At 48.8% G+C, this 134,566-nt stretch overlaps 4 protein-coding genes and 1 long non-coding RNA gene across 11 annotated transcripts; all 5 read left to right on the top strand.

Moving 5' to 3' along the window:
• Positions 1-34,904: 34,904 nt before the first annotated feature.
• On the top strand, positions 34,905-51,195 carry PES1 (pescadillo ribosomal biogenesis factor 1). Its single transcript, XM_046024380.1, has 15 exons — positions 34,905-35,001; positions 39,385-39,464; positions 40,199-40,352; positions 41,556-41,665; positions 44,217-44,388; positions 44,479-44,568; positions 47,116-47,232; positions 47,350-47,424; positions 47,653-47,739; positions 47,881-48,011; positions 48,257-48,382; positions 48,516-48,700; positions 49,116-49,282; positions 49,415-49,576; positions 50,677-51,195. Exons 1-15 carry the CDS (start codon positions 34,978-34,980, stop codon positions 50,758-50,760), a joined length of 1,764 nt encoding a protein of 587 aa, XP_045880336.1. The 5' UTR covers positions 34,905-34,977; the 3' UTR covers positions 50,761-51,195.
• A 1,629-nt stretch (positions 51,196-52,824) lies between these two features.
• Positions 52,825-67,720, top strand: GAL3ST1 (galactose-3-O-sulfotransferase 1). 6 transcript variants are annotated; one of them, XM_046024383.1, is made up of 5 exons: positions 53,098-53,232; positions 59,683-59,813; positions 60,361-60,435; positions 65,287-65,426; positions 66,234-67,720. In XM_046024383.1, exons 3-5 carry the CDS (start codon positions 60,388-60,390, stop codon positions 67,375-67,377), a joined length of 1,332 nt encoding a protein of 443 aa, XP_045880339.1. In that variant the 5' UTR covers positions 53,098-53,232; positions 59,683-59,813; positions 60,361-60,387; the 3' UTR covers positions 67,378-67,720. The 6 variants fall into 6 exon arrangements, with proteins under 6 accessions (XP_045880338.1, XP_045880343.1, XP_045880339.1 ...); XM_046024386.1 differs by lacking the exon at positions 60,361-60,435 and adding an exon at positions 64,432-64,481 and having other exon boundaries at positions 53,115-53,232; positions 59,389-59,813; XM_046024384.1 differs by having other exon boundaries at positions 53,115-53,232; positions 59,389-59,813.
• A 4,619-nt stretch (positions 67,721-72,339) lies between these two features.
• Positions 72,340-74,462, top strand: LOC123953942. The gene is made up of 3 exons (XR_006820997.1): positions 72,340-72,693; positions 73,059-73,112; positions 73,217-74,462. It is a non-coding gene; the product is annotated as an uncharacterized LOC123953942 (long non-coding RNA).
• Positions 74,463-97,746: 23,284 nt separating this feature from the next.
• On the top strand, positions 97,747-112,141 carry LOC123954350 (SEC14-like protein 4). Of its 2 annotated transcripts, XM_046025474.1 has the most exons (12): positions 97,747-97,875; positions 101,208-101,283; positions 105,712-105,755; positions 106,055-106,114; positions 106,246-106,434; positions 107,685-107,780; positions 108,093-108,153; positions 109,125-109,208; positions 109,546-109,652; positions 109,765-109,904; positions 109,995-110,164; positions 111,296-112,141. In XM_046025474.1, exons 1-12 carry the CDS (start codon positions 97,822-97,824, stop codon positions 111,406-111,408), a joined length of 1,194 nt encoding a protein of 397 aa, XP_045881430.1. In that variant the 5' UTR covers positions 97,747-97,821; the 3' UTR covers positions 111,409-112,141. The 2 variants fall into 2 exon arrangements, with proteins under 2 accessions (XP_045881430.1, XP_045881431.1); XM_046025475.1 differs by lacking the exon at positions 106,055-106,114.
• Positions 112,142-121,377: 9,236 nt separating this feature from the next.
• SEC14L3 (SEC14 like lipid binding 3) lies at positions 121,378-131,975 on the top strand. The gene is made up of 12 exons (XM_046024288.1): positions 121,378-121,509; positions 122,491-122,566; positions 122,832-122,875; positions 123,009-123,068; positions 124,101-124,289; positions 125,452-125,547; positions 126,195-126,255; positions 127,308-127,391; positions 129,135-129,241; positions 129,672-129,811; positions 129,905-130,074; positions 130,940-131,975. The coding sequence occupies exons 1-12, from the start codon at positions 121,456-121,458 to the stop codon at positions 131,059-131,061; spliced, it is 1,203 nt and encodes a 400-aa protein (XP_045880244.1). The 5' UTR covers positions 121,378-121,455; the 3' UTR covers positions 131,062-131,975.
• Positions 131,976-134,566: the final 2,591 nt, after the last annotated feature.

Raw genomic sequence — 134,566 nt, 5'->3', positions numbered from 1 at the left:
AAATAAAATCGCTTTTAAAAAAATCTCTGTAAGCAGAAGAGAGATGAAAGGATTCCTCCTCTGCGTAACCTCACAGGAAAATCAATGTGCAAGAGTTAAGCCTGGCGGTCTGTGTGACCTTGTCCAAACTCTCCTGAGTTTGAAATAGTTCTTGTGTGTGAGATGAGAGGGTTGGACAAGATCATTTTAACTAAGCTCTCTTCCAGCTCAACCTGTGAAAATGTTATCATCTGAAAACACCTCTAATCATTTCCTCTAATGAGACTTTTATGGCAGTCATATTGTGGCTAATTGCCAAGATTCATTCTTTCAAAATAATCTGGTTTTGCGCCTGACTTACCACAAGTCAAGCTCTTCACATAGACAAATACAGATATACGCATCTGTTTACAGAAGTACTTCACAAGATACAATTAGATTGTCTGGCTCAAGAAGGCAAGGTGTGGCCCATCGGGTGAGGTTCTGGGGAATGAGGGAGGCCAGCTGGAGGCCCAATTTCTGCAGATTCTCAGGTTCAGACCTCCAGGGGAGCCCAGCAATTTGCGGGCAATGGAAACTGCCTTGATCTGGGACAGGACTGCTTTGGCTCCTACAACCCTGTTTGTGGCAGGTGACGGTGATTGTGGTTCCTGCCGCCTCCAGGAGGGCAGTCTGGAGGAGGAGACCATGGTGGAGGGGTTCCCTATCCCCCAGCCTCTGGGAGAAGCAGCTTCCTTCAGGAGGGTCACCTCTGATTCCCGTGGACTCAAAGGTACTGTGGTGACTCACCAGGGAAGAGGTGCATTTCCCATAGCTGTCAGGAACAGAACTGGGGGCAAAGCTGAGTTGTTTTAGGTAATATTGTCAGGAAGAGTAAAAAGGAAAGATGACTAAAATGTTTGGTTCAGGATTTCTATTTAGGGTCTATACCAAGAAAGTGAAAATTAGCTTGGAATGAGCAAGTGAAAGTCTGCCCGTCCATGCATCAGGAAAGGTACTGATGAAGTCAGCTGCAATGTTAACAGGAGACTACTTTTCCCAAGGTCATGTTACAGCTGTAAGTGTCCCTGATAATCAGGTTCTTTGAGTGACTATTACTTTTTTACTGAGATTTTTTTCCCCCTAAAATCATAAATTTGCTGTTGGAAATCATAATTGTAAGGAAGAAACACGTCTAGAGGACCTAAGTCACTTGGACACAGAGAAGCAGCCTGAGATCAGGAGTTTCCGGACTCAACATTATACACCTGTCTCTGTAGTTCCCAAGGGAACAGGACTCTGGGTCCACTTTGCTGTCCAGATCTGAAGTCGACCCCTCTCACTCAGTGCTGTAACGCGCTGAGCATAGCAAAGCACTCCTTGGTTTACATTTCACCTAACCCCAGTTTCTAGCCAAATGCTTTAATAATCTTTCCATTTGTGTGGTCAGAGCCCCACAGTTGCTCTGCTCCACAGAGGAGCCTACAGATTCAAAACAGCTCCAAGGATCTGTCTGAGAAGTTCTCTTGAGACCCGCCAGCAAGAATCCAGTGTGTTCCCTCCAGGGGTCCTGGTCAGGACAACCAGCCTTTGAGGAGAGAGGAAGGTTCAGGGGAAAGAAGGAAAGACTGTCCCAGGAAAGGATTACTCAGACTGTCCGTGGTGTCCCTGCACTGCATAGATTAAGATAGCCTAAAAGTCTTGTGTCATATGCAAGGCTCTTTTCTCTTACTAAACTGGAATCCAGGCCTTTAGGAATTGGAAACTCACCAAGTGGACATTTAACTCTTCCCTGTAGCACTCTTTCCTGGATTTTTTTTTAAATGTGTTACTTTTTTTTTTTTTAAGATTTTATTTATTTATTTGAGAGAGAGAGAGAGAGCACCAGAAGGGGTAGGGTCAGAGAGAGAAGCCGACTCCCTGCTGAGCAGGGAGCCCAATGTGGGACTTGATCCCAGAACCCTGGGATCATGACCTGAGCTGAAGGCAGATGCTTAATCCACTGAGCCACCCAAGCGCCCTCTTTCCTGGATTTTGATAGTTAGTCATTAACAAGTGCTAAAATGGAATGAGTTTGAACCATATGACAGCCACACTTCTAAGCATTTCATAAGCATCCTCATGTGATCCTAATAAGAGACCTATGAGTATGGTATTCCAGTCCCATTTTATAAGAAACAGGCTTGGAAAACCATCTCCGTATGTGGCAGAAGGAAACGGTAGCTCTTTAAGAATCTATTTCAAACACAGGCCTCAAAGAATTCCAAAAGGCAGAGAAATATAACAATGTGAGCAGTAAATTGAACAAAACATGTATAGGATTGGGGCGCCTGACTGGCTCAGTCAGTGGAGCATGCAATTCTTCATCTCAAGGTTGTGAGATCAAGCCCCACGTTGGGTGTGGAGCCTACTTTAAAAAAAAAAAAATGAGTATCTATATGCAGAAAACTCTAAAATATAAAAGAAATCGAGGAAGGGGTGGCTGAGTGGCTCAGTCATTAAGTGTCTGCCTTCAGATCAGGTCATGATCCCAGAGTCCTGGGATTGATCCCCGCATCGGGCGCCATGCTCGGCGGGAACCTGTTTCTCCCTCTCCCACTCCCCCTGCTTGTGTTCCCTCTCTCTCTGTGTCTCTCTCTATCAAATAAATAAATAAAATCTTTAAAAAAATAAAAGAAATCAAGGAAGATCTAAACAAATGGAAAGATATTCTGTGTCCATCAACTGGAAAACTCAGTATTGTTAAGATGTCACGGTGACACGGATGTCAACATGATCTAGAGATTTAAATGACCCCAGTCAAAATCCCAGTAAGCTATTTTGTGTTGATAAAATGATTCTGAAGCTACTATGGAGAGGCAAAAGACCTAGAATAATCAACAAAATACTAAAAACGAACAAAGTTGGAGGACTGACACTACCTAATTTCAAGATTTACATAAAGCTACAGTAATCAAGATGGTGTAGAGGTGGTGAAAGAATCAATGGGTGGACTGATGGAACAGAATAGAAATGGGAAGAGAAATAGACCCACACAAAAACTGTCCACTGATACCTTGACAAAGGAGCAAAGGAAATTGACAACGGAGAAAAGATAGTCATTTCAACAAATGTGCTGGAACAATTGGATATCCAAATGTGAAAAAAAAAAGTCTATTTAGACATATGCCTTATACTTCTCATAAAAAAAATTGAGAACTTGGAGCCCCTGGGTGGCTCAGTGGGTTAAAGCCTCTGCCTTCGGCTCAGGTCATGATCCCAGGGTCCTGGGATCGAGTCCTTCATCGGGCTCTCTGCTCAGCAGGAAGCCTGCTTCCTCTTCTCTCTCTGCCTACTTGTGATCTCTGTCTGTCAAATAAATAAATAAAATCTTTTAAAAAAAATTGAGAACTGAACATAACATACCAAGCTATAAAATTTAAAAGAGGTTATTTAAGAGGTTATGACTTTTTAGAAACAACATCAAAGTCATAATCTGTGAAAGAAATAATTGATAAGCTGAACTTCATTAAAATTAAAAACTTCTGCTCTGCTGAGGACACAGTCAAAAATGAGAGGACAAATAAATAAAATAAAACAAAACAAAATAAATGAGAAGACAAGGGGCACCTGGGTGGCTTAGTTGGTTAAACATCTGCCTTTGGCTCAGGTCATGATCCCAGGACCCTGGGATCCAGCCCCACATTGGGCTCCCCACTCAGCAGGAAGCCTGCTTCTCTCTCACCCTCTGCCTGCCACTCCCTCTGCTTGTGTGCTCCCTTTCTCCATCTTTCTCTCTGTCAAATAAATAAATAAATCTTTTAAAAAAAATGAGAAGACAAGCCACTGATTGGGAGAAAATATTTGCAAAAGACGTGATAAAAACTGTTATCCAAAATACACAAAGAACTCTTAAAACTCAACAATAAGAAAACAACCAATCCAATTTTAAAAATGGGCAGCAGACACTTGATCAAAGATGATATATAAATGGTAAATAAGCATATGAAAAGATGTTCCACATATGTCATTAGGAAATTGCAAAGTAAAACAACAATGATACCACTACACACTTATTAGAATAGTCAAAATCAGGGTAGTGCGTGGCTCAGTTGGTTGGGGGGTCCCAAATCTTTTTTTTTTTTTTTAAATAATGGACACAACTTGATTTTTTTTTTAATTTTTTATTTGACAGACAGAGATCACAAGTAGGCAGAGAGGCAGGCAGAGAGAGTGAGAGGGGGAAGCAGGCTCCCTGCCAAGCAGAGAGCCCAATGCGGGGCTCGATCCCAGGACCCTGAGATCATGACCTGAGTCGAAGGCAGAGGCTTAATCCACTGAGCCACCCAGGTGCCCCGGGGTCCCAACTCTTGATCTCAGCTCAGGTCTTGATCTCAGGGTTGTGAATCCAAGCCTCAGGGCTTGATCTCAGGGTTGTGAATTCAAGTTGTTGGGTCGACACTGAGTGTGGAGCCTAGTTTAATAAATAAATGAACAAATGAATGAATGAATAAATAAATAAATAAAATTTTAGAAGATTTTAAAAAAGAGTGCCTGGGTGGCTTAGTAGGTTAAGCATTAGACTCTTGATTTTGGCTCAGGTCATGATCTCAGGATTGTGAGATTGAGCCCCATGCTAGGCTCTATGCTGGGCATGAAGCCTGCTTGGGATTCTCTCTCTCCCTCTCCCTCTTCTCCTCCCCCCGACCACATATGCACAGTCTCTCTCTCTAAGAAAATAATGATAAATAAAATATAAACAAATAAATGAATGAAAGAATGGTCAAAATTCAAAACACTGACAACAGCAAATGTTGGTAAATATGAGGGTCAATAGCAACAACCATTCATTGTTTGTGGGAATCAATATAGGATAGTCACTTGGGAAGACAGTTGGGCAGTTTCTTACAAAGCAAAACATAGTCTTCCTATCAGATTCCACAATCATACTCCTAGCTATTTACCCAACTGGAGGTCCACACAAAAACGTACATATAAAAGTTTATAACAACATTCTTCATAATTACCAGAAACTGGAAGTAACCAAGATATTCTTTAATGGGTGAATGGATAAACAAATTCTGATACATATATATAATGAAATATGGTATAAATAAAAATAACAATCAAAAGAAATGGGAAGGGGCGCCTGGGTGGCTCAGTGGTTAAAGCCTCTGCCTTCAGCTCAGGCCATGTTCTCAGGGTCCTGAGATCGAGCCCCGCATCAGGCTCTCTGCTTGGCAGGGAGCCTGCTTCCCCCCTCTCTCTCTGCCTGCTTCTCTGCCTAATTGTGATCTTTGTCAAATAAATAAATAAAATCTTAAAAAAAACAAAAAGAAATGGGAAAATGGTGTGCCTGGGTGGCTCAGTCAATTAAGCATCTGCCTTCAGCTCAGGTCATGATTTTGGGGTCCTAGGATCAAGCCCCATGGTGACTCCCTGCTTATCAGGGAGTCTGCTTCTCCCTCTCCTTCTACTCTCCTCCCTCTCCCACTCTGTCTCTCTTCCTGTCTCTTAACTAAGTAAGATCTTAAAAAAAAAAAAAGGGAAATCAAGCCACAAAGAGACATGAATGAAACTTAAATGCATATTGATGAGTGAAGAAAAAAGTGAGTCTGAAAAGTATACTTACTATATGATTGTAATTTTTTTTAAAGATTTTATTTATTTATCTGACAGATAGAGATCACAAGTAGGGAGAGAGGCAGGCAGAGAAAGAGAGAGAGGAGGAAGCAGGCACCCTGCTGAGCAGAGAGCCCGATGCGGGGCTCGATCCCAGGACCCTGGGATCATGACCTGAGCGAAAGGCAGAGGCTTTAACCCACTGAGCCACCCAGGCGCCCCTGATTGTAATTTTTTTTAACTTTTTAAAAAAGATTTTATTTATTTATTTGACAGACAGAGATCACAAGTAGGCAGAGAGGCAGGCAGAGAGAGAGGAGGAAGCAGGCTCCCTGCTGAGCAGAGAGCCCAAAGTGGGGCTTGATCCCAGAGCCCTGGGATCATGACCCGAGCCAAAGGCAGAGGCTTTAACCCACTGAGCCACCCAGGTGCCCCATGATTGTAATTTTTTAAAAAGATTTTATTTATTTATTTGAAAGAGACAGACACAGCTAGAGAGGGAACATAAGCAGGGGGAGGGGGAGAGGGAGAAGCAGGCCTCCCACTGAGCAAGGAGCCTGATGGGGGACTTGAACCAGGACCCGGGAACATGACCTGAGCCAAAGGCAGGCACTTGACCGACTAAGCCACCCAGGTGCCTCTATATGATTGTAATTATACAATATTCTGGAAAAGACAAAATGATAGAGATAGATCGGTAGTTGCTAGAGGTAGGGGGGAAGTGGCTGGGGTAAGAGTGTTGAATAAGTAGAGCAAGAACAGAGAACATTTTTAAAAAAGATTTATTTATTTAATCGACAGAGAGAGAGATACAATGAGACAAGGAACACAAGCAGTGGAAGGGGTAGAGGGAGAACTAGGCTCCCCACAGAGCAGGGAGACCAACGTGGGGCTCCATCCCAGGACCCCGCATCCTGAGCCAAAGGCAGATGCTTAACAACTGGGCCAACCAGGTGCCCCAACAAGGGACATTTTTTAGCATAGTAAAACTATTCTGTATTATAGTTATATGGTGGATACATAACACTATGTATTTGTCGAGACTTATAGAACTTTACAATACACAGAGTGAATTTAATGCATGCAAATTTTCAAAAAATCATTGATGAAATCCCAGGATAGGATCCAGAATGTGACAAGCAACCTAATATGTTTTACTAATATATAAAACAACCAAAGGGGTGGGGGAAAGGATGCTTACCTAAAAAAAATTGGAAAATGAGTGGGATCTGGAAGAATAATCGCAAAAGAGGGTGCCTGGGTGGTTCAGTCAGTTAACCATCTGCCTTCGGCTCAGGTCACAATACCATTGTCCTGGGATCGAGCCCCATGTTGGGCTCCCTGCTCACTGAGGAGCCTGCTTCTCCCTCTGCCTGCTGCTCCCCTGTGTGCTCTCTCTCTCTGTCAAATAAATAAAACCTTTTTAAAAAGAAAGAAAAGAATAGTGGCAAAAGGATTTGCACGTAAGCACTGTTCTCAAAATTGTATATCATGAAGGTATGAGTTAATATGATACTACTAGACATGTGTACTGGAATTGAACAATTAAGTAAATGGATGGTAGATTATGGAAGGCAAGTTTCTTACAGCTGAAGTGGGAATTTACAGATAAACAAGGGGAAGCTAGAATGATCCATTGATAATGGATTAGAGCTGAAGACATCACTATGAACTCATGTCTAGCTTAATGTAGACAAAGGTGGTGATATAGTGATATAAATAAATGATTGAATGATTCACAGATAATGTGTGTATACAACCGAACAGTATTGTAAAAATTAGAAGGAAACCTTATTTACAATGGCGTGGGGAGGCCAGCAGGGGGAGAGCTCATGCCTACCACTTGTCCTCAGTTGCAGACCCAACAAGAGCTTGTCTGTGGATACTATACTCTTCCACCAGGAGGAAGGAAGATTTCCTCCTGCCCTGACAACCACCTAGCCAATGAGAAATAGTCACAGCTCAGCCAATAAGAAGCCACTATACTTAGCACTCCCAGTCTATTCCAATGAACTATTTGTTTACAACAGCCCTTCCAAAGCCCCCTTTTCTTTATAAAAAAGTATCCCACTCTTGGGGCCCCTGGGTGGTTCAGTGGGTTAGGCCTCTGCCTTCGCCTCACGTCATGGTCATGGGCATGATCCCTAGGATCCACACCAGGGATCAAGCCCTGCATCAGGCTCTCTGCTCAGCAGGGAACCTGCTTCTCCCCGCCTCTCTGCCTACTTGTGATCTTTCTCTGTCTAATACATAAATAAAATCTTAAAAAAAGAAAGAAAAAGTATCCCTCTCATTTGTTCTCCTGGCTCCCCTGTGGGTTTGCTGTAGTTTGCCTCTCCTGCATTGCAGATCTCAGCTATTCCCAAATAAACGGTCTTTTTTTTTTTTTTTAAGATTTTGTTTATGTATTTATCAGAGAGTGAATTAGGGACCCCGCACAAGTGGGGGAGTGGCAGGCAGAGGGAGAAGCAGGCTCCCCTCTGAGCAAGGACTGGATGCGGGACTTCATCCCAGCACCTGGGGATCAAGACCTAAGCTGAAGGCTGATGCTCAACCTTCTGAGCCACCCAGGTGCCCCACCAAATAAACCCATCCTTTGCTGGTAAGATAATAGGAACTTTGAAGGTTAACAGGGTACACACGTTTTTTCATGTCAGCAGGCTCCCTGCCCAGCAGAGAGCCCAATGCGGAGCTTGATCCCAGGACCCGGAGATCATGACCCAAGCCAAAGGCAGAGGCCTTAACCCACTGTCACCCAGGAACCCCAAATTGTCCTTATTTTTATTTAAGAATTTATTTATTTATTTTATTTAAGAATATAAGAATTTATTTATTAAGAATTTATTTATTTAAGAATTTATTTTAAGAATTTATTAAGAATTTATTTATTTAGGGGGGGGTGCGTGGGTGGCTCAGTGTCATGATCTCAGGGTCCTGGGATCCAGCCCCTCATCAGGTTCTCTGCTTGGTGGGGAGCCTGCTTCTCCCTCTCTCTCTCTGCCTGCCTCTCTGCCTACTTATGATCTCTGTCAAATAAATAGATAAACTCTTAGAAAAAAAAGATTTATTTATTTAGGGACGCCTGGGTGGCTCAGTTGGTTGCATGTCTGCCTTTGGCTCAGGTCATGATCCCAGTGTCCTGGGAAGGAGTTCCACGAGTCCCACGTAGGGCTTTTTGCTCAGCAGGGAGTCTGCTTCTCCCTCTGCCTGCTCTGCCTATTCTACCTGCAGCCTTCCGTGCTTCTGCTCTCTCTCTGACAAATAAATAAATAAAATCCTTTTAAGAAAAAAAGATTCTAGGGGCTCCTGGGTAGCTCAGTGGGTTAAAGCCTCTGCCTTCCGCTGGGGTCATGATCCCAGAAGCCTGGGATCGAGCCCCGCATCGGGCTCTCTGCTCCGCAGGGAGCCTGCTTCCTCCTCTCTCTCTGCCTGCCTCTCTGCCTAGTTGTGATTTCTCTCTGTCAAATAAATAAAATATTTAAAAAAGAAAAAGAAAAAAAGATTCTATTTATTTATTTGAGAGAGAGAGAGAAAAAATGAGTAGGAGGGAGGGACGGAGGGAGGTGGAGTGGGGAAAACAGACTCCCCACTGAGCAGGGAGCCCCATGTGGGGCTCTATCCCAGGACTCTGGGATCATGACCTGAGCCAAAAGCAGACGTTTGACTGAGCTACCCAGGTTGTCCTTAGAAACTAAATGTGAGCACCTGGGGGTGCCTGGGTGGCTCAGTGGGTTAAGCCTCTGCCTTTGGCTCAGGTCATGATCTCAGGGTCCTGGAATTGAGCCCCACATCAGACTCTCTCACATCAGGGAGCCTGCTTCCCCCACCCACTGCCTGCCTCTCTGCCTACATGTGATCTTTTTCTCTGTCAAATAAATAAATAAAATCTTTTTTAAAAATAATAAAAAGTAAAATAAAATTTGAGCACCTGGGTGGATCAGTCGGTTAAGCGTCTGCTTTCCACTCAGGTCATGATCCCAGGATTCTGGGATCAAGTCCTGCATGGGGTTTCTTGCTCAGCAATGAGTCTGGTTCTCCTTCTGCTTGTGCTCTCTCTGACAAATAAATAAATAAAATTTAAAAAAAAAATTTAGTATAATTTTTGATAGTTTTTCAAATATTATATAGTTAGTTGACTTCAATACTGTCTCAGTCAGTCCATCCATATTAATTTTATGCTTCTCTTTTCACATTAAATAAATTAAATGTTTCCCAAAAATCTGAGCAATTAAAAGGCATGGATAATAGAGTAAGATGGTCAAGATAAGTCTAATGGAAACTGCATGAGAAGGAAATGGTGAGAATAAAGAAGAAGCAATGTTTGAAAAGATAATGGCTGAGAATTTTTCAGAATTAAGGAAAGATATAAATCTTCATAATGAGGAATACATTCTGGCTTGAATCTCAAGCCAGATGAATAAAAACAAGCCCAAACTTAGATACATTATAATGAAATGAAAGACATCAAAGATAAAAAAAAAAAGAAAAAGAAAAACATCAAAGATAAAAAGAGTATCCTAAAAGAAGCTAGAAAAAGACACATTTTCTACAAAGAAACAATAATTCTACTATCAGATAATTTCTCAATTGTAACAATGGAAGCCAGAACACATTAGATTATTATCTCATTGTGTTAAGAGACTATACTAGCCACCTAGAATTCTATACCCAGTGAATCTATCACTCAAAAATTATGTAAAATGAAGACATTTTAAGACAACCAAAAACCGGGGTGCCTGGGTGGCTCAGTCATTAAGTGTCTGCCTTAGGCTCGGGTCATGATCCCAAGGTCCTGGGATCGTCAGGCTCCCTGCTGGGCGGGAAGCCTGCTTCTCCCTCTCCCACTCCCCCTGCTTGTGTTCCTGTTCTTGCTGGCTCTCTATCAAATAAATTAAAAAATCTTTAAAAGAGAGAGAGAGAGAGAGAGACAACCAAAAACCAAGAGTTTACCTGCACCAGAACCTTATTAATATACCTCCAGAAGAAGGGAAATGATTCCAGAAGGAAAGTCTAAGATCTAAGAAAGAATGGGAACCAAGAAAATGTCAAGCTTGAGGATAAATGTAAACAAGTACTGGCTGCATAGAACAATACCAATTATGTCTAAAATAAAGGGCATAAAATCAAGATAAAAATGAAGTACAACAATTGTGCATAAGTCTAGAGGGTTCAGATTGGAGTTAGAGTATACTAAGATCCTTGTGTTGTTCCTAAGAAAAACAAAATAATGATTAACTTTAGGATCTGCTAAGTGTGCAAACTAAAATTTGGGGGTGATCATTAAAAGAACAGAAACAGAGTATATAATCTAGTAGAGAGTAGAAGAGAATTAGTATGGGGGAGAACTTAATCCAGCCATCACAATCCATGTACTAACAGTCTCTTGAGTCTACAGAGAGGATGATTGGAAGATCCCCAGTTGGTACTTTCCCAGGCGCTGCTCTATGTATTTCTTCCCTTGGTTGATTTTAATCTGCATCTGTAATAAATTGTAAAAGTTATAACAGCTTTTACTGAGTTCTTAAAGTCCTTCTAGTGAATTATTAAGCCTGAGGATGAAATTAGCAATCCATGAACTTGTCACTGGTGTCAGAAGTGTGCACTCTTCCCTATCTTCACAGTGGGTGAACTTTTGGACAATCTAATCTCCACCAAAAATAAAATGGATAAAGTATGGCATATTCTGTACAGCAATGAGAATGGATTTTGCACAAAAATAAAGATGAATTTCATAAACTGAAGGGTCCATGGAGAAAGGAACGAGACCGATACAAAGTGAAGCTCAAGCAAAGCTTTACTTCACTCCAAGCAACAAGAATGGAACCGACCGGCCTGGGCCCCCTCTCACAGAGAAAGCGACCCCTCCCAGCCTCACAGACTAACTTTTATAGAGTAAAGGCCACGTGGTTGAGCCTGGTCACACACAGGTGGCCAACTGAATTACAGTTCACCCTATAGTAGCTATTTGAACTAGCCTATCACTCTGGTCAGAATTGGTGCCCAAAAGGCATGGCCCACATTCTTGGGTGGTTAGGGAGGTGCTTTCCTGATTGGATGTCTCCACCTGGCTTGACTCATCCTTGTATTCTGGGCTCTGTTACCTCCCCATGACCTGACACGTCCTGGTATATGTGCTCTGTTATCAGGGGCTGGTCAGACATATTTTACTGGTTTTCCAGACTTGTTTCTTTTCTTTTTTTTTTTTTAAACATTTATTTGACAGAGACAGATCACAAGTAGATAGAGAGGCAGGCAGAGAGAGAGAGAGAGGGAAGCAGGCTCCCTTCTGAGCAGAGAGCCCTATGTGGGACTTGATCCCAGGACCCCGAGATCATGACCTGAGCCGAAGGCAGCGGCTTAACCCACTGAGCCACCCAGGCGCCCCAGACTTGTTTCTAAGTAAGTTCCTCTGGGTGGGGGCGGGCAGGGTCAATCTAAGTTTACTGCATAAACAACAAAATGGCTTGCTCTGACTAAGTAGGCCCTTACATAAACATAATGTTGAATGAAAGAAGCCAGAAGAAAAAGAAAACATTGTGTAAGGAAATAGAACTCCCATGGATGTCTTGATGCTTCTGTAGAAAACCCTAGTCTTGGGCACCTGAGTGGCTTAGTTGGTTAAGTATCCAACTGTTGATTTCAGCTCAGGTAGTCATCTCAGGACCGTGGGATCGAGCCCCATGTTGGGCTCTGTGCAGGGAGTGGAGCCTGTTTAAGATTTGTGACTCTTCCTCTGTCCCCAACCCCCACCATGAGCTCTCTCTCTCTCTCTCTCTCTGAAAGATAAAGAAAAAAAGGGGCTCCTGGGTGGCTCACTCAGTTTAGCGTCTGCCTTCAGCTGGGGTCATGATCCCATGTTCCTGGGATCAAGCCCCGCGTATCAGGCTCCCTGCTTGTTGGGAAGTCTGCTTCTCCCTCTCTCTCTCCCTCTGCTTGTGTTCCCTCTCTTGCTGTGTCTCCCTCTCTGTCAAATAAATAAAATCTTTTAAAAAAGAAAGTGAGAGAGAGAGAGAAAGAGAAAGAAAGGAAAAAAAAACAATAAAAAGAAAGGAAGGGAGAAAGGAAGAAAGAAAGAGGGAGGAAGGGAGGGAAGGATGAAGGAAGGAAAAGAAAGAAAGAAAAAAACCCTATGTTAGGTCCCCCAATAATGGGTCCATGATTAAAGGAGTGAGACTGATATAAAGCGAAGGTCAAGCAAAGCTTTATTCCGCACCAACCATCAAGAATCAGACCAAACGTTCAGGGTCACACCTCTTACAAGAGAGGGCAGCCTCTCTCTGTTTCACAGACTAGCTTTTAAGGGCAAAGACCATGTGGTTGGGCCTGGCCATGCACAGGTGGCCAATGAAATTGTAACACACAGAGAAAGCTGCACAGTAACGCTAGGTCACACATAAGTGACCAATTGAATTACAATTTACCCTAGTAGACATTTGAACCAGCCTATCACCTTGGTCAGAATTGGTACCCAAAAGGTGCCCAAAGGGCAGGGCCCATAGTCCTTGGTAACTAGGGAGACAGTATGCATCCCCTCACTGATCAGATGTCTCCACCTGGCCTGACCCACCCTTGTATTTGGGTTTTGTTACCTGGGGCTGGTTTCTGGGACTTGTTTTTGAGTAAGTCCCTTGGGGGAAGGGGGGCAGGGACAGTTTAAGGGTTAAACAACAAGGTTATTGTTTAACCTGGATGGAAGCCTCTGGCTAAATAGGTCCTTACACCTAGTCTCCCGAGATGTGGAACTGTATGGTATAAAGATAGGCAATGCTTGCTTTCACTTCCCCTAAAAACATACAACTTTCAGTCTCCAGAAGACTCCAGTCTGTAGCCATTTGTCTAGTTAATTGGCCTTATCCAAAAGCAAAATAAAACTCTTATTTTCTTGAGAAGACCAAATGGGTACAGTCCAACTAGCCCCCGGTTTAAGCTTCCAAGGTTGCAGGAAAACTAGAGTGCTATCTCCCCATGTATTTCAAAAGGGATAATGCCCAGACATCCCAAACATCTCTACATCATAAAAGCCAGATACCGGGCTGGTGCTTACCCAGTTCTTGGAAGGATGTATTTACATTCCATCAGATTAGGGTAAGTATCTAGGATCCTTTCCATTCAATCTCTAATAAGCAGAGGTTTTTCTTTTTCCTTTCTTTTTTATTTTTTTAAGATTTTATTTATTTATTTGACAGACAGAGATCACAAGTAGGCAGAGAGGCAGGCAGAGAGAGAGGAGGAAGCAGGCTCCCTGAGAAGGAGTGAGCCTGATGTGATGCAGAGCTCCATCCCAGGACCCTAAGACCATGACCTGCACCAAAAGCAGAGGCTTAACCCACTGAAGCACCCAGGTGCCCCCATAGAGAATTAAAAAAAAAAAATCGTTTTAATGTAGTTTTTGTAATGTAGGTGAGGTCCAGGGCCAATGACCAAGAAAGAATTCTTGAGACGTCTTTGGTGCAAAAAAGATGATTTTATTAAAGCACAGGGACAGGACCCATGGGTAGAAAGAGCTGCTGCATCCAGTCTGTGAGGAGTGACTGATTGTATCCTTGGGAGTTGGGGGAGGTAAGGAGAAAGGAAGGTCTTCAAAAGAACTTTCCTATGCTAAAGAGGACCTATAAGATACTGGAGGCCTGGCCATTGTCAAGTTAGGGTTGTTTTTTCCTCTAGTAAAGCACTAACATTAAGATAGTTGGGAGTTCCCCTCTGGAAATTAGGTTATTGATGCTTTTACCTTATAAATCACTATGACATTTGTAAACCAAGGGAAACTCGGTTTACAAATGTCTTGCAGGATTGTGATCTATATAGGTTTATATAGGTTTATAGATTTTTATTTATTTATTTGACAGAGATCACAAGTAGGCAGAGAGGCAGGTAGAGAGAGAGAGAGGAGGAAGCAAGCTCCCTGCTGAGCAGAGAGCCCGACACAGGACTAGATCCTATGACTCGGGGATTATGCCCCGAGCTGAAGGCAGAAGCTTTAACCCACTGAGCCACCCAGACACCCCTGATTTTTGACATGTTACCTGCCTCATCACCTTTTCCTCCCATCCTCTTTAGCAAGGTTATTTCACACATTTGTAAAACTGTTAAGATTGGTTTGTCACATTCTGCATTCCGTTCTGGGATTCCCCAGATGTCTAAAAGATTCTTTTCCTGTGGTTGTTAATTTGCACACATTAAGATTCAGTCTTTATGCTGTGACATCCTATGGCCTACTGGCAAAAAGCAACCTTAGCTTGACAACAGCTAGACCTCCAGGATCCTGTACTGTCTTTCACATATGAAAATCCCTTTGGAAACTTCTTTTCTCTCTGCCCCTCCCAACTTAAAAGTACAGAATCAATTGCTCATCACGACTCCAGTGCAGCTTGTTCTACCCACAGGTCCTGTCCCTGTGCTTTAATAAAACTACCTTTCTTGCACTGAAGACGTCTCAAGAACTCTTTCTTGATCCTTGCTTCTGGACCCCAATATCTCATATCATTTTGGTGTCCCAAAGTGCAGCCAGAGTCTTCTCTGGGGCTGGACTCCCATCCTTGGTATAGACTTGGTGAGTACTTACTCGTCTTTTCCTTTACTTCATTTACTTTCATTTCAGGGCCTTTTCAAGGAGTAGTCTTATCAGACCACTTTCCTGACAATTGCTCAGGCTGCAGTCCTCTAGTTTGTGGCTACTCTACAGGAAGGAGAAAGCCTGCCCTTTTTTTTTTAATTTATTTGACAGACAGATCACAAGTAGGCAGAGAGGCAGGCAGATAGAGAGGAAGGGAAGCAGGCTCCCTGCTGAGCAGAGAGTCCAATGCGGGGCTCAATCCCAGGACTCTGGGATCATGACCTGAGCTGAAGGCAGAGGCTTTAACCCACTGAGCCACCCAGGCACCCCCAGAAAGTCTGCCTTTTTGATATGGGAAAGAGGCAGAAGAAAAGTTACTAAATTCCCTTACCCACTGACAAGCCCTTGAAACAGGCAGAGGGACATTGACTCAACTGCTTCCACCTTAATACTTTGCTAAGGGCAAAAGGCAATCCTAGCCTGAACACCCCAACCCCACCCCCAACCAGGATCCTGTGGGTCTACTTTAACATATAAAAATTCCTTTGGAAACGTCCTTTATCTCTAAATCCTCCAAGATACGTGCTGGCAATCATCACCAAGCATATGGCCCACTGATACATATCTGAAGGGTCTCATGACTAAGTTCTTATTAGACGGTAATAAACGGCCTTTTCCCAATAACAGCTAGCCCCTCAAGGTCTGGAAACCTTGCTTCCAAAATTCATTAGAGACTTACTCTATTCCTGACTCCCTCCCATCTTGCAAGTATATAATGGACCACTCCTCACAGCCCCGGAGCAGCAGCTCTTTCTGCCCACAAGTCCTGTCTCCATGCTTTAATAAACCACCATTTTGCATCAAAGATGTCTCAAGAATTCTTTCTTGGTCATCAGCTCCAGACCTCACCCCACCAAACCTCACTTATATTCTAAAACTTCATCATTTTGGCTGGAAGATAGTACTCTGGCCGGAATGGTAATAAGACCCAGAAACTTGATGCCCTCCCTTTATTCCTGTCCTTATGCAAAGTTGTCTGTCTTGGGCACAGGACTGCCACCGAAGTCATCAGGATGGCTGCCAATCTTAAGACTCCTGTGTGAGGTTTCCTCCCTATTGATCTAACGCAATCCCCTTCACATCCCTGGTCTAGCCACTTCTGACTACAGGACCTTCATGGGGAGCTGGCCGAAACCAGTACAAGACGCAACTGTTTTCTATTGGTGCCCCATACTAACAACCTAAATTACAAAATTCGGTAATTTCTCCTTGTAAAACTTTTCTAGTGTTTCCCATGGGTCAAAAATGGCAGGCCTTCACAGCCTGGTACAGTATTTTGGTTCATCCACAGGCACCCATTTGTAGTCTAGAATGCATTATGGAAGAAGGGGTCACCAGCATCCCTCCTATGGGGCAGGATGGTGATCATATGGATTTCATTTGAGGGACTTCTCTGGTTGCTTTGACACTAGAAACCTCAGAAATATCCTGTGTGGGGATGCCACTAGGGAGTTAGGCAGCATCTGGGGGTAGTTTCATGGTAATGGACCTTCGCTACTTTTCTAGGAGTACAGGATCTTCAGTTTCCAAGGACTCTCCCTTGGGATCACTTTTAACCCACTGGAAACAATCTGGATTTCAAAATCTTAAAAAAAAAAAAAAGACTAGTCTTCTGATTCACTGCATGGGCTCAGTACTCCTTCAGAGACAAGGAAAAATGGCCCACTAATGGGACATTAAACTGCAATACAGTTAGATCTCTTCTGTAGAAAACAGGACAAATGGACAGGAGATACCCTAGATCCAGGCCTTCAGGACCCTGGATCTCTTCTGTAGAAAACAGGAGATACCCTAGATCCAGGCCAAGAAAAGGGGATGCTGACTCTCTCACTGTTGCCCCTAATAGACCCAGGTTACTTCTCTTGTATGTGGGAGCTCTTCCCTCATTCATCTCCTGGGTTAACGGCGTGATAACTGGAACCAATGGTCTCTGGTTAGACTATTTCAAGAAAGGGACTTTAAGGAATATTCCCACACAGCTGCCAAACTCCCTTTGCTTTGGGAAAGTTCTCTGTCTTTTGTGGCCCCTTCATGGACTGCCTGTTTCTACTTTAGTGGTAAGAAAAACCTGCCCTTTCATCAGCCCCAGGGAGCGAGCTTTAGAACTAGAAGTCTTCGCTCTCTGTCCTTGGGGTTTTTATGCACCTCTAGCCTTGGCTGGAGGCCCTGCCCCTCTTCACCCCACCCCTCCTGTTTCTGCACCGCCTCGGGTGCCGCCTGCATAACTAGCTCCTCCCCTCGCCATCCAGGAGCAAAGAGCACCCAATTGGACCTACATCACTTGCTTCGGTTTTCCCCACCAGTATCATGGGTAAAAAATGACAGTGGGGAAAACAAAGTGATTAACTTCTAAGTGGACTCAGGTGGAAGATACCTAATTTAATTTAAGTTGGTTGGGTTTAAGATAGACATGTCTTTAGAGCTATCAAAATTAAATATGAAACTTTTATTCTACCTAGGTTTACTAAGATCAAATAAGCTCCTGATCTTGATGCGGGGCAGAAGGCTAGCTGAGGACAAAGCCTAAGCTGACGCTTTGCAACCTCCCCCTACCCCTTCCTGGGTGGGAAGCTCCTGTCTTCATATTAATGACTTGCTAGAGGGAAAAACAACCCTAACTTGACAACGACAAGGCCTTGGATATGCTGTGGGTCTTCTTTAATGTAGGACAATCCTTTTTTGAAACCTTGCTTTTCTTTACTTCCCCCAACTCCCAAGCATATAATGGCCTCCCCTCACAACCCCATGCGGCAGCTCTTTCTGCCCATGGGTCCTCTCCCACGCTTTAATAAAACCACTGGGGTTTTTTTTGTTGTTGTTGTTTGTTTTGTTTTTTAAGTAAGTTCTTTTTTTTTTAGATTTTATTTATTTATTTGAGAGAGTGAGACAGAGCATGAGAGGGGAGAAGGTCAGAGGGAGAAGCAAACCCCCCATGGAGCTGGAAGCCTGATGCAGGACTCTATCCCGGGACTCCAGGAATATGACCTGAGCCGAAGGCAGTCGCTCAACCAACTGAGCCACCCAGGTGCCCTAAAACCACTGTTTTGACCAAAGACGTCTCAAGAATTCTTTCTTGCTTGTTGGCTCCAGACTTCACCATTCCAAACAACTGGACATCTAAATCCTTCCCAGATAAAATAGGGTACTGAAGGATTGATGACCAAATAGAAGGTTTACCTGCTTTTGACTTCTTACTGCAAAGAAACTAAAGATACTTGAGTCTGTTGGTAAACATGCTTTGTGCTTTATTAAAAGATTGTACTATGAGGGTGCCTGGGTGGCCCAGTGGATTAAGTCTCTGCCTTCAGCTCTGGTCATGATCTCAGGGTCCTGGGATCAAGCCCTGTGTTGAGCTCTCTGCTCAGCAGGGAGCCTGCTTCCCCCTCTCTCTCTGTCTGCCTCTCTGCCTACTTGCAATCTCTCTGTCAAATAAATAAATAAAATCTTTTTTTTTAAAAAAAGATTGTACTATGGAAAAATAAGTTTTTAAAAATTCTAAACTATTCATTGTTAGGTCCCCCCAAAAATGGGTCCGTGATTAAAGGAGTGAGACTGATCAAAGCGAAGGTCAAGCAAAGCTTTATTTCGTGCCAAGCATCAAGAATCAGACCAACCTTAAACACACCAGTCGGGGACGCCCTTTACAGAGGACGACCCCTCCCTGCTTTCCAGACTAACTTTTTTTTTTTTTTAAAGATTGTATTTATTTATTTGACAGACAGAGATCACAAGCAGGCAGAGAGGCAGAGAGAGAGGAGGAAGCAGGCCCCCTGCCAAGCAGAGAGCCCAATGCGGGGCTGGAACCCAGGATCCTGGGATCATGACCCGAGCCGAAGGCAGAGGCTCCAACCCACTGAGCCACCCAGGTGCCCCTCCAGACTACCTTTTATAGAGCAAAGGCCCTGTGGTTGGGCCTGGCCACACACAGGTGGCTAATTGAATTACAATTCACCCCACAGTAGCCATGGAAACTAGCCCATCACCTTGGTAGCTAGGAGACAGTATGCGCCCCCACTGATCGGATGTCTCCACCTGGCCTGACCCACCCTTGTATCTGGGCTTTGTTACCTGGAGCTGGTTTCTGGGACTTGTTTTTAAGTCCCCTGGGGGAAGGGGAGCAGGGACAGTTTAAGGGTTAAACAACAAAGTTATTTTTAACCTCAATGGAAGCCTCTGGCTAGTATAAAAATATAAAATAGGTCCTTACATTCATCAGTTTCAGATAAAAAAGAATTCAGATCTAAAAGATGAGAAATAAATTTCATAAATTTCAGATCTCAAAGAATTCTGGTTGTAGCAGTTTACAGTTGGTTACTGTTTAGTTTTCACTGGAGATTACGGTTTTTCTAAGCTTTAAAATTCTTCTGCTAAATGTAATTACGACCGATGGAGGGAAAAAGGCTTCGGTCAAAATTTGAATGAATAAAATTAAAAAAGATGGGATCCGGAGGGAGACCAACCATAGGAGGGAAAAGGGCTTCGGTCAAAATTTGAATGAATAAAATTAAAAAAGATGGGATCCGGAGGGAGACCAACCATAAGAGACTCTTAATCTCACAAAACAAACTGGGAGTTGCTGAGGGGAGGGAGGTCCTGGGATTGAGCCTCGCATCAGGCTCCTTGCTCAGCACTGGTTCTCCCTCTCCTTGTTGGGTTATGGACATTGGGGAGGGTATGTACTATGATGAGTGCTGTGAAGTGTGTAAACCTGGAGATTCACAGACCTGTACTCCTGGGGCTAATGATACATTATACGTTAATAAAAAATAAAAAATTAATTAAAAAATTTGAATGAATAGGTTGTAAAGGCTTACAAAGGGTAATCACTGAAAAGGAATTTCGTAAGTGGTTGGGACTAAGTTTGAAATGAATGGATTTTTAAAGTACACTGGTATAAGATTATAACTCTGCTTTTCTTTTTGTTAAAGAGACAAAGTCTTGGATTGTTGATCTGCTTTTTATTTTATTTATTTGACAGAGTTATCATAAGTAGGCAGAGCAGTAGACAGAGAGGGAGGGAAGCAGGCTCCCCGCTGAGCAGAGAGTCCAAGGTGGGGCTCCATCCCAGTGATGAAGTTCTAGAACCTAGGTGAGGTTCGGTGGGCTGAGGTCCGGAGCCGATGACCAAGAAAGAATTCTTGAGACATCTTTGGTGCAAAATGGTGGTTTATTAAAGCACGGGGATAGGACCCGTGGCCAGAAAGAGCTGCTGCCCCGGGTTGTGAGGGATGGCAGGTTAGGTACCCTGCGGTTGGGGGAAGGTGAGGGGAAGGGAGGTTTCAGTGGAGTTTTCATATGCTAAAGAGGGCCTACAAGGTGCCGGGAGTATCCCTGAGGTCTTCGGGGATACCTGGAGGTCTTCTGGCTTGATCAATGTTGTCTTTTGGCAAACTATTAACATCAAGATAGTTGGGAGATTCCTGGTGGAATGTCACATTTCTGCTATCAAGCGTCTTTGTTAGTGAGATTTAGGTTCAGAAGAGATTTAACTTTATTTACATTTCCTTCTACCTCAGCCTCCTTCAGTTTTGTGTATGGGGGGGAGGGCTTGAGGAACTGAGTTACTTGCTTCTGGAAATTATCAATAGCACAAGGTAACTTCTTTGTTTGTAGATCTCTAGGACATTTGTAAACCAAGGGGAACTATTTGTTTCTCGTTTATGGCGGTCCGGGTGCCTGAGGAATGATACACATATTACCGAGGGGAGCGGATGGAGAGGGAGTGCAAGGTGCCAGCTTTTGCCTTGTCCTCAGCCAGCCTCCTGTTCCCTCATCACCAGGACCCTGAGATCATGACCTGAGCGGAAAAGGCAGAGGCTTAACCCATTGAGCCACCCAGGCACCTCTGCCAATCTGATCTTGATAAGAAAATGCAAACAAAAGGTGTTTTTTTTTTTTTTTCTCTTTTATCTGCGGGGGGGGGGGGGGGGGGGGGGAAACCAAAGTTTCTTTGTTTGGCCTTTTTCAGGTCTTTGATTACTTAAGATAGTTAAGACTTCTCAATTTTAAAGGAACTAATTTTTGGTAACTATATTACCCTACCTACTTGCCCTTGGGAATTTCTTACTGACACCTTGTTTAAATAAATTGAGTTCTAAGTTCTGTAATGATCCCTAATACTATTTAGGAATGTGCTTTAAATTTTCTGAGGGTTTTAAACAAACACCCTCAAGATTTAAATTGTAAATGAAGTTTTTGTTTTTTTCAAGTGATAAACCTTAGGTTATGGTGCTTGGATAAATGCTGTAACTACTGTGGAGATTATATGCAGTTCCTAAAATTTATAATACATTTTTGTATAAGGCCATCCCTTGATATTCTGATTATTGAAGTGTTACGTGTCACGAATAACTGGACTTCCCTGTCACTACATTATAATGAATTCTCAGATCATTAACTGCGTCCATTTTTGAGTCTTTTGTCACTTACAGTTATTGTTCTTAATCTCTTGTGAAACAAGTATCTTCAAGGAGATTCATGAAAAGGGCTTCTGACAAAGACAAGTTTTTGAGATCTTTGAAATCATAAAACTAGGGGCACCTGGGTGGCTCAGTAGGTTGAGCCTCTGCCTGCGGCTCAGGTCATGATCTCAGGGTCCTGGGGTTGAGCCCCACATTGGGCTCTCTGCTCAGCGGGGAACCTGCTCCCCACCACACACCCCCACCCGCTTCCACCTCTCTGCCTACCTGTGATCTGTCAAATAAATAAATAAAAATAAAATAAAAGATTTTTTAAAATAAAAGATTTTAAAAATATTTAAAAAAAAATAAAATAAAATCATAAAACTAAAATGGGTAAGAATTTCCAGAACTAAATTTTATTTTATTTATTTTTTAAAAAGATTTTATTTGTTTATTTGACAGACAGAGATCACAAGCAGGCAGAGAGACAGGCAGAGAGGGGGGAAGAGGCCCCCCGCTGAGCAGCGAGCCCATTGTGGGGCTTGATCCCAGGACACTGGGATCATGACCAGAGCCCAAGGCAGAGGCTTTAACCCACTGAGCCACCCAGGCGCCCCCAGAACTAAATTTTAAAAGCTGCAATCACACTGAACAAGAATTAGTAATATGGAACTAAATTAACTGAAGAAATATTATAGTTTTTGTGACTCTTGTTTGAAACATTGTTGGTTCTCTAAAGTTTGCTCTTACAGATTAAAGATTCAAGATAACTATGACTCACAGAAATATAAAATATTCCTTTGTGAACAATTAAAAATGTTTAACTTTTCTCTCTACCTGAACCCTCCACAATCCAGGAAACCCTTAATGAATATTCTTTTATCCATAGCAACTACAACTGTTTGAGTAAGTACAGTAAGATTCTGTTCTTGTAAAAGGACACCACTAGAAACATTGGTTATTTTACCAAGGCTTTGACTGGAATGTCATATTTGAGAGACATGCGTAGACTCAGATATAACTGATGAGGGAACAGGAGGCTGGCTGAGGACAAAGCAAAAGCTGGCACCTTGCACCCCCTCTCCATCCGCTCCCCTTGGTAATACGTGTAACATTCCTCAGGCACCCCTGACCACCATAAACAAGAAACAAATAGTTCCTCTTGGTTTACAAATATCCTGGAGATCTACAAAGAAGTTACCTTGTGCTATTGATAATTTTCAGAGGCAAATAACTCAGTTCCTCAAGCCTTCCCCTCCATACACAAAACTGAAGGAGGCTGAGGTAGAAGGAAATGTAAATAAAGTTAAATCTCTTCTGAACCTAAATCTCACTAACAAAGACGCTTGATAGCAGAAATGTGACATTCCACCAGGAATCTCCCAACTATCTTGATGTTAATAGTTTGCCAAAAGACAACATTGATCAAGCCAGAAGACCTCCAGGTATCCCCGAAGACCTCAGGGATACTCCCGGCACCGTGTAGGCCCTCTTTAGCATATGAAAACTCCACTGAAACCTCCCTTCCCCTCACCTTCCCCCAACCGCAGGGTACCTAACCTGCCATCCCTCACAACCCGGGGCAGCAGCTCTTTCTGGCCACGGGTCCTATCCCCGTGCTTTAATAAACCACCATTTTGCACCAAAGATGTCTCAAGAATTCTTTCTTGGTCATCGGCTCCGGACCTCAGCCCACCGAACCTCACCTAGGTTCTAGAACTTCATCATAACTATTAAAATTAGGATTTTATTTATTTTTGGAGAAAGAAAGAGGGAGGGCAGAGGGAGGAGAAGAGAGGGTGGGAGAGGGTGGGGAAAGAATCTTGGGCAAAGCGTGATGTGGGGCTGGATCTCAGGACCCTGAGCCAAAACCAAGAGTCAGACCCCTAACTGACTGAGCCACCTAGGCACCCCATAACCATGCGGCTTTAAGGTTGACTTTATGAAGTCAACAGAACCCCTTGGAAATGTTACCCTGATCTTGTTTACAGAGTTCCCAGCAGCCTTACCACATAAGTAAAGAATGTCACTTCCTGGCAGATAAAGGAACCTCAGATTACTTTGGGGGGCCTCTTCTCAAGAGGAATTCACTGACCTACAGGTATTGCAGGCATGTTTGATGGCAAGCACTTGGCTTGGCTTCTGGGCCAGAGAGGCTACTAAAAGTTCAACTGAGATTCCTTATAAAAGTTCTAGCAAAGCAGGTTTTAAAAGATCTGTATCATCAATCACTTATTCTTGCTGAGTTTATGTAAATAATTAGGCCAAGTTTGTTAAAATTAGACTTGTTTTTCAAATGAATTAGCCTTGATTTGGCTATCTTTGATAAAAATGAGTGGGACTATAAAGAGAAGATACATTTCAAGAACGCTTTGTCTACAATTAGATTTAGGCACTTGAGACCCAAGACACGGGGTTTATAATTTGCCCCAACTATTACCTTATATTTTTCTTTTGTTTCCATGAAGGTGCCTCTTATTAATTATGCAATTACTTGCTAAACAAAACAGTATATGATTGCCAACACCATCTACTACACAATTAAAGCCTTAAATTACTCTCAGAATGGTTTTAGATGTCCTAACAGCAGCACAAGGAGGTGCCTGTGCCATTATTAAAACAGAATACTGTGTATACATCTGAGATTATCACAAAAATGTCACAGGACTATGAAAAGCTGAGAATACTGGGGCTCCTGGGTGGGTCGGTTGGTTAAGCATCTGCTTTCAGCCCAGGTCATAATCCCAGGGTCCTGAAATTGAGCCTCACATCAGGCTCCTTGCTCAGCAGAGCCTGGTTCTCCCTCTCCTTGTCCTGCTCCCCCTGCTTCTGCTCTCTCTCTGTGTCAAATAAATAAAATCTTATTTTTTTAAGATTTCATTTATTTATTTGACAGACAGAGATCACAAGCAGGCAGAGAGACAGGCAGAGAGAGAGGGGAAAGCAGGCCCCCCACTGAGCAGAGAACCTGATGTGGGGTTCAATCCCTGGACCCTGAGATCATGACCTGAGCCGAAGGCAGAGGCTTAACCCACTGAGCCACCCAGGTGCCCCTCAAATAAATAAAATCTTAAAAAAAAAGCTATGAATACTCAAATTAAGGCTCTATAAATCCTTTCCTACCTTTCAATGATTGGTTGAGTTCCTGGTTCAGGGGAGGACTGTGGTCAACTGTTAACTGTCTCTCTGTTGGACTTCTTACTCTTACAGCCATTTTAATTCTAACACGTTGCCTTTTTCTTTCTTCTTCTTCTTTTTTTAAAAAGATTTTATTTATTTGACAGAAACAGTGAGCGAGGGAACACAAGCAGGGGCAGAGGGAGAGGGAGAAGCAGGCTTCCCACTGAGCAGAGACCCCGATGTGCGGTTGGATCCCAGGACTCTGGGATCATAACCTGAAATCAGTTGTTAACTACTGAGACACCCAGGTGCCCCTTCTTCTTTCTTTTATTCTTTTTAACATGTTGCCTTTTTCAGTATTTCTCTGCTTGGTGCCCAGACTCCATCACTACAATAATTTCACATTGACAGATAGTCCTTACCCTCTACAGAGATACTTTTTGGCTGTACAAATTGGACTCGGCTGCCTCAGTCTTTTGTAACTCCCCCGTACATTCTCTGACTGACCAAAGTTAACCCATAGGGCGGGACATCTCTATGCCCCTATTCAGGAGAAAGAAGCTACAGAAGATGAGACCTTCCACCTTCAACAACCTTAAAGATTTAAGGGTTGGGGCTCAGTTGGTTAAATGCCCAACTCTTGGTTTTAGTTCAAGTCATGATCTCAGGGTCCTACGATCGAGCTCCCCATTAGGCTCTGCACTCAGCACTGTGTCTGCCTGATATTCTTCCCCTCTCTATCTTCCTCCCTGATCTGCTGCTCCTCCTGCTAGTGCACTCTCTTTCCTCTCTATAAAGAAAGAAAGGAAAGAAGAAAGAAAGAAAGAAAGAAAGAAAGAAAGAAAGAAAGAAAGAAAGAAAGAAAGAAAGAAAGTCAGTCAGTCTAAAAAAAACCCTTAAGGGTCAAAACTGTTCAGGGAAGAAATGATGAGATAAGAAAAGGAAAGGGGAAGGCAAAAGGTAAATTGACAATCCACATACCACCCCCCAACCCGCCCCCGGCCCAGGTGGGAGTGGTGATGTGGTTTGAAGTAGGTTTCAGGAGCCAATGGCCAAGAAAGAATTCTTGAGACATTTTCTGTGCAGAAAGGGTGTTTTTATTATAGCATGGGGATGGGACTCATGGGCAGAAAGAGCTGTATTCTAAGTGTGAGGAGTGATTGATCATAAAAGATTTTCTATCTTGAGGGGAGGAGGGTGATGTTAGGTCCAGCAAACTGAATCTACAGATTTCTGGAAATTGCTTTTTTCTTGTAAATTATTAAGAGAATTGCAAATTGGTAAGACTCCTGTCCTGCATGACTGTGATCTCTATCAGTTAACAATTTGTTTTTCCCTTTTCCTTGTTCTTGGGCAGCCAGGAGTGCCTCAGGAATGTCACACAGGGCTCAGTGGGTTAAAGGGCTGCCTCCAGCTCAGGCCATGAGCCCTGCATCAGGCTCCCTGCTCAGTGCTTATCCTTCTCCCCTGCCACTCCCCCTGCTAGTGCTCTAGGGCTCGCGCTCTCTCTCTCTCTCTCTGCCATACAAATAAATAAAGTATTTTTTTAAAAGGGGGGTGGAGGTCACAGGGTGTTAGCTTGTGCTTTGCTCTCAGCTTGCCTTTTGATCCCTTATCAAATGGGATATTGTAATATCTCTCAGGCATTGAGGACTGTCTGAGAATAAAGGAAGGAAAAAGCCAGTGGTCAATTGATAAAGATCACAGTCATGAAGGACATGAAACTATCAGTTTGTCACTGTCTTAATGATTTATAAGAAAAACACAATCGAGAGTAGTCAGAACTCCAGAAACCTATAGACTCAATTTCCTGGAGCCCTAAAGTCACGTTCCTCTCCATAGGATAGAAAAATCTTAATAATCAGTTGCTCCTCACACTTAGAACGCAGCTCTTTCTGCCCGCGGGTCCTGTCCCCTTGTTTTAATGAAATCACCTTTTTTGTACCATAAAACGTCTCAAGAATTCTTTCTTGACCTTTGGGCTCCGAGATTCCACAGTGGCCCTACCTTTGTCCTGTTACAAGGAGAACAGATTCTTATTGAACTATGATTGCCAGCAAAGGAAATACTCATTGAGACTTTTTTAATTTCAGAGGGTTCAGATAGAGAGAAAGTTAAATGTTTCAATTTGTTCACAAATGAATACTTTATTCCTTACATATATGAACACTTTATATACTTTATTGTTATAACTTTAAGCCAATGGATAATCCTTTCTACTTGGGGAGATCCATATATAAGGGTCATACAATACATTGAAATGAAAGTGCCAATTTGGGCATTCATGTCAGAAACGCAGAAATATTTTGGGCATAACCTGGAATGGACACATAGCATTCTGTTTTTGTGATATCACAAGTTCCATCTTGTGCAGCAGTTAACATCTAACGCCTTTCTAGTTTGTAAAGCTGTTTCACGCATTTCCGTTACTTCAGTATTTAATAGGGAAATGCTATTTTGAGTGTCATTTAGGGCTTTGACTGTCTACCTATTAAGAGCTTCCATGTGCCAAATGACTTCTTCCGGTCCTAAAATGATGCTGGGTGTTCATACCAACTAAACACAGAACATGTCCACTGTGGTTTTAAATTTGCAAGGTTGGCTGGGTTGGTGATGGTTTTAATAAGTGCCCATGCATCCAGGCACAACCCAATAGCACAGGGGCCTCTCCAGCCTGGGAAGCCACGGCCACAAGTTAGAGCGGCAGGCCATTGTGTCCTCTTAGGCCTTAGAAGCCAGCCATCTAGTTTTGGGCTTCCTTGTCCAGTCAGTAGCAAACCAGTCAGTGGCCTGGAGTATAATGATTTGTGAGTATACTCCTGATGATAGCCATCCGTTATTTCCATAAGTCCATAGTTAACCCCACAGAGTGGGGTACACTCTGGCTTTTAAGGAATGATTTTGTCATTCCAGCCACACAGAACTGGTCAAGGTGATAGTTGAGTATACAATTGTTGGGGAATCTGTTCCAGTTTCCACCTGTTCAAATAATCATGTGCCCACGAGTCCTGTTATTATCCCCGTGGAATAAAAAGAAGATTGTGTATACATGAGCTTTTGTGGCAATTTCCCTGAAGTTTATCTCAAGTTGTTTAGCTTAAGGCAAACAACATTCTAAGACAATTAGAATGAGAATTTAACATTTGCAAGGGTGTGTTATTGAAACAACTTTTCTCTATAATTACCCTTATTTCTAGAAATAGCCAAATCAAGACTAGTTTGAAAAACAAGTCCATGGGGCACCTGGGTGTGGTTTAAGCCTCTGCCTTCAACTCAGGTCATAATCCCAGGGTCCTGGGATCAAGCCCTGCATCGGGCTCTCTGCTCGGTGGGGAGTCTGCTTCCCCCTTTCTCTCTCTGCCTGCCTCTCTGCCTACTTGTAATCTCTGTCAAATAAATAAAATCTTTTTTTTTAAGTCCAATTTTAACAGACTTCGCCTAATTATTTACAAGAAGAGTGATTGACCATGTAGATCTTTCAAAATTTGCTGGAACTCTTCAGAAGGAATCTAGACTGAACTTTTAGTAGCCTCTCTGGACCAGAAGCCAAGCCAAATACTTGTCATCAGACATGCCTGCAGTACCTGTATATTTGGACAAATTCCTCTTTCTGAGGTCCCTAAGATATCCTGAGGTTCTTGTACCTGCCAGAAAATGACAGTCATTACTCACCTGGTGAGGCTGCTAGAACTCTGTAAGGAAGGTATCAGGTCAACATTTCCAAGATGCTTTATGACTCCAGGTTTCATAATGTCATGCTTAGTTCCTTAAAGCTGTCTGGTCATATTTGAGTCTCTGCATGTCTCTCAAATATGACATTCTAGTTTATAGCAGCAATGTCTACAATAGCCAGACTATGGAAAGAACCTAGATGTCCATCAACAGATGAATGAATAAAGAAGATGTGGTATATATACACAATGGAATACTATGCAGCCATCAAAAGAAATGAAATCATGCCATTTGCGACGACGTGGATGGAACTAGAGCGTATCATGCTTAGTGAAATAAGTCAATCGGAGAAAGACAACTATCATATGATCTCCCTGATATGAGGACATGGAGAAGCAACATGGGGGGGTAGGGGGATAGGAGAAGAGTAAATGAAACAAGATGGGATTGGGAGGGAGACAAACCATAAATGACTCTTAATCTCACAAAACAAACTGGGGGTTGCTGGGGGGAGGTGGGATTGGGAGAGGGGGAGCGGGCTATGGACATTGGGGAGGGGAGGCGAACCATAAGAGACTATGTACTCTGAAAAACAACCTGAGGGTTTTGAAGGGTCAGGGGTGGGAGGTTGGGGCAATCTGAGGGTTTTGAAGGGTCAGGGGTGGGAGGTTGGGGGAACAGGTGGTGGGTAATGGGGAGGGCACGTTTTGCATGGAGCACTGGGTGTTGTGCAAAAAGAATGAATACTGTTACACTGAAAAAATAAAAAAAAATATGACATTCTAGTCAAAGCCTTGGTAAACTAACCAATGTTTCCAATTGGTGTCCTGTTACAAGAATAAATTCTTACCGAACTTATGCAAATAACTACGATTGCCAGGAAAGAAAATAGTGAAAGACTTTTTGAATCTCATAGGGTTCAGGAAGAGAGAAAATTAAATGTTTCAGTTTGTTTGCAAATGAATACTTTATCCCTTACATATTTAAAACGCTTTATCTCTTACATCTATATCCCTTCATATACACAAATGAATACTTTAGCCCTTACAAATAAACATATTTCTGTAAGTTATAGGTATCTTTTTTTTAAAGATTTTATTTATTTATTTGACAGAGAGACAGATCACAAGTAGGTAGAGAGGCAGGCAGAGACAGGGGGAAGCAGGCTCCCTGCTGAGCAGAGAGGCCGACAACCCTCAGATCATGACCTGAGCCAAAGGTAGAGTCTTAACCCACTGAGCCACCAAGGCGCCCCACCAGTGTACTTTTAAAATCCATTCATTTCAATCTTAGTCTGCCCTGACCACATAAGAAATTCCTTTCCATTTCCCTTCACAAACCTTATACTTCCTTTGCACTCAGATTCTGTTTCAAGCCTTTTCTTTTTCAAACAACCAGTCTCATTTTAGGACTAAATTACTTTCTCTTTCCTTCGATAAAAATGTATTCCAATTCCTGGTACCTTTCTTACACATCTACTTTCCTACAGTAGAGCTGCTTTTCTTATTTCCACCAGTCTTACTTACATTTAGCAGAATTTTAACTCTTAGAAACCTTAGTCTCCAGTGGAAACTAAGTAGTAACCAACTGTGAACTGTTATACCAGAATTCTTTAGATGGCAGATTTATGAATCAATTAAACACAAAGCATGTTTTCCAGCAGACTCAAATATCCTTATTTTCTCTGCAGTAAGAAGCCAAAGTGCAAGCCTACAGTCAGGAGTCAGTGCTTTAGTATTTTATCTCAATTGGAAAAGATTTAGATGTCCAATGAATTCAATTCCAATTTATCATCCAAGCAAAACTTTGAAGTTTCAGACTTTGAAAGCTATCTTAACAGTTACGTATGAAAACCTGAGACAGACGAAATTAACCATCATTTAAGTCATCTTTTTTTAAAAAATTAATTTATTTGAGAAAGTGTGAGCATGAGTGGAGGGCAGAGGGACAGGGAGAGGCTGATTCGCTGCTGAGCAGGGAGCTCGACATAGGGCTCAGTCCCGGGGTCCTGGGATGCGGACCTGAGGGGAAGACAGCTGCCTTAACCAACTAAGCCACCCGGGCACCCCTTAAGTCATCTTTTTGCTGACAAATTGCAACAGAGATAATATGAGTTTATTTGACCTTCAGTAAGCCTTGGTGGAATAAAAGTTTCATATTTAATCCCGAGAACTCTAAAGACATGCCTATCTTTTTTTTCTAAAGATTTTATTTATTTATTTGACAGAGAGATCACAAGTAGATAGAGAGGCAGGCAGAGAGAGAGAGAGGGGGAAGCAGGCTCCCCGCTGAGCAGAGAGCCCGATGCGGGACTCGATCCAAGGACCCCGAGATCATGACCCGAGCCGAAGGCAGCGGCTCAACCCACTGAGCCACCCAGGCGCCCCAAGACATGCCTATCTTAATTAAACCAACAAACTTAGAGTAGCTTGAATACTGAGTTGTGTTCCACCCGGGTCCACTTAAAAGCCAATCAATTTGTTTCCCATTGTCAATTTTTACGTGCGGCACTGGTGGGGAAATTTGAAGTGGGTGGTTTTAAATCCGAGGGAGGTGCTCTTCGCTCCTTGAGGGTGAGGGTAGGTGGAGGAGCCAGTGGTGCCAGAGGCAGTGAGGACGGTAGAGGAACTAGTTATGCAGGCAGCACCCAAAGTGGTGCAGAAACAGGAGGAGGGGGAGGCAGAAGAGGCAACATGCTGCTGGAAGGCAGAGAAACAGGACTCCCGGTTCTAAGCTTGTCCGCTCAGACAGGTGAGCAGACAGTGCCTTTTTCTGCCAACACAGGGATATCTAGTCCCCATCAGAAGACATGGAACTTCCTCAGAACAAAAGGCATTTCGGCAGCTGTTGGGGGAATATTCCTTAAAGTTCTCATCCCCAGGTAGACTAACCACAGTTGGCTCCAATTATCCGGGGGATGAATGAGGGAGAAGCCCCCACATCTATTAGGAGGAACAGTAAGAGAGGATCACTATCCCTTTTATTAGGGATGGCCTGTGTTTCTTCCAACAACCTGGATTGATAAGAGAAGGCCAGTTTAGATAATTATCATCCACTAGGGCAGGAGAGAGTTTATCAGCCTGGTTTGTTGCCAAACATTCTGCAGGAAGCCCTTAGGTCCAGGTCCTGATTTTGGGCCACAAAGGCCTGGACCTAGGGTACCTTCATCTATTTGCCCTGTTTCCTGCAGAAGAGATCTAACTGACAGACTGAGGTCAAGCAGTGTTACAGAAGGTCAGTCCGTTCCTAAATTTTGCAATCCAAATTGTTTCCAGTGGGTTAAAAGGCATTCCAAGGGAGAGTCCTTGTGAACTGAGGAAGAGTTTCTTGGTCCATTGCCAAGAAAATCTCTTTCTCCAGCCTGACTCCCAGGGGCTTCCCACGCAGTACATGTCAATGGTTCCAGGTGTCCCTTGAACAAATCACTATGATCACCACCATGCCCTATAGGATGGATGCCAGCATCCTCCTGCTTCCCCACGGCATTCTAGACTAGAAATGGGTACCAGTGTATGCACTGAGATGCCATGTCATGCCTTACCTTGTCATGAAGAACCTGTACTTTTTAACCCATGGAAAACACTAGAGAAATTTTACAAGAGGAAATTATCCAATTTTGTAATTTAAGTAGTTAGTAGGAGACATGGACAGAAAACAGTTAAGGTAGAAATCCATTGTGATCTAAGTGACATTCTAACACATGGAGTCCTTACAGCTAACTTTCCTAGGAAATGTCCCAGGTTGAGTTTTAATTCAATTGGGTGGGTACTGGTTTTGATTAGGTCCAAGTGGAGGTCTCACAGCCAGAAGTGGCTTGACCAGAGATGTGGAGAGGACCACATTAGACCAATGAGGAGGAAAACTCACACAGGAGTCTTAAGATTGGCAGCTGTCCCAGTGACTTTGGTGGCTCTCCTGTGCTACCCCTTCCCTCAAAAAGATAACTTTGTATAAGGACAGACATGAAGAGAGGACATCAGATTTCTGGGTCTTAATACCATTTCGGCCAGGGAACTAACTCCCAGCCAAAAGGCAGGTTTTTTCCTTCCCGTAGAGCAGCCACAAGGTAGAAGATAGCAGCCTGAGCAATTGACATAATAGTGTTCCAATAAGACTGTACTCCTTGAAAAGCCCCTGCAATGAAAGTAAAGGAAGAAAAGAGAAATTACTTACCAAGTTTGTACCGAGGCTCACAGTCCAGATGAGAAGACTCAGGCTGCATGTTGGAACACCAAAATGATGTGAGATATTGGCGTCCAGAGGGAACAGCCAAGAAAGAATTCTTGAGATGTTTTACATTTGCATCGTTGCAAAAAAGGTGATTTGCTAAAGCACAGGGACCGGACCCGTGGGCCAAAGGAGTGCACTGGGGTCATGAGGAGTGGCTGATTATATACTTTCAAATTGGGAGGGGGTGAGGGATAGCCTAGGTCCCTAAAGAATTTGAAAGCAAGGTTTCCAGGACCTTGAGAGGTCATTTACTACTGTCTAGTAGAATATTAGTCATGAGACCCTTTAGCTGTACATCAGTGGAACTTATGTTTGAAGGACGATTGCTAACACATATTTTGCGGGCGAGGGGGCACGGTTGTAGAGATAAAAGAAGTTTCTGGGTGCCTGTGTGGCTCAGTGGGTTGAAGCCTCTGCCTTCGGCTTGGGTCATGATCCCGGTGTCCTGGGATCGAGCCCCGCGTCGGGCTCTCTGTTCCGCAGGGACCCTGCTTCCTCCTCTCTCTCTGCCTGCCTCTCTGCCTACTTGTGATCTCTGTCAAATAAATAAATAAAATCTTAAAAAAAAAAAAGAAGTTTCCAAAGGGATTTTTTTTTTTTAAGATTTTATTTATTTGACAGAGAGAGATCACAAGTAGACAGAGAGGCAGGCAGAGAGAGAGGGGAAAGCAGGCATCCTGCCGAGCAGAGAGCCCGATGCGGGACTCGATCCCAGGACCCTGAGATCATGACCTGAGCCGTAGGCAGCGCAGCGGCTTAACCCACTGAGCCACCCAGGCGCCCCAAAGGGATTTTCATATGTTAAAGAAGACTTACAGGATCCTGGAGGTCCGGTTAAGGTCAAGCTAAGGTTGCCTTTTGCTTTAGCAAAGTATTAACATTGAGGCAGCTGAGTTCCTGGAGGATCGTCACCGTGTCTGTCCCAAGTACTTGTGAATGAGGCATTATAAGGAAATTTAATTTTTTTTCTATTTCTTGTGCCTTTGTTCTCCACATCACACACCATCCGAAGGCAGTGGTGAATATTTGTATAAACCTTATAATTATACTTTGAGGAACACAATACAGAAGGTATATGTACATCTTTTAAAAAAGATTTTATTTATTTATTTGACAGAGATCACAAGCAGGCAGAGAGCGAGGGGGAAGCAGGCTCCCTGGGATCATGGCCTGAGCTGAAGGCAGAGGCTTAACCCACTGAGCCACCCAGGCGCCCCTGTATATGTACATATTAAAAGCTCAAATGTGCCAAATGTACCTTTACTTTTTAATTTATTTTTTAAAGATTTTATTTATTTATTTGACAGAGAGATCAAGAGTAGGCAGAGCAGCAAGCAGAGAGAGGCAGAAGCAGGCTCCCTGCTGAGCAGAGAGCCCGATGCAGGGCTCCATCCCAGGACCCTGAGATCATAACCTGAGCGGAAGACAGAGGTTTAACCCACTGAACCACCCAGGAGCCCCCAAACGTACCTTTAAAATATACCACAAGTTCTGGGTGGCTCAGTGGGTTAAGCCTCTGCCTTCGGCTCAGGTCATGATCCAGGTGTCCTGGGATTGAGCCCCACATCGGGCTCTCTGCTCAGCGGGGAGCCTGCTTCCTGCTCTCTCTCTGCCTGCCTCTCTGCCTACTTGTGATCTCTGTCTGTCAAATAAATAAATAAAATATTTTAAAAATTAAAAAATATATATACCACAAGTTCTATAGCTCTGCTTCGCCTTCTGTCATTTTTCAATTTTCTGCTAAGGCTCAGAACATACAAGCGGCCTCTCGAGTGACTAGACTTCTCTGAGGAAAAAGTCTGCTTTTTTGTCTACTTTATCTACTTTATCCCCCTCCCCCCCAACAGCCAATGAGCCAAAGGGAAAGCCACAGGAAACACAGCCTAGCTTCACTAAGCGCCCCTGGCGGCCGCTTTTTCTCAGGAGAAGCCTCTTTCCGAGGGCGCCTAGCAACCGTTACGATGACAACCCTCGCTCACTTCAGAGTGTGGCTGTCCTCTGCATCCCAGAAGGTACTGCATGGTCGCCAAGCCTTCCGCCACCCTCCATCCCAACATGCAACGGGGCTCATAGAGACAGGCGATCGTCACCAGATGGCTATAGAAACGCCTGAATAGCTGCGTTCATTTAAATACTAAAACTATAATATGTCCAGAAATGAGAAAGAACTCTAAAGAGCGGTCTCAGTGATTTTTTTCGAAAAGTTCTGTTGTAAATTTCGAAGAGGAAAGCCGAATACTTCGCTAGACTCCCTCAGGCACCTCATTGGGCAGCCCGCGCAGGCCCGCGGCGTGGGGGCCTCGGGGCCCTAGGCAGGGCACGTGCAGGAGGAAGTGGCGCTGTCTGTCCGCGCGGCGCCGGTAGACCCTTGAGCGTGGAGCAATGGGAGGCCTGGAGAAGAAAAAGGTGAATGGGACAGGAGCCGGGGAGGGGTGGTGCTGGGGAGAAGGGGAATCGGAGGGAGGGGGAAGCGAGGGTGCCAGGGGACTGCACCTTTCCTGGCGTGGCCCTACGTGCGTTCAGAAACGGCTGGGATCAACGGGATTAGAGAGTTATGAGAAGGGGTCCGAGGATGGCAGTTCTCGTCCGATGAAGTCCAGGAAAGAATCTTGGAGCAGGACTGTAAAAGAAAGTTGGGAGTTGCCAAAGAAAGCCTCACCCTAAATGCAGACCGGGCCGAAAGACAACTGTTTATTGAAATAGTAATAAGCATTACATAAAGTTTACCATTATGTCAAGTTTATGATCTCCAAAACTTGTTATCCCTTCTCTGTTGAACATACCCTGGACATTGGGGAGGGAAACATAAACAACCACGTGTGGTCCCTGCCTTCCCCAAGCTCACTTTCTAGCGGGGAAAGGACTCTAAACAACCAAATGAAACAATCACATGTTGTTAAATGTGATGTGAAAGGGTGGAGAATGTAAAAGAATAATTACTTCAGTTAGTGTTGTGTTGGAAGGTCTCTCTGACTCGACATTTAAGCTGAAATCTGAAAGATGAGGAGATCCAAATGGGTTCTGAGCCGTGGGAGTGCTTAGCGAGCAAACCTGGCAGGGGACACGCAGTGCGAAGACCGTTAGGTGGGAAAGGCTTTCTGTGTGCAAGAAATTAGGACATCAGGATGGCTGGGGGATAGCCAAACCAAGGGAAGAATGGCCTTTGGTGAGGCTGAGATTAGACAGGGACCAGATGTGCAAGGCTTGTGAGCTACCAGGAGGAACTTGGATTTTACTCCAGGTGCAGTAGGTCTCAACTAAAGGGGAAGTACCATGGTCAGTATTTCAAGGATTTCTTGTTGCTGTATAGAGAATGACCCTGGGTGAAGGTGAGGAAGATGTAGTTGTCTCCTGTTTCCTTCAGATTGAAATTTTCTGTTGCCTGTTTATGTTTAAGCCAACACAGTGTTGAACAACCAGTAAGTGACAGTGTTTGGAATTACAAAGATATAAGATGGAAAAATCTTCTTTGCAGCACAGATGCAGCTATGTAAACAAATCACAACAGTTTTTAATGCTGGATTTCACAAATGTTTTGAGCCAGATAACACCTTTTTTTTAAAACACAGAGAGCACAAGCAGGGGGAGCAGCAGGCAGAGAGAGAGGGAGAAGCAAGAGAGGGAGAAGCAGTCTCCCCGCTGAGCAAGGAACCCCCAGGATCCTGGGATCAGGACCCGAGTTGAAGGCAGATGCTTAACCGACTGAGCCACCCAGACACCCCAAGCCAGATAACCCTTTGTCGTAGAGAGGGCTGTCCTGAGCATCATAGGGTATTTAATAGCATCCTAACTTTTTACACGCTAGATGCCAGTGGCACTCAACAGTCCGAAATGCCTAATTGCCTTCCCTCCATCCCACACACACCCAGGAAGTAAAATCACCCCAGCTGAGAACTACTTATCTACTTGATGTTCAAAAGGATAAGCATGATGACAGACATATGTGTGATGTAAAGCAATGGAAAACACTTTTAATGAAGATCTAACTTTCTGAGACAGTCTAAAGCTCATCTTTATAACCCCAGTAGACAATTTCTGGAGGAAAGAATAAATGAAGAATATGTTTTGTGATGGGGTGATCAGAAGGTGGGGGTCATAAACATACTGTTCGAGGGGCTGTAGGTTTATTTCTTAGAGCTAGACCTGGCCATCAAGGTCCCTGCTGCCTTACTGCAGACAATGATCTTGTTTGGAAAGGACATTCTTGGTACAATGCACTGCTGCTCTTTATCATTGATACAGAGATGCGAACATCAGACAGGATGTTGGCACTGCAGACATCCACATGGTTGCATCAGACAGTATGCTCCTTGGGGGTAGGTAGAGACCAGGTCTTCTGTCTTCATTGCCGTTGTAGCATCTAGCTTAATACATGGAATGTAGTAGAGGTTCTCTTATTTTCCTTTGAATGAATGCTGGAGGGGAGAGGCTTTGGCTTAGAGCATGCATTCTCAACTGGGTATCACCCACAAGAATTAGTTGAAGGGGTTTTAGATTTCAGTGATTTGTGACCCTTTATTTTTATTCATTTTTAATTAATTTAAAAAAGATTTTATTAATTTATTTGACAGAGAGAGACATAGTGAGAGAGGGAACACAAGCAGGGGAAATGGGAGAGGGAGGAGCAAGCTTCCCACCAAGCAGGGAGTCCAATGCAGGGCTCAATATCAGGTCCCTGGGATCATGACCCGAGCTGAAGGCATCCGCTTAGGGACTGAGCCACCCAGGTGCCCCTAATTAATTTATTTTTATTAGCATTCAATGTGTTATTTGCTACAGGGGTACAGGTCTGTGATTCATCAGTCTTACACAATTCACAGAGCTCACCATAGCATACACCCTTGCCAATGTCCATCATCCAGCCACCCAATCCCGCTCACCCCTGACCCCTCCAACTGTCAGTTTTTTTTCCTGAGATTAAGAGTCTCTTATGGTTTGTCTCCATCTCTGGTTTTGTCTTTTTCATTTTTTCCTCTCTTCCTTTATGATCCTCTGCCTTGTTTCTCACAGTCCACATATCAGTGAGATCATATAATTGCTTTTCTCTGATTGACTTATTTTGCTTAGCATAATACCCTCTAGTTCCATCCATGGTGTTGCAAATGGCAAGATTCCATTTTTTGAATGTTGTGTAATACTCCATTTATATACCACATCTTCTTTATCCATTCATCTGTCGATGGACATCTAGGGTCTTTCTGTAGTTTGGCTATACTGAACATTGTTGCTATAAACATTGGGGTGCAGGTGCCCCTTCGGATCAGTACATTTGTATCTGTGGAGTAAATACCCAGTAGTGTAATTACTGGGTCGTAGGGTAGCTCTATTTTCAGCTTTTTCAGGAACCTCTGTACTATTTTCCAGAGTGAGTGGTTGCACCAGCTTGCGTTCCCACTAAACAGTGTAGGAGGGTTCCCCTTTCTCTGCATCCTCGCCAACATCTGTTTTTTCCTCACTTGTTTATTATAGCCACTCTGACTGGTGTGAGGTGGTTTTGATTTGTATTTCCCCGATGCCGAGTGATGTTGAACACTTTTTTGTGTGTCTGTTGGCCATCTGGATGTCTTCTTCGCAGAAATGTCCGGTCATGTCTTCTGCACATTTCTTGATTAGATTATTTGTTCTTTGGGGTTGAATTTGATAAGTTCTTTATAGATTTTGGATGCTGGCCCTTTATCCGATATGTTATTTGCAAATATCTTCTCTCAACTCTGTTGGTTGTCTCTTGGTTTTGTTGACTTTCTTTTGAAGGGGTCTTAGATATTTCAATGATTTGTGGCCCTTTAAAAGACTATATTACAGGGACACCTGGGTGGCTCTGGTCATGATTCTAGGGTCCTGGGATCAAGCCCCGCATCAGGCTCTCTGCTCAGCAGGGAGCCTGCTTCCCCCTCTCTCTCTGCCTGCCTCTCTCTCTGCCTACTTGTGATCTCTGTCTGTCAAATAAATAAACAAAATCTTAAAAAAAAAAAAAAGACCATATTACAGGGGTGCCTGGTGCCTGGGTGGCTTAGTTGATTAAGCTTCTGACTCTTGACTTCAGCTCAGGTTGTGATCTCAGGTCATCAGGGATCTGCACTCAGAGAGGAGTGTGCTGGAGATCACCTCCTGAGTACGTGCTCTCTCTCTCTCAAGTAAATAAACAAAATTTTTAAAACAAACAAGAAAGACCACATTACATAACAGATCTTTGGTATGTGTGTAGTAACATTTCATAGGGCTATGAGAGGGGACAGTTAAGGGGGGAGACAGTTTAAAAAGGCTTCTGGTGGTAGGGGTTGGTTACAATGAAAATGTTGAAAAAACTGGCTTAGGGGATTAGGCACTGAGGCGCAGGATTCCAACCTGCATTTGAATCGCAGCCCTTAAAAGCTATGTGACCCGGATAGGTTATTTCACTGAGTCTGTTTATTCTCAGTAAAATAAATTTTAATGGCACCCATGCCACGGTGTTATGAGGATTAAATGAAATAATGTGTGGAAATCACTAATCATAATGGCCAGTGCATAGAGCCACTCCCAAGTGCTTGGCTTAGCACCTGATCCATAGCAACCTCGTGGTCCCCAGCGTTGTGCAGATGTGTGTGTCCTTTACACTGATTACTGCAAGAACAGTGCAGAAGAGCTTGTTCAGGCAGGTGGACTCCCTCTCTATAGCATTTTCTGTCCCAGAAGCCTCTTGGCTACTTGTCCACAGTGATTATTGCCTCTGGCCTGAGGCATGCCCAGAGATTGATGTCATCACTGCAATCAGTGCTAATGGTCATTTGGTTTTTTTCCCTCCCCAAGTATGAACGAGGCTCCGCCACCAACTACATCACCCGAAACAAAGCCCGGAAGAAGCTGCAGCTTAGCCTGGCTGACTTCAGGTGAGGGTGGGGAGAAGCGGAATAGGGGAACCGCAGGGAGGTGCCTGGGTGGTGAGTCACACTCAGTGATGGTGAAAACTCAGCTGTATCCGTGTCTTACCTACACTGCCACAAACTCTGTCTAGAATTTTGATAGCCCTAGTCTGGCTTTGCTTTAATGAGCTATGCTTTGCCAGGGGTGGGTCTGCGGGGAAGCTGAGAATGGGTCATGTCACGCTGGGTCATTGTAATGGGCCCACTGCTACCTTGCATTGCTGCTCTCTGGCTGGGTCTTTGTCACCTGTCCCCTCCCTTCCGGCAGAACAGACTCCTGATCCTCTCAGCTCCTTGTAGAGTCAGATGTGTAGTTTTTCACAGCCTGTGGGCCCTGCTCTGTGGCCCACTTTTGGTCACCCAGTACTTTCCATCCTTATAGCCTATGTCCTTCTAGAATGCTTTTCCCTCTACCTTTTATATGGCTGAAATGTCAGTTTCTCAGCAATGCCTTTTCTGGCTCCCTTTGCTTAAAGGAGTACTTACCATCTGGCCCCTGTCAGCATCCTGATTATTTCCTTTCTGGTACATGTGACAGTCTACATTAGGTGATTTTGGGGGACTTGTGATGATCAGGTCCTGCACAGGGACATGAATTCTCCAAGGGTAGAATGTTTTCCCTGTTCCCTGCTGTTTTGCAGGCCTGATGTGGCCAGCGCTCAGCATGTTTACTGACAGAAGGAATGGCCTTTGTCTTCCAGGCGGCTGTGCATCTTGAAGGGCATTTATCCCCATGAGCCCAAACATAAGAAGAAGGTTAATAAGGGCTCCACAGCGGCCCGAACTTTTTACCTTCTTAAAGACATCAAGTTCCTCCTCCATGAACCCATCGTCAACAAGTTCCGGGAATACAAGGTGAGGCCGGGGCTCTGGATGGCATCCGTCACTGCTCTGTGACCCACCAGCTGTGACCTCGGGCAGAGTGTTTAACCTTTCTGAGCAAGAAGGGTGAGGTAATTCTACCTCAAAGGAATGTCTCGAGGATTAACTGAGATCACATGTGGAAATCATTTGCACAGAACCTGGCAAATGATTCACACTTTACCTGCTGTACCTTTGCCCTGGATCTTCTGGAGAGTAAATGTGTTGCCCTTGAAGCAAAGATGGTACTAGTTCAGGGACTCTTAGGTGTTTTCTTCCGTGCCCAGAGAAACTGCACCTTTTCAGATTCTTTCTGAAATCGCTTCCAGGAGACCAGGCTTTCCATTCACTGCTTAAGTACCATAGGGAAAACAGAGACCTCATTGGACCAAATGCTGATCATTCAAAGTAGACTGCTGTTACTGAAGCCTGTGCGGAGCAGCGTGACCCCGCTGAGCTCTGGGCTGGGAGGAGCTAGGCGCCACCTGGTGGCCACAGGAGACTGGCCAGCCCCAGATGCTGGCCCTTGGAATATCCAAGTTCAGAGGGTGGGTGGCTGGCTCTGTTTTGCTGCTGGGTTGTTTTTTTTTTTTTTTAAACTACTTAAACCCACTGCATTGGAAGTGGGTCCATTGTGGGAAATGGCTGTCTTGGCTCTTCGGCAGCCTTGGAGCTTCTGAAGAGCACCAGAGGCAGGCCTGGCCGAAAGCACTTACAGGGTTTGGAGGACCTGTGGACCCATGCCTGGCTTCATTTTCCTGCATGACCTGGCCCCACGCATGGACCCGTGGCTTGTTTCATGTCCACACAGACTGGTGCTCAGAATGAAGGCCAGCTTTCCTGGCCCTGTGCTGCTTTGAGAGTAGGTCACTTGGGCTCAGTTAGAAAATGGGGCTGAAAACATATATTTTCATGTTTCATGTGGTGAAGTCAGCATATCAGAATGGTCATCTCTGGTCATCCATCACTGGGCTGCAGAGGGCTGGCTCTGCTCATCTGTGTGGGCCAGTTGGGATGTTTTTTTGGAGTTCACTGCTACACATCCCAGGCTGAGGGCATCAGCTGGCATAATCAGACAGCTGTGGTCACCTTCAGGAGGTCCTGAGAGTCCTCCCGCCCCATGTGTCCCTCTTTGGTGGAAGAAGGGTCTCCAGGAGCCCTTGGCCCCAGCATCAGTGATCTCTTCCTCTCTCCCAGGTGTTCGTCCGGAAGCTCCGGAAGGCCTATGGGAAGAGCGAGTGGAACACTGTGGAGCGTCTGAAGGACAACAAGCCCAACTATAAACTTGACCACATTGTCAAGGAGCGGTGAGTTGGGGCCTCAGTCCTAGCACCAAGACCCTGCTCAAGTTGCTGGTAGCCTTTTGGAGGAAGCAGACCAAAAAAACCACAAATTGGTAGAATGATTGCAAGTCACAGCAAGTACCATGTGGAATGCTAACTGTATGAAGGGACCTGGGGGACATATGTTACCTGTGGGTTTATCAGAGTGGGTGTCTAGGGGTAGACATTTGAGCCAGCCAAGGGAAATATGGTTCAAGCAATGGGAACCACAGATGCAAAGGCCCTATGGTTAAGAGCCAGAGTTCTGGGATTGCACCCCAGGCACATGGGGCAGACATGGCAGGCATGGCTGGGTGCCTCTGATCTTTTTTTTTTTTTTTTTTTAAAGATTTTATTTATTTCTTTGACAGAGAGGGAGCATAAGCAGGGGGAGCGGCAGGCAGAGGGACAGGGAGAAGCAGGCTCCCCACTGAGCAGAGAGCTTGATGCAGGGCTCAGTCCCAGGACCCTGGGAGCGTGACCTGAATCGAAGGCAGACACTTAACTGACTGAGCCACCCACACACCCTAATCTTAAGTGTTCTTTTCCAACCTTCTCAGTAGTCCCACTCATCCATTGGCTAAGGCTATGCTTCTTAACCAGTAGCAGAGTTGGTTCCCAGGAGACATATGGAAATGTCTGGAGATACTTGTGCTTCTCATGTCTTGGATGTGGGGCAGGGATAGGAGTCTTACTGGTATTTAGTGGGTAAAGACCAGGGAAGCTGCTAAACACCCTACAGTGGATAGGACAGTCCGCGTCATACAGAACAGCCCGGCCCAAATTGTCAGTGGTGGTAAGGTTCAGAAACCCTGGGCTGATGAATGTCCCTCTTCCCTTGGGGGCTAATGACCTGGGAACAGGCACTTGGCTAGATGGACTTGGTGTCACTGAGTCAGGCCAGCCATGGGCTAGCACAGAGAGAGCCCTGGCCTAGGAGCCCAGCATGGGGTGTCCTCACCAAAACTCTACAGCCTGCAAGCTGGGCGGCCTGAGAACAGTTCCTGCTCCGAGCACGTCCTCTCAGAGAGAGATGAAAGCTCCTGTCCTGCCTGTGACACACAGCTGTCATGTGGAGCAAATGCAAAACTTGCACTAGGAAAAAGCCAAGTGTCTGGATTTATGCCCACACCAGGTGGCAGTGTGGTTATGGAGTTCCAAATCCACCGCCCCCCCAGCCCGCCCTGATCTCCTTTGCCATCGCCTAAAAAAAAGCTGGTGTCTCAGAAACAGTTGGTGCTGTTCCTACAAAGGTCCTGGTCAGGTTAGTGTGTTTGTGCATGAGGTGCAAAGAGAGGACACTTAGGAGACACCACAAGGGGCCAGTTGAAGTTTCTGCCTGCACACCAGAAAATCAGATTCCCCTTCTCCTGTTGGCTTTGGAGAGGTCCCTGCGGCCTTTCTTCTGTCTCCGTGTGCTCTGAATACTGGCAGGTTCCTCCTGGCGCACTGCAGAGAGTGACGCCACGTGGGGCTGGAACGACCATGGCCGTCTCTGGTCTCGTGGCTTTCAGAGTCCCCTTTTGAAGCAGCAGAATGCTTTCTGCGAAAGAAAGCTTCCTGGAAGGCAGTTCGGGTTCAGAGGCTCCGACAGCCGCTCTGGCTAGGGGAGGGAGGCCTGAGGCCCTGTCTGACCACTTGTCCCTAGGCGTTTCCAGGGAGCTACAGGAGCCCAGTTTTAAACCAACAGTCTGGTCCAACAGTGTCATTTTCCAAATGAAATCACTGGAGTTGGGTGAGGCCCAGGGACTCATCCTGGGTCACAGCTGGGATGGGAATCCAGGTGTCATTACACATACTCCAGTGTCCTCTCCATGACCCAGGCCTCCATCCCTCAGCCGGGCAGCCACGCATTAGTGGATCTTGCCAAGGATGGCATGTTCTCGTCAGCTTCTTAATTTGTCACAGGATTCCTAGAAGCGCTTTTTTGCTCTGACTTTTTCTGGCCCAGGACTGAAAAAATTCCAACATTTTTAGCATTTGGTTCCAGTTGCTCCTGCAAACCAGACCAAGGGCCGGGTGAGGAGGGATGAGACATAACTCACTCTGGTGACCTGTGGCCGGGCCAAGCTGTGAGTGCTGCTGAGTGCAGGCTGGCCCCCATTCTCCACCATCACACACTAGGCAGCGTCATGTTTTTCTGCTTTCGGTTTTGGACATTCGACTATATTTGCTTTGAACTGCAGTCCCACCTTGAAAAATAGACTTGGTCCACTCTCTTTGACCACAAATAGTGGGTCCAGGCTGAGTCCTTGGTGGGCATTGACTGTTGAGGACCCCCATTGGGATTTCTCTGATCCTCAGAGCTAAGTGGGCCTGGCCTCATTCCATGCTTTCTCCAAGGCTATGGGGAAGCTGCTGCTGCCAGGCCCCTGGGCATTGCCCAACTTTGTGATCAGGGGATGGGAGTGGCAAGACCTGCTTGGGAATGGGGCCCCTGGGGGTGACTGACAGAGCAGAAGAGGAATCCAGCCCTCCCCCCCATCCTGAGCCCAGGCTGCCCAAGCCTGTGAGCACCGCTCTCCTGGGCCTGCAGGTACCCCACATTCATAGATGCTCTGCGGGACCTGGATGATGCCCTCTCCATGTGTTTCCTCTTCTCTACCTTCCCACGGACTGGCAAGTGCCACGTGCAGACCATTCAGCTGTGCCGCCGGCTCACTGTGGAGTTCCTACACTATGTCATTGCCGCCCGCGCCCTGCGCAAGGTATGCCTGGGACCACCTGTGGGAGGGGTTGCCGCTCCTCTTCCTGCCCTGCCTCCCAGTGCTTTTCACCCTACCGTGCCCTCTCCCCAGGTCTTCCTGTCCATCAAAGGCATTTACTACCAGGCCGAGGTACTGGGGCAGCCCATCGTGTGGATCACACCCTATGCCTTCTCCCACGACGTGAGTACACCTGTGGAGCAGGCAGGGGCTTGTGCTGGGGCGTTGTTCATTCTCTGGCTCCTAACCGACAGCAGGACTTGGGCAGAGGGGGGATTTTGTTGTCTTGCACAGTCCAGCATGTGCTGGGTTTCCAAGTGCAGCAGGGGTATCGTGTGGGTGAGGGATGTCCTGCACAGTGTTGTAATGACAGCTGGAACCTGCCTGTGTGCAGTCCTCCCCCGCTGGGTGACCTTGGACATGTTCCTGCCTCTTTCTGTGCCTCAGCTTATGAATGATGTTTTTCCACTTGCTAATTCTTGTCCTGAGGATGTAAGGGGAAAAAATCTTGTAGAGTGCCTGGTGCTAGGCCCTTTGTGAGTGCCGTGTGGCCAGTGAGCAGCCGCCAAAGCTCGGGAAGTAGCCGAGCCCAGCCCTGCCTTCAGAGCCATAGGATCGTCGTCCGGCTCTGCCACTAGTAGCTGCCACAACTTGGCCAGGCTGCTCTGCTTAACCCCTCAGCTTCTCCTGACTCCTGCCTAGGGCTGGGGGCACTGGGTGCGGTGGGGGAGGATGAGGACATGAGACGTTTTTAGCACAAGGCACTACTTCCTGTTTATCTTGGTTTAGACTGGGTATTTTGGGCAGGGATTCACAGAGAGAAATCCTGCTTTTGCCTCCTTAGGGGGCAGCATTAACCTCTGGTCCCCCACGTGGTCTTGGCCAGCCTCTCCTTCTGCCGGACTTGTCATCCTCTGGGCCTGTGTCTCCTGCCTTTGCCTTGAGCAGCAGGTGTGCCAGCCTGGCTGGACAGTCTGTTTGCTGACCAGGTTAGCAGGTGCTGCAGGGCGAGCTGGGGGTCTGGGCCCCTCCCCTTTACTCTGGGCTGGCAAGGGTCCAAGGCTGGGACCCACTCTGACTGCAGGGTAGTGGAGCTGTCTGGAGGCAGGCTGTAGTCCATGGGTGAGAGGCGCCTTGGCCTTCAGCAGTCTTCTGTTCCCACTTTCCAGGGCCCACATGTGCCAGAGCCTGTGGCCCCTCCCTCTTCCCCATCCCGCCCCTCCCCTCCTCCTCCTTCCTTCCTGTCTTCTTGCCATGCCTCCTTCCTCTCTAGCCCTCCCTCTTTTTCCTTCTCTCTGATGTGCCACCCCCATGCTGCTCAGACTGGTCTTTGTATGTTCTCCTGGTGGTGAATAGGGCCCTATAGAGGCCAGCCTCCACACAGCTGGCCCTGGGGGAAGGGAACAGGCCGCTGTTCCTCCTTGCTCCCTGGCCAGCTCACTGCCACTACTTCCTCTAGCCGGAAGATGGGGAACCGGTCCTGGGTCATTACTGAGGCCTTCATGTACCTTCTTCCCCTGAGTGGCTAGTGCTGGGCTCCTCAAAGTAGGACCCAGGCAAGTAGTGGGGTGGGAGTGGGGCAGCGATGGGACCCTGCTCAGCGCTGTGCTGTGGAAAATGGAGTTACAGAGTTAGTTCTCAGATGCTTTCCTAGCAGATGTTCTTGGAAGGATGGAGGTGTGAGTGGGCACACGGGTGGAGTACGTCTTGGTCCCTGTACCCTCACGCTGCCTAATGGCAGAATAGAGAAACAGCTCAAGGTCATGGGCACGTGTGGCATAAAGGGGATGTTGTTATCACTACCGGTTTTGACATTATTCAGCATATTCTGCCATCCAGGTCCTGGGTGGTCAGCAGGGCTGGGCTTGCCTCCCTGGTTGTGGGGCAGTGTTGCTCAGGAATTGAGACACTTTGTCTGGCATTCAGATCCTTCCCCTGTTTTGCTTTATCAACTCCTAAAGGGCAGAGATGAACCCTGTCATGCCCCGTACTTTCCGGGTTGGCAGCTCTCAAGGGTAGCCATGTGCTTTTGCCCTAAGCAGGCAGCTTTGCTCCTGCCATTTCTCCAGAGCTTCCTGGGGCCGAGTCAGGCAGCTGTCCCATCCTGTCCTGGGTCCTCGGGTTGTGCGTTTGTCTCTGGCTTGGCCCTTGGCCTGGGACCTGAATTGAGTGTTCGTTCCAAGGTTCCTGCCAAGGTGTGAGGGCGCTGAGTTCTACCCCCCCAGGCGGAGACACTGCTGGAGGGCCAACTCTCCCAGCTGGGGTGGCAGTGGAGCTAGGCACGGGGAGGCTAGCAGGCGAGCCCAGGAGAAGACGTTAAATGAAGACTGTGGGATGACTCATGGCGAAGGATGAGCTCTGGCCAGGCTGGCGGTGGAAGGCCACCTCTGTGACTGAAGTCTGGTTTGAGCCGGGACTTGCTGGATGAGTGAGAGCTGGGGCAGGGGCTGGTGAGCTCCAGCCAGTCCCTTTCATCTTCTTCTTTATGGCTTGGGGATTTGGCTCTGGCCTCAGGATGTCCCTAACCCTGGGGAACCCTGTCCAGTGCCTCCCCCAGAGTGCTTGTGGTGGGACATGCCACAGAGCCCCTTCTCATGGGGCAGGGGTCTGAAGGCAGGGCTGCCATGGAGGAGCCTTGGGCGGGCTGGAGTCACCTCCCGTGGGGGTTGCCAGTGCCGTCTTTCCCCTTATCTGCACCTGCATTGCCAACGGGTCCCCTGTGCCCTGCAGCACCCGACAGATGTTGACTACAGGGTCATGGCCACCTTCACTGAGTTCTACACCACACTGCTGGGCTTCGTCAACTTCCGCCTCTACCAGTCGCTCAACCTGCACTACCCGCCCAAGGTAGGGCCCCAGCCCAGCCCAGGTTCTTCTCAGTGTGCAGGGGCCACGGCCCTGCTGCCCACACAGAGACGTGGGGCTCTGGCATCCTCTCCCTCTGACCTTCTCCTTGCCTCCCAGCTGGAGGGGCAGGCCTACACAGAGCCGAAGACCAGTGAGGACACCTACGCATTGGACTCTGAGAGCTCTATGGAGGTGAGAGAAGCTTCCAGAGCACTGGCCCTGCGTCCTCCTAGAAGGGTGGTCACTGGCCTGGTGGTGTGGGTATGCATGGCTAGATGGGTGGGCTCGGGGCTTGCCCTTGCAACCCAAGTCCACTGATGTCCCAGAACTGTCACTGCTCCTGCTACCCCCACCCTGCCACTGACCATGCCCCCAGCCAAGACTTCCTATCTAAGCAGTGGCCCTGCTTCTTTCCTGTAGAAACTGGCAGCCCTGGGTAACAGTCTGGCCCGCATGGTGGTGCCTGCGGAGGAAGAGGCTGAAGTGGATGAGTTTCCTGCTGATGGGGTGAGGACTGCATGCCGGGGGGGGGGGGGGGCGCGTGCTGGGACTGAGCACTCTGAGTGGAAGCTGGGGGACATCTCTGCCTGCTGCCCTCTAGTGCAGGTGTGGGCAGGCCCGATGGCACCACGACCTCTTTCGTGGCAGGAGATGACAGCGCAGGAGGAGGACCGCAGGAAGGAGCTGGAGGCACAGGAAAGGCACAAGAAACTCTTTGAGGGCCTGAAGTTCTTCTTGAACCGTGAGGTGCCCCGCGAGGCCCTGGCTTTCGTCATCAGGTGGGAGGCTGATGGCCCTGGCTGTGCCCTGCTCTGGGCTGGGGCCCGTCCCAGATGCCCCGCAGTAACACAGGATTGTGGCAGCACGCACCCCTTAGGGCTGTGGTGCAGAATCACCAGGGTGGGTGTGGGGAGCGTCCAGCACCAGCATGTGGGGAGATCCTGGAGTTGGGGAGGGGATGGGTGTGTCCTAGGAGGGTGAGCTTCATGCCGGATACTCTTGTGCTCTCCCCCTATGCCTGTAGGAGCTTCGGGGGGGATGTGTCCTGGGACCAGTCTCTCTGCATTGGGGCCACATATGACGTCACAGACTCCTGCATCACCCACCAGATTGTCGACCGGCCTGGGCAGCAGACACCTGTTATCGGCAGGTAGATTCCCCAGGGCTCTCATCTTCTTCCGTCTGTTTGGATTTCTTGGGGGGAGAGGGGGGGCAGAGGTCTGTCTGTAACCCCAGAAGCAGGGGGGGATCAGGTTGCTTCTATGACCTGTCTCTGCCGCCAGGTACTACGTGCAGCCCCAGTGGGTGTTTGACTGTGTGAATGCACGGCTCCTCCTCCCCGTGGCAGACTATTTCCCTGGAGTGCAGCTGCCGCCACACCTCTCGCCCTTCGTGTCGGAGAAGGAGGGAGATTACGTCCCTCCCGAGAAGCTGAAGCTGCTGGCCCTGCAGCGGGGGGAGCACCCAGGTGAGTGGGCCAGGCAATGCATGGGTGGGTTTCTCCAGGCTGGCTTTGGCCTCACCTCACCTCGTTTCCCTCCTTAGCTCCTGAGAATGGGACAGTCAGGCTTAGGAGAGGGAACACGTGTGTCCTACAGTCTGTTGTTCCTTGATGTTCAGAGTAACTGAGCAGGAGTGGTCTGAAAGTTGTCGTGGGTATTTATGTAGAAGGTGGCAGAGCTCGGGACTGGGGGCCTGGAGTTTCCTCAGAAGCCAGCTAGGGCTGTAGGGAGAGGTGCCAGGGGGAGTCACAGTTGGGACAACCCTGCGCCCTCTTTGGAACGTCTTCGTGGCTGAAGAGTGTGGTGCCTAGGCCCAAGTGCTCGGCCTGCAAGGAGAAGAGGAGGCTCCCAGGGCTTTCAGAAGTCACTGCCCTTTCATAGGAAATATGGATGAATCTGAAGAGGAGGATGAGGAGGAAGACAATGATGGTGATGGTGATGAAGGGGGGGAAAATGAAGAGAAGGAGGAAGAAGATGCAGAGGCTGGTTCAGAAAAGGAAGAAGAGGCCCGGCTGACAGCCCTGGAGGAGCAGAGGCTGGAGGAGAAGGTACTGGGAAGCTGCTGGGGGGTCGCCCCACTGGCCATCTTTGGTGCCAGTCCCGGCCCAGAATGGCAAGAACCAGGGGACCAGTGGGGGTGGGGGACCCAGCATCTACAAGTGTCCGCCCTGTGTCCCCAGAAACCCAGAGTGATGGAAGGCACCGTGAAGCTGGAGGACAAGGAGAAGCTGGCGCAGGAGGAGGAGAATGAAGCCAAGCGCCTGGCCATCATGATGATGAAGAAGCGGGAGAAGTACCTTTATAACAAGATCATGTTTGGCAAGAGGCGCAAAATCCGAGAGGTGAGTCCCTGTCACCTGCCTGAGACTCCCAGGTGAACTTGGGGGCCGGCTGACTGTCCTCTGTGCAGACTCTGGGCCCTTTCTTAGATTTTTTCTGAGGTTGTCAGTCTGGCCTGTCCCAGCCCCTGGGGCCCCCATGCAGGCCTGTGTGGGCATCTTGGTGTCAGCAGCTTGTGCCTGGGCCTTCTTCAGAGCATCAGTTTCCTTCTGACACCCAGCTCTTTCTGAGTATTGGTGTCTGGGGACAGAGCTGTCTCAGCAAACTCCAGGCCCGCTTTCGCAAATGACCACTTAACAGATATGCATAAAGCAGGAGGGACTGTGGTTTAGGTTAGGTTTCTATTTTGTTTCCTCTTGTTGACAAAGCCAGAGATGCTCATTGTAAAAAAAAAAAATTTTTTTTTGAAGTTCTTCGCACACCAGAACTCTGTAATCAATGATGTGGGAGTGGCTCATTGTCCTGCTTCTGGGGTGATCTGTAGTAGTAGCGCCCCAGTTTCTTCTGTGTGTGTAATAACACAGGGTTTTGGAACTATCATGCTACGTACGGTGGTTTTAGAGGGTGTTTTTCATTTAATCATAGGGTGAATTTCTTGCTATGACCTCATACAAGTGATTTGTTCACTAGATAGAATCAGATTGTTTTTCATTTTGAGGCATTCTTAGAAAACACCCTTGAGTGCAGCCCTGCCTCCCTCTGAAGTCCCTGCAGGGTCCATTCACAGGCATGTAATTGGCCAGGTTGAAAGGCCTTTTGTAGTAGATACTTCCAAATGGGCCCCAGGGTAAAGACCCCTGCCCAGCAGCCTGGTGAAGGTGATTGGCACTCAGCTTTCCTGAGGAGGAAGGTAAACGGGGCAGTTGCTTCCAGCTCTGGGAGCCTGGGATCCTCCTAACTTGTTATAGGCCCATTAAATCATAGAGCCCTGAAAGCAAAGGTAAAAAGCCTGTTTTATTGCCTGAAGTTGTTTAGATAGTTGTTTTTTCTCTTGGTCATTTGCCTCTTTAACTTTCCTGGAAGCTCTGCCTTTAAGGGACAGCCTTGAGTAGGAGGAGAAGCATCCCACAATCACAGCTTGATCCCCCCTTCCTCCTCACAGGCCAATAAACTGGCAGAGAAGCGGAAAGCCCACGATGAGGCTGTGAGGTCTCAGAAGAAGGCCAAGAAGGCCAGACCAGTGTGAGTGGCGGCAGCCTCTGGATGGGCGAAGCCCGCTCCCAGCAGCTGGACTTGGCACAGGCAGGCCGGAGGACCCAGGCTTGGTGGCAGACCAGAGTTTCTTCTGTTTTCATCCCCTTCCTCCCCCTGCCGGCCCTGGCTTCCTCTCACGCTCTCTGACTGGCGCCCCAGCCTCCGTTGGATGGAGCTCCCTGCTGGTGACTGGGCAGAGGAGAGGCCTCTGTGCCCAGCCCAGCCTAATGCTCCCAGGAGTCAGTGGCATGGTGGGGGATGCTGTCGGGGCCTGAGCAGCCCCTCAGGGGCTGCTTCCATTTCTCCTGGCTTCTTGCAGTGCTCGCCTCCCCTGAAGGATTGGACCTGTGATTCTCCTGCTGCTGTGATGGGGTGAGGGTGGGGAAGTATTTGTTACCAAACAGCTAGAGTTTTAGAACCAGTTGAATTCTGTGTTCATGAGCCTTCGTGGGGGTTGGATAAGGGCCACCTAGTGAAGTGGAGTCTGCCCTTGGTTCACATTCCAGCCCAGGTATTTTTCCTCTGTGAACATTGCTTCCTCCTGTGTAAATTAGGGGTAGAAGTTCTGGAGCATCTCTGGGGGGTGGGGGTGGGGGAGGAGGGTTCAGTGATAGTGTTGTACAGACTCCGTAGTGCCAGGTGCCTGGGAAGGAAGGTACTCTAAACACCAGCTGTGACTGTGGTAACTGGCTGCTAGAGTGAGCCCAGGATGGGGAAGCCAGCACCTGAGAGCTCTGTGCGGCTTGAATCGTGGGTACTTAGCTTTACACTGTAGGCTCATGGGCAGAACTGTCCAGTAATCCCCCCTGTGGGTGTTGCATGCAGTCGACTTGTGACCCTTGCTGGGCCGTCGTTGCAGCTTCCCTCCTGCCCCTGATAGTGCTCTTGCTCAGGCCTGGAGAGACCTGCCTTTGCCCAGAGGGCCAGTGCCTCGAGGCAGAGCTGGGGCCAGAAACCAGTGCTTGGGATGGTCACTCAGCCCCTCCCAGATCAGGCAGGAAATTTCTGAATAGCCCCCTCAGGGTGCTGAGGGCTCTCAGGAGCAGGGGCCAGGGTGGTGGAATGTGGGTTTGGAACTGGGTTCCATGTACCCCCAGTCTAGGCACCTGAGGGCATTGGCTCTGTACCCCTCAACTGTGCCCAGGCTCTGTAGTTTTTTGGGCAGTGGCTGCAGGCCTGCCTGGGGGAGGAGGGTCCGGACAGGGGTGGGAGAGAGAGTTTGGGCAGGCTCTGGCAGGAGAGCAGAGAACCCAGGGCCCCTGTCTTGGCCAGGCCCTGCTGTGGGTGGAGAGGGCTGTGCTATACGCTTGCACGCTCGTGAGGGTGGGGCTGGTGGATGTGCTTCCAGGGGCAGGGATGGGATCAGGGCCTTTGGGGCCAAAGCCTGCCCCTAGGGAAGAACTTGGGCCTGCCTGGGTGCATGTGCATCAAAGGGGCCATGGCAAGGGTGCTAGGGCAAGGCTGGAGAGTGAGCCAATTGGATCCAGGAGAATCCCTGGCAGCCATGCGGATGTGGAATTTTCCCCATTCCAGCTTCGCCCAGTTATGGCGGGGGCAGCAGGGTTCTGCCGCAGCCCATGCCCCACCAAGTGGCCAGCAGGTTTTGCAATGCCCACAGCTGGAGCTGTGCATTCCCAGCCGGGGTGGGCAGGAGTTCCTATCCTTGGTTCTCTGCGGTGAGGAGGGAAGCTGGGGACTGAAAGAAGGTGGATCATGGTCGGGGCACCTGCATCTGGATGGTGCTGTGTGCACCCCTTGTGGACACCCTGGAGAGGTGGGGTCAGAGGAGACCTCCTAGTGGCCAGACTGGTTGGAGATAGGTCCCTTGCTTGAGCTTCCCTCAAGGGACCCTTCCCCCCCCATCCACATTTTAGACCCCAAAAACATCTGTCCCCAGCTCGTACTGACTTGAGCAGGAGGCCCTACCTTATGTTGGATATTTAGGATTCCAGAGATCCCAGTAAAAGCTCAGCGACTAGTCTAGCCACTTCCCTTTGCCCAGAGCTGGGCTGCCCTCATCACCAGCACCACGCCACCCCGTTTCCCAGGCACCCTCGAATCCCCTTCCGGGCCGGAGCTCAACCGAGCCTCAGGGTCCAGCAGTGGGACAATGGCCCCGTTGGCGCTCCCGAGACAAACGCGCCTTGTTGAGCCGGCAGCGGGGGCGCAGCGCTGCGCGCGGGGACGCTGAATGCGGCTTCTGTGCGTCCCAGGAGGGCGCGGAGGGGCCGGGAGGGGGCCGTGGCCGGCCGCCTATTGGCCGCAGCACCGGGGGATGGGCCAGGCTGGCTGCCGCACCTGGCCGGAGGGAGTGTGGCGGCGGCGGAGGCGGCGGCGGGAGCATGGTTCAGGTCCGGTGGAGTCGGGGGCCCGGGCGGGTACGCCCCGCCGCCTAGTGAGCGCCCGGGCGGCGCGGGCCCGGGACCGAAACAGCCACGCCAGGCCCGAGGAGAACGGGGCTAAGGTATGTTCTGGGGGCCCAGCACCCACTGCCTGCCTGCGCCCTGTCTGAAGCTGCAGCCGGCGCTACCCAGACCTCCAAACCGGGACCGTGGGAGTCACTCTCAGACCTGGGTGGTGCGAGAGTGCCAACAGCTGCTCCAGGGAATGAGTGTCTGGGCTGACAGAGGGTCGGCAGCTGGGGGGGGGGGGGGTACGCTGGTGTGTGCCCTGCCCTTGGTTTTTTCCGCATAGCCCCTTCTCCAGGGTTGTCCCAGTCCTCGGACAGGGTGGGTGGGGCTGGAACTGGGCTGAAGCTGGAAGTCCATTAATGATTAATCTTGGGCACAGTAGCCTCGCCCTGCAGGAGGAAGGACAGGGATCTCCCCTGTTCCCACCAGCGCTCTCCAGAAGTGGTTGGGGAGCAGGGGCATCAGACCAGGGGCTGGGGCCAGGGGGAGGGATGGATCCCCCTCTGCTTGGGGAAGGCCCAAGGCCACCAAAGAGAAGCCTGTAAATGGGGCAAGCCCTGATATCCAGGAGGGGTCCATAGGAAATCCAGCCGGTTGAGTTTCTAGGACCAGTGTCAGGAGGGGATACAGCTTGGTCTGCCCTCTCATTAATAAGCAGGTACTGGGTCACAGCACAGAGCAAGACTGTGGTCTCTTCCCAGTAGGGCTCCCTGTTCCCACCTGCCTGGAGCTGGAGAGGTGGCTGCAGTAGCATCTGCACATCTGGCTGCAGTAACCCACACCAGGAGGAGGGAGGGAGGGAGGGGTGCAGGCCTGACACCTGATCCCCTGGGTTGCCAAGGTGACAGGTGCCATGAAAATCCTCAGGAGAACAGTCCAGTTGGGAGAATCCAACCTCTTCCTTTACCAAGGGCATGACCTGAGACCCAGAGAGGTTAAGGCCATGGGCAGGCGTGGGCCAGAGCAGCCTCTATAGTGTGGCACTGTACTTTGTCCTGTGAAAGAGGGCATTCCCATTATCCTTAGGGGGAACTAAGGCCCGGGGCAATTCAGTGACTTGCCCAAGGTCATACATAGTTCAGAGCTGGCTGAGTTGATTATGAATCACAGGAGTCTTGTCCCAGCCCACACCTCAGGATTGCAGCCCTGCTCAAGACCTCTCTGCTGCTCTGGGGTCCTAGGCTCCCAGAGCGGCCTGTGCTGCCCCAAACCCCTAGCTCAGGACCCCTCCCCCCCTTGCCTTCCTAGCTCCCAGCTCTGCCTGACACTCAGGGGGTGGGCAGGCTGCTACCCTGGGAGCGGAGACAACAGAGCCCTGTTCCCAGCTGCCACCTCGGGCTGCTTCATTCCCTGCTTCTCACTCAGGCCGAGCCCTGCCTCAAGGAAGCTCCCTGTGGACAGAGCAGCCTGCTTCCTGCATATCCCCTTGCCCAGTGGGCCTGAGACTGCTGTTTGAGACATGGGGCAGATGCCCTCTTGTCCCCCAGCAAGAAAGGAGTGTTTCCCTGATAGCCCCCACTCCGGGCCCTGGGGGTCTGAGTGTCACTGTGGTGAGAGGCAGTGATGAACCTAGGCGAATGAGGCACAGATGGTGGAATTCCAGGTGCGGCAGCAGGCCTGTGAAGGGCTTCTTGCTTCACTTGGACTGAGTGAGCAATATGGGGAAGAACAAGCCCTCTTAGGAGCGTTATTCTACTCTAGACAGGGAGGGCAGAAGAGAGCAGAGGTGCCCTTGGGGATCAGTGGACTGGGGGCTGGAGGATTCACCAGGTGGGGAGTGATGGTTGGGAAGAACTGGGGCCCCAGATGATAACTGCTTTCCCACTTGGCAGCTCCAGGTGGCTTGGGCACTCCCAGACCTGATCCCCGCAGTGCCCTCCCTGAAATGCCATGAGACATTAGGCAAGTCCTTTCCTACTTGTGCCTCAGTTTCCCCCAATGTAAAATCTGGGGATGAGGGAACTCAGGTCTGGAGCATGGGAAATATAGGGGTTTGGATGGAAGAGGGTTGCCTTCCAAGAGTCTGCACTGGTGGGTCCTATTTCTTCTGCCAAGTGGGTTTAGAAGGGTCATGATAATAATCCAAGGTTTGAGCAAAGGGTCCTGCATGCCTCGTCCCGTTTAATCCTCTTAGTAAGCCCTGAGAGGGGCAGAATATTCCCATTGTTAAGACACTGAGCCTCAGAGACGGGAAGTCACCGGCCCAAGATCACCCGGCTGGGGACTGGTAGAGTCAGAATTCATAGCTAGAGCATCTCCCCTCCCCAGGGGAGAGGCTGGTGGGCAGAACCCGGACATTGTGCATAGCAGGTGCTCAGCACCTTCTAAAAACCTTCATACTGTTACATATTTTTATGCAAACAAGTGCATGATATTCCTTTAAAAAACATCTCAGCCATGCTAGAGGGTACAGAGAACGATTATTACCAACTTCCACATACTCACCTCCAGTGTTCCCAGTAACTGGGAGCTAATGAAGAAACCACTGACTTTTAGTTAAGCTGTGTTTTGCCCCTCTGAAGCTACTTGGGGTCAACTCAGCCCTGGTGGTGACTTTGCCCAAACAAGGCGGTGTAGCAGGAAGAGCTTGCTTGTAGTTCTGACTTTGCCAGTGAAGCCCTCTGCTAGTTTCTGAGCCTCAGCATCCCATGGCTAGCAGGTGACGCTGGGAAGTCTGTTGGGGGTCCCAGGCATGGTTGCCATTTGAAACAGAAATAGGTGACCCTGCAAGATGAGAAAGTGCCTTCTGAATCATCAAAGAACATTGCCCTCTTTCAGTCAGCTGCAGGACCTGGGACCCCGCTGGCAGTCATCCCCACAGCCCAGGGGGCAGTCAGGAGGGCAAGACGTCAGGGCTGACAGTTTGGGGGTGGTCCTGTGAGCCAGCAACTTGGGGTTCAGCTGAATTCCCTCCCTGGGTGATCCTTCCCATCTCTCCTCCAGCACCCTACTCCAGAGGGGCACCCCACTTCTGAGTCCCTGCAGGGCACTGTGCCAGGGCTCCCAGCTGGAGGGCCAACCTGTCCTGTCTGCACCTTTAACTGAGCAGTCCACACTTCCCAGCTTCTCCGCCCTGGGCGCCTGCTGTCTTTTCCCCAGTTTTGGATACTGAGGCTCAGAGAGCTCTGTGGTCACACAGCAAGGTGGGATAGGCCAATTCTCTCTCTTCCTCCAGCCAGACTGCAGTCTTTTTAAAAAGTGGAAACATCTTTTTCATTCTAATTTTTTTCAAAGTAATACAGACTCTTTGTAAAACAAAATTGTGTGTGTGTGTGTGTGTGTGTGTGTTTTGCTTTATTATATATTGTAGACATAATAAACCGTGGGGTGAATATCATGTAATATTTTTAACCATTCCCTATCATTGGACATTTAAGTTGTTTCTACCTTTCCCCTTTGCCATCTTTTGCACCCACTTCAGATCTCCTGTTAGGTTATCTTCTGTGAACAAATGGCCACAGGTGGAATTGCTGGGTCTGAGGATGGGTGCCTTTAGACCTGTAATAGTTGCTGTCAAATATGCAGCCCAAGCACTGTAGGGTGAGTCTTGTTGTTCCACTTTGAAAGTCTCCTCCAGTGTCCATAAGATTCCCTTCCAGGTACAAGAAACAGCCCTAGGACACCCTCGCCCCTTTACCTTATCTTGTAGAACCCTGTTCCTTTGTGTGTGCACTGAGCAAACAGCAGGGATGCCCATCAGTCAGGGAATGGTTCTTGGGGAGTAGTGGTCCACGGAATGTTCTACAGCCAATGGCTTTAGAGGCCCTTCATCTTTATCTCCTTGGGAGACTCTTGCTCTTCCGGCAGGGCTCTTCACCTTCCTCCCCCTTTCTCTGGTGGATTCCATCTGCTCCTTTGACCTCAGTTCCCACCTCTGTACCCATGCCTCCCAGGCTCTTTCCACTGAGATCTCCCTCTTGTGCTCCAGGTAAGGGATCTTACTGCTCTTTGCATATTCTACAAGCATCCCACACATCCTTCAGACTCAACTTGTCCTAAATTGACAATGCCCTTCCAACCCCAATACTAAACATACCCCTCTCTTAGCTTCCCCCACTCAGGGACTAGCTCCACCCCCAGCCAGCTTCCCCCTTAGTCATCCCAACAGGGATTCTTCTCTTCCCTCCTCCACACCCTATCATTCACCAAATGTCGTCTATGCCATAGCCTACAGATGGTTCCAGTTCATTCCCAGGCTTCCCCTTGGGAATTGTTACTCCTTGGGTTGTTACAGCTGTAACAACCACTGTCAAGGTCTCCCGGCTTCTCCCAGTCCTTCCCCACCCCTACCGTTCATTTTCCATCTAGCAGCCTGATGGGAATCCCATCTCCTCACTTCTTTGCTGAAGACTCTCCAGGGTTCCCCATTGCCCACAGGATCCAGGCCAGATTCCTTAGCATGCTTCCTCAAGACCCTGTCTCTCCTGTTGCCCTTGTCCCTTTTCTGGCTGTCCCTCTAGTCTCCCCTGCAAACCCAGCCTCTGACATACACACATACTGCACACTCTGGCCAAGGTGAATATCTGTTAGTTTCTGGGTCTTTGCACATGCTTTTCTCTCTGTCTGGCTCATTCCAGGGTAACAGGTGCATTAGTTAAGCCTAGTTGCTGTAACAGACAAGGCCCAAGTTCAGAAAGGCTTAACACAATGGCAGTTTAGTTGTCATTTCATGAAATCTAATTGGGTGTTTAGGGAGTGGTGATGCCAATACCAGCCTCCTCCCTTCTTATGCACCCCCCCCGCCCATCTCCAGATCATAGAAGACGGCCCCATTCATCCAGCATATGCCAAAGGAGACCACAGAGAAGGTCCGCCCACCTGACATCAACAGCTATTATTCTGCTCACATTCCGTTGGCCAGAATTCAATCACACAAGGATGCTGAACCACAAGGGAGGATGGGAGATGTAGTTCAGCCACACACTCAGGGAGAAAAGGGAACTAGCTGCCTTTGGAAATCAGAGAGCACATAGCCTCTTCTACTACCAGGGATCCCTAACCCCAGGAAGCCTCCCTGAGCATGCTCTTCCTGTCCCCCTCAGGCTGGATCAGGTGTTTGCATTCCAGCAAGCCCTACCAGCGTGTCCCCCATCTCAGCATCTGCAGCTGCCTGCTCCTCTCACCCCCAGGACTGTGAGCCTAGAACTCATGAGCCCTAGCACGGGGCACGGTGCAGTGGAACAGATCAACTGAAGACTCACTGGGGTCACAAAAGATATCCACAACCTGTTGACATGGGAGGAGGGAGCAAGCGTAAAATAAAATGGGACACTTCTATCATCTGTATGGGTTTATAGACAGAAAAAAATGTGGGGAGGCTTGTGCTAAAGTTGTAAGGGCAGTGACCTCTGGGATTGGGGCTTTTTTCATTGTCTTCTTTACAGTTTTCTGTACTTGTCTGAATTTTTTTTTCAATGATATGTACTGCCTTCACAATTAAAAACTTTTTCTTTTTTTTGTTTCTTTGGCTGGGGTCGGGGGAGAACCGGCCAGAGATGATGTCACTATCAATACCCTGAGAGGAGAACCCTGTGGCAGGGCTGGAAGCGTAGGTTCTGCTCTCAATGCTTCCTACTCTAGAAAGCTCTGCCTTCTTCTTTGCCTGCCTTCCCACCCCACCACGACCTCATCTTTTGTTCAGGAGCCTGATCTCCACTCCCTCCTGCCCAAGATCCTTAGCCTCAGGTGACGTGAGGCTTGTCACATCGCGTCCTTGAACTTCAGCTCCCTCCTCTGTAAAGCAGGGGTGGCATCGGGGCCTCTAGTGGCAAGGATCGTGAGGGTGTGTGATATGTGGGAAGTCCTGAGCGCAGGGGTGGACTCTGTTTGGTCAAGAGTCCACACTTATAAACCACCTCTCTGCTGTTTGTTACCAGCTCTGCCCTGACTCATCCCCCACCCCCATACATTTATTTGTTTTTAAACTAGCTCAGTCTAGAACAGATGGAACAGCTCTTTCCCGTGCCCTGGGCCAATCCAGCACTTGGAGAGCTATGGACTCTTGGTCCTCTCTGTGGCGATTTAAGCTCTGGTATTTCATGGGGCCTTGAGGGCTGCTCCCAGGCTAGGTGGGGCTGTGGGGAAAAGGGCAAAGCATCTGAACGGTGTCAGATGCCTGCTGCTCCCTGACAGGAGCTGGCAGCTGGTCAGCCTATGAAAGTGCTCAGTGTGAGATTAATGACTATCACAATAATGATCACTATCAACAGATGGTCAATTACCAGTAAACCTTGATCCCCAGGGCCCCTGTGCCTGATGGAAGGATGTGAGGTGCTTTTCTACATATCCTCTGTTCATGGCAAGGCCGAACCCAGACCCGAAGACAGACCTAAATCCAGCTGAGAGAGGGGTGTAAGAGATTTCGGCACCTTGGGTGAACCTGAGGGCCCTTGGGGTTTAGGACAGGGCTCCGAGAACTTCCTCTTCTTGCCAAGACCTTGGGAAGGATCGGCACCTACACGAGCCTGAATTGCATGGTGTCCCGTGTGCCGATCCCCACACAGGATGCCGACAGGAGAGGCATGATCGATCTGTATCGCCTCTTTGATGAAGGACTTGGGGCTCAGAGGTGAAATCTCATCAGACTGATCCTCGCAGAGCTGGTCAGGTTCTCTGCCCCCACGAGGACTCCCAGGTGAGTTGCTTGCTTTTGTGGGCTATGCTGATTTTAGACAAACCTTGGTCTCTGGTTGTGTCTCAGTATCTCTAAGCCCTGGAATTTGGCAAGTCCGCATTTGGATTTTCTGTCTGGCTCTGACCCTCCCCAGCTAACTGTATGACCCTGTATGGGTGAGTTCACCTCTATGAGCCTCGGTTCTTTCACCTGGAGAGTGGACTAATGCATAGGGCAGCCGTGGGAATTAAACGAGATGCCTTTCAAGGAGCAGTTAGCCTCTCCAACTCTCTGCAGGGCTCTGCGGCTGCTTGTGTCCTTGGTGCAAGGACACCTGAGACCTGGCTGAGCCCCGGGGCAAAGGAGCTGTCTGGCTGCTGGGGTCTAGAGATAGTCAGGGACCACCCAGAAGGTGCCCCTGGCAGAGGGCCCAGGCAGCACCTGCAGGGTACAGACACATGCCACCTGGTATCCCCAGGGAGGGAACTCATGAATATTCACACGCGCTGGAGCATGAGGGAGCCAGCTGAGCACTGCTGGGTGTCATTGGAGCATTCCTGTTTCCCAGTGACCACAGAGACGGCCTGGGAGTCAGATGTGGCTCAGACAGGGAGAGGAGAGGGGCAGCCAGCCACGGCCCAAGGTGAGTGTGTCTTCCTCCACCCCAGCACAGGGGTCCCTGGGGGAGCAGGACACTTGGGACCAAGGCCTGCCTGGTAGTGGCAGTGACGCCAAAGGACAGAAAGTTTACCGTCCCGGGCTTGGTTTTCCTGTGTGCCTGCTGTGGGGATGAGTCCTATTTCTCCTTCGTTCTCTAGAGGGTGCTGGTCCAACGGAATAGGAGGATTGCTGGGCCTGGCCTGGAGCCAGCTGTCAGCGTAAATGGAGGACGATGTCGATGTCGCTAGGGTAACCAAGAAGGACAGGAATAGAAGGGGAGGGACTATCGGTCCTGAGTGCCTGGGACTGTCACCACCTTGGGCAGAGGAAGAGAGACCCAGGTTCTAGTTCTGTCTGCTGCTGCTGTGCTGTGTGACCTTGAGGGCGACTCCACCCTCTCAGAGCCTTGGCCTCCCTGCTATGCTGTATTCCCAGTTGGAGGCTGTGAGGCTCAGGCCACACTGTAATTGTCCGTGGTACTCCATGGCCTTGGACCTGGGGCTGCCCCCTGACTGCAAGCCTCCATCATGGGCCAGGGGGCACACACCTTGAAGGGGCCTTGACTGGGACCCTGGGAGGCAATCATAATGTTAATTATATTGATGGCCATCCATGCCCAGTGGTGTCTGCTCTGCTCCAGCCCTGTGCTGGGCTCTTTCCTTGTGGGATGAGGAAGATCTGAATAGAGCATCTATGCAGGGGGGTGGCATCATCATTTTAGAGGAGATCTAAGACCCAGAGAGGACCACAGGCTTGCCTAGATTTTCTTCTACAGAAAGGAAACAGCTGAACCCGGTCTCAAACGCAGGACCCTGGTCCCAGGTGCTGGCTCCAGGTGGCCCTCCAGGTGACTCACACATGTGGCTCTCACACCCTTGAGTTAGCTGCAACTCCCTTCAGCCCTGAGGGTCATGGGGGTCATTCACCAAACATTAACTAGGTGCCAGGCTACGACAGCGCAGGGATGAGTTCCCTTCATGCTTGTCTGCCTCCGGGCACAGACAGGATCTCTCCTCCCTTGTGGGAGGCCGGGGAACCTGGACCCTGGTCAATAGTGATGATAATAATAATTAATGTGTATTGATCTCTTGCCTGTGTCCGTGCATCCTGGCATTGAAATCACAGTCTCATGACTCTTCTCCGCTAGGCTTCTGGCTGCCAGCCAGCCCCTGTCTGGAGCTTGGTCTACCCAGGGACTCTGCCTGTGATTACCAAGAGCCTGTTTGCTCCGATCTTGGTGCTGTGTGCCCATTGTACACATGCGGAGACTAAGATGGGGAGGCTGAACGGCATGCCCAAGTTCACAGAGGCCAGGCAGGAAGGCTGTTGAGACAGTAGGGACCAGCCCCCAAGGTGCCCTCTGTTTCTCCTCTCTTCCTCCTGGCTGCCCTGGCCCAGCCCACAGGGGCCAGACCCTGCTGTGCTGCTGGGACAGAGCCCCATTAGCCACACTTTGGCTTCCTGTGGTCGATCTTTTTGTCACATACACACTTCCTGCAGGCTTGGGACTGGGCTTGGGACACGCCAGGCAGGGACTGCCACGGACAAAGCTGGAGGGTGCATATTGGAGGCCGACCGACTAGGTCCTGAATCCCAGCCCTGCTCCCTGCCTTGCTGAGTGACCCTGAGCAAGTCACATCACCCCCTGGAAACTTGATTTCCCCATTTGCAAAATGGGGGTGACAGGAGGTTAGCCTCCCGGGATAGCTGAGCAGGATCAGTGAGATGCTCTAAAGAAGCCCGTGCCCAGGGCCTGGCTCCTAACAGGGGCTCCAAGGTGAAACCCGAGGGCAGGCATGGTTTCAGGAAGCCCAAGTGGCAGAATGGATAAATGAATGAGTGAAGCCGTGATGGGCTGGTTGGGGGCGCTGTCCTGGGCCAGGCTAGGCGGAGCCTGATTGGTGTTCTGGGGAGCTGGTCTGCCCCCTGCTGCTGGGCCTCCACCCCAGATCTTCTGCTGTCAACCTCCCAGATTTCCGAAAGTGCCCTGGTGAGTGGGGCTGCTGGGGCAGGAGTGGGCCTTGGGATCTGGGGAGGGCAGGAATTTTACCCTTCCGTGTTTTAAAGCCAGAGAACCTGAGGCCTAGGGCCCGACTCAGGGTTTGGGCCGGGAGTCTGAGGCTCCGGCCTGGCCTACTGCTCTGCCCTACTTTCTACTGGGTCCCCCGGCAGGGTGGGAGCCCAGTTGGGGCACCTGATGCATGAAGCTGCTTTGTGCTGGGACTGGGCAGCAGCGAGCACACCCTGAGGGTGACAAAGACTGAGAAGACCAGGACCAGGTCCCCAGGGGCTCAGGAGGGAAACAGCTAACACTCTTTGAGAGAGAACTACATGCTAATTGCTTTTTTTGCCTCCTCTGTCTCTGAAAGAGTCAGTGATGGCGGCGGGGGGGACTCTAAGCTTCCCAATTTTACAGATGAGAAACTGGGGCTCCATGGGGGTTCCTGTGACTGAAAAACAGGCTTGGAGCCTCCACAGCCTGGGGTCAGCACCTCCCCTTCCATGACCAGACTGGCTGGCCACCTTACCCCACTTACCTTACCCTGCATTCTTTACCACCTATTATTTAAATATGTTGAAGGAATTTTGCCCTTTTTTTTTTTTTGATTAAAAAAGCAGTTGTTACAGAAATGCATAATATAGAAAAATATTCCCGTATATACCCCTTTTCCCAGCAAGGTAGAGGATACTGCTGTTAAAATTTAGAATACTGCCCTCCAGTTGTTTCTGGGACTACATGTATACAAATATGGATTTGGGGGCATAGTGTTCTGGAAGTTTTTTTGTTTTTTTCACATTATTAGATCATGGTGTATTTTTGAGCCAGTCCACTTAGCTCTGTCTTGTTTTGTTAATGTGTGCAGAGGACTCCGTCTGGGAACAGGTCTCGGTTTGCATAACATCCCGCACTGATGGACGTTGAGGTTGTTTCTAATTTTTTAAATTTAACACCATGCCATGTGGGACTTTGCCAAAGTGTTTCTGTAGAATCGTTGGAATTTGGAGAGCTTATACCTTCCTCCTTTGCTAGGACGAACTGCCTTCTAGAAACATTCTCCCCCATTCTCGTTTACCCTTGCCTTGTCCACCTTGCCCACCTAAGAGGGAACAGGGCTGTGTCATTGTCCTGAGGGAGGCCAGCTTCTCTTTTGTGTAGCTTCTTCCTCTGCACATTGCTTCCTCATGTCCTTTCCTGTGATGAGAAATTTCTAGATGATGAGCAGAAGACTCAGGGCTAGCTGGTGGGGTGGGACCTGGAGTGCCCCTTCTCCAATAAGGATTTATGGGTGCTTTGGGTAACTTTCCCAGAGGGAAATATGTGGGATCCTCCTCTAGGCAGGCTACTTAGCCTCTGCCCCCAGGGATGGTAGGGACGTGCCGTGTGTGTGGTCACGGGGTGGCGTGCATGACTTCTTGTGGCCTCAGAGGCCCAAGGCCCCCATGCCGTGTGTGTTAGAGCCAGAGTGGAAAGTTTTGTGCTCTGGTCTTACAGCTAAGGGGAGGGAGGAAGGTGCCCTAAGCCCCAGCTCTCTCCTGGACTCCCATCCCTCAGCATGAACAACCCCCTTACAGTTCATGCCTCAGTTCCCTGCTGTTAGGGTTGCCACAGTTAGACCAAAAGACTGGACCGAAAACTTCTCCCCAAACCCAAAACAAACAACAAAAAGACACCCAGTTAAATGTAATTTTCGGATAAATGCTGAATAATTTTTATTATGTGCTATGCAGTAGTAAAATTAAACAAATTTGGGGGCACCTGGGCAGCTCCGTTGATTAAACACCCAACTCTTGGTTTCAGCTCAGGTCATGATCTTGTGGTCGTGGGATCGAGCCCCATGTAGGGGGCCTCTGTGCTCAGCATGGAGTCTGCTTCAGATTCTCTCCCCCTCACTTTGTCCTCCACGCTCGTGCATGCGTGCACACTCAAATAAAATCTTCAAAAACAAATAAAATTACATAAATTTTATTGTTTATCTAGAATTCAGATTTACCTGGGCACCCCTGCCTGCTGGCAGTCAGGGAGAGGAGGTAGGTCTGACTGGGTGACCTGAACCCTCTCCTTCCTCACTCAGAGCTTCAGTTTCTCCATCTGCCCAGGGACACAGGGACCAGTGAAAAGAGCTGAGGAGCCAGCCCTCCACTGGGCAGCTGGAAAGGGTGGCACAGGGAACAGGCGGCACTGGCTGGGTCTTTGAAAAGTGAACGATTCCTTGTGAATAGTGCTGGCCCCAGGCCTGGGGCGAGGGGAGAACGGGGCACTGGGAGAGGGTTTTCTTTTCTGTCTTAATCATTATGAAGCCCCAAAATGTATAAAGTGAACTGATGACACCCAGGTACCCACCCTATGCTTAAAAATTTAAACTGAGGGACACCTGGGTGGCTCAGTCGGTTAACCGTCTGCCTTCGGCTCAGGTCATGATTCCAGGGTCCTGGGATCAAGTACCGCATCGGACTCCTTGCTCAGTAGGGAGACTGCTTCTCCCTCTGCCTGCTGCTCCACCTGCTTGTGCCCCGCCCCTTCTTGACAAATAAATAAATAACTAAACTCTTAAAAAAAAAAATTAAAACTGAACCAGGTAGTAGAACCTGCTTCTTGCGCCATCCCCCAGTCTCTCTCTGTTATTGGCTTTGCCCACCGTCTCTGTGCCCCTGTCGCTGTGTCTCTCTGTGTGTTTTTCTCTCCGTCCTCATGTGGACCTTGCTGGGGGGCCACAGAGCCTACAAAGGGCAGTCTCAATGTCAAAGGCTGCCCATGATCGCCAAGCCTGGGGCGGGCATGGGGGTTCCCCAGGGCTGGCCTCCTGATGCTTGCCCTGCTCTGTGACCCCCACAGGTGTCTGAGATGCCGCTGCCACAGAAGAAGCGCTGGGTGTCCATGGCCAAGGGGCTGGTGCTGGGCGCACTCTTCACCAGCTTCCTGGTGCTGCTGTACTCCTATGCTGTCCCCCCACTGCACACTGGCCTGGCCTCCACGTGAGTGGCTCTCCTGGGGGGCTGAGGGGCAGGGGCTGGGGTGTGGGGGCACCCTGGGCCCTGCACTGTGCTGTGCTGGGCAGAAATGGTGCTACGGGCAGAGCTCTCTGTGTAACCCTGGGCCTCGGTGTCCTCCGTGAAATGGGCATGATAACAGAGCCTGCCTCATAGAAGTATGAGGACCCCAGTAACACTGTGTGCGGGCTGGGCTGATCACCATCTGAGGCTCCAGTGGGGCCAGGAGGTGGGGGTGACTTGTCCAGGAGAACTCAACTGACACAAGGCCCAGATTCACACCGGGGTCTGTCTGCCCCCCCCAACACCCCAGGCCTGGCTCCTAACCGTGAGGCTATCCCACCCCCTCATGGGGCTGCTGAACCCAGGCTTGCCATGGTTGGTGCTCTTAGCTGGTGGTATCAAGCCGAACTAGAGGAAATCACCAATGATTGACTATTTTGGTTTGAAAACCCACCTACAAAAATGTGGTTCAGCCTCATGCTAATTGGTGATAAACAGACAATGTCGTGGCCAAGAATGAGACAAGAACCAGCAAGCTTGTCGCACTTGGACCTCACACCAACACTGCAGAGGGGCTGTTATTTCCCCCATTTCACAGATGAGGAAGGTGAGGCCAGAGAGGCTCAAGCACCCTGCCTGGACGCAGGCCTGTCTGGTCCCCTGTCCTGGCTCCCCTCCTCCCCACCATCCCCAACAAGCCCCGATCTCTAGACACCAGGGCACTGGGGGTTCTGCGTCCCCAAGGGCCCCCAGCAGCCCCTGAGACTCTCCCTACCATTCTGTCCACAGAAGGACCCCAGAAGGCACAGCACCCTGCTCCCCGGAGCCCGCTGAGCCTGAGACCCAGACCCGGGCCAACAGCTCTGCGGGAGCTTGCCAGCCTCGGCGCGACATCGTGTTCATGAAGACGCACAAGACGGCCAGCAGCACGCTGCTCAACATCCTGTTCCGCTTTGGCCAGAAGCACGGGCTCAAGTTCGCCTTCCCAAACGGCCGCAACGACTTCGACTACCCAGCCTTCTTCGCTCGCAACCTGGTGCAGGACTACCGGCCCGGCGCCTGCTTCAACATCATCTGCAACCACATGCGCTTCCACTATGACGAGGTCCGCGGGTTGGTGCCGCCCAACGCCACGTTCATCACCGTGCTCCGTGACCCTGCCCGTCTCTTCGAGTCCTCCTTCCACTACTTCGGTTCGGTCGTGCCCTTCACGTGGAAGCTCTCGGGCCGCGACAAGCTGGCCGAGTTCTTACAGGACCCGGACCGCTACTACGACCCCAACGGCTACAACGCCCACTACCTCCGCAACCTGCTATTCTTCGACCTGGGCTACGACAGTGGCCTGGACCCCGGCGACCCGCAGGTGCAGGAGCACATCCTGGAGGTGGAGCGCCGCTTCCACCTGGTGCTCCTGCAGGAGTACTTCGATGAGTCCCTGGTGCTGCTCAAGGACCTGCTCTGCTGGCAGCTCGAGGACGTGCTCTACTTCAAGCTCAACGCCCGCCGCGCCTCGGCCGTGCCGCGCCTCTCCGGGGAGCTGTACCAGCGCGCCACGGCCTGGAACGTGCTGGACGCCCGCCTCTACCGCCACTTCAACGCCAGCTTCTGGCGCAAGGTGGAGGCGTTCGGGCGGGAGCGCATGGCCCGGGAAGTGGCCGCCCTGCGGCGCGCCAACGAGCGCATGCGGCGCATCTGCATCGACGGGGGCCGGCCTGTGGACGCCGCCGCCATCCAGGACTCGGCCATGCAGCCCTGGCAGCCGCTGGGCGCCAAGTCCATCCTCGGCTACAACCTCAAGAAGAGCATCGGGCAGCGGCACGCGCAGCTCTGCCGTCGCATGCTCACGCCTGAGATCCAGTACCTGATGGACCTCGGCGTCAACTTGTGGGTCACTAAGCTCTGGAAACTCATCCGGGACTTTCTGAGGTGGTGACACCCCGCCCACCCGCAGCTCCCTCAGCCAGCTGGATCGCTGAGGAGGGGCTGCGTGGGGGCGCAAGGGGTGGGGTGCCGCCGGTCTCCGCTGGGCCCTCCTGGTGCCATCCCGGCTTCCGGGGTGAGGTGGGGGTTGCTGCGGGGGGCACGGCCAAGCCGGGACGGGGCCCTCGGTAGGCAGGGCCTCAGATCAGTATTTGACTAATTCTAGTTTTTGTTTTGTTTTGTTTTTTTTAAAGAATTAAATCCCCTTCCCTCCAAAAAAGAATGTTCTATTTCCTGCCTCCCCTTAAAGGGGAGAGTTCAGAAGTAAAGGCGTTTGATGTTGTGTTTTTTGTTAATCAGCCTCAGTGGTGCTGACTGGTGGGGCCCTGGGTGGGAGGTGATCCATGAGGATGGGAGGACCTGCAAGAGAGCATGGCGGGTGCCTGAGTGTGTCTGTGGGGCGGAGCCCAGCGGTGTGGCAGGGTTTGGTGCGCACCTGTTAGGTGCTGAAGCCCTGTGTGTTTGAAGGACTCCCAGGAACTACCAAAACCTGGAAGAGTGTGTGTGTGTATGCGCGCATGCGCGCACGCGATCATCCTGGAGCTCTACCAGTCACTGAGTCCAACCCAGCACTGGTTATGTGTCCAGCACTAGGCTGAGTGCGTTATTTCAATTCATCTTCATCAAAACTCAGCAATGCGGGAACTGTCATTTCCTCATGCCAGAGATGAGGAAGGGAGCTCAGAGAGGGAAAGTCATCTGGCCAAGATCACACAGCAAGTAAGTGGTAGGACTGGAACAAGAGCTGGGGAGGATGGAGTGTGCGTCCAGATTAAGATTAAGAGTCCGTGTGTGTGTGTGTGTGTGTGTGTGTGTGTGTGTGTGTGTGTGTGATGGGGAGGTGGGGAGTTCTTGGGGTAGCATTGAGCAGCAGGCCCTGGGCCCAGGCTGAGGGTTCCTTGTATAATCCCATTAATCCTCACAGTCACCCTTTGAGGTAGGCACCATTACCACCCCATATTACAGATGTGGGAATTGACATTCTGAGAGAGATCAGAAGGGACTTAACTGAGGTACGCATCAGACCCTAAACTAAACCTTCTCTCTGGGGCCCCATACCCATTGCAGCCATGTGAGTATGTCTCAGCTTTAACCACCTGCCTCCCTCAGCCTCCCCAGGGGGACAAGTTCCATCTCTGGGGCACAGGACTTGTGGGTCTCTAACTAGAAGCCAGGAGCCAGACACAAAAGGTAGAATCCACAGCCAAATGAGTTTATTAGAGAACTGTCTGTACCAGGCTCCAAGCCAAGTACTTGTATACCTTATCTGGATATCCACAACATCCCAGCTTTATAGACCAAAGCTCAGAGAGGTTAAGTGATTTACTGAAGGTCACCATCTTATTACTGTAAGAACTGGGTTTCAGGCCAGATAAGTGAGCTCTTAATCCCTCCCTGGATTTGAATCAGTCTTTCTCCTGGGAGTGAGTTTCTGATCCAAGCAGGGTGGAAAGAAGTTAAGGGGACCAACTGTCTCAGTATTCTGGGACTGTCCCAGTTTTTGCACTGAAAGTTCCCAAATCCAAGAAACTCCTTAGTCCTAGGCAACCAGGATGGTTGGTCAGCCTGGGGGAGTTTTGAACTCATCAGTCCCCTGGAGTCACCGCCTGAACCCTCCTAAAGTTCTTTGCAGCAAGAAATAAGGACAATTTTGAAGGTTTTATTCAATTCATATGGAAAGAACTAAGTGGAAGGAAGGAAGGAAAAATAGCCAAGAGAGAGAGAAAGAAAGAAAGAAAGAATAGCCAAGATATTATTGACTCCAAATTTATGAGATAATCTTCCCCCAACACACATTTTATTTGTCAAAGAGAAATATGATTTAGTGTAATAAAATACATCTTGGGCTTGTGGAACCTCCTAATTTTATTTCCTTGGACCCTTAATGGCTTATAAATACCGATAATAATATTATATGCCCATCTAATTATTTATTATTAATGTTGGCACTTCTAAGCCCTTAGGGATCCAAGGAGAATAAATCTGGCAAATAGTAGATGGCAAGAATATAAATTGCTCCATTAGCATTTACTATCGGCCTGGTTTGTTTTAAGAACATTACAGTTATTAACTCATTTATTAACATAATTAATATTTTAACAATGAGTAGTTGACTGATATGAGCAGGCACTTTGTGCTCAGTTCTGTGCCCCATGGGAGCATGAACAATCCCCTTTGCTCTCCTGAGGATGCGACCAAAACATAGAGAAACTGAGCAACAAGCCCAGGGTCAACCAGCCATGCAGCCATAGAGGCAGGATGCAAACCCAGGTCAGTCAGACACCAAGGGCTGGTGCTTGCAGCCTCCAGACCTTCGGTGCCTTCTAGTTGGCCACCTCAGCCTCGGGATGGAGGTCTTCTCAATGGTTGGAAATGTATGAAGTCTCCAAGGGGCAGAGCTGCTTAATCTCCAGGAGCCACACTGCTCTTGCCACCCCTGGACAGCAGAGGGCGCCATGGTACCAAATTTGGTTTTAGCCCGTCACGAGGTTCACCGCGGCCAGGGGCTGGGGGCACCCATGGTTAGGCCTGGGCCTACAGGTGAAAGCCAGGGCGAGGGTCATGATTGTGCCCTGGGAGAAATTCAGTGGAACTACCTGTTCCTCTCTGTTATGGGATGAATTGTAACCCCTAGAAAGATAGGTTGAAACCCTAACCCCCACTTCCCTATGACTGAACTTATTTGGAAATAGGGTCTTTGTACATGTAACCAAGTAAAGATGAAGTCATTAGGGTGGGTCCTAATCCCAAACGGCTGGTATCCTTCTAAGAAGTGGCAATGTCATGTGTCCCTTCACAGGGACAACGCCATGTGAAGACAGGCCGAGATTGGCGTGAGGCAGTTACAAGCCAAGGAATGCCAAGGGTCAACAGTGACCTCCAGAAGCTAAGAAGAGGCAATGAAGGATTCTACCCAGAGTCTCAGAGGGAACATGGCTCTGCTGACACCTTGATTTCAGCCTTCCAGCCTTCAGAACTGTGAAAGAATAAATGTCTGTTGTTTTAAATCCATCCAGCTTGTGCTGCTTTGTTACACAGCAGCCTCAGGACACACACTCATGGTCTGTGCCCGGTCCATGCTCTGGATCAGGCCTCTGTCCCTCACCTGGATCCCTTCCCCCAGGCTTGGCCCTGTGATCCAGCAGTAGCCCGAGGCCATCCTAGGCTCTGAGAGCTCCATGGTCCCCCTGACCCCTGGGGAGAAGCCATGCAACTGCCCACGTCTGTGGCTTCGCACAGGCTCTTCCCTCTACCATAAAGTGTTCTTCCCATTGCAGGCCTAACATTGCTAAGTGACTCCAAAGCAAGCTCTGCCGCCTCCTCTGGACCTTCTTCCCCGACATCCCAGCCCTCAAGCTAGCTTAGGGCCTCCAGGCTCCCCATCTCAGTTCCGCTCGCCAGGGCACAGCTGCAGCGATGCTTGTCTGCCAGGCGCTGATGGTGTGATCCTCCAGGACAGGATCTGCGTTTGTCTTGACACAAGCAGCCTCTAGTACCCAGACCAGGGCCCAGCACACAGTTGGTTTTCAATAAATGTTTAAAGGGGAAAGGAAGGAAGGAAATAGGGAGGGAGGAAGGAAGGAAGGGAGGAAGGAAAGAGAAGGGGGGGGTGGGAGTAGATGGAAGGGAGGAGGGAAGAGAAGAAGGGTGCCTGGGTGGCTCAGTTGGTGAAGCATCTGATTCTCCATTTCAGTTCAGGTCATGATTTCAGGGTCATAGGACGGAGCCTCATGTAGAGCTCTGCACTCAGAGCAGAATCCGCTTGAAATTCTAGCCAGTAGGGCAAGAGAAAGTTTCTTCCTCCCTTGAGGGCATTCCAGAGCCTACTTGCCTTAAGTGACTGGGCCCTCATATTCACTGGAAGGTAACCCATCTGCCAACGCTCGCAAGTGCAGGAATGTGTTCACAAGGTGAAAAGTCATGTGTTGCTGGGATGGAACGCAGGTCAGGTAAGAGTTGACAGGGACCGGCAGAGGCAGGGACCCTGGGCAACACTTACTCTGGGGAGTAGGCAGGTCCTGGGCAGGCTGGGGACAACCCAGGGGCACTAGAGAGCAATAGAGAAACTGTGAAAGGAGAGGTAGCCCTTGCCAACTTCCTTGCCATCATGTCTTTGATAAGCTGTTATTGAGCTCCTTCTGTGTACAATGTACCATGATGGGTGCTCAGGTGGGAATATACAAAGATGAACAGCCTCTTAAGGAGCCCAAGGCAGGGACTTGTGAGGGGCTCACAACAGCTGGGCGGAGAGCAGATGACAGTGAGGTATAGGACAGTGAGGTATAGGACAGTGAGGTATAGGACAGTGAGGTATAGGGAGGGGAGGCTCAATTGCCAGCAAAGAATACAGAGCAGAAAAAGGAGCAGAGCAGGCATTTGGAATAGGATTTTAGGGAGGCAGATACTGGATGCAGGATGATACTGCAAGGAAAGGCATTGCAGGGAGAAGAAACAGCAGAAGCAAAAGCTGGACAGGAAACAGTGGAGAGGCAAGGGTCCTGGAATAAGAAGACAAGAAGGAAAAATCAGTTCCAGAAGGACCCCAGATGGATTTGCACTTCAAGCTCAGGGGTTTACAATTTCTCTCCATGGCAGCAAGGAGCCAAGGGGGGCTTTGGGGCAGGGGAAGGCTCTTGGAGGCAGGCTGCGGGAGGATGGACCAGAGGAGCTGGGAGTGGGGAAGCAGGGGAGGGGACAGGAGGGCCTGGGCCAGGGAAGCGGCAGGGGAGGGTGGTCTGCATTTGCCCCAGGGGCTAAAGCTCTAGTTTATGGGTCCGCGGGGTGCTGAGGAGGTCCTACAGGAGGAGCAGATCCACTCCAGTTACCCCCACACAAGACCAAGGGAAGACCATCAGGGGCTCAGCTGGACTGTCCACGTGCGTGCTCTGCTTGGTGCTGGGCACGTGGGCTTCAGTGTCCTGAGTGAGCACTAAGTTCAGACAATCTCCATGGTCACACAACTGCTGCACGGCCTCAGACCTTTCGCTTCCCTATTCCAGGCTCTGTTCAGATGGGGAGGAAGAGTCTGGGGCTCCCAGAGCACTCGAAGCCTTTGGCCTCCAACTAGAACGAAGCCTTTGGCCTCCAGCTAGAACGAAGCCTTTGGCCTCCAACTAGAACAAAGCCTCACCGCATCCCGAGGTCCTTCTCCGCCCTCCAGAGCCACACGCCCAGCAGGCCGGCAGTGCCTGCAGGATTGACCGTGCCTGGAGCTGCCTTTGACTCAAGACCGTGAGAAGCTGGCATGTAAATATCCTCAAACCGTCAGGTGGGAACTCTGAGGTGCCCGGTCCATGCTGCCTTCCGTTGATCCCCACAGGGATCGGGCTCTGCCTCACTTGCTTGCTTGCCCTCCCTGTGCAGCTGCCGTCCATCTTCCGTCTCACTCCTCTCCTGCCTCCCCTCCTTGGGTTTTCCCAGGATCACCTCTGGAAAAAACTTCCTGCATTGGAGTCCTTGTCTCTGAGTTTGCCTTGGGGCGAACCAGACCGAGACAAGTACTTACTGTGTGCAAAGCCCCACGCACACAGATGCTCTCATTAGCGACCCAAGGGGGTCAGCTCCTTGGTGAGCTGCAGGTGGAAACGGACTACACCAGTTGGCGTTGCCTCTCAAAATGATCTTTATTTGCAGCAAATAAGAAGATGGAGGGGATTAATTTCCAAAACTGTGCTCCGCTGAACAGGGGTAAGCAGTCTCCTTATATTAGGGCTTGGGATGAATATTCAGAGGGGGGATTTTAACATGATAGTGACACTAACCATTGGTCACTTTGTGATTCCCCTGCACAGGCAACGTCCTCAAATGTTTCTTTCCCTGTTCCAGCATTTCATCAGTTTCCAAAAGATGAAATGGAGAGTTCCGCAGAAGCTTCTAGGAGTGTCCAGAGTTCAGGGAGTCAAGGGGTCTTGCCGGTGACAATCTTGTGTATCCTTGTCTTGAGCTCTGGTTCTCTGCTTGTCCAAGGGGGCGTGGAGACAGTCTGTGGCTGGAAGTCGTCGTCGTGGTGACCACCCAACCCCCGACCCTCACCTGCCGGCCTGGTTACACACCCACCTGCTGGGTCTGGACCTGGGAAGTCTCTCCTCTTCCCAAAGCCACTAGCTCTAACAACTGTATGAATCATGGGCAGGTCCTCCTGATACATCAGGTGGTAGATGGAGCCTGGGACGCACTGGGACACCATGACAGCAGGTTCCAGGCCTTTGCTGGGGATGAGCAGTGGCCAGCCCAGCTCAAGGAAGCATCTGATGGGACCATGGGTGTAGAGGGTGGGAGGCTGAGGCAGGGTGGACAGCTGTGTGTGTGTGTGTGTGTGTGTGTGTGTGTGTGTGTGTGTGTGTGAGAGAGAGAGAGAGAGAGAGAGAGAGAGAGAGTGACAGCACATGGTGTCACTTTCAACATGCCCACATCAATGCAGTGGGGCAAGCATCACTGTCCTCATTTTACAAATGACTATTTGAACCCAGGGCAGCGAGTCCAGGGGCCAGTGGCTCAGGAACCTAGCAAGGAATGGACCCTGCAAATCACCTTGAGGTAGGGACTAGAGGCCCAGGAGGAAGGGGCTGGCTTTCTGGGGGAGGGGTAGGCATGGCAGGGCTGCCACTGGGTAAAAGACAGGGCCCTGTAGGAAGCCACAGAACGGGACCTGGACACAAGGCCAGAGAGTCAGACCCCATCCTGGCCACTGTGGGCAGCACAGGTGGACAAGTGGGTGATCTGATTGCAACAGAAGATACTGGGCCAGGTAAGTCAGGGGAAAGAGCCCTACACTTGCCTCAGTTTCTGCTTCTGCCCCAGGAAAGGCAGCACCCAAGGCCCCTGAGGTCCCTCTGAGTTCTATAGCTCTGGGTCTCTTCCCACCTCTGGGGGTCTTGGTGGCCAGAGGCTACATGGCACTCTTCAGTAGAAATATAACAAATACCACAAATGCGAGTCACATGTGTTATTTCAAATTTTCTAGTAGCCACATTCAAAAATTTAAAAAAGCAAGTGACATAAATTTTAATAATAGATTTTATTTAACCAGATACAGCCAAACTATTATCATTTCAACATGTAATCAATATAGAGATTATTACCGAGGTTTTATTTATTTATTTTTGATTTTTTTTTTTTTTTTTTTTTTTTTTTTTTTTGGCAACAAGTCTTTGGAATCCCATGTGTGTTTCATCCCTGCAGCTGCAGCGGGTTTCGGTTTGGACAAGCCACATCCACCGAGCGTTAGCTCACATATTGGATGGCACAGGCAAGGGCTCGTCAGGGGAGTCTGGCCTAAGCAGATCACCACCTCAGCTATGGCCTGGAGGTGGGGGGGGGGGGAGTGGAGCAGGCATGAGTTTTCCTCTCTAGCCTGTGAGGGTCGTTAGGGTCTTTCCCTCGTGGTTGCTCAGGGCAAGCGTGGGCTCCAGGGAGACTGACACGCACCCATGAACACTGAGGGAGCGGTGAGGCGATGGAGGGCCCGATTCCTGCCCTCCGAGTGTTCTGCACTGGAAAGAGGGTGCATTCCTCCCAGGTCAGGAATAAACCCAGTTACAAGACACCTGGGGTCAAGAATTGTGTTCAGATCTGGGCTGAGAAAATCATGTCCTGAGTTCAAACTTCAGTTTCTTTACCTGGGGAATGGGTATAATAACAGTATCATGTCGGGACTAATTTAATGCTTAGCCCAGAGCTGAATACTCCCTTGTGTCCTTGAAGACAAAGGTTAACAACTCACTTGGGGTTGGGGGCCCAGAGAAAGACCTTTGAGCCCTCTTTTGGAGACTGAGCAAACTGAGACCCAGAAAGAGAGAGGAAGTGAGCCAATCCAGGCCATACTGGGGCTGCTGACTCCTTGTCCAGTGCTCTTTCCTCTGCCAGATTCACTTTTGAAGTTTGGCTTTGACCCACAGTCAGCAACACTTGGGGTCTGCCTGCGGAAGATCCCCTCCCAGATGGGGTCAATCTACCCCTCACTTAGGCCAGGACAATGGGCTCTGGGCCAGGTGTGATTCGCCTCCCAAATCTGACACTTGCTGGCTGTGTGACGCAAGGCAAGTTGCTCAGCTTCTCTGAGCCTCAGGTTCCATGTAGCTTACCCTCCCACCAGCATTGGCTCTGAGGATGGAAATCGAATGTCTGAAGGGGGCTCCTCCCTGCCCCCACAGGCCTGTGGGAAGAGTCTGGCACAGAACTCCAAACTGCATTTAATCCACGATTAGTCCTTTCTGAAGCTTTGGGCAACTGGATAGTTATTATCCCATTTCCCAGAGGGAGAAAGCTAACTGCCTGACTTGCCCCAGGCCCTGGCTCCCCTAGCACTCATCGGTCTTCTCCTAAGGGCGGATGAGACCTGCAGGCCTGAGGGCGACTGGCTAATCCCCTGATAGGGGTCAGGCACTACAGAGGCCCTCTGACCTGGGTGTATCCCCGCTCTGTCCTTTGTTCTTGGTCAATATCCAGGATATGCTCTCTGTCCAGCCCAGCCCTGATGATGACTGCCTTCTACTTCAGCTTAAAGTGTGAATAAAGGGTGGAGTGGGATGAAGGTCATGGGCATAAAGAGGGGTGTATTACTTATCTACTGCTATCTCTATATTGATGATAACAAATTACTCCCAAACATAGCCATTTAAAATGGCCATAAGCATTTCTTTTTTTTTATTTTAATATTTTATTTATTTATTTGGCAGAGAGAGAGTGGCAGGTGGAAGGAGAAGCAAGGCCCCCCTCCTTGCAACCTGGAAATCCCAGGAACCTGAATGCACAGACAGGAAACCCCTTTTCCGTGGTCCTGAGAATGTGGCCAGAGTTCCCACGTGCAGACTCCTTCTTAGTGGGGTAAGCCTGGCATCAGTTTTGGCTGTTGGGAGGAAACCAATATGAAACTATGTCGATGGGTGCCTGGGTGCTTTAGTTGGTTAAGCATGTTTGGCTCAGGTTGTGATCCCCAGGTCCTAAGATCAAGTCCTGCGTTGGGCTCACTGCTCCCCCCTACCTGCATGCTCGCTCTCTCTCTCAAACAAATAAGATCTTTAATACATACATAAATAAAATCATGTTGATGATTACACATACCCCAACTCATGCAGAGTACACAAGAATTCACATGCCTGAATGGAGAGAGAGCACGCGGGTTACTTAATATGCGATAACAGCTTTTGTAAATCTGTGAGGGCAACTTGACTCTGAACGAGGTGTATAGCTTATTCAAGTTATACACAAGAATTCACATGCCTGAATGGAGAGAGAGAGCACGCGGGTTACTTAATATGAGATAACAGCTTTTGTAAATCTGTGAGGGCAACATGACTCTGAACGAGGTGTATAGCTTATACAAGTTATGTATACCTTATACAAGGCTTTCCCAGCTCAAAGCCTTTGTTCAGACAGTTCCCTCCACCTACAAAGCCCCTCAAACCACCACCAAAGCAGCAAAGAATCCTCCCTGAAATCCTGAAGACCGAGTCTGCAGATGTCTGGGTGGCTCAGTTGGTTAGGCAGCTGCCTTCGACTCAGGTCCTGATCCCGGGGTCCTGACATCAAGCCCCACGTCTGGCTCTCTGCTTAGCAGGGAGCCTGCTTCTCCCTCTGCCTGCCACTCCTCCTGCTTGAGCTCTGTCTCTCTCTGACAAATAAATAGTATCTTAAAAAAAAAAAAAAAAAGACCAGTGTAATCCCATCTGTGCTTCTCACTAGCTGGGTGGAATCTGGGGCAGGCAACACCCTTCTGTTGGGCCTCGGTTTCCTTGTCTGTTCTTGGGAAACTAGACCCTTCTGCACCCTGCAGGGTGGTCATGAGGCCCATGTGAAGTCAATGCAGAGACCAGGGCTGGGGCCTTGGGAACCAGTGAAACCACTCGGTTCTCATCAGCCGTGGGCACTCAGCAGAAGTGCTGCAGACCCAGGTGGGAAGTGGAGTGTGAGCCCAGAGGGACAAGGCTGGCTGCAAGAGGGAGAGCCGGGGAGTGGCCTGGGCAGCTGGGCTTGGCCTTGGAGCAGAGCACTGTCCTTGCCAGACTACTGGGACTGCTAAGAAAAACACCACTGGGTGTTTTTCTGATCATGGTATCAGGGCACTCTCATCCTGGAAAATCTGAGAGTGTAGACAAAAGCACCATGAGAGTTATAGAAATAACCTGTAATCTTACCAATACCATGAGGTTACTTTACATATATATATATATTTTTTAACACAATTGAGTTCATATATAATGTACTGTTTTGTTCACTGTTAATTTCAGGAATGTTTCTCCAAGTCATTAAGAGATGTCTTCTGGGGGCGCCTGGGTGGCTCAGTGGGTTAAAGCCTCTGCCTTCCGCTCAGGTCATGATCCCGGGTTCCTGGGATCGGGCCCCACATCAGGCTCTCTGCTCCACAGGGAGCCTGCTTCCTCCTCTCTCTCTGCCTGCCTCTCTGCCTAGTTGTGATTTCTCTCTGTCAAATAAATAAAAAAAAAAAAAAAAAAAAAAAAAGAGAGATGTCTTCTGGGTGCCTGGGTGGCTTAGTTGGTTAACCACGGCGTTCCGCTCAGATCATGATCCCGGAGTCCGGGTATCGAGTCCTGCATTGGGCTCCCCGCTCAGCGGGGAGTCTGCTTCTCCCTCTGACCCTCCCCCACTCATGCTCTCTCTCTCTCTCAAATAAAATAAGAGATGTCTTCTTCTTCCTCTTTTTAAAAAAAAAAGAGAGAGATGTCTTCTCTAGGGTAGTTGTAAGGATATAGAATGTTCCAGGGGAGTGGTTCTATTCGATTGACTTAAATATCCCCTTCCTGGCAGCCCCATTTTCTCAGTTGGACAGAGCTAGTTCTACCGGCTCCAAGAACCTCTCGAAATAGAAATCTGAGGACTGGGCGCCTGGGTGGCTCAGTCGTTAAGCATCTGCCTTTAGTTCAGGTCATGATCCCAGGGTCCTGAGATCAAGCCGCACATCAGGCTCTCTGCTGAACGGGAAGCCTGCTTCTCCCTCTGCCTGTTGCTCCCCCGCTTGCTCTCCGCCATCCCCCACCTATGTCAAATAAATAAATAAAATCTTAAAAATAAATAAATCTGAGAACTAAAGAACGTCTGGCCATGGTGAAGAGCTCCATTGTTATGCTATTTTTTTTTTAAGATTTTAAAAAATTTATTTGACAGGCAGAGATCACAAGTAGGCAGAGAGGCAGGCGGGGTGGGGAGTGGTGGGGGAGCAGGCTCCCCGCTGAGCAGAGAGCCCGATGCGGGGCTCGATCCCAGGACCCTGTGATCATGACCTGAGCCGGAGGCAGAGGCTTAACCCACTGAGCCACCCAGGCGTCCCTGTTATGCTATTTTTTAAAAGTTTAATTATACAAGGACTCCCTGAACATACTCTCAGTATAAAAAATCTAAACCTTACTGATTACATTGAAGCCTCCTGAGGCCCTCCCAAGTAACCCTTGTCACCAGTTTCTGTGTAATTTGCAGGCATTTTTCAATGCATTTCCATGTATCCACAAGAAATAGATATGTAAATATATAAAATATATAATATGTATAAAATATAATCTATATCGGGGCGCCTGGGTGGCTCAGTGGATTAAGCTGCTGCCTTCCGCTCAGGTCATGATCTCAGGGTCCTGGGATCGAGCCCCGCATCGGGCTCTCTGCTCCGCGGGGAGCCTGCTTCCTCCTCTCTCTCTGCCTGCCTCTCTGCCTACTTGTGATCTCTCTCTCTGTCAAATAATAAATAAAATCTTAAAAAAATATATATATATATAATCTATATAATAGAAATACCTAGAGTGCATGATTGAATATAGTGTAAGAATTATTCTGCAACTTGCTCTTTTCATTAGACAATATGCATGATTTGCAGATTTGTCTGAGGATGTTTTAATACACCTTATTCTTTTTTATTTATTTATTTTTAAGATTTTATTTATTTATTTGACAGAGAGAGACACAGCAAGAGAAGGAACACAAGCAGGGGCAGTGTGAGAGGGAGAGGAAAGCTTCCCATTGAGCAGGGAGCCTGATGCGGGGCTCAATCCCAGGACCCTGGGACCATGACCTGAGCTGAAGGCAGATGCTTAACGACTGAGCCCCAGGTGCCCCCACCTTGTCATTGTTAATGGCTGCATAGTATTTTACAAGGTGGAGGGGCCAGCATTTACTTCACCAGCCCACTAGGAATGGATATTTATGTTGTTTCCAATTTTTTATTATAAACCCTTCAGTGTGGAAAACCTACACACTCCCTTTACACAAATGTGTGAATGCTTTTCTCGGGTGGATCTCAAGAGGTGGGGCCATTGGGTCATGGACAGCCTTAACTGAGAGGTAAGGCAACTTCACTCTGACAGAGAAGGGAATGACTCAAAGTCACACAGCAGGTTTGTGACAGTGTGGAGACGTGACCTTTGGGTTCTCTTCCTTACGTGTTTTAAGTCATTCATGGTCTGAACTGGCCCTCAAGGTCTACACAATTTTTCATAAGAACACCTAAATGTTATTTGCTTTTTTCACTCCCATCCTTTCATGAGTGTTCATTAGAGTTTTCCAGAGGCTGGTGTGTCATGATATCATTGCTCTGAATCTAAGGGGATGCATTGGGCTGCTTTTGTCACTGGTGAGGCTAGAATTTTTCTTCATACTAATTGGCTATTTAAATTATTTATTTATTTATTGCTTTCTGGTATCTCTTACCCATTTTCTTTTCTTTTTTTTTTTTACATGATTTTATTTATTTATTTGAGAGAGAGAGAGAGAGCATGAGAGGAGAGAGGTCAGCGGGAGAAGCAGACTCCCGAGCAGGGAGCCCGATTCGGGACTTGATCCCAGGACTCCAGGATCATGACCTGAGCGGAAGGCAGTTGCTAAATAACTGAGCCACCCAGGCGCCCCTCTTACCCATTTTCTAGAGAAGTGTTTTTCTTATTAATTTACAAGTATTCTTTACATATTAAGCACATTGACCTTTTCTCTTATATTTGTAGCATTTTCTCCAGTTTGTAGTTTGCTGCTATCTTTGACTTTTGACTTTATGTTATGTTGTTTCATTTGAGAGGCTTTTCCTTTGATTTTTCCATTGCTTTTATGCTTAAGTAGTTCATACCTATCATAGAATATATTAGGTGTTTACCTCTGCTTTCTTCTACTTTGTTCCTGCAGTGACCCTAATCCTTTGTCTGTGGACCACCACTAGCTTTCTCAGAGTAGCTTGGGCAGGAAACGACACAAGCTTGCCCCCCAGTTCTCGGGGTGCTGGAGCTATAGGAGCAGCTTGACTGGAAGCTCAGTCTCTAAGGAAAAGGAAGCCCAGGTCAGAGACAGCCTCTCCTCAACTTTAGGTTCCAAGAGGTACTAGTCTGAGTCCCTACTAAGATGGCCAGTGGGCCAACACCTGGACAGATGGGGGCAGGGTCTGGAAGGGCAGACCTGGGGACAGGAACAGGTACATATGCTGAGTGCCCAGCCTAGATCTCGAGAGCCTCTAGGCTTCTTCCCCCAGGGGCGCCAGAACCATGCCAGGGACAAGGAACAGTATGCCACAGGACAGTCTGGGGCTTGGTCTCTCTGTTCTTTGTAGAGCCTCCCTGAGCTGCCACAAGTCCCCCCTCCTCCTCCTCCCACAGGCGACTTGAATGGGAACTGCCAAGTTCATCCACCTTGACCAGCTGTCCATGGAGTTTGTGGGCAGCATGACCGACTTGATGGCAACCCCAAGCACCTGACCCTGACCAAGGATGCTCAGAGGATGAGGTGGGAGGGGGGATGGCCATGGTGTAGTGCTTGCTCACCAGCCCTCATCCACAGATCAAATACGGGGGCGATGTGCCCAAGAGCTACTACCTGCATAACCAGGTGAGGACACACTATGAGCACACAGTGACTGTGGCCCGAGGCTCCTTTGTGCAGGTGGAGAACGAAATCCTGTTCCTGGGCTGTGTGCTCAGGTAGGGATGGTGGCCATGCCATCCCTGGGCACAGCCAGGAGGGGCCTGGAGCCCAGGCAGGTGGTCATCTGTGGGGCCCTGTCGCCTGCACGTGGCAGTTCACATCGGAAGGGGCAGACATCGGCTTTGGGGTTTTCCTGAAGACCAAGATGAGTGAGCAGAAGCAGGCAGGGGACATGGTGGAGGTGTTGCCCATCCAACACTACAAAGCCCATGTGGTCCCTGAGGATGAGGGCCTCACCTTCCTCAAGGCCAGCATCTGGAAGTATTGGCAGGAAACAGCTGCACTTGGACCTGGGGGCTGGGGGTTGGAGTCCTGATGTGCATCCACGTTTTAGCAGGTGGGGTCCCCTGGCACCAGCAGACAGGGTGGGTAACTGGCTTCGGGCTCTCAGGCAGGACAATGGCTCCCTGGCCTGGGTCCTGGCACAAGGATTTACACCATGGAGGGTGAGGTCCTGGGTGGGGCACCCCGTCTGAAAATCTGTCCCTTGATGGAGATGTCCTGAGGTTCGACAACATCTACAGCCTCGTTCATTCCAAACATATCGGCTCCATTGTAGAGGTTCTACTCATGGACCAAACCTTTGTGGAGAAGACGGAGAGATTCTGAGCAAGCCTTGTGGCTCCCATAGCCTCCCCTTTGATCTCTAGGACCAAAATGAATTCATAGTCTTCCCTGGCCAGACCCCCTCCAACCTCCCTAGGAATGGGAATCCTACAACAGCTGCTCTCAGCCCAACTGTCACAGTGGGTCTGCATCTTAGGAACTACTAGGACTGTGTCCCAGGGGTGGCCAGACAGCCACAGAAAAGCAACCAAAACATGAAAGACTGAAGGCAGTCATCCCTGGGATCCCATTTTTTAAGGGCTCACCAAGCACCCCTTCTCAACAATCTATTCCAGAATCTTGATAGCAAGTTTATTCAACTGATTCCCAAATCCAGTTATCTTGCCCAGATGGTAACCATGTTATCTTGCCCAGATGGCACCAAGGTGCTGGGACCAACTGGTAGGGGGAGTTTAGTTGGAGAAGTGCCACATGGGAAGGGAGGGCATTGGAGAGCCATGTCAAGGATGGAGGGATTTCTCTCGCTTGGGTGCCTTGGCCCCATGATCTGCCATATCCCACCCACCGTTCCATCTGTTTCTAGCAACTACCTTTGCTACAGTCTTCTGGAGACATGAGCTGAAGACCAGAGCTGTTGGCCAGATAATGGACATGCCCACAGCTGTCCCCACCTGCCTCCTCTCCTACAAAGCCTTCACTCTGAGCCCACACTCCCCTGCCCCAAATCTTTGTCTTTGCTCACTCTGTTCCCTCACCTAGAAGGCCTGCTTTTCTTCCCTCTGTACAAAGTTTCTCTCCAGCAAGCGGTGCTGAGTCACAGTGAGGGCAAGTACTTGGTGTGTCATTTACACGAGATTCTCTCTTTCTACTGAACAATCCCGAGAGCTTCGACAAACCTATACAGTCCTAGGACCACTGCCACAATCAGGTCACACAACAACTCCATCCCCCGCCCCATTCCCTCCTATGGTCCCTTTGTCATCCACCCTTCTCCCACTCCAGCCCTGACAACCACTGATCTGTTCTTTAACGCTGCAGTTGACTTTCCCGAAAATGCCAAATTATACGGTATGTGGTCTTCTTTCGGATTTGGCTTTCTTCTTTTGGCATGATGCCTCTGAGAACCATCTGTGTTGTTGCCTGTGTCAGTGGTTGGCTCCTTCTTGTGGCTGAGTGGTGTTCCATGGCGTGGAAGCACTGAGCCGTGTTTATCCGTTCCCCGGTGGAAGGTTAGCTGGGTTGTTTCCAGTTTGAGGCAATTACTAATAAAGCCGCTATATGAATACATGTGCAGGTTTTTGTCTGATCCTGTTTTCATTTCTCCAAGATAAATATCCAGGGGTGGGATCACTGCGGAGCCATAAGGGAAGGTTCTGTTTAATGTTGTAGGAAACTGACAAACTTCCTTTTTTTTTTTGCCTCGGTTCTGCATTTCCCACCCGAGCATCTGAGTATCCATTTTCTCCACAGCCCTGCCTCGGTGTCCTCCGTTATCTTGATGTTCTGATGCCACTCTAATATGTACGTGCTGATATTTCTGTGGTTTTAATTTACATTTAACTTACATCACTAATGACTAGGGCTGTAGAGCTTCCTTTCGCGAATGGGACATCATCTATGAGATAAGGCAGACCCAAGTTCAAGTCCTGTGTCTGGTGCTTACTGTGTGACCTTGACCAGATCTCTCGGGGGCTGTTTCCTCACTGACAAATGGGAAAGATAACGGTATCTATCGTTGGGTGGTTGCTATGTGGAGACGTGAGATCCACAGGCACCCAGTGAGCATGGTAGGTTGTGGGGAGGGGCCGACAGCAGCTGCTCATGGGTGCTGATAACAAGTGTTGGAGCCCCCAGAGACCTACACACATGTGTTCCACAAGCTTTGCCCAGGTAGTTTCATCTCACCCACTCTTCTCACCCTAGCTGCCCCAAAGAACCCTCTGTCATTTGCAACAGCTCTGATCTCCCACTGCCCTCTTTGGGTCTGGTGCCCCCCACCCCCACTCTCTCCCCCCAGCTGGCTGCTGGCTCGCCCTAGCACGGTCAGCCCTGCCCCTGATCTCTCACACTTAGGCCTCAGTAAACCTCTTACGTCTGTCCCTGAATTTGACCTTCCCACTTGCCCTGTTTCTGGACTTCCTTCTCTTAATTCAGCTAATAGCTCAAAACCCCTGCCCTTCTCAGGTCATTAGAGAGCCGTCCCCCATCCCACCCTGCAGGGACTCCTTGGCCAGATCCAGGGCATGTGTCATATGTTCTCTGGAGCCCTTGTCCAGCCTGTGCTATTTCAGTGCCTGTTGGTGTCTGCTGCCATCAGCTGGCAAACTTATACATCTTTCCATGGACTCACTCCTCGGGTGGTGACTGCTCGTCCAGACTTGGGACAGTCGTCCCTAGTAAATGGTCTTGCATCCATCCCAGTTCAACACACACCACAGAACAGCAATGCAGACGGCAGCTGTCTGCTTGGGCCCTGAGTGCCAGGCATTAGGCCTGCAAACTCTCTCTGGCTCTCCGAATATCCCCCCATTCTGAGGGTCAATGCAAACTTGGTCATGCAACAGTGATTCTGACAGCAGGGCAAGAAGCCCTTTGTGCATGTCCCTCCCTGCTGCCCCGGCCTGCTCCGGGCTTGTCCACTCACCCAGGACCTCCGGGACACCACCACCCTGCACCCATAGCCGGGGCTGCTAGTGTACTTTACGGCAGAGGGGGGAAGAGGCCTGAGGTCCCTGATCTGGGAACACAGATGGCCCTGGGCCCAGAGAGTGGTGGGCTCTTGAATGTACATAGCTAAGAAGTTGGCAGGACACACAGGAGCTCCTGACATTTCCCATCCGGCGTCCACTGACAGTCTCAGCACTGGGCCAGTGCATAGCATGGAGCAGGTGCATAGCGAATGAATGAATGATGCCAAATTCCTCCTCTGCTCTGTGTAGGGCTGATGCATTGCTGGGATGATCTGCTAGGAGGCTCATCCCTTGTACCAGAACCCCAGGGTCTCCTGCCTGACCCCTGGTCTCCTGGGCCTGGGCTGCAGGCTGGCAACCAATTGCAGCCTCCATGAGCAGGACCCCCTCATAGCCCACAAGCTGAACTTTGCAAGCTACAGATCTCAGACAAGCCTTGCCACCAGACCAGGCTGCAGGGCCTGAGTTCAGGCTTCAAAGAACTAGCCCCCTTTCCAAGGACAGGGGAAGCTTTGGTGGGGCTCAGCCACAGGACTCTTCCAAAATCCTTTTTTTTTTAAAAAAGATTTTACTTATTCATTTGCCAGAGAGAGAGAGAGCACAAGCAGGGGGAGCAGCAGAGGGAGAAGGAGAAGCAGAGACTTGAGCCTAGGACCCTGGGATCATGACCTGAGCCGCAGGAAGCTGCTTAACCAACTGAGCCTTCCAGGCATCCCTCTTCCAAGGTCTTAATGCTCATTCTACAGCTCCAGCCTCTTCTAACGGGTTCCTACTCAGCCTTTCGTCTCTTTACTCTCCTCAACCCTGACTTACGCCTGGCTTAACCTTGAATGCCAAACATCCTTTCTTCCTGTCTCTCTGTGCTTCCTCACTGAGCATGTCCTGTCCAGAGGAAATTGGCTGGGCCCATGGGGTCCGCGTGCTGACATGTCCCAGCTGGGACACCTGGGGTGGGGGGGAGGCAGGGCCTCCAGAGTCCTGGGCTCTTGGTCTGTGCTTCTGCCTTCGAGGAAAAAAAGAAAAACAAACTTGTGTTTCTCCAAAGTTAAACACAGAGGGGCACCTGGGTGGCTCAGTCAGTTAAGCATCTGCCTTCGTCTCAGGTCATGATCCCAGGGTTCCAGGATCAAGTCTCTCATCAGGCTCCCTGCTCAGTGAGGAGTCTGCTTCTCTCCCTCCCTCTGTTGCTCCCTCCCTACTCATTCTCTCTCTCTCTCAAATACATAAAATCTTTTTAAAAACTGTTAAACATAGAATTACCATATGACCCAGCAATTCCACTCCTAGGTAGATATCCCAAAGACTTGAAAACAGGGGTTCAAACAAAGCTTGTACACCCACGTTCACAGCAGGACTATTCACAACAACCAAAAGGTAAAAACAGCCCAAGAGTCCACCAACAGACGAATGAATAGATTCAATGTTGTTTATTTACACAACAGAATATTATTGATTCATAAAAAGGAATGAGGTACTGATACAAGTTGGAATGTGGATGACCCTTGAAAACAAGGTGTTAAGTGAGCAAAGCCACACACAAAAGGTCACATGATGGAGGATACATTTTATGTGAATTACCTAGAATAGGTAAACACATAGAGATAGAAAGCAGATTGGCGGTGGCCAGAGGATGGGGAAAGAGGGGAATGGCGAAGGACTGTTTAATGGGGGTTCTCCTTTGGGGTTGATGAAATGTTTTGGAACTAGCTAGAAGTAGTGGTTGTACAATATTGTGCATGGACAAAACGCCACTGACGGTATGCTAAAATGGTTAATTTTCCATTACATGAACTTTATCCCAATAGAAATTAAAAAAAAAAAAAACATTTGTGGGAGTGCCTGGCTGGCTCAGTTGGTAGAGCACCCGTGTCTCGAACTCGGGGTCATGAGTTCGATCCCTATGTTGGGTGTAGAATTTACTTAAATAAACAGACAAATAAATAAAACTAAAGTAATATTTGTGGATTCCTTTCCCCCAAATATAAAAATAACACACATGCAAAGAAATACAATCCACGGGGAAATATGGGTTTGCTACACAGGAAAAATAAAAACTACATAAAGAACAGAAGGGCTGACCAAATTTCTGAAGTCAGACCTTATAAATAGGTAGGAAGGGGGTCAAGGAATTAATGGGCACCAGGGGCCACACACAATAACCGAGAAGGATGTGACAATAGTATGTTTTAGGGACTCCTGGGTGGCTCAGTCAGTTAAGCAACTGAGTCTTGGTTTCAGCTCAGGTCGTGATCTCAGGGTCATAATAAGAGTGCCCCAATATCATGATCAGAAAAACACCCAGTGGGTGTTATAAACAAATGAAAATCAGGTCCTCCTTAGCAGTCCCAGTAGGCTGGCAAGGACAGTGCTCTGCTCCAAGGCCAAGCCCAGCTGTCCCGGCCACTCCCCGGCTCTCCCTCTTGCAGCCAGCCTTGTCCCTCTGGGCTCACACTCCACTTCCCACCTGGGTCTGCAGCACTTCTGCTGAGTGCCCACGGCTGATGAGAACCGAGTGGTTTCACTGGTTCCCAATGCCCCAGCCCTGGTCTCTGCATTGACTTCACATGGGCCTCATGACCACCCTGCAGGGTGGGCAGAAGGGTCTAGTTTCCCAAGAACAGACAAGGAAACCGAGGCCCAACAGAAGGGTGTTGCCTGCCCCAGATTCCACCCAGCTAGTGAGAAGCACAGATGGGATTACACTGGTCTCTTTTTTTTTTTTTAAGATTCTATTTATTTGTCAGAGAGAGACAGACAGAGCTCAAGCAGGAGGAGTGGCAGGCAGAGGGAGAAGCAGGCTCCCTGCTAAGCAGAGAGCCAGACGTGGGGCTTGATGTCAGGACCCCGGGATCAGGACCTGAGTCGAAGGCAGCTGCCTAACCAACTGAGCCACCCAGACATCTGCAGACTCGGTCTTCAGGATTTCAGGGAGGATTCTTTGCTGCTTTGGTGGTGGTTTGAGGTGCTTTGTAGGTGGAGGGAACTGTCTGAACAAAGACTTTGAGCTGGGAAAGCCTTGTATAAGGTATACATAACTTGTATAAGCTATACACCTCGTTCAGAGTCAAGTTGCCCTCACAGATTTACAAAAGCTGTTATCGCATATTAAGTAACCCGCGTGCTCTCTCTCCATTCAGGCATGTGAATTCTTGTGTACTCTGCATGAGTTGGGGTATGTGTAATCATCAACATGATTTTATTTATGTATGTATTAAAGATCTTATTTGTTTGAGAGAGAGAGCTAGCGAGCATGCAGGTAGGGGGGAGCAGTGAGCCCAATGCAGGACTTGATCTTAGGACCCGGGGATCACAACCTGAGCCAAACATGCTTAACCAACTAAAGCACCCAGGCACCCATCGACATAGTTTCATATTGGTTTCCTCCCAACAGCCAAAACTGATGCCAGGCTTACCCCACTAAGAAGGAGTCTGCATGTGGGAACTCTGGCCACATACTCGGGACCATGGAAAAGGGGTTTCCCGTCTGTGCATTCAGGTTCCTGGGATTTCCAACATTCATCTCAAGAACCAACCTCTTCCCTATCCTTTCTGCCCAAGCTCTTCCTCTGGGAGGAAGGGAAGCAGTTGGCCTCTAACGTCAGACTCACCTGGCTTGGCCGTTTGCCAGCTGAGTGACTTTAGTCAAGTGGTTTAACCTCTCTGAGCTAGTTTCCTCCAGTGCAGAACAGGGTTGATAGTAGTACCTACATCACTGGGTTGTTGTGTCAAAAAAATAAAAATAAAAAAAAGGCAATGAAAAACAGATTATCTTACTCAGTACCCGTCACAGAATAAGTGTTTAGAAGATCGTAGTAATTATTATTATTATCAGCCTCCACGCTCAGGGCAGAGTCTGCTTGAGATTCTTTCTCCCTCTCCCACTGCTCCTCTTGCTCACGCTCTCTCTGTAAAATAAATAAATAAATCTTACACAACAGATGTTGGCAGAAAGCAGAGAAAGGGGAACCCTCTTACACTGCTGGTGGGAGTGCAAGCTGGTGCAGCCACTCAGGAAAACAGTTCGGAGGTTCCTCAAAAAGTTGAAAATAAGGCTACCCCAGGACCTGGCAATTGTGCTACTAGGTATGTACCCCAAAGATACAGATGTAGTGATCCGAAAGGGCACATGTCCCCAATGTTTATAGCAGCAATGTCCAGAATAGCCAAACTATGGAAAGAGCCCAGATGTGCACTGACAGAGATGAGTGGATAGAGAAGATGTGGTATATATGTACAATGGAATATTACTTAGCCATCAAAAAAATGAAATCTGGTCATTTGCAACAATGTGGATGGAACTAAAGGATATTACGCTAAGTGAAATAAGCCAACCAGAGAAAAACAATTATCATATGATTTTACTCATATGTGAAACTTAAGAAACAAAACAGAGGATCATAGGGGAAAGGGGGAAAAATAAAACAAGATACAATCAGAGAGGGAGACAAACCATAAGAGACTCTTAACCATGGGAAACAAGCTGAGGGTTGCTGGAGGAGAGGTGGGTGGGGGGATGGAGTAACAGGGTGATGGGCATTAAGGAGGGCACGTGATGTAGTGAGCACTGGGTGTTATGTGTAACTGATGAATCATTGACTTCTACTTCTGAAACGAATAATACACTATATGTTAATTAATAGAATTTAAAGAAAAAGAATTAATTAATCTTTAAAAAAAAGAACAGTATCTTCCAAAACTGCACTGTCCAAAGCAGTGGTAATTGACCACTATTTAAATTTAAGTAACTAAAATAAAAAATTCAGTTCTTCAGTTCATTTCAAGGGCTCAGTAGCCACATGTGGTTAGTGGCTGCTGACAAAAACTTTCCCCTTGACCAAATTCAGCCTGGCTTCTAGCAGCTTGTGCCTGTGTCCCTAGGATAATCCCAATCCCCCTAAAATGCCCACTGAGAAAGCTTGCAATTATACATCCTTTCTCTACTCCTTTGAGATGTAAATAATTTAACACTCAAAACTGTCCCTCAAAGACCTGAAAGCCATCTCTTTGAAATGCAGACATTCAAAGACATGACTTTTTTTTTTTAAGATTTTATTTATTTATTTGATAGACAGAGATCTCAAGTAGGCGGAGAGGCAGGCAGAGAGAGAGAAAGGAGGAAGCAGGCTTCCCACTGAGAAGAGAGCCGGATGCAGGGCTCAATCCCAGGACCCTGGGACCATGATCTGAACCGAAGGCAGAGGCTTAACCCACTGAGTCACCCAGGCGCCCCAGGACGTGACTTTTGATCCTGTTCCCAGTTCATGTAGGAGGATAAAAGGATTATAGCTTAACTTGGGGGGCAGGGGTGAGTGGGAGGGGCGATGCTTGCTCCAACTTGCACTGTTGTCTGCCTTAACTAGTGCTCAGCTTTGTTCATCTTTTTTTTTTTTTTTTAATATTTCACTTATTTATTTGACAGAGAGAGATCACAAGTAGGCAGAGCAGCAGGCAGAGGGAGCAGGGAGCCTGATTCGGGGCTGGATCCCAGAACCCTGAGATTGTGACCTGAGCTGAAGGCAGAAGCTTAACCCACTGAGCCACCCAGGCGCCCCCAGCTTTGTTCATCTTTGACATTACTAAATTAGACAGTGCAGACATAGGACATGTGGAAAACCCTGTGGAGCAGTGCTTCGTATCATGACGACATCATCAGATCTTCCTAAGAGGGGGCCACCTGAGCCAAACTGATCCTTCATCTCCTAGGAGAGGAAGCCTCCAAGGAGCTCAACTGATAAGGGAGAATATTAAAGAAGCAAATCAGGTCAAAGCATAAAAAAACATTTTGGAGGAAGGACAGGCATTTTATTATTTTTTTATTTTTTTAAGATTTTTATTTATTTATTTGACAGGGAGAAAGGGAACACAAGCAGGAGCCATGGGAGAGGGAGAAGCAGGCTTCCTGCTGGGCAGGGAGCCCCATGTGGGACTCAATCCCAGGACCCTGGTGTCGTGACCTGAGGCGAAGGCAGACACTTAAGGACTGAGACATCCAGGCACCCCAGGACGGGCATTTTAAATTGTAAGCAAACAAGCAAAACTTCTGTAAAAGTTGTAATCTTTAAATCTGGTTGAAGTAACAGGTAAAGTTTATAGTCAGTTCGGTGTGGCTTTAATTCCCTTTGCGAGAAAACCCCAGGTTCCATGTCCCCTGCTCTGGCAAATTGGCCCATAACTCAGAACCATAATAACAAGGAGTATCTGGTGAAAATTTTACACCCAAGTTACAACTCCAACAAAATAACAAAAGATGAATATTTTTTTTAAAGATTTTATTTATTTATTTGACAGAGAGAGTGATCACAAGTAGGCAGAGAGGCAGGCACAGAGAGAGAAGAGGAAGCAGGCTCCCTGCTGAGCAGAGAGCCCGATGTGGGGCTCGATCCCAGGACCCTGAGATCATGACCTGAGCCGAAGGCAGCGGCTTAATCCACTGAGCCACCCAGGCACCCCACAAAAGATGAATATTGAAACTCAGCAGAGATGTCAAAGTATAGAGTTGGAAGCCTATGGGGAGACTAGAGGGAGATATGAAAGCAAGTAAAGAAATAACCAATAAACACATGAAGTTCAAGTGGGATGTCTAGGAACAAGCCTTAGTATAATTGTAGTAATTCTGGGGATCATTGGATTTCTGCCTTTGCTGTTCAAAGTAATCTGAAATGCTCAAAACTTTCTGTTGGAATGAATTTCTAATTCACTAAGTAATTTAATAATTAATTTAATAAGTCCCACACGCCAGGCCCTGAGCGCTACTCAGCCTTCCATATTCCCCAGGCAAGTCTGCCCACAGGGTCATGGTCTGGGACAGAGGTGAGGCTCTGACGTGTCCCCGATCACCATTCGCTCCTCAACTTCCTCTCCTACGTCCACCATGAATTTATGCAACAACCTCCTGACCAGTTTCCTGTTCTGAATATCTTCTGTCTAGGTCATTCCTCATACCCTGGGCCATGGTTTTCTTCCTGGCACTGGGGGAATCACATCAGTTTCTCCTTCTAAAACTTTCAAAGGTCCCCCACGAATGAAAGGGCATTGTCTGAAGCCCCAGCATGGCCTGAAGTGCCTTCATGACCTGACCTCAATCTTTTTGAGGCCCCTGCCTTTACAGCCACTCTCTCCTCTCTTACCTCTATGAGTTTCTTCGAGTGGTCGGCTCTACCTAGAATATTCTTCTCCCATTCCCACCTAGAGGCTCAGCTCAAAGACCATCTCCTCCTGGGGACATCCCAGGACAGGACACCCCCTAGTGCAGTGTTCTTGCTTATACCATTACTAAAACACTCCATCTTCAGGGTGACAGGACAAGTGGTAGTTAAAGATCCAGGCCTTGGGTATAGGCAAATGAGGGTTCAAACCCTAGTTCTGGGTCTTACCAGCCTCTTAGTTGCTGCACATGTAAATGAGCACACTGGTACAATGGTGAGCACAGCAAATATTGCCTGTGCCTTCATGGGGTTGACAGTTATGGGGATGAGTCAAATAGTTGGGCCAATCAATGTCTAATGAGAACAATACTCTGGAATACAGGAGCAGGGTTCTGTTTGAGCATTTAACTGGGGAATCAGAGGAATTGCAGCACTAACGAGACAATACAGAAGGAGGTAAGGTAAGATGGTCAAGATGTGCAAAGGCCCTGTGGTAGGACAGAACATCAAGGGGAGAGAGATCGCTCTGTACACTCCCTACCTGATGTTCTGTGGCTTGGGAAAGGCAGACCTCCTGGCTTTTGTATAGAAAGAAAGATAGAAATTCACTTGTGGCCCCAGAAGCCTAACCTATGTTTTTTCCTAGCTCTAGGTCTTCAGAGTAGTTGGTCAAGCTCCCACTGCTCACCTCTCTCTCTTTCTCAGGCCCTTACACCACCTCCCACCCTCGAGTTAAAGAGCAGAGGGGATGTGGACGTGCCATGCCCCACCTTTTCCTGAGGTCACCCTGAGATGGTGGTGGGAGCCAACAAACCTTCCCTCAGCTGCCCTAAAGCCTAATAATCTTCACCTCCCAGGCAGGCTCAGGCGTGAGGCCACACCCACACTGGGCATCTGTGTCAGGGAGATACTCCCTCCCAACCCCTGCACCAAGGGAACCTATGCCCCATCCTACATATTTGGAGGGACATCCTGTAGCATTTGTTGGGCTAAGACGTCTGCAGGATAGGACTGAATTAGCCATGATGTGGGGCAGAGCTGGCAGGGGCTTCTGCAAAGACTGATCCCACTCCAACAGTGGAGATGCCATTCATTCACCCCCCACAGAACTTCCTTCAGTTGGCAGGCTAGGCTCCAGGCTTGAATTAGGACCACAAGCAGGCCACCTGTGGCCACCGACAGATGCCTGGAGTTTCCAGAGCACCCAGATGGTGGGAGGGAGAGACAGTGAGCGCAGTGAGTGGGCGGAAGATGTGAGATTAAGGTTACATACCATCACGACACCATCACTACAGTTTAGCTTCTCAGCCCACAGCTCAGGGGGACCGAGAGAATGAGCTTGGGAAGGTTGGGGGGTAGGTAGATAGACCCATCATGGAAGAGGGGCATCTTCTGTCCCCCCAAAGCCTCGGCACCCAGATGCTTAGACTGAAAGTCCTCCATGCCCAGCCAGTGACTGACGTTCGAGGAGGTGGCCTCACCCTACAGGTTCAGAGGAAGACCATCTGTGCTGTGTCAGCATGACAGGACCTCCGGGTAACCTGGATGCAGGGAACTTGGCAGGTAGAAGGACATGGCATGGTGGTGAGTGCCTGGACCCATACCAGCCTATCTGGGTTCCGATCCTGGCTTTGTTGCATGCTGGCTCTGAGACCTCGGAGGCTTCTTGAACTCCAGTTTCCTGGTCCCTAACCGGGGTAATAATCAATGTCAGAATGCACCAGGAGGACTAGGTGAATGAACCCTGCATTGTCAAAGAAGGCAACCGCTAACCACTTACAGTAGTTTGCTGGGATTGCCGTAACAAAGTACCCCAAACCAAGTAGCTTACACAACAAAATGTATTCTTTCCCAGTTCTAGACACGAGAAGTCCAAGATCCAAGTGTCAGCTGGCTTGGTGCTTTCCATGGGAGGAGAATCTGTTCCCTGTCTCTCCTCTGGCTTCTGATGGGTTCCCGACAATCTTTGGCATTTCTTCGCTCGTGGGAGCATCACCTCCATCTCTGTCCTCACAGGGTACTCTCCCTGTGGGCATGTCTGTATCTGAATGTCCCCTCTTCATAAGGACACCAGTCACTTTGGAATAGGGACCGGCCCTTCTCCTGTAGGACTTCATCTGAATTAATTACATCTGCGATGACCCTATTTCCAAGCAAGGTCACCTTCTGAGATACTGAGGATTAGGGCTTCAACATATGAATTTGGGAGGGGACACAATCCAACCCAAAATATCACATGTGGCTCATTGAGCATTTGAAATGTGGCGAGTTGGAATTGAAATGAAAGACGGCATACTGAGCTGAAATGTTAAATACACGCTGGATTTCAAAGACTTAGAACAGGGGTGTCTAGGTGGCTCCGTTGGTTGAATATCTGCCTTTGGCTCAGGTCATGATCCCAGGGTCCTGGGATCGAGTTCTGCATTGGGCTCCCTGCTCAGAGGGGAGTCTGCTTCTCCCTCTGCCTGCCACTTTCCCTGCCTGTACTCTCTCTCTCTGACAAATAAATAAAATCTTAAAAAAAAAATGACAAAGATTTAGTACAAAAAAAAAGAATGCAATATATCTCACTATTAATTTTTAATGAGATAATTAATCTCATTTATTAATCATATCGATTGTTTCAAGATGATAATATTTTGAATACCCTGTGTTAAATAAAGCATAATTAGAATTAGATTTTTAAAAACGTGGGTGCTAGAGAATTTAGAGTTACCTATGTGGCTTCCATTGTTTATCTCTTGGACATTACTAAACTAATATTTACAAAGCCCTTAGAACAGGGCCTGGCCCATGGAAAATACTGGTAAGCCCTTGATAAACAAAGCCTTCTCTCAGGAGGTGACTTCTTACTTGTGGCATTTTAAAAATATGACTTTTCCCACTTCTCAGAGCTGGGAAAAGCTGGGAGCACATTTCTTACCTGACTCTTCTTTTATTGTATGGATTTCATTTTATAAACTGAAAGCATATGGCACATATAATGTGGTCTCGTCTTTTCCAAATTGTTTCGTGGTTTCTTTTTTACATGTGGTTATAAACTCTTCATCAACCACAGTAAGCACTGTGGCTTCCTAAAAAATTGTTTCCAATTTTCCTATTAACAATGCACACCCCAATTTTAAGCTGAAAATCCTTTCTGGTAGTTAGGATTAAAAAAAGAGAGATTTAGGGGCACCTGGGTGACTCAGTGGGTTAAAGCCTCTGCCTTCCGCTCAGGTCATGATCCCGGGTTCCTGGGATCGGGCCCCACATCAGGCTCTCTGCTCCCAGCCTGCTTCCTCCTTTTTCTCTCCCTGCCTCTCTGCCTACCTGTGATCTCTGTCTGTCAAATAAATAAATAAAATCTTAAAAAAAAGAGAGAGAGAGATTTATTTATTTTAGAGAGAGAGTGTTCGGGTGGGGCGGGTCTGGGGACGGTTGGAGAAGGAGGAAGAGGCAGAGGGAGAGTCCCAAGGAGTTTCTGAGCTATGCGGAAGCCCAACTCAGGGCTCGATCTTGTGACTCTGAGATCATGACCTGAGCTGAAACCAAGAGCCAGTCGCTTAACGGCCTGAGCCACCCAGGCACCCCTGTTAGTTAGCATTTTTATTGGACAAAGTGATAAAATATTGAAGGATTCTAATGCACTTTGTCAGGTAGTTTCTGAGAAAAGCTGAACCACTTTCCAGTCCAGCCAGCAATGTATAAATGTCTCCGTTTCAACTTCTACCTTTATCATAGTATTATTTTAAAAGTTGTGTGTGGAAAAAAAAAGTTGTGGGTGTATGTGCGTGTGTGTGCATTTGTGTGTGAGCCTTATTTGGTTTGTTCTGTTTCTGTTTTGTTGCTGATTTGGCTGAGGCGGGGGCGGGGGGTGGAGTTTCTTATCAATTGTATCCCCATTTCTGTGATGACCTGGAGGGTTAGCATTTATCCACTAGATTATTTCCCCTGTGCATCTTCCCTTCTGATAATTAGTGTTTTGAGTCCTTTGTCCATTTCTTAGTGCCTTAATATTTTCCTTATTACTTTACATGCATTCTTTACAAAGATATCGATTTCATACATTTTATATTTTACAAATTCTCATTAGCAACTTCTGACTTAATTGTGTGTCTTGCTTAACAGATTTTTGTATTTTTATGTAGTTTGATTGTCCCCTTTGTGATTTCTGTCACTGCTTTCAGCAAAGGCATGCCCTTCCAGAAACATGGTGTCTGTTTCACTTTCTTTTAGCTTTTTACACTTTTTCTTTTTCTTTTTTTAAAGATTTTATTTTTTTATTTGACAGAGAGAGAGAGAGATCACAAGTAGGCAGAGAGCGGGGGAAGCAGGATTCCTGCCAAGCAGAGAGCCCAATCCCAGGACCCTGAGACCATTACCTGAGATGAAGGCACAGGCTTAACCCACTGAGCCACCCAGGCGCCTCATACACTTTTTCTTAAATTAAGATTTTAAATCCCTCTAGGACAGTGCTGTCCAAATCTTTTTTTTTTTTTTTTAAGATTTTATTTATTTATTTGAGAGTGAGAGAGAGAGCAGGAGCAGTAGGGAGGGTCAGAGTGAAAGGGAGAGGCAGGCTCCCTACTGAGCAGGGAGCCTGATGTAGGACTTAATCCCAGGATCCTGGGATCATGACCTGAGCGGAAGGCAGTAGCTTAACAGACTAAGCCACCCAGGCACTCCAAAATCTTAAATAAATAAATAAAATTAAACAGTTCTAAAGTATTAAAAAAAAAGAAAGAAAGAGATGAAATCAATTTGAATATTTTTATGAATTTATTTATTTAATTATCCCAGTATTCTTATTTATCCCAATATATCAAAAAAATTCCTGCAACATGTTATCAATATAAGAAATTAATTAATGAAGTATTTCATCTGGGGGGTATCACGTCTTCAAAATTTGGCATGTATTTAACACTTAGAGCCCATCTTTGTTTGCACTAGTGACAAGCCACAGTCCCAATACTTAACAGCCACATGTGGCTCTTGCCCACCAGATTGGTCTGCACAGGTCTGGAATTTGGTTCAACCCAGAGGGAGGGGCAGAGGGGGAAGTGTTCTGATGGCCTGATTTATCTCCCCCTTCACCTTCACCTTCCACCTGCTCCTCTAGACAATTCCTGCCCGGCCAACCTGTGTTTTTCTCACCTTTCTCAGTGACCTCTATCTGGTTCCTGGATGCCATGTTGGCCACTTGTGTCAGTCGCCCACCACCCCGTGGCCTTCTGACTCCACCCAGGGCTTCCAGCAACTATAGCCACCTCCCAATCCCCGCCTTCAGTCTGTAGATCCTACCCAGGGGCTCACCAGGGAGCCATCCCAGAATTTCCACCTCTGCAGCTCCCTGCTCTGGAGAAAGTATCAATAATAATAGTAATTATAAAACAGTATTCCTAACATTGCATACTGACTGGGTGTGGAATGCCAGACTAATCCATGGCAGATCTTCTTACCTAATCCTCCTGAGGGTCTTGGGGCTGGAACCATTTTGCCCATAAAGGTTCCTATCAGCCAGTGAGCATACACCCGGGGCGGGGCTGGTGGGGGGTCGGGGGGCACACGGCACAGCCTGTAGTCAAGGCCAGGGGAGGTAGGTTGGGGTCCTATGGGCCGAAACTCCTGAGGATCACCTAGAGGGTTGAGACTGGTTTATGAAAAGTTCCTCCATTTTGCTGGGAAAGAGGATCTAGGTGTGCTCCCCAGAACTTGCCCACATCTCCTTTATGACCCCCTCCCTTCTCCTGCCACACAGGAACGTGTAGGAGCCCCTAGGATGAGGATGCTTGGAGGTAGCAGCGTCTGCTGCCCTCCCGTCGAGTCCGCGTTCCGGGACCCCTCGGGGGCCAGTCACCTCCAGGCCCGCTGTAGGGTGCGTCCTAGCCTCCGCCAGCAAAACACCCGGAGGGGAGGCGAGAACGCACCGGGGCGGGGCAGGGCTGGCGCCCTCCCCTTGGGGCGGGGCCGGGCTGGCGCCCTCCCCTTGGGGCGGGGCCAACATCTGCTCGCCAGACGAAACTCGGCAACGGCAGCGAGGCCAGGCGGCGGGCCGGCAGACTCCTAGCACACCTGCGCCCCTCGACCCCTGAGCCCGCGGGCACCATGAGCGGCCGAGTCGGGGACCTGAGCCCCCAGCAGCAGGAGGCGCTGGCCAGGGTGAGGGGACTTCGCGGGTGGGAGACTTGGGGAGGGAAGGAGATGCTGGACGCTGCCCACCCGGGGTGGAGCCCCCATTGTTTAGATGGAAAAGGGACCCTTCAGGGTATCTTTGGTTCCAGCTTGCAGTGGCACAGTGGCTGAGGCAGGCATATACAGGACACGGAACTTGAGCGCTTCTCCAGGCTACACTGGGGCTGAATCCAGCTTTCCACTCCTGACCCCTCCAGACCAGAGTCTTGGCCCTTGTCCCCTGGCTGTGGGGGTAGGGTGGTGCTGCCATCCCTCTAGGCAGCCTTAGGCAGACAGACCGGTAGGTCTCCTGCTCTGATTGTGACATTTGTTTGTTTGGTTCTCTTTGTGGTTTTTGGACTCCCGAGGTCCCAAGCCTTCTCCCTGTTGTCAGTGTTTCTGTTAAAAGGGAATGGAGGGGGTTTGGTGACACTCCTTCCGGCTGCAGCTGAGACTGTCTCGCCCTGGGGAAAGGAGAGCATATTCTGGTCTCAGGGGCCACAGCATTAATTTGATTTGGAGATGGCTGGGCCTGGAAACTGTGACTTCAGGTTAGAGGAGGGAGGTGACGGCCCTAACTCACACTTCGGGTCCATGAAGGGCCGGCTTCGGGCTTGTGGAGAATGGTTTCTTCTGTGGCTTCTACCCTGGGAAGGATCCTCCAGGAGGAATGAGGACCCCTGATGAAGGAGGGGGACCCTGGATCAATTCTTAGTGAAGGAGAGAAGGGTCCCCGGTGAAGAGTGGGGGGCCCTAAGTGAATTCCCAGGTAAAGGAGGAGTTTCCAGGAGCAATGGGTCCTGAGCTGAAGGAGGAGTCCCCACGTGAAGGAGGAGAGGGAGTCCCCTGTTAGGCTGTCTCTCTACCCACTGGCAAAGGATGGATGCTAGGCTCATGGGAGGGACTGGACACCTGGCCTTTGGGGGTGAATTATGATGGAGATGCTTGTGGGTCAAAGAGCCTTAAACAATGTAAAGAGTTTATTATGATTTTTTTCCATTATTTAAAAGAAATGGATGCTAGTTGTTTTAAAAATTAGGGAGAAAGAAGAAAGTAGGAAAAAGAAAAAGTCACCCATGGTCCCAGAGGTCTAGACAACTACACCTAGGAGCATTTCCTTCTAGGTTTTTCCGAAGCCTAGTTTCACCACCTGTGGTCATGCTGCCAGAGGCTGCCTTCTCTATAAGGCATCATTGTTAAGATAGTTTTTCCTTTGGGGCACCTGGGTGGCTCAGTGGGTTAAAGTCTCTGCCTTCGGCTTGGGTCATGGTCTCAGAGTCTGGGGATTGAGCCCCATGTCGGGCTCTCTGCTCGGTAGGGAGCCTTCTTCCTCCTCTCTCTCTGCCTGCCTGTCTGCCTACTTGTGATCTTTGTCTGTCAAATAAATAAATAAATCTTAAAAAAAAAAAAAAACCTGTGAGATAATAAATATTAAAAAAAAAAAAAAGATAGTTTTTCCTTCAAGTTACTCCAGGCCCTTCCCAGCACCTGCTTGTGGCTTTCTGTTTTTTTGTTTGTTTTTAAAGATTTTTTATTTATTTGACAAAGAGAGACACAGCGAGAGAGGGAACACAAGCAGGAGGAGTGGGAGAGGGAGAACCCGACTCCCCGCTGAGCAAGGAGCCCGATATGGGGCTTGATCCCAGGACCCTGAGCCAAAGGCAGATGGTTAATGACTGAGCCACCCAGGCGCCCTGTGGCTTTCTGTTTTACTTGATGTGCGTTCCAAGGATGCGGTGGCTTTGAGACTGGAAGATGTGGACTCCTCATGGCCTCGAAGCTTCCTCACTCTGTTCCTGGGGAAGACCTTCCAACACCCTAGTCTCCATTCCCTCCTCCAAGAAGCAGTGTTGTGATGTGACCTTTTCTCCTCCTGCCTCAGGGCACATTCTGACATTCAAAGAAGGGACTCTGGTAACCTGGAGGGGCTGAGGGGTGCAGAGTTATTGTTCCTCAGTTATTGTTATGTCCTTACTTTCCCTAAAAAACTTCCTCAGGAGCCCAAAGGCTGCACCTGATCCATGTGCCTTGTGGGGACTGGGGACTCGGGGTGGTGATGAGAGCTGGTGCTCTTGCTCACGTTAACTTGTTAACGCTGGAGATGTTTCATCTTATTATTTGTTTTTCATCATGTGAGCAATACTTGAACACTTTCTTGGTTTTTTTTAAATTTTTAAAATTTGTTTAAAAAGATTTTATTTATTTGACAGAGAAAGAGATAGGAAATAAATAGGAGAAAGAAATAGGCAGAGAGGCAGGCAGAGAGAGAGGGGGAAGCAGACTCCCCACGGAGCAGAGAGCCCGATGCGGGGCTCGATCCCAGTACCCTGGGAGCATGACCCAAGCCAAAGGCAGATGTTCGACCAACCAAGCCACCCAGGCGCCCCCAAACATCCTCTTATTTTAAACATCATCTGTAAAGCTAAGGAGGTTTGGTGGACGGCTGTCAAGATAGCTTCCTATGGCCTTGCTAGCATTGGCTTCTAAGTCTAAAGTTCCATTCACAGGTTCCCCTGCAAAGCCTCCCCTCCAGGGCTTGCCTTCAGCTCCCTTAGTCCCCATGGAAGTGAAGCCTCCTCTCTGTCCCAGACCTGAGCCCCAGTCCCATACCCAGACTTTAAACTCTGCCAGTAGGCAGAGGCTCCCGTCAGCAGGTTAGTCCCTTTCTTTCCCCAGCCTGGATAGAACCTGATGAGGCCTCCCCTGCTTCTCTTGCAGCTCCTCCCTGCTGACCTTTGTCTGGGGCTGTTTCCACAAAGACTCCACTGCCCAGAGCTCTGGGCAATCTACGTTTTGCAGAATGCCAACATTTTTCTGGCACTGGCTACAAGCCAGGACTGCCGCTAAGTGCTTTACCTGTACACACTCCTATGATTGGCACAAGTTCACCTTTATCCCACTTCACAGATGAAGAAATTGAGGCTCAGAGTGGTTAAGTAACTTGTTTCCAGATCTAGACCCTCAAGATACAGTATCAAGGGCAAGGTTCATAAATGCTTCTTGTTTGCCTACATCTGATTCACCAGGGATCTTTGTCAAAATAGAGAAAGCAGGGCCCCACCTCAGTCCTGTAGGATGAGGATCTTGGGGAGGCAGAGAACCCCCAGAATTTGAGAAGGACCCAACTCTTCATGCCATGGTGGGCTGAGGGGTGCTCCATTCCCGGGTGGCAGTTAGCAGCTGCCACTAACTGTGTGGTCCCCACCCTGCAGAGTCCCTGGGTAGGACTGATTGACAGACTGAGTTCGGGAAGGGTCATGGTGGGGTTGGGAGCCCAGGGGTCACGGGAGCCCCTTTGACCATTTTATCTCTCCCCTCAGTTCCGGGACAACCTCCAGGACCTGCTGCCCGCCCTGCCCAATGCTGATGAGTACTTTTTCCTGCGCTGGCTCCGAGGTGAGGCTAGCAGGACCAGGGGTGGGGGTGGGCAGAGGGGGAGAGAGGGAAGAAGGGGTTCAGGAAAGCGGGTGCAACTTTGGGAGACAGTGCTACCGAGTGGGAAACATAGGCTCTGGAATCATCCTGCTTTGGGTAGAACCTGAGTTCCCCTCCAAATTGGCATGGCACAAAAACCCCATTGAGCCTCATTTTCTTCATCTATAAATGGGATGGGACCACCTCCCCAAGGATTGCTGTGAGCACTAAATGAGAGAGTGTAGCACCTGGCACTGGGTGAGCATATGGTTGAGGTGAGTTTAGAGTTCACACCTGGGAGGTTCTCCGGATGACAGGCCTGGCCGGGCCTGGAGTCAGATAGTCCCAAATATACTCTTCAGGACTTGCCTGCAGGTCTATCTGCAGTTCCTTGAAGGGAGGGCTGTGTTGTCCCCTGAGGGAACTTGGCTGCTGAGCAGGTGCCCAGCAAACACTTCAGGAAGTGGGTGCAATTAAAAGTAGAGAAGGAGTTTCTTCCAGGAATTGCCACAGGAGTGTAAAATTAGAGTAACAGAAACCTAGGGGGAGAATTCATTACAATTCAACACACCCCATGGAATGGATTCTGAACTTGAACCAGGATTCGGAACTTGAACCAGAAGGTTGAAGTCAGGCTGGAAAGTACACACACAGTGAGGTGATGATGCCAGCCTTGGAATCGGGCAAACCTGTGATTGAATCCCAACTCCGCTGTGCTGGCAGTGTGACTCCAGCAATCACTCATCGTCTCTCGGCCTCGCTTTTCTCTTCTGAGTAATGGGTATAATATTGGTGTCCCACCTTCCAGATGCTGTGAGTCAGACATGAGGTCATGGGCAAGCACAGCGCCTAAACCGAGGAAGCCCTCCCTTCTGTTCTGTTTGTTCTATTTGATTCAGTTTTCTTTATTATTTTAATTAATTATTATTTTCTACAAACTTTATTTTTTAGAATGGCTTTAGGTTTACAGAGCATTGTGAAGGTAGTACAGAAGTTCCCACACACACTGCACCCAATTTCCCCTATCATGAAAGTTTTCATTCCTATGGTACGTCTGTTACAATTCATGAACCAACGCTGATACATTATTATTAACTAAAATCCCTACTTTGAGGGGGAGGGGGCTATGGACATTGGGGAGGGTATGTGCTATCGTGAGTGCTGTGAAGTGTGTAAACCTGGCGATTCACAGACCTGTACCCCTGGAGATAAAAATACATTATATGTTTATTAAAAAAAAAAAATTTGGAAGGGGAGGCGAACCATAAGAGACTATGGACTCTGAAAAACAACCCGAGGGTTTTGAAAGGTCAGGGGTGGGAGGTTGGGGGAACAGGTGGTGGGTAATAGGGAGGGCACGTTTTGCATGGAGCACTGGGTGTTGTGCAAAAACAATGAATACTGTTACGCTGAAAAAATAAATAAAATGGAAAAAAAAATAAAAAAATAAAATCCCTACTTTGTTCAGATTGCCTTAGTTCCTCTGTTCCAGGAGCATATCCAGGATGCCATGTTACATTTAGTTGTCATCTCCCTAGGCTCTCTTGGCTGTGGCAGGTTTTATTCCGGTTTTTTTTTGTTGTTGTTGTTGTTTGTTTGTTTTGTTTTTTATTAAAGATTATTTATTTATTTGTCAGAGAGAGAGAGAGAGAGAGTGAGCAAGCACAAGCAGGGGGAACAGCAGACAGAGGGTAGAGCAGGCTCCTTGCTGAGCAGGGAGCCCATATGGGACTCCATCCTAGGACCCTGGGATCATGACCTGAGCTGAAGGCAGATTCTTAACGAACTGAGCCACCCAGGTGTCCCTTCCATTACGCTTTTAACAAGTCATGTCCCTGTCATTCTCCTGGGCTAAAGAAGGAGTGAGGACAGTAGATTTCTTGAAGCCCCATTAGACCTCTCTCCTCCTTTGGAGTCTTTATGGATTTAAAAACCAACTTTTCCAGTCCCTGGTACACCATTGAGAAAGGAGTGAAGTCACAGACACTGTAGGCTGCTGGGTCATGGCAAAGGAGAAGAATCTAAGGTTGGGAGAGAGGAGACAGGGTGTCCTGATGCCTCCCACTTTTTGCTGAGGCAGACCAGCTGACATAGCCCTGTCCCCTTCAACTTTACCTCCGTAGCTGCCCTCCCTGCCTCACTAGCTCAACACCTGGGCAACAGGGAGGGTGATCTCTGGGGCTGAACTTGGAGTCTCTCAGCTCAGGTCAGATGCAGAAGGGCTCACCCTGACCTTCCTTCAATTCCCTTCACATTTTGTTTTGTTTTGTTTTGTTTCCATCTTATGACTGCGTATCTCTGCCACTCGGATGCCAGCTCCATGATGGCAGTGTCCGTGCCTGCCCCATACTTCCAGCCTGGCACGTAGTAGCTGCTACTAAAAAAGCTATGAGTGCCCATCAATAGTGCCCAAACCACTTTCTTTCTTTCTTTTTTTTTTTAAAAGATTTTATTTATTTATTTGACAGAGAGAGATCACAAGTAGGCAGAGAGGCAGGCAGAGAGAGAAGGAAACAGGCTCCCTGTTGAGCAGAGAGCCCGACGCGGGGCTCGATCCCAGGACCCTGAGATCATGACCTGAGCAGAAGGCAGAGGCTTAACCCACTGAGCCACCCAGGTGCCCCCCAAACCACTTTCTGTAGAACAAGAAGGCAGAGGCTTAACCCACTGAGCCACCCAGGTGCCCCCCAAACCACTTTCTGTAGAAAAAGAAACCTCCTGGTTCTCAGTAGGAAAGCTTCTATACACCAGAGTTTTTTTTTAGAAGCCAATAAAAGAACATTATAGACAGTTATGCACAAACAAATTTGAAAATCTCAACGAAATCTGTGTATTCCTTAGAATATGCATATAAGGCCAAAATCCAGCAAGAAGATAGAAACCTTCAAACAGACCAGTAAGTATTAAAGACATATAAATGGTACTAAAAAGCTTCCCTCCTTCCAAAACCCAGACCCCAGTGGTTTTACAGATGAATTTTCTCAAAGTTTTAAGATTAGCTGATACCTGGTTTTACAAATTGTTGGAGCTGCTTTAAAATATATATAAAAAAGTGAAAGTTACTTTATGAGGCTTGGGTTAGTTTGATTCCAAAATTAGGTCAGGACAATAAAAGAAAATTCTAGGCTTGTAACAATTGTTAATGTAGGTGTAAGGAAGTCTAAGGGAAACATTACATAAAAGAATACAATAAGGTATTTAAATTACACAGCATGATCAGTGGAGTTTATCTTAGGTATGCAGGAAGAATTCAACATCAGGCAATCTATCAGGGTCATTGAACACATTTATAGAATTAAAAATGAGAAAATATGTGGCTATCTCAATGCAGGAAAAGCATTTGAAAAGGCTCCTCTCCTATTTATAAGATAAAAACAAAATTAAAGTCTTACCAAACTAGAAATAGAAGGAAATTTCCTTGGCTTGGCTTGTTAATGGTTATGCAGCAAACACCTTACAATACATGTTGCCAGTTAAGAACTTTTAGGTGCATTTTCTTTAAAGTCAGGAACAAGGAAAGGATGATGTCAAGCAGCATCATAGTTTAAACAGAACTAGAGATCCTTGCCAACATTATAAGGAAAGAAAAAAGTAATCTAGTCTATAAAGACTAGAAAGGAAGAGTTAAATTTCTTTTCCAAGTTTAGAACATTCATTTCTAAAATAAAGCATCACATTTTTAATTAAAGTGAACTTATATCTTCAAAATAAGTAACCACAACAATAGTTAACAGTGTACTAAGAAGTCCTTGGGAGCCAGAAGATATTATTCCTGTTTAACAGATTAAGAATCTAAGACTTAGAGAAGGTAGATGAATTGCTCAAAGTTGTACAGCAACTAAAAGGACAAAACTAAAATTCAAACCCAAGTCTGTTTGACTCCAAAGCCTATGCTCCCCACTACCTCTAACACCAAGGGGGTTTGTGTGACCACAGGGACATCAAATATTACAGGCCAGATCAGCCTCTGGGCTGAAAAGTTTACAAAGGCTTGGCTACTGAAATCAAGGACTTCCAAAGTCTTCTAGAGGATTAAAGATCCTTGCTTTTTAAAAACGTCCAGGGTTGCCTGGGTGGCTTAGTTAGTTGGTTGAGAGGCCAACTCTTGACTTCAGCTCAGGTCACAATCGGGGTTTTGAGATAGCAGGGAGTCTGCTTGAGAGTCTCTCTCTCTCTCTCTCTCCCTTGCCACCTCCAGCGTGCTGCCTCTCTTTCCGTCTCTCTCTTTCTCTCTCCAAAATAAATAAATATCTTTTAAAAAAATAAAATGGTAAAAATATGTCCAGACCCCCCCAATATATTCTGGGGTGTCATGGAAGGCTCACGCTCTGTGTTTCCTCCTGAGTCTTCAAAGAACTGTGAGTTCTAGACCCAGCCTCAAACCTCCTCTTACCTTGGCTCTTTTTGCAGCTCGGAACTTTGACCTGCAGAAATCTGAGGACATGCTCCGGAAGGTGAGGCCCCATTCTCATGAGTCTCCTGCCTCCCACACATGGACCCCAGGGATCAGTAACAGAGAGTAGGAACCCATGCCCTATCCTGTTCTTGCGTGTTTCCTCCCTTCCTCTTTGGATCCCTTTCTGCATCAGACCTGGATGCCCACAGCCCTCTTCCTGGCATTGCCATCTCTAGTTCTAGGTCAGTAGAGCCTGGGATCTTGGGGGCTGTAGGCAGAGGGACCTTGCCTGATATCCACAGCTGCCTTCAAGGCCTTTGTGGTAGGCAGTCTTCAGGTTCTGCAATTTCTCCACAGCACATGGAGTTCAGGAAGCAACAGGGCCTGGACAACATCCTTTCGTGGCAGCCCTCAGAGGTGAGCCTCATGCAGCATCACCCCCAGACCATCAGATACCCCTCACACCCCTTCCCCAACATCCAACCTTCTGATGGCTGATAGGCTGGTTTGAATCAGGACCTCACACCAACCCCCAACCCCATACCCAGGTGATCCAACTGTACGACTCTGGTGGTCTGAGCGGCTATGACTACGAAGGCTGCCCGGTGTGGTTCGACATCATTGGGACCCTTGACCCCAAAGGTCTTCTCCTGTCAGCCTCCAAGCAGGAGCTTATCCGGAAGCGCATCAGGGTCTGTGAGCTGCTTTTGCGGGAGTGTGAGCTGCAGAGTCAGAAGGTAAGTGACTGGGTTCAGGATGGGAAGCACATGGAGGGCCCGATCTGTCTAATGGGAGGCACCAAGACTAGGTAGGAGAGCACTCCTCAGCACTCTGGGCTTTGATGGGACGTGGCTTCTCTCGCAGTCATCCATCTGTGAGTATCTAACGTGTGTGTGGCACTTGCTGCTGGCGCATGCCAAGGATCACCGAAGCCCCTTCCCCGCTGACCTTGGATGAGAGGTTGACCTTGAGTGCAGTGAACACTCTGGCTCTGTTCCCTGGGAACCCTGGGAACAGTGGATGGTCAGCTTTGCTTATGGAAAAGATGTGCCTGGTTGGAAACTGTGTAACTATAACCTGATAGAGGAACCATTGCTGTGGGCTAGTGACTCTTGAGACTTGGCACATTGTCGTGGGGCCCTGGAAGCTAATATGGAATTGCTACCAAAAAAAAAAAAAAAAATTGAGTCCTGTGGGGCATAGGGCTTCCAAGTCAGGAGGACCCACACCGTTCTGTACAGATCTTCTCTTTATCCTGACTCTGTACTTCCTGGTCCATACCCTTCAGAACGAATCTATTGCCAAGGGTGGTCTGTTGGCTTTGGGAGTCTAAGTGTCTCCATGAGCCTAAGAGGACCCCGGGTTGGGGAGCTCTTGTGTTACTTCGGGATGACCTGTCTGATGGCGAGGACAGGACCTGTGTCTCCAGTGTCTGTCACGGTGCTGGACACCAAGGAGCCCTTGGCACAGAGATCTGTGACATTAACTGGGCAAACGCATGTGTCAGGCACTGGGCTCTTTGGGAGTTATCTCACTGAATCGTCCTAGAAATTCTTTCAGAACCTGGAATTATTCCCGCTTCCCAGAAGGAGAAAATAAGGCTCAGAACGGTTAAAAACCCACCCAAGGCCACAGAGCCTGCCAGCAGTGTAGCTCTGGTTCGACACACCTTGGGACTACAGATGCTGGCTGACCCGGCGTACTATTGTACAGGGAGATGCCCGAAGGGCAACAAATGAGGTCTTTAATTCTACTGTTAACTAATTCCGGGCATTCGTGTTGAGCAAACAGTGTGATAAGGAACCACTGTGTCAGGGCTCAGAATGCAGCATTTTCTTAGCCTCTAGGTGGGCTCAGTCTGTTTGGAAAACCCTGTGGGCAGTTGGGGGCAGGGGTAGCAGGAAGGTGGAAGCCGTTACAGGATCTCCCTGGCCGGGACCTTCTGGCCAGAGTTGTCAGACTTATATCTCTGTGTTGTCCCATGTAGTTGGGCAGGAAGATTGAGACGGTGCTGATGGTGTTTGACATGGAGGGGCTCAGCCTGAAACACTTGTGGAAACCAGCTGTAGAGGTCTACCAGCAGGTGAGGTAGGCAGCTGGCTCGAGGCCAATAGGGAGCTGCTGTCCACACCAGCTTCCAGTCCATGGAGGAGAGATCACCCCACCCCCCACTGCAGGGGCCCCCAGAGCAGCCAGTGAAGCTGGCCTGGGGTCCCCCACTTCCAAGGACAAAGAGGAGCAAGAGTATTACAGGGATGAAGCACATCTCCTGGGGAAGGTGGGTGGCCAGGGGGTGGCAGTGGCAGGGTCTCCTGTCTCAACAGCATTAAAGGCCACCTAATCCAGGTATAGAATGTGTTGAAGCATGACCTTGACCAGACTTGTCTTGCCACAGTTCTTTGCCATCCTGGAAGCAAATTATCCTGAGACGATAAAGAATTTAATTGTCATTCGTGGTGAGTCCATGATGGGGATGACCCCTGGGGGAGGAGAAGGGAAAAGGGGGATCAGTGGGTAAATCACCCAGTTTAGGGCTTCTCAAACCATCCTTTGTGAAGATCAGGGGGGTTTTGTTTGTTTGTTTGTTTGTTTGTTTGTTTTTTTAGTCAGTCCTTCATAGACTGATACTTTCAGAGTATCCAGAATCTGCTCTGGTAGGTTGCAGCAAATGTCAAATAAGTTCTGAGTTTCTAAATGTAAATGGATGTTTTCTTTACTTTATTTTTCTCAGTGTGGAATGGTAACAGATGGTTCAAGGACCACACTGGCTGGTAGATATGTTTGGAGTGGGAATGGTCCCTGTCTGTGACGGTTGTACAGTGAGGGGCCCACCACGTGTGCACTGGGGTCAAGTGATCTGCTTTCCAATTTGACTAGCTCTATGATTGTGAGCAAGTCTACTTAACCTTACTAAGCCTCAGTTTTCCCAGTCTGTAAAATAGGGATGCAATGACAACATCCTGTAAGACAGCCATGAGGTTAAATGAGACAGTCTGTGGAGGAACAGCCCACAGAAAGTGTCCAGTCAGTGTGAGCAGTTCAGGTGGGACATGAGGTCAAATGCAGATGCTCCATCTACTTGCACCCGAGAAAATTCTGAGGCAACTTGGGAAACGTGTGAGTATGGACAGGAAGAGGCACTATTGGAAAATCTACATTACTGACACCCTACAGCTGGGTGGGGGAGGCAACTGTTTATTGAGAGCCAAGCACTCTGTCATGTGTTATGCATACATAGTTTAATTTATCTCCATTTTATAGTTAAGGGCACTAAGACTCAGAGAGGGTGAGTAACTAGCTGACGGTCACACAGCAGGCAGTAGTAGAATCTAGATCAATCCAACTCGTATCCAGGCAAGGGCCCTGGCCGTGACTATACCTCTAGTCCTTTCTAGACAGCTTCCCAAGGGAATTTCGTGTGTTTCAGCCCCCAAGCTGTTCCCCGTGGCCTTCAACTTGGTCAAATTTTTCATGAGTGAGGAAACGCAAAGGAAGATAGTGATTCTGGGAGGTGAGTGACTTGGCCTCCTGGCTGTGCCCATGTCTGCCTGGGCAAACAGAGGTCAATGTGAAAGGTCCCATTTCTCCCTGCCTCGTCCTCTTTAATCAGGCACTGACCTTGGCCTGAATTCCCACCCATCCTTGCACACTCTGATGAAGCTTCGGGTCCTGGACCCCAGCCTGGGTGGCCACATACAGCATTTGGGTGCTTTCAGGAGTAGGGGCTCAGGGGAGTGAGCTAAGGGCACATCAGCTTTCCTCCCTGGGTGTGGCTTCTCTGCCCTCTGTTGAGTCTCCCTGAGCCCTCATTATCCCCTACTGCCCGCCACCACCTTGCTCCTCCACAGGCAACTGGAAGCAGGAGCTGCCAAAGTTTGTCAGCCCCGACCAGCTGCCCGTGGAATTTGGGGGGACCATGACTGACCCTGATGGCAACCCCAAGTGCCTGACGAAGGTACAGCCCCATACCCAGGGGCTGCTCAGAGGATGGTACAGGGTGCTCAGAGGATGGGGAATGAGGGGTTATGACCACAGTGTAGTGCTCGCTCACCAGCCCTCACCCACAGATCAAATACGGGGGCGATGTGCCCAAGAGCTACTACCTGCGTAACCAGGTGAAGACACACTATGAACACACGGCGACCGTGGCCCGAGGCTCCTTCGTGCAGGTGGAGAACGAAATCCTGTTCCCGGGCTGTGTGCTCAGGTAGGGATGGTGGCCACGCCACCCTTGGCACACCTGGGAGGGTCCCAGAGCCCAGGCAGGTGCTCATCTGTGGGGGCCTATCCCCTGCAGGTGGCAGTTTGCATCAGAAGGGGCAGACATCGGCTTTGGGGTTTTCCTGAAGACCAAGATGAGTGAGCAGAAGCAGGCAGGGGACATGGTGGAGGTGTTGCCCATCCAACGCTACAAAGCCCATGTGGTCCCCGAGGACGGGAGCCTCACCTGCCTCAAGGCCGGCGTCTGTAAGAGCTGTAGGATTCACTGGAGTCGCCTTCCTCCTTATGGCCGAGAAATGAGCGGACACCTCTTGCCCAGGCTGTCCCGCTTGCCCTCTTTTTCCAGCTCTGGGGGAGAGGGAGGGGGTCCCTGCAAGTTACTAGATCCTGTAGCGGCTGGGGGAACTGGCTTCGAGATGTTAGGTCTGGTGAGTAGCCCCTGGGTATGGGTAACAGAGCAGAGAGGCATTTTAGAGAGTGGGATTCACAGCCTGAAGCCCCAGACTCAGCTCCTGGGAACCCCTTACACAGCACTCAACAGGCTGAGAGACAGGTAGGTAAATAGACATGGGCTACCCTCTAGGGGTCCCCGGCTGCCCAGGTGCATAGGTAGGTCCTTGTGGGAATCCCAAAGAGAGATTTCCTCCATGTGCTTATCCTTCATTCTCAGGCCGCCCAAGATCGATGCAATGAGGTCCACCTCTCCAGAAGCAGCGCTCCCTAGGGACAGCACTGACCTGCTTCTCTTGGGAACAGAGCTAGGAGAAGGGAAACCCAGGGTTGAGGAGCATGAGTTTTACTAATGCTCTGGTTAACATGTATCTAGTTCACCTTTGTGGAGAGGGAGCATCAGAAGGGCGGAGACCCAGAAATTTGGATGACTCAGCACATCCCAGAGTTCCCTTTGCCCCTTGGTATCAAAGGGAATGCCTTCTTTGAGAGGCACGATGGGAAAGCGGCTTGTGGAGCTCAGCCCTTTCCCCTGGGGAGAGCAGGGCTCCTCTCTCGGTTGGAGCATCAGGATAAGGGAATCCTGGTCCTTCCCTTCCTTGCTCTGTACTCATCGGGAAGTCCTCTCCACCTCTGTAGCCTCAGCTTCCTCATCCTGAAAATGGGGATGATAGTATTCCATGGGGCTGCTTTGAGGGTTTGGAAAGCCGGGAGCGCCGATAGGACGCCTTACACATAGAAGGGGCTGCCGGATGCCGGTGGTTATTCTTCTCGTTAGCCCAAGGTGATGGCTTGAGCAGTGGGCGCTGGGAGCGGGGCAGTGGCTGACCCTCCGGCACCACCCGCAGTCCTGGGCCCATTGCCAAGGGCACTATGCATGCAAATATGTCAGGTTGGCTTTGCGGGATGACTTCTCCATCCTTGCAGATGTCCTGCGCTTTGACAACACCTATAGCCTGATGCACACCAAGAAGGTCAGCTACACCGTGGAGGTGCTGCTCCCAGACAAGGCCTCCGAGGAGAAGCTTCAGGGTCTCTAGGCGAGGAGACCATCCCCAGCACAGTGAAGACCCCGGCTGCCTCTGTGCCTGTGCTTTTCAACCCCGTAGCACTCCCTCCCTGTCCCCTGCCCTCCCAGGCACAGGGGCAGAGCAAGAAGGGGACATCCAGTCCATCGGCCACACTGAGGATTCAGACAGGCTCCTGATCCCCTGTTTGCGGAGACCAAGGACACTAGTCCTGTGACTCACCAACACCTAGCAATCTGGCCTGGGAGCATGTGCCTGTGCCCGAGGCCATGCAGGGAGAGCAAAGCATCAAGTCTGAAAGAGCAAGGACGCCCCTATCTCTGTACCTGGGGACTCAGTGGGTGGGGATAGGGGGCAGCTGGAGGTGGCCTGGTGAAAGGATGGGGCCAGCTAAGTGGTCAAGTGGAGGGTCTTGGTTCTGGGAGGGCACCAAGGCCCTTTAGACTTGCCCTCCTGCCTTTGGAGGGAAGATCAGGAATGGAGAATGAGGCCCAGCAGGGATAACCATGGCGAGGATGAGCCATGCTCGGTCACCCAGAGCTGGATGGGTGAAGACTGAGTCTATCAGAATTCTCATTGACCCTGGCCTCCCTCTCACCACCTGCCATGATCCAGCTGATATTCAGCTTGGGTTCTTTCTGGCTCTGAGGAAGGACCAGGACCATAGCAGAGCTGGAGGGCCATGGAACATGCTGGAATAAAGTAGAATGTGCTGGGTTAGAGCTGCCAGCCCCCAGCGTGCTTATCCTAGACTCTCATTTGCTTCCTGAAGAACCGTCGCACTTTTCTTCCATCTTTGTGTCTCACTAGAGAGACAGCTAAGGGTTGTCTGTCAACAGCCCACTACCCTGCCCCAAATGCGACTCTGTAGCTGGCTGGTGATGGCTCTGTTTCCCAAAAGCTGGCTCCCACATCCCACAGTCAGGATCATCATCTGCTTGAATGAGCACTCAGAATGAACCAGCACAGCTGCTGAGTGGTCAGTTTGTCCCTGTTAAAGGGGTCCTTGGTGCAAAGAATTAGCATCGTGGCCACCAAGATATTTACCAGAGGCAGGAAGCCTCAGCTAACACCAACATCCAGGTGCTCTGCAAACAAGAAGCTGGCTTGGGCCCCTTTCTTGCTCTCAGATTCTGTGATTTCATTTTTTTCCAGTTAATAGCTTTCCTGATTTCCCAGGGCCTCTTCTTCCCAGGCGAGAAACCAATGAGGCTTGGGAAGGTCTTCAGGTGGGCTATGTGATGTCCTTGGGGCCCCAGACCTTCCACCTGTGGCAGGCTGCATTACCCATGGTCCGGCACACATAGTCTGAAACAGGGGCTCTGCTGCTATGGAAAGCCAACGAACTCACAGAAACACAGTTTAAAACCAATGCATGGAGGCATGGCTGATCCAACAGCGTAGGAGGAGTTTGACAAGAAAAAATATGGTCCTGCCAGCTCCAAGCAGAGAGCCCAGGGTTGCTGGGTGAAAATCATATGACGTCCTTGTGTCCAAGGGGTGCTCCTGCCTCCCCACTGCAACAGGCTCTCTAACCCCCACCGTACGGCACGCTGTGGCCACCCTCCGTGGACCCAGAGGCACTTGGGTATTTCAGAGCCATCTTCACGCAGCACTAGCTAGAAAGGGCGTGGCTGGCTGGGGTTGTAAGGGTCCAGCTCAGGTTTCCCTGGGGCCACCCCATGTCATGATGAGGGAGCTCACAGTGCCTCATTTCAGCCTCACAACCCCAGCCAAAAAACAAGAGGTTCATGGATTTGAACCTGATCCTTGCTTTTCCAACCACCCACAGCAAGTTTCCCACAATGTGTTTGCACAGCCTTCTCTGGTTTCCTTGCAAGTAGCAGATTGGGCCGTGTACAAAGGTTTAATTTACACAAATATGGGCTGCCTGGGGAGTGGCAAGGAACAGAGGGTTCAGGGGTCGGGTGCAGGCACCGGTGACCTTGAATCTCAGAGCTGGTAGAGTGTACTTCATGTGAAGCTGTGAGTACAGTGGTTGTCTTGGGAAGTGAGGACAGGATGTCCTGTCCAGCAAGGTGGACAGGGAGCTTATCCTCAACAACTCCATCCCTCACTCGACACCATCACTTCTTTACCCAAAAAAAAAGGGGGGGGAGGGAAAGGAGTAGCCCAGAGAGGGACTGGCTCCCCTGAGGTTTGTTTCTTCCTTCCAGTCACTCATCAATGTTTATTGAGTGCCCAGCACCAGGCCCTGCAGGCCCTGGGCACACGGGGTGCTGGGCTTACCCCAGTCTGCTGGCAGAAAGCTTACCTGCACCAAGGGAGACTGAAGTGATTCTCATGGCCATTATCAAGTGGGCGGCTTGGGGCAGGAGCCAAATTCTGGGGGAGTATCCAGCAAAACAAACAAACAACAACAACAACAAAAACCTGATGGGGTATCAGAAGTGCTTTGCCAAAGGCAGGGACCCTTGAAGGGAGAGATGAAGGTGTGGGAGAGCTGAAGGTGTGGGCGAGCCTTCCAGACAGAGGAATGGAGTGAGAACAGCTGTGGAGTGTTTGAAGCTAGAGGAAAGCCAGAAGGGCCCTTGTGTGACGCTGGAAATGGGTCACCGATATTTGCTGTTTCTTTGTGAATGACTGTGTACACATTAGGTACATTAGTTAATAAGACTATTTCATAATGGAGGTTACAAAACAGAGATTTGTTGTTTGTCAAGAATGAGTGGCAAAAGCTTGGCAGGAAGCCATGGATCAAAGCTCTTGCTCAAAATGAAGTGGTTGGAAATAGCCAGGCCTTCCCTGTCCAGAGGTATGGAGGCAGGGCCTGCCTTTCCAGGGCTGATCTCCTAACTGGAATCCTAACAATATTCCAGGGGAAGCAGGGAAATAAGCTGGGGAGGGGGCAGGTGTTATGTATAGGGTTTTTTGAGGGCAGTTGGGAAGGCTCTCCTGCCCCTCAAATCTCTAAGTCAGTTCAACTCACCTTCCAAGAGCCCAGGCCAGAAGGGACCCCCGTGTGGGGCAATCACAGCTTCACAATCACTGGAGCAAGCCTTCGGCACTCCAGGGCTTGTCAGGCCACAGTATGACCCCTTCCGTGAAACCCCGAAACAGACGGGGGTTCTAGCGAGGATGCTAGAACTCAGAGGGAGTGCGGTGGCCAAAGGCTCAGTGTCTAATGGCAGGGGTGGAGCCAGCACCCAGGTTACCTGCCAGCAGTGCCCCTGCCCTGCCTTTCAGAGGACAAAGTCAGTGTGGGCAGGTGGGCCCCTGCCAGAGAGGGCATGCCTGGGCCAGAGAGGGGTGCTGGCCTGGGTCTGAGGAAGCCGCCTCTCTGTGGGATGGGACACTGGGCCAGGCTCTTCTCCATGGACCAGGACCAAGCTGATGCAGGAAGCATCACCACCTCTTTACCAAGGAGGGTGAGGCCTGGGGCAGGAAGTGACCTGTCAGGACACCCAACATAAAGGGGGGGAAGGTAGGATGTGAAGAAGGGTTCATCTATCCAGACAGCCCAGGTGCTAAATGAGCACATTGGGTGGACAGGCTTCAGGCTTGGTGACTTTAGGGAGTCCCGCCATAGGCTTGGGAGGGGTGGCGCTCTGCTGTCTGCGACTTCAGCTCTCAGCCACCAGGGGGCGGTGTTGGTAGTACGTCTCTCTCCCTGCCCCAGAAATGTGAACAGGACCCCTCCGGAATCTGACTGGTGAAGGGTGGATTTGCAGGCGGCTTGAGGTGAAGTTCACTGGGCCCAGGCTCCCTGTGGGCCCATGCAGAGCAGCTGAAAGAGGTGGTCCCACCTGGGTTCAGATCCTGGTTCTGCCCCTTGCTGGTTTTCTCTCTAGATCCCTGTGGACTCCATCCTCCATCCCTTGGCTGCCACAAACCGTCATCTCTTGCTTGGATTATTAGAAAGGTGTTCATGAGTCAGTCTCCCTGTGCCCGTTCCTACCGCCTCCCAGGAGGCTCCACGGGGCAGCCAGAAAAAGCCTTTCTGAAATGAAATCTGATCATCACTTCCTGTGGGAGCCCTTCCCTGGCTCCTCATTTTCTCCCGGGAAATTTCAGTTTTCACTGGTGGCTTATAAGGCCCTCTGTGACCTGCCTATGACACCTGCATTGCAGCTTCACCCAACCCAGTGAACTCACCAATTCATCAGTCCTTCCTGCCTCCCTGCTTTTATTCATGCTGTGCCCTCATTCTGGGACTTCCCAGTCTTGCTCTGTGCACCCTCGAGGCTCCCAGAGCCCTCTTTCCCTAGCAGAGTCAGAGTCTCGTCTCCATGCTCTTGTTGCAAGGGGGCCAGTGTTTATCATGAGAGTCATCATCTATCTCGTGTCTGTCTCATTCCCCACCAGCAACCAGGCCAGGCTACACTCCCCAGATGTTCAATAAAGCCTTGCCAAAAAAAAAAAAAAAAAAAAAATAGATACCATTTACTGAGTGTCTATGCAGGCCTGCTGCCCTTGTGCTATCTTGTCTGATCTTCATGGCGGGCTTGTCAAATAAATATAGTCATCCTGGTTATACAGGGGAGGAAAGTGAGGCTCAGAGACATGGTAGTTTGCTCAGTGATGGTGTCAAGACTGGGATTCAGGATGTCTGACTCCAGAGTGACATGTCTCCCTCACCCATCCCCCCCAAGCTTGGGTCATACCAGGAGCACTGCCAAAAAGCAGAGACTAACAGCATGACTCAGCACCAGGGAGAGACCGAAGTAGAGGGTCAGACAGCCACAGAACAGAGGAGAGGGAACCGGAGAAGATGGGCCCACCCAGCTGTGTCCCCATCCTGGAGATGATGGTAGGCCTGACAATAATTATAAAAGCCAACACAAAATAACAATAATAGTAATAGTAATAATAATAATAAAAGTCAACACTTGCTGGCTCAGTTCACTGGCATGTGACTCTTGATCTCGGGGTCATGAGTTCGAGGCCCACATTGGGTACAGAGTAAAGAAACGTAAAAAAAATAAAATAAAAGCCAACACTATTGATCATTTACCATGTGCCAGGCAGTGAGTGGTTACTAGCTTCTTTTATTTATTTATTTATTTATTTTTGGTTACTGGCTTCTAACCAGGGGTTCCAGGGTGTGGTGTGGGTGCCCCATATGCCCCCCCTCCCGCCTTCAGCTCAGGTCATTATCTCGGGGTCCTGGAACTGAACGCCGTGTCAGTCTCCCTGATCAGTGGAGAGAGTGCCTCTCCCTCTCCTTCTGCTGCTCCCTACTGCTTGTACTTCCTCTCTGTCTCAAATAAATAAAATATTTTTTAAAAAATCAGTCGCATTTCTACACATTAACAGGGAACATTCAAAAAACAAAATTAAGAAAATAATTTCATTTACATCAGCACCCAACAGTAAAGTACTCACGTATGACTTTAACTAAAGAAGTGAAAGATTGATACACTGACAACCACAAAATACTGTTGAAGGAAATTAGAGACTACCAAGTGTAGGTGAAAAGACACCTACACTTAATGCTGTTAAGATGGCAATATTCCCTAAAGTGATCTACTGATTCTGGGCAATCCCTATCCAAATCCCAACTGCCTCTTTTGCAAAAATGAACAAGCCGACCCCAAAGTTCCTGTGGAAATGCAAGGGACTCAGAATAACCCAAACAATCTTGGAAAAGTAGAATGAAGTTAGGGAGGACTTGCATTTCCTGATTTCAAAATTTAATATAAAGCCGCAGTCATCAAAACAATGCGGTACAGGCATAAGGATAGACATACAGATCAGTGGCAAAGAACAGAGAGTTCAAAAATCCACTCATCTGCGGTCAAGTGACTTTTGACACGTGTGCAAAGACTGTTCAATGGGAAAAGAACAATCTCTTCAACAAATACTGCTGGGGGTGGTTGCCTGGGTGGCTCAGTGGGTTAAGCCTCTGCCTTCGGCTTGGGTCATGATCTCGGGGTCCTGGGATCGAGCCCCACATTGGGCTCTCTGCTCGGCAGGGAGCTTGCTTCCCCTTTCCCCTCTGCCTGCCTCTCTGCTTACTTATGATCTCTCTCTCTCTCTCTCTCTGTCAAATAAATAAATAAATAAAATCTAAAAAAACCAAAACCAAACCAAACACTGCTGGGACAACTCAACTACAACATGGGAAGAAGGCAGTCGGCAAAGACTAGATGATTCTCTTCATGTGAAATATCCAGAGCAGGGAAATCTATAGAGATAGAAAGTAGATAAGCAACTGCCGGAGGCTGGAGTAGGGGAGCAGGAAATGGGGAAGGGCTGCTAATGGGTACACAGGGGTTGGTTTTCGGGGGGGTGATGAAATGATCTATAATTAGGTAGTGATGATAGTTGCACAACTTTGTGAACATACTAAAAAGAATCACTGAATTATACGCTTTAAGGGTGGTGAATTTATGACACATGAATTACAACACTTAAAATTTTTTTAATTTAAGGAGAAGACAAAACTGCCCAAGAGTAAAAATGGAAAGTAGATTGTCTCAGGGTGCTACCCAGAGCATCATCACAACTCTGGCGGGGCACCCCCAAATTCCCTTCCATCTCCTATTTTCACGCCATCCCCACCTCACCTTACAGCCCTCTGAACCCTCCCCACTTGCCTCTATCCAACAACTCTCAGCCTGCTCACCTGTAGTAAGGCTTCTCTTGGGCCCCCTTTGTACTGGCCCAACTAGTTCTGGCATGATCCATCTAGGGGAGGGTGGACAGGAATGTGAACCCGCTGGGGCCCAAAGGGCCTGAGTAGCAGCCTTTTCACATTTCCTAGTAACCACCTAGAAGGAGGGGTTCCAGGGTGTGCCGTGGGTGGCCCCATCTGCCCCCCTGCCGTTGTTTGCTTCTGTGGTTGTTGCCATGGTCCACTGAGAGTCTGACAAACTAGGAGCTAAACACAATCTGGGGATTTACTGGGAGAAGACATGCATGCAGTGTGGGTGGGGGTTGGGGGCTCTCCTTTGCCAGGGCCTTTGTTTCAAAGGAGGGAAATTAATTCTGCTGGCCTCAAGACACTCCACAGCCCAAGGGGTGTGGACCCAGGCTTCCCAACACACGATGATGATGATATAGACCATTTATTGAGTACTCAGTATGTTCCAGGCACAACGTTAAGCCTTCTGAGGGAAGGCAGGGCTGGGGAGTGGTTCTGGTGCAGGTTCCAGAATCAGACAGGCTTGGGTTCGAATCTTGACTCCCCATTTCCTGGCTGTGTGACCTCAGAAAATTTTCTTACTCTCTCTCTCTGATCTTCCATTTCTTTGCAAAATGGGAATACCCCTACCTGTTTCCAAATGGTCCGATAATGATGTCATGCTCTAAGCAGAGAGGAAATGCTCCACAAATGGGAGACTGTGGGCTCCATGCAGACAGAGACCTAACCCATCCGGTTTACTGCAATATCCCCTGCATTCCCCTCCACATGCTCTTCAGCTTCCCACCTCCACGCCTTTGCTCATGCACTTTCCTTCCACCTGGGATGCCCTTTCCTCTACTCCAATCTCCATCCTTCTTTTCTTGAAAGTCTGGCTCAAATGCTACCTGCATCCCATTGGGGTGACTTCTGTGCCTGGGTCCTCCCTCTGATAAGGATGGAAGCTCCTGGAGCTGAGACTGTGGGATCATCTAATAGTGCAACAGCAGAGTGCTTAATTGCCTGGGCTCAACTCTGGCTAAGTTTAATTAACTTCCCTATACCTCAGTTTGCTTGTCTATAAAATGGGCTTAACAATGGTGCCTACCCCTAGGGGTGTTCTGAGGTTTAAATGAGGCAATGTACTTAGGATGGGGCTTGGCGTGTAATAAGCCTTCAAGGATGGGGCTTGGTGTGGAATAAGCCTTCAATAAGTATAATAAACCTACACTGTCCAATATGGTAGCCACAACCTACATGGGGTGATTTAAAGTAAAATTAATCAAAATTGAATTTAATTCAATTCACACTTGAATTCCTCAGTCTCATTAACCATTTTCCTATGTGACTAATGGCTAGCAAATATGTTGAATAGGACAGCCCAGATACAAGACATTTCCATCTTTGCAGAAAGTTCTGTTGGCCAATGTTATAAATGATGATGCTGTGTGCACAACAGGTGTTCCCTTCTGGTTCTCCCTGCCCAGCCCCTGATGTCCCTAGAAATAACTGGGGCACCTCACATGGAAGGGATGAGGGAGAGAAAGGAGACTGGTGGGAAATAGGAAGGATTAGAGGCTAATGAGAGGGCAGGGGAGGAACCTAATCTCTACCTGCTCCCAGCCTGGCCAGAAGGAGGTGTGGACAGCAGCTTGGGGCTTTGCAGAAAGAGGATGGAATGTAAAGTGGGGTGGGGTTGAGGTGTGGAGTTACCTAATTGCTTCTGAATATGCCTGGCAGGTGCCTCAGATGGAGGGAGATGGCTAACAATGCCCCCCTTCTCCTTGTGGGCCAGATTCTATCAGGGGCCCAGAGCAAGGAAGATATCCAGCACTAACCAAAGTCAGCTAGCCCAAGAGGTCCCAAAATAGGGCGCCTGGGTGGCTCAGTCGGTTGAGCAACTGCCTTGAGCTCCGGCATGATCTGAGAGTCTCAGGATCGAGTCCCACATCGGGCTCCCAGCTCCATGGGGAGTCTGCTTCTCCCTCTGACCTTCTCCCCTCTCATGCTCTCTCTCACTCTCTCTCTCAAATAAATAAATAAAATCTAAAAAAAAAAATTAAAAAAAAAAAGAAGTCCCAAGATAGCCCAGGGATGGGGACATAGGATGTCCGCAGACAGGGAACCTGGGAGAGCCCTGGGCAGAGTGCCCAGGGTTGTTTCAGTGGGGTTGTTTCAGTCCCCACAGACCCCATCAAGTCGTGAAGATATGGCCACACAGGTGTGGTGTGCTCTCAAGCAGATGTGGCCCTGGTTCCTTTTCTTAGATAGTCGTTGACAACGTGGCCTCTGCTCTACTGGAGTTTCTGACAGCTGGACAAGAATAATCCCTTAGATGTGATGACCCTTGACAGTCTATATGTCTCCTTAGATCTTCCCTCCAACTGCACAAGGACAGGGCAAGCACTGGTAGTCCAATTCCATAAATGAAGCAAGTGACTCTCAGAGATGTCCTCTTGAAAGGGAGGTCTCATAGGGGAATGGGGAGCAGGGCCATGCCTTGTATCCCTGGTGGGATATCAGGCAGCATGACAGAAATGAAAGGACAGGGAAATTTGGGCTTCCTTCATCACCTTGTATACTTGGTGGACACCCCTCACTGATGGGGTGTTTAAAAACCCAAGAAACATTAAAAAAATAAAAAAAAACAAGAAACACTCTCAATACCCCCAAGGCCATCCTTATGCCTTGGATGCACATCCACACCAAGGATGCACACCAGGTCTTCCTTAGGGCCCAGGGAATGTGGGATCCCAGACAAAGACCCTCATGTCCTCATGATCTCAGCGATGAGAATCAGGCAACAAGGTGGGGGTGCTCAGCCCTTCGCCATACTGAAGGTGCAGGGTCAGCATCACATGATAGGACTTGAAAGACATCAGGAAAGGTAGTGTCAGCCCAGTAGAAAAAAAAGACCTTCAGCAAGGACACAGCCTGTCTCTTCTTGAACATGGACACTTGGTGCAAAAGACTATGAGTTTCCCACCCCAACAAACTAAATGAACTCTGCTAGCTTGAACAAGTCCCTGAGTCTTACCAGTCAGAGCTGGGTTTAGGGGTGCCCTTTGCAGAACGCTATGTGTGGGGTCTCTTCATTAAGGAGATGGGAGATTGATGATGGGAGAGAAAGGGTGCCTGCAGGGGGCAGTCTTCATTCCTCCTGAAATTCCCCCTTTCTCTGGAGACCTGGGAGCATGGGTGGGGATTTGAAAGGCACTCAGCCTGGGCTCCAAAGCCCTCTGGCATGCTCTCCTGTGCCCACCTGCCCCCCCCCCCCAGACCTGTCCCAGAGCCAAGCACGGGACCTCATTTAATCCCAGTTATGTAACATGCAATCCAACAGTCGGCCAAGGAGGAGGTGCCTGGAGCCACACCCAGAAGTGGGGGCAAAAGGCCCCAGCTGGGTAGGGCCACAGACGAGGCTCGGCTTCTGCCTGGAGTGACCCCCATTCCTCCAGCCTCACCCAGACACCATGAGTGGCCGAGTCGGAGACCTGAGCCCCAAGCAGGCAGAGACCCTGGCCAAGGTGAGAGTCCCTTTCCTTGAGGCCCAGAAGAAAAGGGCGGAGGAGAGGGGGAGGGGGTGGCCGGAACCCTGGCCCACTCTGTTGGCTTAGTGTGTTTTTGACATTTTCTCTTTACTGTCACCTTACCCAGGGTCATGTTCCACAGCAGCCACTCATATCAGCTCTGTCCAGGGCAGAGGTTGAGGGAAAAGTACCACATCCAAGCAGTAATAGTGTGTGTGCCAGATCAAACTTGACTTCTTTTGTGGGAGACAGTACCAGAGAGCTTTACCGACAGTTGACCCCACCCCAGCCATTCCTCCCAGGCCCCTTCGGTGGAACCCGAGAATGCTAATGGTTTGCCCTCTGACTCTGTTCCCCCTTCTTCCCCGGGACCCTGAAAGATGACCTGTCTGTAACGGTGAGAGGGATAGAGCAGGGTGAGTGGTCAGCCCCACAGCCAATGGGGAGGAGAACAAGCAATCACTAACCACGCTTTTGTAGAAGATGGGATGAAAGAAGGCAGAAGCCTCGGCAGGCTAATACACTGAAAGAACTATGAATGCACTCATACTCCAACCACCCACACACTTACTCATTTATCCTTTCTTTCTTCCATCCTCCCACCCCACCCACCCAACCATTCATCCATCCCTCCTTCTGTCTCTTCACCCACCAATCTCTCTTTCCTCTATTCCCCCATCTCTTCCTCCTTCCATCCACTGATTTCTCTTTCATTCTTTTTCCATCCACCCACCCACTCAACCATCCAAGCATTCATCCATCCATCCTTCTTTCTATCCATTTACTCAGGATCTCTCCTTCCTTCCATTCATCTGCCCATCTACCCATACACCTGTCTCTCATCCTGTCTGTCCACCCATCCTTCCATCGTCATGGGCCAGACTGTGTGTGGAAGAGAAGTGATGATGAAAACAATGATTGAGTCTGGGGGCCAATGTTCAGTGCAAAAGCCACTTTAACCAGCATCTCTCTTCCCAGTTCCGAGAAAATGTGCAGGACGTGTTGCCCGCCCTGCCCAATCCTGATGACTATTTCCTTCTGCGCTGGCTCCGAGGTGAGGGCAGAGGTGGCGGAGACAAGGGTATGGGGCAGAGAGAGGGGCCTGGTCCCAACTGCTCCAGAAAAACTCATGGCTCTCAGGATCCAATCACACTGTCTTGCTTCACATGCTCAGATCCAGGAGAGGGGAGGGTGCCGGGAAGGAAGGTCCTACCCGGGCCCCTAGTGCCATGCATAGCTCCTCACAGTCCAGGACCAGGACAAAGTGACTACAAGGCAGCCTCTCTCCTGCCTCACACCTTCCTTCCATCTTCACACAGCTCGGAATTTCGACCTGCAGAAATCAGAGGCCATGCTCCGCAAGGTGAGACCTGTCTAACCACGGAGATTTGGGAAGTGTTTTGTGGGGCGCAATCCACACCTCCAGGTCCCATCTCCACCCCCTCCCTGGAGGTGCTGGGAGCCCAACAGGGCCTTACCTCTCCTCTCCCTTTCAGTATATGGAGTTCCGGAAGTCCATGGATATTGACCACATCCTTGATTGGCAGCCCCCAGAGGTGAGCCAAGCTCTCCCCCAACACCCCAGTCTTTTACAAGCATAACATTCAAGCAGCCTCTGGGTCACTGGAGAACACGAGTGAAGGGCTGCAAGCCTGAGAGGCCCGTGGAACTGCCTGCAGGCCTCCAAGCACCTCTCCTCTAATAAATACGAACATTTCCTGGGTGCTTATGAGGTCCTGGCCTGAGTTAAAACTTTAACTGCATGAATTTACTTAGTTATCACAACTCAGTGAAGTGGGTACAACTGTCCCCGTTTTACAGATGAGGGGACTGAGGTCCAGCAAAGGTTAGGTATGCTACCCAAAGTCCCACAGCCCCACCATTGAGCTGGGATTTGAATTCACATGAAACTGGCTCTTCACCACCACAGATAGCTTGTGCCTCTGAGCCCTCAACCCAGGGCCTTGATCAAAGCATCCTGTCTGTGCAGGAAAGAAATTTAGCCCACCAAGTTGCTGGAGAGAACAGTCCCACCACTGGCACTCTTAGTAAAGCAATGGGCATAGTTTCATTTGTAGAGCGTGAGTTCTGGGCCAGGCACTGTGCTTCACCAATATGATCTTGGGGACTTTCCCTAAGGGAGGGATTATCCAAACCATTTTACAGAAGAGAAGTAGAATGGGACTCGAGAAGGGACTGTCACTTTTTCAAGGATGCACAGCAAGGACGCAGTAGTGTCTCTATTTGGACCAAATATATTGACCTTCAGAATCTATGTTTTCCATCACTAAGCCCAACTTTTCTCAATGAAAAGGAAAGTGGGAGATGTTGGGGAACAGAATTTAGGAGCCAAGAGGCCTTCAGCGAGACCCAGCTGACGCCTGACTTTCCCATGTACTCTCTACAAGCAAGGCATCCCCCACCCCCGGGTCCCTTATTTTTCTCACCTGGACAATAGTGCCACCCTTCAGGGAAGGGACAGTGCTTGTACCATGCTGTGTGCAGGCTTGGGTCATCCAGGTCAGCCTAGTATGGGGGTCGCTGGAGAAGTGCATAATGCCAAGTTCTGTGTATCTTTCCATGCCCAGGTGATCCAGAAGTACATGCCTGGTGGCCTGTGTGGCTATGACCGGGACGGCTGCCCGGTGTGGTACGACATCATTGGGCCGCTTGACCCAAAGGGCCTGCTCTTCTCAGTCACCAAGCAAGACCTGCTTAAGACCAAGATGAGGGACTGCGAGCGCATTCTGCATGAGTGTGACCTGCAGACAGAGCGGGTAAGGCCCAAGCTGAGTGGGGCGGGCAGCTGGGTGCAGGTGAGGGTCCCAGGGAACATAGTCCCAAGATCACACTGTGCTCTCTGCTGTCACAGTCAGAGGACTCTGGGGTCAAACCATCTCGGCAGCTCTGCTGCTTCCTAGCTGTGTGGTCTTGGAGAGTCATGTCTCCTCTCTAAGCTTGTTTCTCACCTACAAAACAATAATAATAATAATAAATAATGGTTGCTAAGATTAAATGAGATAAGGTAAATGTATGGCCCAGCACACAGACCCTCATGTATATTTCTCAACAATACTAGTTACTTTTATTCCTTCTGAGTCTGCTGTTCCTTCTGTTCAGATAACTCTATCCCCCAGCGCATCGCTACCTCCCACACTTCCCTTGGCTCTCTCCCTTCTATCGTTCAGGTCCCAAACTTAGACGTCACCTTCTCTGAGGTCCCTATCTGGGTTAACATGTGTCCCCGCAGCTCCTGTGCTGTTTACTTGCCGCACTTACCTTGGGACTTATAGTGACATAGCTGCATGTCAATCTCTCCAAGCAGAATGTGAAGCCTTTGAGCACAAGTGTATTATAGGTTATACTCTCCAAGTCTGGCACAAAACAGGTGTTTAATGAATATCAATGGGGGGGTGCCTGGGTGGCTCAGTGGGTTCAGTCTCTGCCTTCGGTTCAGGTCATCATCTCAGGGTCCTGGGATCGAGTCCTGCATCGGGCTCTCTGTTCCGTGGAGGGCCTGCTTTCCCCTCTCTCTCTGCCTGCCTCTCTGCCTACTTGTGATCTCTGTCTCTCTTTCAAATAAATAAATAAAATCTTTAAAAAAGTAAGTATCAATTGGACAAACTGAGGGATGAATGGATGATTGAATTGTAGTATGAATGGATGGATGGGTGGGTTAATTAATGATGGATGGACAAACGGATGGATGGACAGATGATAAATGGATTATGCATGATGGATGGATGGATAGTTAGATAGACAGATGGATGGGGAGGTGGATGTGTGGGTAAATGCATTCAGTTTTGTCCACTTGTTCCTCTGAGGACGGCGTAGGGGACTGGTAGAATCACTGACGGGTCAAATGCTAGGGTCACCATGTCCCAAGTTCCGAGCCTGTACCCTGAACCTTGGGACTAGTCTTCGCTTTCGTCCTTGCAGCTGGGGAAGAAGATTGAGACCATTGTGATGATATTTGACTGTGAGGGCCTGGGACTGAAGCACTTCTGGAAACCTCTGGTGGAAGTGTACCAAGAGGTGAGGAGAAGGCCCCATGGGTGACTCCTGCTTTCCTTAATGATGAGCTTGGTCTTCTGTGACCTTGTTGTTCACTCAGAGTCAGGATTTGGTAAAAGGTGGTGGACTTTCTGGGCTCTGGCACTGCAACACAGGACCCAAATGGCCTTAATGTGTTTCCCAAAAGACAGACCTCAGAGTCAACACTGTACTGAGACCCTAGAGGCCACCCGCTGCCAAATCTTCCCAGCTCTGTCATCCCAAGCTCTGTGACTCCAGCAAGTCACTTCATGCCTCCATGCTTCATTTTCCTTGCCTACAAAATGGGATACCGGTATTCTGCATTTCAAAGGGATGTAGGGATATTCCAGTGGGTTGATATATAAAATGTGTACACAGTGCTTGGAAAATTGTGAACATTTAATAAACAATAGTTATTATTATTGCTATACTAATATTACTATAAGATTTACTCTGAAAATGATTATTATTAGAGTGTGGTTGTAAAAGTCTGAAGTGAGAAACTCTCCTCCGGAGGCCAGTGGAGGTGATGGAAATAAAGGTAACCCTCCTTAGTCCTTTGGACACTCCAGAAGGGAGATTGCAAAGGCAATGGGGGTAGGAGAAGATGAGATGTGGGCTCTGATGAGGTCTTTCTTGGTTCACAGTTCTTTGGCCTCCTTGAAGAGAATTACCCGGAGACCCTGAAGTTCATGCTCATTGTGAAAGGTGTGTGACAAATGACTTCACTTTTTTGTGCCTCAGTTTCCTCATTTGTACCCTGGAAACAATAAAAGTGCCTTCTTCCCTGGGTAGTAGTGAGTCAGGTTGGTTGCTTGGCTGCATGCAAGTCACTCAGAATGCCTGGAAAAAAGTTAGTGTTCCATAAATAGTAATTTCTGTGGTTGGCCTTACTGAAAGAAGAGGCAGTTCCAATACTAGCTCTTCCAGGAATCCTCTCTCATTTCTCCCACCCATGTTGATCTCTCCATTGCCAAACTGCCTGTGACACTGAAAGCTGGAGCAGCCAAGTCTGGCCTTTCCTGTCTGCTGCCTTCTGGAGGTCTCTAGTTGTCTTGTGTATGTTCATCCTGGTTTTTTCCCTCAGTTGTTCTGCCCAAATGGATATTTGATGGTTGGCTGGTTAATTGGTTGGTTGGTTGATTATTTGTTTAGTTGGTTGTCTAGTTTATTGGTCAGTTGTTTGGCTCTCTAGATGAATGACTGGTGGTTGGTTGGAGAGTTAGTTGGTCAGTTAATTGATTGGTTGATTGGTTGGTTTGTTGGATAGTTGTTGGCTTGGTTGACTGAGGGACCAGCTAGCATTTTGGTTAGTTGGGTAGGTGATTAGCAAGTTGACAGATTGTTTAGTCAACAGGCCGATTTGTCATTTAGCTGAAACTTGGATGGTTGGCTGGCTGCAGAAGGCAAATGTCTGTGTTGTTAGTTGGTTGCTTAATAGGCTGATGGGTTTTCTGGTTGGCTGATTTGTTAGTTGGTTGTATGACTATTTGGTAGGTTGGCTGACTAATTGGTAGTCTGATTGGTGGCCTGATTAGAAGACAAATTGATGGGCCATTTTCTTGCTTGGTTGATTGGATGATTGACTGGGTGGCTGGTTAGTTGGCTGCTTATTGTCTGGCTGACCAATTGTGGGGATGGTTTGGCAAGTGCGGGACATTTTCCAATTCATGAATCCTCCGTATTATTGGCTATGACTATTATGGAGAGAGTGTCACAATGGAATAATTTTTTCCTCCATTATATTTGTATCTCTCCAGCTACCAAACTGTTCCCTGTGGGCTACAACCTCATGAAGCCCTTCTTGAGTGAAGACACACGCAGAAAAATTATAGTATTGGGAAGTAAGTAATTCTAGCTTTATTCCCTGAGCACTGTGCCACCTGGAGTCAGACATTCCTTCTCAAAAGTAAAGTGAAATGTGTTTTACACTATAGAGTCTATCCAGTTATCTCTGCCGCATTCCATGTCCTTGGTGACTGAGGCCTCACACCTTTTCCTTATTAGTTTCAGTTTGGTTGATAGTCAACCTCTGGGCTATAGACCTCGTTTTCTTTTTAATGCTTATAACCTCAGTGCTTCTAAAGGCAATACAGGCTGAGTAGGATAAGGAAGAAGAGCAGGAGGAGGAAGAGGAGATGCGATTCAGGGAAGGAAGGGTCAAAAAGAAGGGACTGGATAAGTGAATAATAATGCATCTATTTGATGAATTACTAGAAAACCATAAAAGATGATTTGATACCAAGGGAAATGTTATTAAGTTTTTAAAAGAAGATTATAAAGTGGAGTGGATAGTATCATCTTCCTTGTAAAAACAAAAATATATTACTAGAAGAAAATGAAACAAAATGTTGATTTGTGGATGGCAAGAAATCAAGTGTTTGGGTTTTTTTACTTTTTGTATTTTTTCTGTTTTCTGAAGTTTTATAATAACATGTATTACTTTTATAAGTAGAAAAAAATCATTATTTTAAAAAATGATATGGAGGAGATCCTGGTGGCTCAGTGGGTTAAGACTCTGCCTTCAGCTCAGGTCATGATCTCAGGGGTCCTCGAGCCCCACATCGGGCTCTCTGCTCAGTGGGGAGCCTGCTTCCCCCTCTATCTCTGCCTGCTGCTCTGCCTACTTGTGATCTCTCTCTCTCTGTCAAATAAATAAATAAAATCTTAAAAAAATAAAAATGATAAGGAAAAAGAAAGAAAGAAGAGAAATAGTTCTTAAACTCAAGCCAATGACCTTCAACTTGGAGCAACTTCTTGCAAGCAGAATGGTCAGATCATCAAATCAGGAGATCTAAGGATCTGGGAAGGTAGAGTCTTACAAATCCTTGCTTTCTTTCTCTTCCTGATACTTGAGTCTCTGCCTCTGCCCAGTTCCACAGGGATAGGGAGCTAAGTGGATCACAAGGTAGCCCCCCGAATCCTGCAGCAGTGTGGGTAATGCCACTCTCCAGGTACAAGTCTGGGGCTCTCTCCTACTGGTGGCACACAGGGCCCTGTGTGTTTGGCCCTCATGTGCCAAGCATTATGGTCTTTGCTTTTATCCCACTGGAGGCAAGGAATATCCCATGGCCACAGTGGGGTTGAGGGTGAGTGGGGAGATAGCCTGGATTGTCATGAGACCCAGAATGCTTAGAGTTTTGCACAGGGCATGAAGAACAGTAATGAGCATTATGGCTTTAGTGATTAAGCAGCACAGAAAGGGAATGTCTATTCAAAGGCCCAGGGCTATCCATTCCCCACGAAGAGGTCTGTCTTGAGTATGCCATCTATATGCTGTATGGCCGCCAACAAGGTTTTTTTACTTCAAAGTCTTTAAAGTCTCCTTGAGACAATTAGATGATTCTTATCTTCACTACTCAGGACTGGAAGACCCTCAAAAATGTGCAAACCCATCAGCTCAGAGGAAACATTTTTCCATAGCAACACAATGCTGGATGACACTTCTTACAGCCCAAGGCCTGAGAGACTGGGGAATTGGTCTTTGTAGCCTAGTCCCTGTAGGGTTTTCCCCAAACTTGGGCCCCTCCCCAGTGGGAGTGGAGGGATGACAAATCCCCTCCATGCTTTAACCCCTCTACCCACAGGCAACTGGAAGGAAGGTTTGCTGAAACTCATCAGTCCTGAGGAACTGCCTGCTCAGTTTGGAGGGACTCTGACTGACCCAGATGGGAACCCCAAATGTTTAACTAAGGTACAAAGAACCCCAGACAGGAGAGGTGAGAGAAGTAGAGCTGAGTTCCTTTCTCACCCACTCATTCGTTCCACAAATTCTCCACAGACATGAGAGACCCCTGTGAGACAGGGACTGAGCTAGACAGTCCCAGCCTCACTATTACTGGGCTCTCAGCAGCTGTGCAGGCAAACAAGAAATGAGGAAAATTTGACTCTGAGGGATGAACTGGAAAGGGAGGTTTCCAGAGGAGGTTTTGGCCCTGGAGGGTCAGGGAAGGCTTTCTGGTGGCAGGTGGTGGGAAGGGGGCAGTGGGAGAGGACAGGGTGTGCAGCATACTCCCAGAAGATGGTGAAAGCATCTCAGGAAGAAGAAACAGCATGAATTCAACATCACAAGCAATGCAATGGTCAAAAGAGTGAAGCAAGCCCATTCTGTCCTGTGTCTGCAGATCAACTATGGTGGGGAGATCCCCAAGTCCATGTACGTACGGGACCAAGTGAAGACTCAGTATGAGCACTCAGTGCAGATCAATCGTGGCTCTTCACACCAGGTGGAATATGAAATTCTGTTCCCAGGCTGTGTCCTCAGGTAAGGGCCAGGACACCAACCCATTTCTGGCTGGTCTTACACCCTCAGGGTCCCACAAGAATGAGCAGGACTTATCCCCATCCCGCCACCCAGGTGGCAGTTCTCCTCTGATGGTGCAGACATTGGTTTTGGGGTCTTCCTGAAGACCAAGATGGGGGAGCGGCAGCGAGCCGGGGAAATGACAGAAGTACTCCCCAGCCAGCGTTACAATGCCCACATGGTGCCTGAGGATGGGAGCCTCACCTGTGCAGAAGCCGGTGTCTGTAAGTCTACCCTGGCTGGGCCTCAGCTCTGGAAGTCTGGAGCCACCTGTCCCATGGTTTAGAGGAGGAAACAGAGGGGCAATGACTCCCCTACCCCAGGAACATACCTAGGTTATGGTACATAACAGGAACATAAGCCTAGGTTAGTGTAATTCATTAACACAGTTGATCATTCAGACTACACTCTCAGGTCTTTACTACCAAAAGCTAGTGACACACATGCCTTGAAAAGGCTGAGAGTACTTGGGTCACAGGACACAGGCAAGGGACAATAAGGCAGGTGTGACATTTCCCAGGCAGAAACTGGGGTTCTGAGAAGTAAGTCAACTTATCCAGAGCCACACAACTGAGTGTGATGTCAGGGTCCTGCCTCAGTCTCATGGTAGCTGCACAACCCCAGGGAAAGCTTACCAATCTGGACCCTTGGTTTGCTCATCTGTGAAGCAGAGGTTACAGCCTCTGCCTCTTGCATGGTCATGAGGAAGTAGAAGGTATACACTGGCCTCACTTTATCCAAGGGGGCTGGGAGGCCTTTGACATTCCCAGCTGCCCTCCCACCCCCACCAACCCTATTGTGCAAGTGTCCAGGTGTGGAGATAATGGGACGCAGTGGCCATTGTCCTCATTGCCAACTGGTGCAACTGAAGTCAGGCTGGGCATGCGCCGAGAGGTCAGTGCCTGTTTACAGACATGGCTTAAGAGTGACAGTTCCCATGGGAAAGGGAAAAGGAGTGGTGGGAACTTGGCCCAGCTTAGTTAACATAGCAGGTAGAAACAGAGCCTGTCCTCCTTCTTGTGGCTGGGGTAGGGACATGGGGAATGTGAAGCCAGGTCTAACTACCCATCTGTCCATCTGTCCCCCCAGATGTTCTGCGCTTTGACAACACCTATAGCTTTGTCCATGCCAAGAAGGTCAGCTTCACTGTGGAAGTGCTGCTCCCAGACGAAGGCATGCAGAAGTATGACAAAGAACTCACCCCTGTCTAGGCAGATTCCTCATTTCTCTGAGACCCCAGACCCTGTCCTTTTTCTATCTATATCCTACCACCCTTCCTTCCCTCAGAAACTGATCACTAGTCTTCTTGACTCTGTGAGATTAGTCAGTAAAGAGCGAGCTGCCTTGAGGAATACTTATGTGCTGTGGTCAGACCAGGAAAGGCACAGTTTTTGAAGGATGCCAAGATTGCATAAGAGAAGGAAGAAAGGTGAAACAAGAGGTGATGTCACTGAAACCCAAGAAATCACAAAATGAATCCTTACCTTTTGTCCTCACTTCTCCTAAGGCATTTGTGTGTGTTTAAATTTCTACACTATGAGCTACGAGCCACTTGGGTTACAAATAAATCTAAATTCTTTTTTACTTCTACTCCTTATACAGTAGATGCTCAATATATGCTTGTGAACTTGAATGAAAGTAGTGAGCAGGGTAATTCACGGGTATACATTTCAGCACCTTGGACAGAGACCAGACCCTGGAGGCAGACCCGGGTGATCCAGCCCCCTGGTTTCTGGGAGTGGCTGCCCCCTCGGATAGGTAGGAGAGGCCTCCATAAGACTTTGTCTGACTCCAGCCACATAGCTTTCCCAACCCATCACTCCCACCTGTACCCACTTCCCTTGGAACTCACACCTTATATTTTAGCAATTAAAGAAACTTTACTGAAAGCAAAGGAGGTCCTATCTGGCTCTGGCTGCTGCCTGTTGATAACAATTTAAAAGTCTAGGCTATCATTTGATGAGTGCTTTCTTGCATACCACACATGGTGCCAAGTGCTTTATGAGTGTTGCTCATTTCATTCTCAAATCTCCCCCGGGGGCCACTTGTCATGGCCATCTTATGGATAAGAAAAGTAAGGCTCAGAGAGGTAAAGTCACCCCCAACATATAGTTCTTAAGTGGCAGATTCAAGCCCTAGGGTTTGTTTTTTCTTTACTCCAAAGACATTGTTTTTAATTGTCTATAATTCCACTTCCTCAGACCCTACTTTCACAAAGGAAAGAAAGAATGACTTGTTTGTCCTAGATCTTCCAGTAGAAGTGTTCTGGGTGTCATCTTCTCCAATCCCAGTTTGTGGGCAAAGTATGTGTTATATCCATTGGGCAGCTGGGGCAATAGAGACCCCTAATGCTCAATTGTATGTTGTTAGTCTGAGGAGATTCACAGCAAAATGGACGAGGCCTTTGCCTCTAAGCACCCTGTCCACTGTTCACATGGCCTCTGAGAAGCATGACCTCCTGACACCCACCATGGCCCTGGGTGACTGAGGGAGAAGTCACATCTCTAGGACATTCCTGCTCCATCCAAGCCAGGGACACAGAGACACTGGCTTGAGCCCTAGGACCTCTGGCCAGGAGGTACCAAATTACACAGAGAAGGTGGGTAGGTGGGAACCAAAAGCTGACTGGTCCTTGGGAATGAGTTGCCCAGGACCAAGGCTGCTGATGTGAGCCAGAGTGGAAGGCCTGTCTCCGAAACCAATCAAGCAAGTGTTCAGCAATGCCTAGTACTTTCCATCTGCACTTGTGGGCACAAGACTTTATCTCCATTTTATAGATGGGAACCTGAGATCTCAGAAGGCACTGGCCTGGTTTTCTTTGGTCTATGGGTGAGAGAAATAGCCTTGAAGTTAGGGCCACCCTCCACCACCTGCTCACTCGCACCAAATTCACATTACTGTAGCAATTTGCCAGAATAAGACAAGACTGCTGACTCTCAAAGGTGGGGAAGGTGAGAGAGGGAGGACAGGAAGAGGGAAGGAGGGTTGTCAGATTTATGGGCGGAAGATGCAATATGTGGAATGTACTTAAAATGTATTGTTTATCTGAAATTAAAACTTAATGGGGCATCCTGTATTTTATCTGTCCACCCTATAAATGAGGGAGAGAGGAGGTAGAAGCAGGGAAGAAAGGGAAGAGGAAGATGGGCTCATTCTCTTGGAAGACTGTGGTAGAATCAGCAATGTGGGTCAAGGGGGTCCTGGGGAGTGGTTGGCCCAGCATCGCTGGTGCAGGGTGGAGGCAGAAGGCAGCCCTACCCTTGTCCCCTGAGGGAAAGTCTCCTACACTGCAGCAGGCTGAGAAGGAGGATGAGGGGTGGACCCTTTACACCCTTGAAGCTGAGGCAGCTGTAAGCACTGGATGCTGTCATTTGCTTGACCTCCTCTACTGCCACTCAGAGAGTTCCCACTAGCAGAAGGGTACTTGCTACCAGGAGACGGGGCAGCACCGAGAGTCTTGGCCAGGGCTGAAACCAAGAACCAAAGAGTACCCCCCCCATCTGCTGACAGCCAGCCATGGCAAACCAGTTCCTACTCTATTTCCACCATCAGTGGGCAGGGAAAGAAGTTATTAGTATACCCATCATAGGTCCTGTCCCCAAGCAGAGGAAGCTGCCTCCTCAAAACACCATGGGACAGGGGTGCCTGTGTGGCCTTCGGCTCAGGTTATGATCCCAGGGTCCTGGGATCGAGCCCCGCATCGGGTTCCCTGCTCGGCAGGAAGACTTCTTCTCCCTCTCCCAATCCCCCTGTTTGTGCTCCCTCTCTCACTTTCTCTCTCTCTCTCTGTCAAATAAATAAAAACCTTAAAAACCAAACCAAACAACAACAAAAAACCCACCATGGGACAGAAGAGGCAGTTGTGGGTGACCGGACGTCCCACAGCCTACCTGTCCCAGCCACAGTTTCTTCCTGGCCCCTGACTCACTACCTTGTCTACCCTCCCAACACAGGGGCAGTGCCCATGGCAGATGCAGTGACATCCATTGGCCACACAAGCTGTGGGCTCCCTGGTAATCCCTCTAACCTGGTCCTTTGTGGATGGGAAGAGCCAAAATCACAGCAGTCATGTACAGAGCTCTCCCATTTAATCAGTTGTCAGCTGCCAGTGGTCCAGACAGAAAGACGTGCTCAGGTAGGGAGATAGGGGGAAGACAGTCTGCCTGGGGGAGAGGCCCGTCCCAAATCCCAATTCCCGCATGGCCCTATTAGCTGGGTGACAGCAGGCCATCACTTGACCTCTCTGGGTCCTCCTCTCCCTGGTTTGGCTATACTACGGAGAGGCCACCTACATTTCCAGGGTAAGGATTTCCTATGGTACAGATGAAGCACCCCATTATAGGGCCAGGTGGGGCCTTCTACCTCTCCCCACTGCCCAGCTTTCAGGACCCAGAGCCTGCACATCATGGCAGCAAGCACTTTCACTTTGGAAATGGAACCCCCACCCCTGCAACCTCCAAGATCCAAAATGGGGGAGGGCTTTGCCTAGTGTCTCACAGCTTGAAACAAAGAACACTCACCTGTAGGAGGAAATGTTATAAATACCGATTTCCAACCAGGCTCAGAGGGTCTTGTCCAACTCCAGACACTCACCAAGTAGAGATATATAATCTTGGAAGGACACCATGGACTAAGGAAGAATATGGGACACCAACACCCACTGAGACTCCCATGGCCAGGGACACAGCCTGCCAGTGCAGAATGACGGTATACTTC

Source organism: Meles meles, chromosome 12, assembly GCF_922984935.1.
Source record: "Meles meles chromosome 12, mMelMel3.1 paternal haplotype, whole genome shotgun sequence".
Taxonomy (NCBI): domain Eukaryota; kingdom Metazoa; phylum Chordata; class Mammalia; order Carnivora; family Mustelidae; genus Meles; species Meles meles.
This window is presented reverse-complemented; position numbering and strand designations above follow the sequence as displayed.

What these genes read in the sequence shown, in the direction of transcription:
- PES1 (XM_046024380.1), top strand. Translation starts at nt 34,978, where the DNA reads ATGGGAGGCCTGGAGAAGAAAAAG. An exon ending in ACCTGCACTACCCGCCCAAG is followed by an intron (nt 47,233 to 47,349) that starts GTAGGGCCCCAG and finishes CTTGCCTCCCAG; the next exon opens with CTGGAGGGGCAGGCCTACAC. An exon ending in AGAGGCGCAAAATCCGAGAG is followed by an intron (nt 49,577 to 50,676) that starts GTGAGTCCCTGT and finishes TCCTCCTCACAG; the next exon opens with GCCAATAAACTGGCAGAGAA.
- SEC14L3 (XM_046024288.1), top strand. Translation starts at nt 121,456, where the DNA reads ATGAGTGGCCGAGTCGGAGACCTGAGCCCCAAGCAGGCAGAGACCCTG. An exon ending in ACCCCAAATGTTTAACTAAG is followed by an intron (nt 129,242 to 129,671) that starts GTACAAAGAACC and finishes CTGTGTCTGCAG; the next exon opens with ATCAACTATGGTGGGGAGAT. An exon ending in CTGTGCAGAAGCCGGTGTCT is followed by an intron (nt 130,075 to 130,939) that starts GTAAGTCTACCC and finishes CTGTCCCCCCAG; the next exon opens with ATGTTCTGCGCTTTGACAAC.
- GAL3ST1 (XM_046024382.1), top strand. Translation starts at nt 52,960, where the DNA reads ATGCGGCTTCTGTGCGTCCCAGGAGGGCGCGGAGGGGCCGGGAGGGGG. An exon ending in CCGAGGAGAACGGGGCTAAG is followed by an intron (nt 53,233 to 65,286) that starts GTATGTTCTGGG and finishes TGACCCCCACAG; the next exon opens with GTGTCTGAGATGCCGCTGCC. An exon ending in CACACTGGCCTGGCCTCCAC is followed by an intron (nt 65,427 to 66,233) that starts GTGAGTGGCTCT and finishes TTCTGTCCACAG; the next exon opens with AAGGACCCCAGAAGGCACAG.
- LOC123954350 (XM_046025474.1), top strand. Translation starts at nt 97,822, where the DNA reads ATGAGCGGCCGAGTCGGGGACCTGAGCCCCCAGCAGCAGGAGGCGCTG. An exon ending in TTTCCTGCGCTGGCTCCGAG is followed by an intron (nt 101,284 to 105,711) that starts GTGAGGCTAGCA and finishes CTCTTTTTGCAG; the next exon opens with CTCGGAACTTTGACCTGCAG. An exon ending in TTTCGTGGCAGCCCTCAGAG is followed by an intron (nt 106,115 to 106,245) that starts GTGAGCCTCATG and finishes CCCCATACCCAG; the next exon opens with GTGATCCAACTGTACGACTC.